The 114089-nt window shown below is 38.0% G+C and overlaps 1 protein-coding gene across 6 annotated transcripts; it reads left to right on the top strand.

The window, feature by feature from the left end:
* Window positions 1–11052: 11052 nt before the first annotated feature.
* On the top strand, window positions 11053–106751 carry LOC120087089 (DNA polymerase I). 6 transcript variants are annotated; one of them, XM_039043964.1, is made up of 15 exons: window positions 11054–11299; window positions 11631–11862; window positions 12504–12583; window positions 30517–30555; window positions 31292–31310; window positions 58726–58779; window positions 73195–73313; window positions 79392–79460; window positions 79588–79673; window positions 80536–80645; window positions 98138–98188; window positions 99117–99175; window positions 103390–103434; window positions 103932–104006; window positions 106426–106749. In XM_039043964.1, the coding sequence occupies exons 1-15, from the start codon at window positions 11105–11107 to the stop codon at window positions 106543–106545; spliced, it is 1353 nt and encodes a 450-aa protein (XP_038899892.1). In that variant the 5' UTR covers window positions 11054–11104; the 3' UTR covers window positions 106546–106749. The 6 variants fall into 6 exon arrangements, with proteins under 6 accessions (XP_038899896.1, XP_038899892.1, XP_038899891.1 ...); XM_039043963.1 differs by having other exon boundaries at window positions 73195–73322; XM_039043968.1 differs by lacking the exon at window positions 58726–58779 and having other exon boundaries at window positions 11053–11299; window positions 106426–106751.
* Window positions 106752–114089: the final 7338 nt, after the last annotated feature.

The following is a 114089-nucleotide window of genomic DNA, read 5'->3' as shown; positions in this document are numbered from 1 at the left end:
ACATAGTTTCTCATGGGAATGTTGCGGTCAGCGACCAGAAAGACTGGGTCCTATGTCAGTTGATTCCTTCCCTAATTCCCCTTGGGCCTATCATTATTGTTTGCCATATTTCTCCTACGTCTAGTACAGTTCTGACGTGCTCTTGCATGAAAGGTTCACTCGATCTCTAGGTTGGTGTCGAATTCTGGCTCTGTACCAGTACTCATGCACCGTGTAAACAAACTGTACAACAGAATCTGTTCTACAAAATATCACAAAAATATTCAGCACTAAAAATTGCCAATCCCCGACAACGGCGCCAAAAACTTGTTCATTCGTAATTGTGTATTACGCCAAAAAACTTGTAATGTTGATGACGTATGCACTTTGCGATAATAATAAATGTGATACTACATTTTAAATGATGTATGTGGTGATGCTTAGATGCATTCGTAGTATGCGTTTGTGTAGTATGCGCGTGTCACAAGTTTTCTTGCGCTGGAACCAAGTATAATTCCAACGCAAGTTTCTCAGAGTGATCTGAGGTTGAACACGGGGATTGCGGTGATTAATGCGATACTAGTGTGATATATGCGACCGGGAAAACAAAATAATAATGAATTGTGTTGGGAAAAGTAAAATGTGGTAAAAAGTAAAATGCGATAATGAATAAAAAGCGATGATAAAATAAATTGCGAGATAAAATAAGATGCAGTAACAAATAAATAAGTAAACAATTAAATAAACAAATTGAGGACTGACTGTGAAGATGTGCAAGTATCTGATGGTATGCGGTGGCAAGTCTTGTGAAATGCATCAGAAAAAGAATGGGTTGAGGGAAAGGACATCGCAAGTTCGTCAATCTTGTTGAGGACGCAACTAAGGTTCTGCTTTCCCTTGGCTTACACCTTTCAGTGATCGGCCACGTTCCCATATGTCTATGGTGAAATAGGGATGAACGTGGTGAACGCAAGGTTGTTTCCATCTCTGGAAATACTTCTCGCTTTAGTTAACGCATTCTTCCAACCTTCTTTCGAGAGGTAAGAATTAACATCTTCATCCTTGCTTCTCTCACAGGTGAAGATCGCCATTTAGAGCATGCTTTAGCTAAACTCAAGCCGATTTCTTCAAACAAAAATTAACTTTCTCACTTAATCCTTCCCTCTTTTCCCTGAGCGAATTAAGTTACACATGGTGAACGGAAATGGATGATGAAATGTATGGTGAAGAATAAGATGAGATGACGATGAATATGATGATGATATTAAAATCTAAAGATAAAGCGTTTGTTAATGATAATGAAATGAAAGATTAGAGATTAAACAACCACTTAATGATTAATAAAGTAGAGACAAATAACGAAAGCGTGTCAATGTCTTGAACACGGATCCCGATCGAAGACGATGTGCTTGTCGGCGGTGTGGGAGAATGTGGTGGAGAACTTTCCTTCTCAAGGCTTTGTTTTCCCAGTAGAAGTGATCTTTGCACAGAGCTTCTCTTCGGGAATGGGAATGGATTTCTTGCTCCTGAGACTTCCCTTTCAGTCTTGTCTCGTCTTTCTCCCCTGATTTTCTCTAAGTTGTCTCTTCAGACCAGCCTCCTTTCTTTGAAATTGATGTACCTATTTATAGACCTTGGCACCTCTTGTGTCCATGGTCCCGCTCTGAAAAGCTACTTTTTCCTGTTGTGGCTTGGTGGAAATGTCCGCTCTATTCCACATTCAATTTGTTAGATCGTACAACAGAAAAGTTGTACAATTTAAAAATTCATGCGAATGCATCGCTCTTTTCATCTACGATCGATCGCCACATGCGGTGCACTTGCGTTGATTTTTTTATCGATTGTCACATGCAGTGCAAATGCGCTGATCGTTTGCATCCATGATCGATCGTCGCATGCACTGCAATTGCGTTGTTCTTTTTTCGTTCTCGATTGACCGTCGCATGTAGTGCGAATGCGTTGTTTTATTTGTCCTCGAGCAATTGTCACATGCGTTGACCTGTTTCCTGCAAAACAAAGACTGGAATATTCCATTTTGCCATCGCAATGGGGTTAGCAGGTGTGCTTACAACACTTTACAACTTTTGCATTTCTAAGCCAATTTTTATACGGTTGATGCAACTTTTTCCTTCTTTTTGCCGCATAATCTAAATAAAACGGTATAAATAACTTGTATTTCTATAAGTTATCAGTCAGCTATTCACGTACCGTTAGAGCTTTAAGCTATAGGTACATAAGGTCCCCTTGGTAGCTTGGGTAAAAGTTGAGAATTAGTTTTTGGGTCAGTTTGAAATGTTCAAATTGACAAGAGGGAGTTTGATTATATATGATATAATTGAACTGGTTAATTATACATGATATGATTGACTAAATGTATGAGATACATTATTTTGGAAGAAATTGGATATAAATATGATTTATATCAAGTAAAGGAGAAAACACTAGTTTATATATGATATCAAACTATATGTTATGAATATAATATGATTATATTTATTATTTTATTAATTAGGCGGTTATGAGATAATTGGCCAAAGTTTACTCCGATTTCGTGCAATAGTGGGAAGTTCAATTCAGTTCTAATAACTGAAGAATAAAATGCAAATAGTTTTCATTTTGCAAAAAACACACTAATTCGCTCATGGTGTGAAAGTCTTGTATCGCTTAGTGTTGAGAGCCTATACGATAGTGCTCGCCTACTAAACGACTGCACACTCGCGTTTCCTAAACGATCGCCCGCGATTTCTTAAACAATCTCTTATCTTTACTAGACGATCACTTAGTGTCTGAGCATATCTAAACGATCACTAACCTTTTCATAGACGATCGCTTAGCAATTACAACACGATCGTGTACCCTGACTTAGACGATCAAGCACCTGACTATATGATAGTCTTCCCTTTCTCCCACTTTCTTGTTCGTAGTACACAATAGTTTTTCCTCCTCCCCTCTACCAATTCCATCAAAGTCCACTCTTTGGATTCTCACTCTGATAATACTGAGGGCTTCGAGTGGTGGTGTCATCCCCATTGCCTTTTGTTCATGTGCTGTTGTTCGTGTAGACGACCGTGGTGGTGCTAGGCGATTGCTTACTAGACCAGAAAGAGCGTGAGGAGTTCGTTCATAGTGAGACTGAGATTTCTGAAGAAAGTCTTCAAGTGGTAAGTCTTTCAGTCTCTTGTAATTTATCTTTTAAAGCATGCCAGTAATTAGTGTTTTCAATGCATATCTGTATGTTAGAATGTATGTGTGAAAATTCTGTCACAATGAAATCAGAAAGATCCGCTTCCGCTCATAAGTACTCTTGTATAAGAGTTCTTTCAATTGGTATCAGAGCTAGGTTTCTGATATTCCAATTTCATTGATGTAAAGAATTGCATATACATTCTCAGTGGGTGCAGCATATCTACTCTCTGTTTAATAGTTAAATCGTTTGTGGATGTGTGGATTAATGGAGTTTTTTGGGATGAAACCATGGTTTGTTAAATTCTTTTACATTTTCAGTTAATTGTAAAGGCCTCTGCATTTTTGGGCATAATTAATTGCTATCGAGTCTGTAATTCAAACTTAGTTTGAGTTTTGAGTTGTTCGTGAAGAAGTTCGAAGCAAGGGTTGTTGTTCTTCAGGAAGAAGACGACCAAGCGTTGGTCAAGTCGTGTAGACGATGGGGGTAGGCAATCATTGAGTATCAGATGCTCGGGTGTCGTTTAACGCGCGCGCGCACTAGACGATCATATGGCTCAACAAGTCTCATCGCTTAGTTACTGACTATACGATCGCGGAGTAATCGCACGATAAATCATTTACCTCTTTGCGTATTAAGCGATCGTCTAGACGATCAGGCTTCGCAGACTCATTGTCGTCTAAGTGATCATTTAGCTTTTCACGTTACCATCTAGTGTGCGCTAAAGGATTGTTTACCTGGAGGCATTTACTAAATGATGGAGCTTCGCCCGACGGTTCAAGACCCGGTTCGCCTATGAACCAGTCTGTTCGATGGAAAAATGTAATAGATAGAATTTTTCATTCTGGTTTTGTGTTGGTTCATCCTGATCCATTAATCTTTGGTTTAATACATGATATGTATGTATATTTATATGTCATATGGTATGCACATATAGGAAAATCCCACCTTAGGTTATGCATTGGTCATGCATAATTTATTTATTATAAATGTTATAATTTAGAGAAGCATGATTCAAATTACGTAAGGCGGGTTTTATCTAGCCTGGGGTATTTAAGTTGACGGAAACGTAACACCCCTGCATGGGAACCCCAGCCTGGGAACCTACCTGAAAAGATGAATTAGACATATTTGATGCATGTGATAACGGGCAGAAATGTACGTTATCATAGTGCTAAGTTCTTAAACAATGTTGGCTTGCGCTGATAAAATATGTTAAATTGCGTCCAAAAGCATTAAGTTTACAACATTGCGGTCGCGCGCGTTCATCGCTTAGAAACAGTTGATTTTTGTATTCTTATGCAAAATATGCGTTGACGCAAGGCGGAAAGAGCAATCACAGGAAATCATTGGTCGAGCGCAACATTACTGCAAGGCTTTGTGGTGATTTGTGTTGGCAAACATCTGCCCAAGAAGGATTGCCGCATAAGAGTCGGCGCAACTTGGTGGGCGCATTTGGGTGAAAGGCATAATTAATCGCGATGGGATAGAAAGCTGATGACGATCGAATCCGAATTAAGCTGATAGCCGCTAACGATAACTAGTACATTCAGCTTTTCAGTGACAAATATTCGGTGCATCAGTCAGGGAATTAAAGCCATCCCATATGTGCAATCATAAGAGAGAAGCCGCCTTCACCCCGAAGCTCTATAAATACCAGAGGCATCCTTCAGAAAAAGGGTTCCACCAGTTAATGAATTCACCTGTTCATCAATTTAGGAGCTTTAGCCGTGTTCATAGTTTTCTTTTATTTTAAGGCGGAGCAAGGGAAAAGTAGAGGCACCAGAAGTTCGCTCAGGGCAACTCGAGAGAGAACCCGGAGGTGTAAAAGCAGAGAGCGGGCCGACTCTCGCAAGAGCGAGATTATCTTTTGAACACGAGTAGAAAGCCAGTGTAAAAGCCTGGGCAGCAAGAGATTACTACCAGACTCTTTATTCTATTCTTGCATTATTATTTTGTACTTCATCTTTATATTTATACAATGGAAGTTCTTATTCTACATCTGTTCACTCTCTTAGCATGCATGAGTAGCTAAACTTGTCGAATGGGTTGAGAAAAACTAAGCTAACATGACTTAGGATGTTCATTGCTTGCGATTATCTTGTGTTTGTACCCAACATCCCTTTAGAGCTACTCGAGAGAGAGTCTAAAGAAAGAACCTAAGACTCAAGAGAGCTAGGTTAGAATCTAGACTCGAGATAGCAAGATTAGAAATGCATAAACAAGAGATAGGGACTTAGAGATAAGCTCTGTGTTGCCAATCTGCATCGTATGCATCCTAGAAATAGGTATGATATTATGTGGTCGCCTTATTTATGTATGTGTCATTTTGTTAACGCATAAATAAGAATAGAGGCTTATGTGTAGGTCCTATAGACTTATCGCATATATCGCATGCATTCTAGCCTTAGAAGCCGTGGCATTCGCACCGAGAGGTGGTTTACTATTGTATGCATGTCGCATGATCGCATAGCATGAATGCATCCTAGGAAATGTTAGCCGAAACTTTTCTCAACCCGTTCACCACATACTCATCGTATCTTCCATTTATCAACTCTTTTCGAACTCTGCCGCATTTGTTTATTTTCATTACTGCAACAAACAAAACCAACACTTATTTAAGTTACCGATTACTGCAAGGTTTTCCCAATTACCACCGCAACCTGTTTTCCCAAGTCCTTGAGTTCGACCCTGGACTTACCAGGAAACTCAGTGGGGTTTACACTTGGACTTCGATGAGAAAACTTGAGTGCTCAACGCATTCCATCATCGCAATTCATCCACAATTCCACATCATAAAATAATGCATCAGCATGCATGCAAGTTAAGGGTAGTCCATTAAAATGTTTAAATGTGACTACTTGAACTTGTTTATTTCATAGACAAAAGTTGTTTAAGAGCGGACATAAAAAGATGACAGACTAAAATCAGTAGCCGGATTGTCTAGGTTAATGAACCCCTTGGTAGAACACTCAGTGGGAGGTACGTAGGGTATATGATGCTTCATTTTAAAACTTTTCACATTTCTCCCATATAGTAGAAGAAGAAGAAGTAGTGGGAAAAAAAAAAAAGAAAAAGAAGAAAAGAGAAGGAAGAAGAAGAAGAAAAAGATCAAGATAGCAAGCGATAGAATGAAGAAGAAAATGAAGATGAAGTCTGAAGGGAAGAATCACACGAAGAAGATGGGTTGGGTTATCGATTAGTTATAGGTTACACGAGGAGGGGTCGTGGATCGACCACAACTTTTAGGTGTGGGTTGGGTTTTTTTGTATTTCATTGGTGTGGGCTAGGCTTTTTTGGTATTTTACTAGGCTATAAAGTTCTATAACTGATTTTGCTAAAATTTTGCTATACTATGTAAATATTTTGATGTATTTTTCTATATTTAAAAACCTCTCTTTAAATATTTAAAACCTTCTGATATGAGATATTAGTTGGAAAATATTTATTAATATTAAATATTATTAAATATTTAATTTAAAATCTATGTAGATGGGTTATCCTAATAAGATTAGGAGTAACACAGTAAAGTTCTATAAATAGGGCCCTAGGGAGTCCTTATGGAACTCACTTCTGCAACACGATATCTATAGCCATTCTGTAGAGGTTTCTCCCGAAGAAAATTCTCCTATAATTTTTAGAGAAGAGTTCTCTGAAAATGCTAATTTTTCCATTCCCTCTCTTCTTTTTAGGAGTGGTTCCCACAAGTCGAATCATTGCAGAGTCATGGCAAGGAAGATCTCGTGGAATAGGAAGACTTTAGAAAGACTCCAAGGAGAAGACTACCGATTCAATGAGATGATTCTTTTTACAATTGTGGATCAGCAATAGTATGGTGCGTAACCTTCTTCTAGTTTTTGTAGTTTTAATTCTTTCAAGGAATCGAAGAACGAGATCACACGCTTTCACCGGGATTCAATTCCCTTCACCATAAAGGGTTTGGGGATGATGTTGAGCATGAGCCATTTGTTTCACAAAAACAATCAAGTCAATTAATTGGGAACACAATTCATTTACTTCATGTGTTTTGGATGGGATGACTCCGTTTTTCCCCGTCCTAAACTGTTGTGAATTTTCAACCATGGTAGATATCAACTGCCTGGCCTCAGTAGAGGTTTTATTAACCAATGCACCTTCGACTGACGCATCGATTGTTGATGACGGGAAATTGGAAGTTAATTTTACTCGACCACCAAATTCCCTTGGATGCGGTATGCGATGTATGTTCCTAAGATGTGCATTGATAGTCATGCGTCGATGGTCATGCGTTGAAGTGACTATGTGCTAATCAAATGTATGCGATGACCATACGTCCTGCTACGAGTTTTCTTGCGTTCATGCCAAGTATAACATGGACGCAAGTTTCTCGGGTAATACGAGGTCGAACACAGGGACTTGTAGCTATATGTATGTGGTGATGTGCATGCGGCGGTTGAATAAAAGAATGGAGGGGATGTTGCTACGTTAATCTTACTTCTACTTCTATCTAACAGACAATGCAATGAGGATATGCATGAAAGGTAGAGATATGACAAACCTTGACATGAAATAAATGTGTGGGAAAATAGATAAAACGCGGAGATGATTTCATTGCAATACTTAAGAGTGACCACAAGGGCAACCTTAGTCAACGCAAGCTACGCGAACATGCTACACACACTAAAAGCCTAAATCTAGGACGTATGCGATGTGTATGCATAAATGTCGAGATGACTGCATACCGCCACCATATCCTACTTCCTGGACGCAACCATTGTCCTCTCCGCAGGGTGCATATGTCGTGTAATAACAAATAGAGCTTATTCCTAAGTCTCCATTCTTGCTTATGCAAACCTAATCTAGCCCTCCCGAGCATCGATTCTAACCTAGCTCTCTCGAGTCATTAGGTTCTTCCTTTAGACTCTCTCTCGAGTAGCTCTAAAGGTGTGATAGGCATATACATAAGACAAGGTAACCGCATGAACTTGGTTGACGCAAGATTGTTACTATCCTTAGTGAACAATGCAAACATTGCTTAATGCGACCAACCACTTACCCTCTCGGACAGTTGGTTGTTGCTGACTTTACTCATAGACAAGCAATGTGTTCGCCATAGACAGGCGTTGCCGCAGCTCCATACCTGTCTCTTATACACATCTAGATGTGTATAAGAGACAGGATGAAGGAGGTGAAGAACTCTCAGCCATCTTCTCACGCGTTTGTCTGGATCGCAAGGATCCACCATAGGCGAACCTCAGGTGAAAACCTTGGATTCAACCTTAGGCGAAAACCCTGGATAAAATGAATTTTAGCTCATCGGCTTCTATTTATAGAGCTTGGATCACGACAACATTAATTGGACTACTCTGAGTCTAACGTTCGGCGCATTCGTCCTTTCTGAACCTTTGCCACTAATGGCGTGGTAGGTGAAATGTCAACATCATCTTTGGATTTTCTCGAGGTAGCTGCGTTGATACGTTCATTCCACCTACCTTACGTTGATCCCATTAGTTTACGTTGTCGTGCAACCACAATCATTCAATGACCGCATTTTCTTAATACCGCAACTCTACACGATGACCGCATTCGCTTGACGAGCGCAACTCCCATACGATGGACACATACGGCTGATTATCGCAACATCCATGCATTGATCGATGCGTTTGCCTTTGCGATGGAGTCTTTCTCTGCATGCGATTGTCTATGCGGTGGTCCGATTTTCGTGTTTGCGTTCATTTCCTGCATTAGCTACAAAGATAGAACATTGAACGCATAATTAACGCAAAATAATGGGTTAGCTGAGATTCGACATGCTGATTGACGCAAACTCATATTCTCGTGAATTCCTATCATGATCGACGCATATTCTGCCTAACAACCTTCATAATTCTAAATAAAAGGCTTAAGATGACATGCATTTCTGGATGTCATCAATTGTGCCTCAAACATGAGAGAGCAGTCTATAATGAAATAGAGGTGTTCACGGTTTGGATGGGTTCGATTTAGAGGTCAAATCGAAACAAATCGAAAAATTGAGAAAATTAAATATTAGAAATCGAATCAAATCGCATATGAACGGTCCGGTGCGATTCGATTTTGTAGTTTTGAGCTTTTTTTTTCTCCATAAATTTCCTTCCTTCCATTTCCCGAGAAGTGGGGTCTGAGATATGAGGAGTGAAATTTGAGATTTGAGAAATGAGAAATAAGATCTTCTTATAAAAGAGAGAGAGATCTAAGATATGAGATATGACGAATTTGGCCAGCTGAATGGAGGAGATGAAGTTGATGTAGATGCTCAGGCATGGAGTCACAAATGAGACTGAGGGAGATGATTGAGATTGAGAAAGACGAGATAAGAGGTAGTGACGAGTTGACAAAGTCGAATAGACGTGGCAGGTGAGAGATCCGACAAGGCTAGACTACGTTGATCGACGGGTATCACCGTTCAGTAGAGTAAAATCAAAAGCTTTGGAGCGTTGAAGCTAGACCTACTGACCTAGGGTCATGAACGAGAGGTCAGAGGAGAGGAGAGGCAGTTAGTGAGAGGGGCAGTGACTTTTCTTCTTTCATTTCAGCTTGACAAGTAAACCTAAAAATAATAGTAGAATAATAAACCAAATAATTCAACTTTCAGTTTTGAAACTGAATCGAACCACATAATTTTTTTTAAAATTTAACTAAACCAAATCAAACCGCAATATTTCGTTTCAATGCTTAATCGGTTTGGTTTCACAATTAGTTTAGTTTTATTGGTTTGAATGACCACCCCTAAATAGAAATATCATAAGCTAATCTGATATTTGGTGATGTGGGAAGCTTGCACACAACTGCTTGTATCTCTCAATACTCAAACAATGTCTCTCCAAGGCTCTGGGTTATCCCATAAATCTTTTTTCGAATGTTGTTGGCTTTTGAAGTAGGAACAAATTTATCAAGGAACTACTTCTTCAACCAATTCCATGTTGTGATTTATCTTGGGGGTTGATAATAAAGTCAATCCTTTGCTCCATCCTTCGAGGAAAAAGGAAAGGCTCCCAGATTTAGTTGTTCCTCTATGACGTTGTGAGGTCACATCCTATCACAAACCACATGGAATTCCTACAAGTATTTGTGAGGGTTTTCTCCTGCACTTCCTCTTAGCTTTAACTTGAATTTATGGACAGGGTAGGGTGGGGTGGAGCCGGGGCGTTGGCGGGGAGTGTTTTTTATTGTAAAAGATTTAAATAACTTGAATGTAAATTGCATAAAAGTAAACATGGAATTAGAATGAAATTTGATTTGGTTAAAAGCCTAGCTTAGGAAAATCAAATTCCACCAATTGATTTGGTTGATCATAGAACTCTAAAAATACGTTGTTTACTTATTTTCTTGGCTCGTTTTCCTGGAAGCCCAAAACAAAACACCCAAATCCAATAATTAAATGCTTAATTAATCTAGTATTTAATTGATTGAGTTCTTAGTGTCCATATCAATCAAACACTTCGATTAAGCATAAGCTTAATCTAGCCAAGTCAATTAATTACCTGAATAGCCTAAGTTATCAATTGATTCCATTCTTGAATTGATTAATCATGCAATGTTGTAAAATGATTCATGACCCATCCTTTACAAACGTATGAAACCTAACCTTATGCTTATGTCAAAGGGTGCTACTGTGTTTTATAACGTATCGTGTTAGGGATGATTATATCTATTGTAGCTCTAATACGATGATCATCTGGATCTTAATTTTTTGTCACACAATATTCATGAGGAAATACACAGTAAAAAAAAAAAACATTGCGATAGAGATGACCATTGCATTAGACCTATAATAGACATGACCATTTCTAACGCGATATATTACAAAAAAAAAAAAAAAAAAGAAAACTTTTTTTTCAACATTAATTTTTAATTTAAAAAACCTGGGCAAAGATGGGAGGCAAAGTTACATGCTTGGGCAGCGGCTGATGAGACGCTTGGATGGTTCTCATGGCCTGCCACCATCTTCACACTGCGACTGCTAGTGCTTCGCATATTTGCAGAAATTTCTTGGGATTCATTTTCACCTCCAAATTTCCCAATCCTTTTCGTTTCTCTTCTTCTTCTTCTTCTTTGAGGATACAGTCTCTTGGTCATCATTCTCTTCCGTCTTTCTCCGTTCTGCTGTCCCCGAAGGTATCTCAGTTTCTGCTAATTCGTTCTTCTTATTCTTAATTGATTCTAGTATTTACCAAGTAATTTAGTTTCATAAAATTAGGAGGCTCATTAATGGCGGGGTGTTGTAGTGTAGATGTGAAATGGGCGAGGTATTTTCTGGTAGCAAGTGTAGTTCGAGAAATCACTTATGAGCGGAATGTGGAAGATGCCTATCATTGCAATGACTTTTAATTGTGATCATACCATAGCCTCTAATTTTAGCGTTTAGTTTTATTCAAAGCAATATACAACTTTTGCCTCTGTTTTCTGCTGTTTTGATTTTTGTTAAGGAATTTTCTCTGTTTCTCAGGGTTACTGTAGTTCATCCGGAAGTATAGATAATGCCAATACCGTAGATAGCAAAGCAACTCATCATGGTAGTTCTGCATCTTCTAGAAGCCAGCAAATGCTGCAATTCCAAGATTCATTATCAAGTTCACTTACGTACAAAGAAGAGACTGGAATTGAAAATCCTTCAGATGCTAGAGTCATGCTCATTGATGGAACATCAGTCATTTATAGAGCATACTACAAGCTTTTGGGTATGTTAGACTTGTCAATCAGAATGTTTTAGTTTGTCTGAGTTAGTTATCTTAACTTATTTTCAAATTCGTATTTTCACTGGAAATGGTTAATATGCCAAGAGGATAGTTGATAACAGAAAAGTGGTCCACATAAACCGGTTGGTGATTATAAGTAGACATTAAATCCTAACCATTTTTATTTGTTTTTGATAAGAAACACGAACAAACTTCATTAATAGAAAATAAGATATACAAAAATGGAGACGAGATCTCCCCGAATGCCAAGGGGATTCCCGATTGGCATTAATTTGCATCAAATTAGAATTACAAAAATGAGGGAGCAAAGAACACCATGTTGATGAAACAATCTAACTTGCTCCCTATATTCATCATGAGAGGATTCACTGCCTTGAAAAGTCCTCTTGTTACCCATAAAAACACTGTCACTGAATTGAACCACAACATTCTAGATTTGCCCCAAAAAGAAAAAGAAGTTTCCTAAATGAGCTGAAAGAAAAAGCTTTCGAACACTCCTTGGGAAACATCCAACTTAAATTAAATACTTGGAAAAGGCTAGACCTACCAAAAGCAACCTACGTTTTTGCAATATTTACTTCATTGATTTTATTTTTTTGTTTGGATTTTTGTTTTGGGAGCAGCAAAGCTTCATCATGGCTATTTATCACATGCGGATGGAAATGGAGATTGGGTGCTAACAATATTTACTGCCTTGTCACTTGTAAGTAACATTCTTAATAGGTTCTCGTTTAAAATGCTGTTTTACTTGTCGCGAACAATAATATACATTCTACTGATAGTGACTCTAACCCTAATGCTATCGTTTCTATCATCCTCATCTCCTTTGTTGTTTGCTATGAAGAACTTTTTGTTAAAATATTACAATAAAAAAAAATATTTTTAAAAGGAAATAGAACTTTTCACTGATGTTATGAAAATAGACTAATGCTCAAGATACAATAATTTCGTAAGGAGTAAGCAAAAAGCAAACAAACGAAGGTCAGGGACACACCCAGATATCTCAACTAGGTTGACACATCCTTGGCGCCATCATCATGCCCAATACAAAATTCAACTAAAAGTAAGGTTCAAAGTACATTAACAACATCAGTATATAAAAGGGCAACAATACAAGTCGAAAAAGCATTAAGCTGGAAAAATAAATGCTGTCCAATTTAAGCAAAGGTCTTGAATCGAGAAATCTGCAAATGACTTAGAAAGAGTGCACCATGAAGAAGTGTTGAGCTGAGCGATTTCGAAACGGTCCAACTAGGCAATTGCTTTATCATGAAAGACTTGTTGGTTTCTCTCAAACCATATCTAAGTGAGTAATGCTTTGACAACATTAGACCAAATCAAATGGGGGCCGGATTTCATGGCTGGACCCACCAAAATTTGGATAACATTATCTCGAAAAACATTACCAAAGACCCAACTTATGTTAAATAAATAGAATAAACACCTCCAACATTGTTTAACATAACAACAATCGAAGAAAAGGTGTTTCAAATCTTCACTTTCAGCCATATGAAGAGGGCATATTAAAGGAGACAAGCAATGGGATGGAAGCTGATGTAGTAGGAATTGGGGTAGTTTAGTAAATTCAAGATTAGTTATCCTATCCCACATTTAATTCTCTATAAGTAGAAAATCTCTCACTTGTATTGATTAGATTTTGATAATTAATAAAAACTTCAGTTCCAAGATTCTTCCAAGATTTCTGAAAGACTCTTTAGTCTCCACCAATTGGTATCAGAGCGCCTTCGTGAAAGGGCCTGATGGTGATCAAGAACACCAACAAGCTTGCCGACCTTCAACCTCTAGATGTGGAAGCATCCTCTTTCTCCTCTCAATCTGTCAACTGGCGATTAACTCTTGTAGAGACTTCTCGAGGAAAGTTCATCATGAAATTGCTTGAAGTTCAAGCCAATATGGCTCGAATTATCGCCACAAATTTGCGCATCCAGCAAGTTATAGAAAATCTTACTCAAAAAGTGAGAGGATTTCAAATGTTGCAGCTCTAAATAATACAATTCCTATTCAAGAACAACACCATAACCTTAAGCGCAATCAAGAACAACAAGACAATCCAATATGCGCGACCAAGAACGTGGGAATTTTCATCAAGATTTTCATGGGTATGATCAACAAAATAGCCAAGAAATTCAAAGGCAACTTCAAGATTTTCAGTAAAAGCAAGAAAATAACCGAGTTCTTCCAAGAAATCAAGAACCAGCAAGAAAATCTCGAGGAGATTTAAACAGAGTAGTTTTAATGCCTAATCCTATTCCATACCTTCTTCAAGTCCCAAATTATCCACAAATAAGACCAATGTCACAACATTTGATGTGTTTAGATTATAACTCATCTGAAGAAGAAGAATATCATAGTCCTCAACCCATTTATCCTCCAAGATTTCAACCTCATCATCATGTAGAAAATCCTTTATTTCAAGGGCAATTATTTTCAAGATTGGCAAGATCAACCATATTGGAGGCAAGAAACCGATTACAAAATGAAAATCAATATTCCAACATACAATGGGAAGATGAACATTGAGATCTTTTTAGATTGGATAAAAAATGTGGAAAATTTCTTCGATTACTTGGAAACCCCGGAAAACAACAAGGTTAAATTGGTTTCTTTGAAACTAACGAGTGAGGCATCAACATGCTTATGGAAAAATACCTATAACTAGCTGGTCAAAAATGTTCTTTTCTTTGCTTAGAGATATTGCCTTGGTCGATGGATACTCCCACACCTACAACCCTTGGAGTCTCGATGAACTTGATGGAAATTTTATGTTTTGGATTTTTTTCCATAATATTTTTGTTCAAGGTGTAGGAGGTTGGTTTGGCCATACTCCATTGTACAAGTTTATTTTATTTCTTAATTGTTTCATTTTGTTTTTCTTCTTTTTAAAACTCGAGGATGGGTTTTTTTTTGCGAGGGATTTAATATGTAGTAGGAATTGTGTAGTTTAGTAAATTCAAGATTAATTACCCTATCCCACATGTAATTCTCTATAAATAGAGAATCCCTCTCTTTTATCGATTAGATTTTGATAATTAATAAAAACGTCAGCTCCAATATTCTTTCAAGATTTCTCCAAGACTCTTTAGTCTTCACCAGAAGCTTTCTTTGCATAATTGAGGAATAGTTCAAATACTTGAACAACATAATTCAAACAAGGATATTAACTCTTCTCAGGCTCTTAGACTTCCAAAGAGCTTTATCCTACTGTAAACTGTTTATCCAATGGTAGCGTCGAAGTCAAGTTAATAGAAAGGGACTTCATGTCCCATTTGCTTCTCAAGATCATATTCGCCTATCCGAGCTCCCAATCACCCTTTTATCTGAAATCAATCCAAGGAGATTTTGAAATTCAATAATCTCTTCCTCCTTTAATAAATGATGATAAAAATAGGCCATAAGGAAAAGGTCACATCCCAATTATCTGAAACTGATCCTTTAGTATTAAGAGCAATCCTAAATAAACCAGGAAAGCACAAATTCAAAGGAACCAAAGCAATTCACGGATCAAGCCAAAAGGTAGTTCTACTACCATTACCGAGCTTAAAATTAGCCGAAGCTTCCACTTTCAACCATGGTCTAGAAATGCTTATCTAGGGGGCTTTGTAGACTAGGGTTGGCCTTATCAGCCATATGGCAATTGAATTTATTCTTTCCATGAATACTTCTGACTACCTAACACTGAAGCGAATTTCCTTCATCATAATATCTCCAACTCCACTTGGCTAACAGAGCCAAATTTCTAGCTTTTAGTCCCCAAAGCCGAGACCCCCATCTTCTTGAGATCGAGAGACTAAGTCCCATTTTACCAAATGGTTCATTTTACTCCCTTTTTGCGCTTCTGAGAAAAAGTTCCTTATAATGCGTTCCAAAAGTGAGATCACGTTTGCAGGTATTAAGAAAGATGACATATAATAAGTAGGGAGGTGAGAGTGTACTGACTTGCATAAAGTGGCTCTTCCCCCACGTGATATATTGTATCTCTTCCATTTGTCTAATTTTCCATGAATTTTATCAATAATCAGTTGCCAGAAGGAGACCTTTTTGGGATAGCCCCCCAATGGTAGACCAAGATACATAATTGGCAAATGCTCAACTTTACAATTCAGACGAGAAGCAATAGACAATAATTTATCTTCTTGATGTAGGGATATCAAGGGTATTTTGGGTATTTCTTGTAAAATGACAGATTGTATTCTCTTTTTAATTCAGTTTTAATTTTAGAATAGGTGTGACAAAACCCTTCTCCTTTGGGTCTATTTAAAGGGTTTACTGGTGCTTGCATAAATTGACTAACTACACTGACTACGTAAGATATGTCTGGTCTTGTATGGGATAGGTAAATTAATTTCCCAACAAGACGTTGATATTTTTCTTTATTGACCGGAACTCTGTTATCCAAATCACTAAGTTTAGCATTGAATTCCACAGGAGTATCAACAGACTTACATCCAGTCATACCTGTCTCTTTAAATAAGTCAAGCGTGTATTTCCGTTGAGAAACTAAAATTTCCTTTTTTGACCGAGCTACTTTCATTATGAGAAAATACCTCAATTTTCTTTTTGAGCTTGATAATTTCTGTGGCATCATCACTAGTTAGAACAATGTCATCCACATAAACAATGAGAACCGCAATCTTCCCTGATAATGACCTTTTTGTAAACAGAGTGTGATTTGAGTGCCCTTGATTGTACCCTTGGGACTTCACGAAGGTAGTGAATCTGTCGAACCAAGCTCTGGGAGATTGTTTCAATCCATACAGGGACTTTCTTAGTCTACAGACTCGATGATTAAATTGACTCTCGAAACCTGGGGAGGACTCATGTAAACTTATTCTTCTAACTCACCATTAAGAAAAGCATTTTTCGCATCAAGTTGATGGAGAGGCCAGTCTTTGTTCATAACCACTGACAAAAGGACTTGGACGGTATTTAGCTTTGCCACTGGAGAGAGTCTCTGAGTAGTCTATTTCGAAGGTCTGAGTAAAGCCTTTGGCAACCATCCTAGCTTTGTACCTATCAATCGTTCCATCAGACTTGTACTTTATGGTGAACACCCACTTGCATTCAACTGTCTTGAGTCCTTTAGGAAGCGGGACCCGGTCCCAAGTGTTGTTTTTCTCAAGGGTTCCCATTTCCTCCATAACCGCAGTGTTCTATTCAGGAATCTCCATTGCCACATGTATACTGCTTGGTATCGTTACTGTATCCAGGCGCGTAGTCAAAGCCTTGAACTCAGGGGACAAATTATTGTCAGACAAGTAACTGTGCATAAGGTACTTCGTGTAAGATCTAGCACCTTTCCTCAAGGAAATGGGAAGATCGAGGGAGGCATCATGACTTTTTATCTCATCTGACCCTTCATCACATTCAGTATTCCGCTTAAGAGTTTCATCTTCTAAGGAATCTTTCACACATTCATCCTTCCTTGTTATCGTATCACTTTCTGGAGTTGTTTCCTCAAAACTGTTATTTCCAACTGCATCTCCATCGCACAAGATGTCCTTGGTACAATGTCGGTACTGTCAAAGATTTCTTCATTCTCACCCACAATACACATATCATTCTCAGAACAAACATCAATATCATTAGAGGTAGGGATACAAGTACTTGGAGCTGATGCTAGGTCTGACTTATGGACCGGAGTCGAAGAAGCAACAGGTGTCACTATTTCCTTCTTGAGATTCTTCCTATAGTATGTTATCCATGAGACTTGTTTGGTAGGGAGGACAGTCTCAGGTTCAGGTGGTAAATCTAATGAAATTGGTGATGTAGACCAATTAGTCTCTTCATTAGAACTCTCCCCTGAAGATGACTAATGGGAAAGAAGGGCTGATCCTCGAGAAAAGTAACATCCATCGAAACGAAATAATTTCGTGAAGATGGGTGGTAACATTTATACCCACGTTGATGGAGGGGATACCCAACAAAAACACATTTTTGAGCATGGGGTAAATTTTGATCGATTAGGACCATGGTTGTGGACAAAGACAACACACTCGAACACCCGAGAGGGACATCAGGAATAAGGCGGGTGGTTTGGTACGACTCTTTGAAACATTCAAGAGGAGTGTGAAATTTTAGGACACGGGAAGACATGAGATTAATCAGATGGGCTGCAGTTAGGACAACATCCCCTCATAAGTAGGACGGAAGAGAGGTAGACAACATGAGGGAACGGGCAACTTCAACTAGGTGGCGATTTTTTTGTTCAGCCACCACATTTTGTTGAGGAGTGTATGCATAGGAACTTTGATGAACAATTCCCTTAGATGCTAAAAATTCCCGAAAAGGATTGTTGAAGAACTCACACCCATGATCACTCCGAAGGGTGACAATTTTCGTGTTGAACTGGGTTTCCACAGTGGTATAAAACTGTTGAAACACTGATGATACCTCTAACTTATCAGTAAGGAGGAAGGCTTAGGTAAGCCGAGTGTGATCATCAATAAAGGTCACGAACCAGCGTTTGCTAGTAGAGGTGGTGATGGGTGAAGGACCCCAAACATCACTATGGATAAGAGTGAAAGGTTTGGACGACTTGTAAGGCTGAGAGTAAAACGAGACACGATGTTGTTTAGCCCGAATACACACATCACAAGTCAAAGAAGGGACATCAACATTATGAAACAAATGAGTAAATAAATATTTCATATATTGAAAACTGGGATGCCCAAGGCGAAAATGCCTGAACATGTAGACTTTTTCAGAAGTAGAATAACAAGAAGAAATCAAACTAGTCCTGTCATAATTCCTAGAAAATCTGCATTAAGGAAATAGAGCCCTCTATCATGCCGGGCAGTACCAATCGTCATCCCCGAGCTCAGGTCTTGAAATAAAACAATATTAGGTGAGAAAACGACTTGACAACCCAAATCTCTCATAATCTTACCAATAAACAATAAGTTATAAAAATTTTTTGGAACATGTAACACGACATGTAAAGTTAAACCCTCAATTGGGGAGATATACCCCTTCCCTGCAATAGGAGCAAAGGACCCATCTGCAATTCTGATTCTTTAATTACTAGCACTTGGACAATATGAAATAAATTGGTCAGATGAGCCGGTTAAGTGATCCATAGCTCCCAAATCTAGAATCCACGGCTTGTTACCATTTACACTAATAAGACCAAAAGATTGAATCGTACCTGACTTGGCAATGGCATTGACACCAACAACACTAGAATCATTCTGATTATTCACCTGAGTTTGGAGCTGAGAACCACCATTTGTTGACTCACTTACAAGAGCTCGTCTAGAACTTGACTTATCATGTGACTGATGCTGTCTACCATTTGGTGGTCTACCATGCAACTTCCAACATTGATCTTTGGTATGCCAAGGCTTCTTGCAGTATTCACACACTGGAGGAGGCTTACTGTTCTGGTTGTCATTATCGGGTCCGGATGACTTAACGTTAAACGTAGCAAAATCTGTTGGAGAGATCAAAAGATTATTTATGGCACTGGATTTGTCTTCCTCAAGACGAACCTCAGAACAAACTTCCATGAGAGAGGGTATTGGTCGAGAGCTTGAATCGGATGGGCTACGCCGATGGGATCAGTTGGGTTGCAGTGCGAAACCCAGTCGATTCAATCTGCTGGATCGCGACGTGGAGATCCGACGCGGTCGGCTGGCTGCTGGTTGGCCCGATCGAACATCCGGCTGGCTGGGCTTCAGTAGGGTCGGCTAGCTTAAGGAGATGAGGGAAAATCATTTGAAAATACCATTCCACCGCGAAATGTACAGCAACAACTATATCAATGGTTGTGGCGCCATTGTTGTCGGGTGACGGCGATTGTGACTCTCGTGATTGGTTTTCCTCAGTGGTGGCTAGGGTTTCATCTTCACGCTCTGATACCATGATGAAAGTAAAAGAAGAAAGGAAGAAAGTAGCACACACTTGTTTACGTGGAAAATCCTAGAACAGGGAGAAAAAACCACGATACGGAACACTTTTTATTAATTCGATAATACTAAATACAAGAGAGGCTACTCATATAAATAGACTAGTAGGAACCCCTAGGGCAAGGATAAATTACTGAAATGCCCTTAGGGCTAAACTCTCCTATTTTCAACAATGTGCATAATCTTGCGGTGACTTTCCTCTAGATGGACTTCAAAAAAGACTTCTCGAATTGATGGCAAGGATCGATGCCCAAGAACACGACCATTTACTTCATCAAGACTCTGATTAACACCTGCAAAGAACATGAACACACGTTATTCTCTTCACGCTTCTGATAACGAATGAAATCCGCTATATTCTCCCACACATCCTCCCTGCATTGGTCTAGTTCATGCCACAACACAACCGTCTCATTGTAATAGGTTGTGACATCACGTTCTCCTCGTTTGATTGCCATAACTTAATTTTTAATTAAAAAATTTGCGAAGCATTCTCAAGGTCAGAGTAGGTCTCTCGAACGAAATCCCATACTTTCTTTGCTGTCTTCATAAACATGTGAGCTTTACCAATGAGGGATCCACAGAATTAAGCAACGAAGTGTTACCAAGGAGTTTTTGGACCTCCACGATTTGTATGCAGCATCATCAGTATTCGGAGCACAAGATTCGCCAGTTAAGAACCCAATTTTCCCCTGCCGTCAATGGCTAACTTGACTTTCAATCGATGCACAGGATATGCATTGATGAGTGAATTGTAAGGTCTTTTGCCATTTGCCTTGAGGTGTTGAGATCGGGGATTTTTTTTTTTTGTGGTTTGGGCTAGATCGAATGTGGTAATATTATCGGTGGGAATTTATTGATTTTTTTCCTCAAGCGATATATTCATACTAAGAGATCGTGAGTTTCAAATTCTGTTGGTTTTGTATTAAATCAGAAATTGAAAGATGTGAAAACAGCAGTAAAATAGTGGCATCTCAGCAATAAGGAAGAGTTAAAACAGAAAGAGGAGAGGTTGCTAGTAGAAATAGAAAAATGAGGTACACTTGCTGAGAATTCCCCACTGTCCAGCACTGATTATGCAGCTTGGTCTTCTTCAAAATTAGAACTAATGGCCTTATATAGGTTGGAAGAAATTAATCTATTGTAGAAGAGTAAACTAAACTGGCTTAAGCAGGGAGATGAGAACACAAGCTTTTTTCACAGATTCTTAGCAGCAAAAAAGAGGAGAAATTTTATAAATGAGTTAGTTGATGAACAAGGGATCCCAACAAAGTCGAGTGCAGAAATTGAAAACCTAATACTCAACTTTTACAGCAACCTTTACCTAAAATCTCCAGGGCAGAGGCACCTCCCTTTAAATCTAGATTGGCCTTGTGTGAACGTCGAATCAGATCTTCTCCTGCAAAATAATTTTTCAGCCACAAAAATCCTCTCAGCTATAAAACCCTTGGCAAAAGCAAAGCCCCAGGCCCCGATGGCTTCACCACTGAATTTTTGCTAAGTTTTGCCTATTCTCAAGACAAGCTTCCAAGATACCTTTAATGACTTTTACAAGAAGGCAAGAGCAATGCGTGTATAAGAGAGAATTTCATTTGCTTAATTCAAAAGAAGAAAGTAGCAATCAAGGTAAGTGATTATAGACCCATTAGTTAACCTCATTAATCTACAAAGTCATTGTTAAGGTGTTAGCTAAAAGACTAAAAAGGGTTATGTTTGACATCATTGCTCCATCCTAATGTGCTTTCATAGAAGGAAGACAAATTTGGATCCCTACTTATAGCCAATGAAGCAGTGGAGAGAGTATAGAGCAAAAACGAAGAAGGTTGGATACTTAAACTTGATATGGAGAAAGCTTTTGACCGAGTTGATTGAGATTTTCTAGAAAAAGTGCTTTGGGCCAAGAACTTCAATCAGAAATGGATAAAATGGATCTTGGGATGTGTCAAAAACCCACTTTACTCGGTCTTCATTAACAGGAGACCAAGGGGAAGAGTGGCCGCTTCAAGAGGGCTTAGACAAGGTGATCCTCTCTCCCTTTTCTTTATCTTCTAGTCAGCGAAGTTTCGAGTGCATTAATCTCCAAACTCAACCAATCTGGCATCATTGAAGGGTTTTTAGTAGGCAAAGAAAAAGTCCAAGTCTCCATACTCCAATTGCGTATGATACCTTATTGTTTTGCAAACATGACAGCACTATGCTGTCAAAACTTAAGCATATAGTGGAGCTATTTGAATGGTGTTCAGGGCAGAAGGTAAATTGGGATTAATCAGCACTCTATGGCATTAATGTGGATGATAGTGAGCTCTTATACTACAGCAGCTTCTTTAAATGTTTTGGCTGACCATCTCCCCTTCCATTATCTAGGGTTGCCTTTAGGGGGTTACCCAAAAAGAGCCTCCTTTTGGCAGCCGGTCCTAGATAAAGTACAAGGTAAACTCGACAAATGGAGAAGATTCAATCTATCTAGGGGTGGAAGAGCCACTCTTTGTACCTCAGTCCTTTCAAACCTCCCAACCCACTATTTGGCTATCTTCCTTATGCCCGAAGGGGTAGCAACTAAATTGGAAAGGTTAATACGAAGTTTCTTTTGGGAAGGCAATAAGGGCAGCAAGCAGAATCACTTGGTCAAATGGGAATTGGTTCAAAAACATTTAGCAGATGGTGGTCTAGGTCTTGGGGGGCTCAAAGCTATGAACATTGCACTCCTTGCTAAATGGAGGTGGAGATTTTTCAATGAGGAAAACTCTCTTTGGGGCAAAGTTGTTAGAAGCATTCATGGTATGGATGCTTTTGATTGGCATACGACAGGGAAAGGAGGTAGAAGTCTGAAAAGTCCATGGGTCAGCATCTCAAAGACATGGCTGAAGGTAGAATCCTTGGCCACTTTCAAGCTTGGTAATGGCAGTTGTATTGCTTTCTGGTTAGGCACTTGGGAAGGACATTCCCCCTTCAGCATCCTTTTTCCTAGCTTATTCAGAATCACCATGCTCCCCAATGGCTCAGTTGCCGATCATTGGGACAATAACATAGTTTCGTGGTCCATTACTTTCCGAAGATCGCTTAAAGATGAAGAAGTGTTGGCCTTCCAAGACTTGTTGAGAAAAATTGTAAGTAGAAGTCCTTCTCTCTCTTTTAATAAAAGAGTGTGGTCCATCTCAACCAATGACCAATACACCGTTAAATCCCTCAAAAGCCACCTAACACCATTCTCCCCTTTGGAAAAGCCCATCTTCTCGGCTATTTGGAAAACAAAAAGCCCAAGAAGAGTCAACATCCTCATTTGGATTATGCTTTTTGGTCAGTTGAATGTAGCTGAAGTCCTTCAGAAAAAGCAACCAGCATCCTCCCTTTCCCCCACAGTTTGCCCACTCTGCCTACATCATAGTGAGGCTCCCTTCACCTTTTCTTTACATGCTCTTACTCAAATTGGTACTGGAATAAGCTGCTGTGTTTTTTCAATCTTCCATGGACCTTGTGCAATGATTTCAAAAGTAACGTGTTTCAGCTCCTTGCCGGCTCCATCTCCCACAAATCCATCCGTTTGTTATGGTGTAATGCTGTAAAAGCCTTATTGGAAGACCTTTGGTTTGAAAGAAATCAAAGAATTTTCCATAACAAAGCCACTAGTTGCCAAGACCACCTTGAAGCCGCTCGTCGTCAAGCCTCCTCCTGGTGCCTCCTTTCCGACCCTTTCCGTGCCTACAACCTTTCAGACTTCAACCTCAATTGGGAGGTCTTTATCTCAACCCCTCCTATCAGACAACACTAAACTTCTCCAGATTTCCAGAATTCAGCAACACTTATTGAACTTTTTATATATTTCCATTATTTTCAGGCCACTGTTTTGGCTTTATCCTTAGTTTTTCACTTTTGTTGTCTCTTTAGGCTTTTTCCTCTTTTTGTAATCTTGTTCTTTTATCTCCCAGTTATGGGATAGAATTGGAGATGATGAGGGTGCTAAGAGAGTGTCAACCTAGTTGAGACGTCCGAGTGCATCTCCTGATCCTTTTACAAGCACTTGTATTCTCGCTTTGCTCTTTGTATAACTCTCTTGTACGTAGAGCTTTCGCTCCTCTCTATTTATTAATACAATGAATCGTTTCCTTTAAAAAAAAAAATCTGTTGCACTCAATTAAATTTTATGCAGACTGATGGTTTTTTTTTTTGAAATTTCTGGGTATTTTTTTCGTGAGTCTCTCTTTTGATGGGTATAAATGTCACACTTGGGAAGAAAAAAATAATTCATGCTGATGAAGAGGAAAGCATAAATGTCACGCTTGGGAAGAAAAAGAATTCATGCTGATGAAGAGGAAAGAAATCAAGCCTGGAGAAAGAGATCTTTTGATGGGTCATTTGGGTGGATGGAAATTCTAACGTCAAATGTATCTTTTAGAGATTTTTTTCTCCCACTCTGATACCATGTAATTTTGAGTAGAATAATAATTTTTCATTTACTTCAAAAAGTTATAAGGATTTCTAAAGATACAATTAGGCTAAACTAGGGTTAGCTAGAAACTAGGAAAAAAAATCTAAACAAATAACAACTTATCTCAACTAACTAGATACACCTAAATAAAGATACAAATAAATATATAAAAGATAATAAATTAAATACACGACTTTATAAAGGATAAAGTGTGTCGCCGTTGCAAATCGTTGTATGGGTTGAAACAAAGTCCACGAGCATGGTTTGGAAAATTTAGTCAGGCACTTGAGCAATTTGGAATGAAGAAAAGCAAGTTAGATCATTCTAGCTTCTATCGATGATCTAAGGGTGATATTATTCTACTTTTCGTATATGTTGATGATATCCTCATTTCTCCAAGGTTAGTTTCATTCCCAAGTCTTTAGTATGAAACTAACCTTGGAGAAAAGTTTTAAGAGATAACATACCTAATGTATCACTCCCAATAATGAGGATATCAAAAATCCTCATTACTGGGAGTGATACATTAGGTATGTTATCTCTTAAAACTTTTCTCCAAGGTTAGTTTCATACTAAAGACTTGGAATTTTGAAATACTTTTTGGGTATTAAAGTCATGAGAAGCAAGAAAGGTATCTTTATGTTACACAAAAAATATGTGCTTGATTTGCCATGTGAGACTGGAAAATTGGGTGCCAAGCCATGTAGTACTCCAATGATGCCTAATCGTCAATTTACAAAAGATGGATAACCATTTGAAGATCCTAAGAGATATCGAAGATTGGTTAGAAAGTTGAATTATCTTACAGTAACACGACCAGACATAGCTTATCCAGTAAGGATTGTGAGTCAGTTTATGACTTCACCCACAATGGATCATTGAGCTGCAGTACAACAGATTCTATGTTATTTGAAGGCTGCACCTGAACATGGAATCATATATAAAGACATGGTCATATGAAGATTGAGTGTTTCCTGGGCAAGATCAAAAGAAGACAAAAGATCAACTTCTGGCTATTGTGTTTTGTAAGAGGCAATTTGGTTTCATGGAACAGTAAGAAATAGAACGTAGTCTCGCAATCAAGTATTGAATCAGAATACAGAGCTATGGCACAATCAATATGTGAAATAATATGGATACATCAACTCTTATTTGAGTTAGGCTTCAATATCAACGTTCCAGCTAAGTTGTGGTGTGACAATCAAGTTGCTCTTCATATTGCTTCTAACTCAATATATCATGAGCGACCTAAACATATTGAAATTGATGTCATTTCGTTTGTGAGAAAATACAAGAAGGTTTGGTGTCTACTGGATATGTGAAGACTGGAGATCAATTAGGAGATATTTTCACCAAGGCCTTAAATGGAGTCCGAATTGACCACCTTTGTAACAAGCTGGGCATGATCAACATTTATGCACCAGCTTGAGGGGGAGTGTTAGAGTATATATGTAAATAGAGGAGTTTATTAGTTTCTTGTCCTTTATTGTCTTTTCACTATAGTCTAGGGCTTTCATGTATGCCTATATATATATATATATATTAGACTCTTATGTATAGAATGAAAGAGATTGTTTAGTATTTTGATATCACAATAACATTCCCCTTGGTGGTAATCCGAGTTCTATTTCGTTTTGGGATCCTCCCTTGGAGAAGGTTATGAAGAGATTGGCTTCTTGGAAGCAAAGTTTCTTTTCGAAAGCTGGGAGATTGACTTTCATTAGATTAGTGTTGAGTGGAATTCCTATCTACTACTTCTCCCGTTTTAGTGCACATGTTTCGGTGTGTAAGAGCATCGAGAAGCTTATGAGAGGCTTTCTCTGGGAAGGGGTGGAGGAAGGTAAAGGTTCACATTTGGTTGGTTGGGATGCAGTAGGGAAGCCTATGAATTAGTGGGGTTTAGAAAGAGGTAATTTAAGGCTTCACAACAAAACTTGGCTAAATGGCTTTGGTGATTGCCCTTGATCTTGAATCCTTATGGCGGAAAATTATTGTGAGTAAGGGTCCCCATCCTTATGAGTGAGTGGCGAATAGGGTAGAAGGCACACCGAAACCCTTGGGGAGTTATTTCTTTTCATCTCCCATCTTTTTCTCACCTTGTCTTTTGTATTGTGGGGATGGCAAGGAAACGTACTTTTGGGAAGATCTTTGAGTGCAGGATAGACCACTCTCCTTTGCATTTCCTCAGTTATATCATTTGTCCTTGTTAAAAAATTTTCAGGTGTCGGATTTCTTGTTTTGGTCAGGGAGTTCGATCTCTTTCTCCTTTGGGCTCCGTCGGTCTTTGTCTAATAGAGAAACGACGGAGGTGGCTTTTCTCCTTTCTTTGCTTGAGAATTTTAATTTTAGGTAGAGGAGGAAGGATGTTCAGGTGTGGAGTCTCACAGTCACTGGCCAGAATTACATTCACTATCCGGTTACTGCTATGAATCTTGGTGTATAGGAGGTGATTTCAACATCACAAGAAGGATTCAAGAAAGGTTTCCAACAGGGAGACCAACAAAAAGGATGAAAAAGTTCAACAAATTCATTGATTCAGCTAAACTAATGGAAATCCCCGTCAGTAATGGCCAATTCACATGGTCAAGAGAAGGTCCTACAGCATCTTGTTCACTTTTTGACAGATTCTTGATCTCTAATAGCTGGGATGATACCTTTGCAAACACCAGAGTAGTAAGAATGACACGGTTATGTTCAGATCATTTCCCCATACTTCTTGAAGCAGGATCATTTGAATGGGGACCATCCCCTTTCAGATTTTGTAATAGCTGGTTATCTATCAAAGACAGCTGTAGAATTATTAAAGACACATTGAGCTTGGGAGTTCAGCATGGTTAGGCCGGTTTTGTGATCTCCACCAAGTTAAGGAAAGTCAAATCTGCTCTTAAAACCCGACATTCAGATTTTGAGACCGCAAGGAAATCAAGGGAGGAAGTGTTACTTAAAGAAATAGACAAGCATGACTAGCAAGCAGAAGCCCATGGTTTACCGGAAATAGAAAGGAGCATGAGGATCTCTTTGATAGCTGAGTTATTTTCCCTCTACAGAATTGATGAAAGGAACCTAAGGCAAAAGAGCAAGCTTAACTGGCTAAGCCTAGGTGATGAAAACACCAAATTCTTCCGTAGATTCTTGGATGCAAAGAGAAGAAGGAATCTAATCTCCGAACTTTTAAATGACCAAGATGTAGCAACTCACTCCTTCAAGGAGATTGAAGACCTAATTCTAGACTTCTACTCCTCTTTGTACACCAAATCTCCCAGCCAAAGAACCATTCCTATCAACTTCCAATGGTCTAAAGTCTAGTTCAGAGAATTTAATGCTGACAGCTAGATTCTCCACAGCTGAAATCACACTTGCCTTAAACTCTTTGGGCAAAAACAAGGCCCCCGATCCAGATGGTTTTACAGTCGAGTTCCTCCTCAATTTAAAGATAAATTCCTAGAACTCTTCGAAGATTTCTATGGTAATGGGAAGCTGAATTCATGTATAAAGGAAAACTTCATCAGCCTAATTCAAAAGAAAAGGATGCTGTCCGGGCATGTGATTTCAGACCAATAAGTTTAACTACTTTGACTTATAAAGTAGTAGCTAAAGTACTAGCGGAGAGGCTTAAAAAGGTAATGCCAAGTATAATAGATGCTTCACAAAGTGCCTTCATTGAAGGAAGGCAAATCTTAGATCCAATCCTCATAGCCAACGAAGCGGTTGAAGATTATCATTTTAAGAAGAAAAAAGGGTGGATCTTAAAACTTGACCTAGAAAAAGCTTTTGATCGTGTTGATTGGGAGTTTCTTGAAAAGATTCTTGTTGAAAAGAACTTTGATTCAAGATGGATAATGGGGATGATGGGCTGTGTATCTAACACAAAATTCTCAATTTTTATAAATGGCAGACCACGAGGTAGAATCCATGCTACAAGAGGAATAAGGCAATGCGACCCTCTTTCGCCCTTTCTTTTTCTTTTAGTCAGTGAAGTTTTATGTGCATTATTGTCCAGGCTTCATGAGAAAGGCAAGTTTGAAGGCTTTCTAGTGAGCAAATATAGAATTCACGTCTCCTTATTGCAATTTTCCGATGATACGTTAATTTTCTGCAAAGATGATGAGGAAACGCTTGAAAACCTAAAGAAAACAATTGAACTTTTTGAGTGGTGCTCAAGGCTGAAGATTAATTGGGACAAATCAGCTTTAAGTGGTATCAATATTGATTATAACAAGCTACAATCAGAAGCTGCCAAACTGAATTGCAAGGCTGTCAAGCTCCCATTCATGTACCTCGGCCTTCCATTAGGTGGCTACCCCAAACAATTGGCTTTTTGGCAACCAGTGATTGATAAAATTCAAAGCAAATTGGATAAATGGAAGAGATACAATCTCTCTAGAGGAGGACGCTCCACCCTTTGTAAGTCAGTACTTTCTCACATCCCTATATACTATATGTCACTTTTCATGATGCTAGAAAAGGTGGTTCGGATTATAGAAAGACTTATGAGAAACTTTTTCTGGGAAGGGTATTCTGGAAGTAAATTAAACCATTTGGTAAAATGGGACCTTGTTTCTTGTTCACAAGAAGATGGTGGTCTCGGCATTGGAGGTTTGAAATTTAAAAATCAAAGCCTACTGGCTAAATGGGGGTGGAGGTTCATCAATGAGGAGAATTCCCTTTGGAGGAAAGTAATTACAAGCATTTATGGAAGAAGTATGTTCGGTTGGCACACTAATGGCAAAGCTACCAGCAGCCTTAGAAGTCCATGGGTCAACATCTCAAGAATTTGGCTAAAAGTAGAATCTTTGGTTGCTTTTAAAGTAGGTAACGGTAAAAGGGTTGCGCTCTGGCTTGACCCTTGGCTGGACATTGTTCCCCTAAGAGCCTCCTTTCCTAGTCTTTACATCATCTCTACCAAGCCCGATGGTGCAGTACATGATTTTTGGGATGAGGCACTAGAATCTTAGTCTTTCCAATTTTGAAGACTTCTAAAGGAAGAAGAGTCAGAAAACTTCCGACTCCTTACTGAAAAGCTTTCCTACTCTAAACTTAATTTGCTTCCAGACAAAAGAAGGTGGATCTTAGAACCAAGTGGGTTTTTTTCAGCTAAATCCCTTGTCATACATCTATCCCTCTCCTCCCCAATTGGAACTCAACTAGAATCGACTTTGTGGAAATCAAAGAGCCCTAGAAGGATAAACATTCTGACTTGGATTATGCTGAATGATTTGCTTAATAGTGCAGATATTGTACAAAGGAAGCTTCCTAACCATTATATTTCTCCACAGGTTTGCTCTCTTTGTTTGGCAAATTCAGAAACTCTTTTACATCTGTTCTTCCAGTGTGTTTTTGCAGAAAACTGTTGGCTACGTTTACTCAATTGCTTCAAAACCAGCTGGGTTTTTGATAAACATTTCAAGGCAAACGTGTTTCAACTTCTGATTGGCCCTAAATTGAAGAAGAAGCCAAGGTTAATTTGGGTCAATGCAGTCAAAGCTTTGTTATCAGAATTATGGTTTGAAAGGAATCAAAGAGTGTTTCATGACAAAGCATCTCTTTGCTCCATTAAATTTGATACCGCTCGGATCAATGCCTTTTCCTGGTGCTCTCTCTCCAAAGATTTTAAAGATTTCTCCATTCAAGACATCAGTCTCAATTGGAACGCCTTCATTTTTCCCCTTTCTTGATCTTTTAGCTCTTTAGTTTTTGGCTTCGGCTTAATTTTCAACTTTCATTTTGGTGTAAGCCTTTGCAACAGGCACGGATTAGTCAGCTTTTTATTCCGTTATTATAATTTTTGCTTTACTTCGGATATGATTAGAGTGCTACGGAGGTGTCAACCTAGTTGAGATGTCCTGGTGCATTTGCTGATCCTTTCTTTTATTTTCTTGCGTTTGTTTCCTCTCAATCTCTTGTAACATCTTTCATTATCTTAATGAAGTGGTTCATTTCTTATTAAAAAAACAACTCACAGTCATATATATAGGCGGAGGCAGCAACCTAGGGGAATAGAACAAGGCTCTCTGGCAACAACCAACTAACTGAAATTACTAACTAAAACAAAACAGGAACAAAGCAGAAAAAATACAAGAGAAGAAATAGAGAAATGACCAACTTAAACAAGAAATAACTCAGAGATTTACAAGAAACACCTTAAGAAAGAACAAGAAGCCCAAGAATAAACCAAGAGCAGAAGGCCTACATCAGCATCTGTGATTTTTCTGCAAGTAAAAGTTAAAGTTTTCTGTTTAGTTTAGTGGTTAATGTGCTTTGTCGTTATTATTTATTCTCTTGCAGATTGTTGATGTTCTGGAGTTTATGCCTTCTCATGTGGCGGTAGCGTTCTTTTTCCCTCAAACACCCTCTTTAATTATGTTATTGCAAACATTTACCAAAATTTATTTGGTCTTTGAGATTTGACTTTTGAGTTTGGTGTTCATTTGTTTCATAGTTTTAAAAAACTTTGGGTTTCATTAGTCCTTCCTTTTGGTTTTTACTTCAAATTATCTAGCCCTTTTTTGGGCTAAAAATGAGAGAGGATGGGCATGGTTGGTGGGGAGGGAGAAATAAGGGAGGTGACAGGGATTGAAGAGAATATTTGTAAATAATTTTTGGTCGCATCAACAAAATTAAATTATAAAATAGCTGATTATTGTAAGAAAATACATACAAAAGCCATGGCATCTTTTTATCAAGGAAACTAACAAACAATCAACATCAGGTTCCAAAATGGAGCGTTATTGAAACCTAAATGGCAAAACCGTAAGATTTTGAAACCTAGAGAAAACTGGATATTAAACTCTAACAATAGGGATCAAAAGGGTATATCCCTATAATATGTTAGTTAGACTAATAAGTGAGTGATGATTCATTTGTTTCGTTGATAATTAGGCAGGCAAGTGTATGTAGAATCCTTCATCCATCTTTAAGCACTCATCTTCTATTTCTGAGCATAACTAATCATTAACCAGGCCTTTATGTGGTTTGGTGTTTAGCTTGTGCCTCTCATAATTATTCTCTTAACTATGGATGGATTAGCAAGATTCATGTATATATTCTCAATGTTGTACAGGTTGTGTTCGACCATGATGGTAAGATAGAGGATTAAAAACTTGTCACCTTACTGATTTCTACAAGAACACGTATGTGCTTGTATTCCATTACTTTTCTTGGATATGCAATTTTCATAATTATCTACTTGCATGTACTTCACCTGGTGTTTTAAGCACATTGAAGTGTTTCATAGAGAAATATTCAAATTTAGCTCTTGTGGCCTATACATAGTTGAGTTCATTATTTATTCCATTCATGTTAAGGGGGAGATGAAAAAGGTGCATACCGATCAAAAGCCTTTTTCTATTAGTAGAACAGGAGCAAGGAAGGTTGTTTTTGAAGAGAATGGGGGTTCAACGTTCATACCCTTGTTTGATTTAATGTATTAGTTATTTGTTAAGCTTTTAAGTATGTCATTTGTTACGGTTTGTAGAGTCTTTATATTTTTCTGCTTTTTGCATTTTATTCCTTTTGGAGTTTATATCCTTGGAGCAATAGTCTCTTTTTTCATCTTTTCAATGAAACTTTATGTCATTTATTAAAAAAAAAGAAAAAAGAAAGAAAGAATGGGGGTTTACATAGGGTAATATTTGGGATAGAGTTAGGCACACTGGCTTGGCTTTAGGATTGCTTGGTCTCGACCTCTAAGTTGGAAAATTCGATCGGTTTTTGTTTGGAGGAGAAGAATATTGGAGACCTTGGTTATTTTTTTTTCAAAGTTCTAGCAAATGCCAAAGAAAGGCTTAGTTTGGTTACTATGAAAACATTGAGAGGGAAGCGAATCTAGATGTTTATCCTAGTGGGTAAGGGAGGAGGGGTTGGCATGTTTGTTGAAAGCGTTTTTTGAGCTTTTACCTAAACTGTCAAGCTTTGTTCCGACTCAAGGAAACTCTTTGAATCATTTGGACATAAAAACATCCTTTGCACAAGTGGCAAGGTGGCAAGGGAAATCGAAGGTCCTCCATATGTTTCCATTGATTAAATCCCCGATTGATCAAGAGTTTGGGTTTTCCTTTGAATGTTCTTTGACAGTCATTGTGGAGAAGTTCAACAGTAGGGTGGGATGGTTTAATGTAAAATATTTGTTGGCAAAGAAAGCAGAGTTGATTTCGTTTCTAGGCCTTTTTGTGATAATTTGGCAGTAGGCTTGTGTGGAAGTAGTAAGGAGGTTAAAGTGGTTGTTAGTGAAGGAAAACAGGGGTCTCAGACTGCTTATGTGGTTAATAGTCAGAATCTATAATTGTTGACAGAGGGACACGAGAAAAAATTTACGGTGAATGGGTGATGGTTCTAGATGTCCCCCCTTTCCTTAGAAAAATCAAAGTTGCTGGTTTGTGTGGTGGGCTTGCAGACGAGGAATAAGTCTTGGACAAGTAGTCGTGGAAAGGGAAATCCAAAACCCCAAACTCAAGACAGCTCCATCCTTGTCTAAATGTCCCAGGTCTTTTAAAAAGTCCATTAGGAAAAGGAAATCATCCCAAAAAGCTGCAGAATGGGCCATAGGTAAGTATGCTCTCCCCTCTCTCCTCTCTCCTCTCTCCACACCTTCTCCTCTTCCAATTATAGCTCCAGCGACTCTCCCTCTATCCTGATCAGCAACCATACACTTCAACAACATCATTGTCTCTTCTCATATTTATCAAGTTCGTGTTATCAACCATGGAAATCAAAAGCTGCAATATTAACAATCAACACTTTTGTGTTTGGTTCGAAGACTCAGGATTTTCGATAAAGATTGGGAAAGAAGTCAAATTGTTTCGATTTCGTCTCAGATGATGGATTGGTTTGTGGAAAGTTTAGACACCATGATTAAGGTCCAGACTCCAGACTTCTTCTCAGAAAAAACCAGAACCAATCGTGGTATCTCTCGACTTGCCAAATTTCGATCTAAGGAAGGTCGGTTCGTGGAATACCTTTTGGCCTTCCTCACATTCCAACTGGGAGGAATAAACAAGGATGGCATTCCTTCTTTTTAATGCTCAAGGAAAGTATTAAGTTTCATATGCTGATTCCTCAAGACAACAATGAAGACTGGCTGGGAAAATGGAAAAAGAGTCTTTCCAAGTTCCTATGCAGAAGTTGTTCATCCATAATTTGGAAAATTCAATCAAGTTAGACCAGAAAGCTTGAAGAAAATTCAATCATAATAGAGTCTTTCCCCAATTTATTTGCACTGACCCTTGCCAAGGAAGCCATGGTCACCGAGCTATGGAACACGCTAGAGGGTGGGTGGAACCTCCATCTCTGTAGACATCTTAATGATTTGGAAACTGATGAATGGGCCGTTCTCCCACATTTGCTCACTTCTTATCAGCCCCTCCATTCCAATGACAAATGGTTTTGGAAGCTTGAGTCATCTGGGACCTTCACAACAAAATCTTGGATTACTTACAGATATGAAAACAACACTAGTCTACATGATGGACCGACCAATATCCCAAAAAAATCAAAATTTTTCTTTGGGAACTTGCTCATAAGGCTGTCCTCACGCATAACAAACTTCAGTGCCGTCTCCCCTCTGGCGATTTCACCCAACTGGTGTTCTCTTTGTATGAAAGACACTGAAATTGAAAGTCGCCTCTTCATATTCTGCCCTTTTTCCAAGAATTTTCGGAACCACGTGCTTCATGATTTCAATTGGTGTGTGGTCTTTCCAGTGGATGTTACTCATTTTCTCTCCCTCATTATTGAAAATCATCCTTTCAAGGGCAGAAAAGGCCTCCTTTGGAAGCAACTCGTCAGGGCCTTTTTGTGGTCGGTTTAGTTAGAACAGAACAACCGTTTTTTCAATGACAAAGCCCAACACTTCGACATTTTCTTTGACCATGTACTTAACATTGCTATCTCTTGGTGTAAATTGTCTAAACAATTCAATTCATATATTTTTTATTCTCTTTTGACCAATTGGAGATGTCTTTTGTAACTCCTTTGGTCCGGTGCTTCTTTCCCCCTCTTTTTGTAATTTCATACATCAATGAAATTCTCTTGTCAAAAGAAAAAAAAAAAGAAAGCTTGAAAAAAAAAAGGTACAATCCATTTCCTCCTCTGTTTCGGTCAAAAAGGAAAATAATATGTTAAATATGGATCTTAATTCCATCCTCATGGTGACAAAATTAATGGAGTTTTATTCCTAGAGTGAAATTAAATCCAGCATCGATTACTTCTTTCAAGCTTCCATCTCATTTAATCCATATTTAGCAAATAAGGCCTGGATCAAGATTAACAAGGAGATCGATCCGGATTTCTCGAATGGTAAATGGTTTGAGTATGGCAAATTTCATCTCAAGCTAGAACACTAAAAAATGAATCATATTCTGCCAGAAGTTATGAAATGCTATGGGGTTGGTTATCGATAAAGAATCTTCCTTTAGATTATTGGAGTAGAAATACATTTGAAGCTATTGGAGTGTATTTTGGAGGTTTGGAAAATATAGCGATAGAAACTCTCAACCTCCTCAACTGTTCAGAAGCAACAATTCAAGTCAGAAAGAATCTTTGTGGATTTACGTCATCAACGATCAAGATTAAAGATGAGAAACAGGGCAATATTTTTTTAAACTTCAGTGATTTTGAGTTAATTGACACCCCTTTTATCTGTTCATGGAGACCTATACGTTATGAATTTTACTAATCCAATTGACTTAGCTCATCGAATCAGGTTGCATAAGATGATGAAGTTGAAATTAACTTACTAAAGCTAGAATGAGTTTTCCTCGTTTCACCTCAGAGTGTGCTGGAGTCTTTTAGGAACCCATTCGCAGCCCTTGCTTTGGAGGACCCTCCTTTGTCGAAGACTTCACTGAAAACCATCCTTCCTTCATTGGCGGTCCCGGCAAAAAACATCCCCACATTGATAGTTCCGTTTCCAAGTCAGATCCAGCTCGGGTAAATTCGAATCCCCAAACAGGTGTGAACAGAAAAAAGGGATTTCAAATAGACATAAGAGTGGAGGCAAGAGAATATCTGATACAGGGTCCACCGATTTGATTAGCAACAAGCCTTTATCTCAGACTTTTGGCATTCCTTCGAAAGGTTCTCAGTAGCATATTGGTCCAATGTCCTCAGGCGTTTTGTCTCCCCCATCTTCCTTGGATAATAGCTCAAATTCAGCTGTAACAGTGAAACCTTTGACACACTTCTCGAAAGTTGCTCACCTTGCTAAAAGTCAAGTTGGCAGTAAAAGAATTTTTGGCAAAAACAAGTCTTCAAGTCTTCAAAAGACATTTCCTAAATATCACAAGTTTTCGAGACTTTTGAAACCATATCCCAAACATTTCTCAAGAAAAAGGAGATCTAACCTTAAATCAATTGTTTCAGAGTATCACCCGAACCTTTTAGATGCCTGTTGTGTGCATGCACAACTGCCAGCACCTGCCAAGAAGTCGGTTCCTATCTTTAGCTTCAACCCAGAAATTTAAGTACGCCGCTTTTAAATCTTCTTTAGAGGCTCAATTTCTGAGAGGTACCCCTTGCTCCCCTTGTCTTCGTGCCAAAAAAGAAGTTATGTTTATGCTAGTGACTCCATTTAGTGTAAGCAGCAAGGAAACAGTTTGCTTTGAGGATAAATTCGATCAAGAAACACCATTGCAATACGATAATTTGGGAATTGATTTCAACACCATGTTTCACGAGGAAGAAAATTTGAATTTAAAAATGGCGGGTACTTCATGTCTTTCTCCTTTGCATTACTCTGAAATCCCTTCACATCTGAAGTCCATAGTTGAAGAATGTGGATTAATTTTTGGATGACTGTACTGGTTGACAAGCATTATTGAATCTGTTTGTTTGAAGACTTAGCTTATTTTGGGTATGTTGCTGAAAAAGAAGTCGTAGTGTGAAGTTGGTACTTTGGGGATGCTATATAGCTAGAGCAAAATTTACTCTTGATCCTTCACAGAGGATTGTTGATTGTTCTATTTTGGTTGTTGACTTTGTTGCTGTTTCAAACCGCAAAGGAAGCATCAGATCTCTTCTATTTAATCTAGTTTTGAGTATTTTCTGTAATTGTTTGTTCTGTTTTGTCTTGTCTAGGTTTATGTGAACCGTTTGTTCTTGTTATTCTTTTGTATGGGCTGTGTTTTAGCCTTGGTTTTAATTGTTAGGCCTTTTTGTTCTTTGTATAATTCTCTTGTATTTTGAGCATTAATCTCATTTCATTTTATTAATGAAGAGGCTCGTTTCCAGTTAAAAAAAATGCAATGGGGGCTGGATTTCCATTAAGAACTTGCCTTTGCCGTTTTGGAAAAATTCAGTTTTTGAAGCTATTGGTGATCATTTGGATGGACTGGTGGAAATTTCTTCTCTAACTTTAAGTTTGTTGGATCGTCCCAAGGAATTATTGAAGTTCAAAATAATTTATGTGGCTTCATTCCAGCATCCCTGTCTATTGAGGACTTAAATTTGGGGAAGTTTTTGATACACTTTGAAGGCAGGGATCTGTTGGCTGACCAAAGCAACTTTCTACCCAACAAAATCAGCTTTACGGCAAATGACTTCTCAAATAATTTGGATATTATCTAAATTTAAGAAACTATGTTAGATGAAGGATTCTCCGTGAATATGTTCGAAAAAGTAGTTGAAAAGTCACCTTCAGCCGTGCATGAGGCTTACTCAAAAAGCATCACATTGGAGAATTGGTGTATACCGAGAGCAATTATAAGTGAGCTAAGAGTGAGTGAGTTAAAATGGGTAGTTAATTTGTTATTCTACAAGCTTGTAATCATTCCACCTATAAATAAAGCATCTCCCCTCATTTAGAGGAAGAGAATCATTTTCATTCAAACTAGTCTTTTGGTTGTACACATTGGTATCAGAGCACTCCAAGATTCGGGGATTGATGGTCGGAAGATTCGGTGGAGACAACTGTGAGCAAGAACAAGAGGTGGAAGAATCCTTGCCCTTTCTCCAAGAACTACAACACGACGCTTGTTGTCCGTTGAGAACCCATTGGGGAGAATTCAAGAAACGTTAATAAGTCTTCAAGAAAGCATGGAAACCCTTACTCGAAGGGTAGAGATGTTGGCAACAGCACCTCAAAATTGGGAGAATGCTTAACTATTCGTGCTAGAATGGGAAGGAAGGGGAAGAAGTAGCGGCGGACAACCAAGAGGAGGGAGAAATCAGCATAGGCAGATCCAAGGAAATCCAAGAAGACATTTGATTATTCAAGCAAGGCACCAAGAAGATCAAGATTGGGATTCGTCGAGTGAAGATGATCAAGAAGAAGAGTTTTATGCTCCAAGAAGAGTGCAAGAAGGAAGATATGAAACCAAAGGTGAAATATACAATTACAAAATGAAGATTGACTTACCGGCTTACAATGGGAGGCGTGATATTGAGACATTTCTTGATTTGATCAAGAATACGGAGAACTTCTTTGATTACGTAAACACCCCGGACCACAAGAAGGTGCAGTTAGTAGCCCTCTAAGTTGAAGGGAGAGGCGTCTGCGTGGTGAGCTAAAATGGAGGTTAATTGGCATAGGTAGGGGAAGAGGCCTATTCGAGAGAAGATGGAACAACTACGGAAAGGGAGATTTCTACCTCCGAATTATGAGCAAACGTTATATAATCTATACCAAAATTGTAGACAAAGGCCGAGGACAGTGGCAAACTATGTAGAGAAGTTCCATCGGCTGGGAGCGAGAACCAACTTGGCAGAAAACGAACGACACTTGATTGCTAGATTCATTGGTGGCCTTAGAATGGATCTCAAAGAAAAGATGAAACTTCAACCATTTCATTTACTTGCTGATGTGATTTTTTTTGCTGAATCTGTGGAACAATTGAATGAGATGCGCTCCAAGAATACTTCAAGAAAAGCCTCATGGGATGCAACCACCAATAAGAGAACCTAAGCTATTGGTAAGAACCACGAGCAAATAAACCAACCTCCTACAACACGAGAAAAAGAAAAGGAAACCTAAGAAAATTTGGAAGAGAAGAAAACAGAGGTATAGACTACAAGAAAAATCTCAAAACCCCCACAACCGGCCTTCTTTAGGGAAATGCTTTCGGTGTGGCCAAGCTTGCCACCTATCCAATGCATGCTCACAACGTAGGACAGTAGCCTACATGGAAGAAGAAGATGAAATCTCATCTGAGAACATTGAAATTAGTGAAGAAGAAGCCAAAATGATTGAGCCAGATGATGTAGATAGTCTCATGCGTTCTCCAAAAAAAATTTGATCACACCAAAGGGAGAATCTAATCCACAGAGGCATTGTCTTGTCAAGACAAGATGCACCATCAACGACAAGGTATACAGTGTCATCGTCGATAGTGGAAGTAGTGAGAACTTCGTGTCTAAGAAGCTTGTAGTGGCATTGAACCTTAAGGTGGAGCCTCACTGAAGTGCATACAAGATTGGTTGGGTGAAGAAGTTCAAGTCAATGAAATTTGTACGATTCCCCTCTCAATTGGGAGTGGATACAAATATCAAATTGTGTGTGATGTTCTAGACATGGATATATGCCATGTCCTACTAGGGAGACCTTGGCCATTCGACACTCGAGCCTTACACAAAAGGAGTGAAAATACAGACGAATTCCAATGAATGGATAAGAAGATTGTATTACTCCCATGTTAATGATGGGGGAGTAAAAATGAAGAAGAAAGACAACAACCACTTGTTTATTACAATCGGTGGCAAAACCTTGATGAACGAGAGGGAAGCCGATATCTTAGGACTGTTGAAAAGTCCAAAGAAGCACAAGAAGCTGAAGTCCCTTTGGAAATACAAAGCCTGTTTGATGAATTCCTTCAACTTAGGGAAGAACCTGAAGGGGTGCCCCCTCTGCGAAACATCCAACACCACATTGACCTAATTTCGGGAGCCACATTATCAAACTTATCTTACTATAGGATGATCCTTAGGGAGTATGAGGTCCTCCATCAACATATAGAAGAATTACTTAAAAAAGGACATATTCAACCAAGCTTGAGCCCATGTACCAAGAAGGATGGGAGTTGGAGGTTGTGTGTGGATAGTAGAGCCATCAATCAAATCACAATAAGATATCGCTTTCCAATACCCGAATAAGTGACTTACTTGATCAACTTGGAGGGGCCCTAATCTTTTCAAAGGTGGACTTGAAGAGTGGATAATATCAAATATGGATTAGGCCAGAAGATGAGTGGAAAATGGCCTTCAAGACCAATGAAGGGTTATTCGAGTGGTTTGTATTGCCATTCTGGTTATCAAAGGCTCCTAGCACCTTTATGAGGCTCATGAATCAAGTACTTCATCATTTCCATAACAAATTTTTCATAGTATATTTTGATGATATTTTGGTGTATGGCCGGAACATAGAAGATCACTCGCAGCACCTCTATAGCTTATTCTGAGCTCTCAAAGAAGCTGAACTGTATATCAACTCCAAGAAGTGCTTATTTCTTCTTGTAAAGGAAATATCATTTCTTGGCTTATTAGCCAAAACCAAGTCAAGGTTGATCCAAAGAAGATCGAAGCAATCACTCAAAGGACAATCCCATCAACAATCAAAGAAGTACAAACTTTCCTTGGCTTGGCATTATTCTATAGAAAGTTCATCCAGCACCCATCACTGATTGCTTGAAGAAAGGAAACTTCTTATGGGGGCTGAAACAACAAGACAGCTTCGAAGATATTAAGAAAAAACTGAGCACCAGCCTAATATTGAAACTACCAGACTTTCATTACCATTTGAAGTAGCAGTTGATGCTTGCAGCTTAGGTATTGGAGTTGTGTTATCCCAACAAGGACAATCGATTGAATTTTTTAGTGAAAAGCTAAGCACATCAAGGCAAACATGGAGCACTTATCAACAAGAGCTATACGCTCTAGTTAGAGCACTCAAATAGTGGGAGCACTATCTCCTTTCCAAGTAATTTCTCCTATTAATTGATCACTTCTCCTTGAAATTCTTGCAAGCTCAAAAGAACATAAGCAGGATGCACGCATGATGGATTTCATTTATTCAAAGCTTCGACTTTGTGATAAAACATCAATCGGGCAAAGAGAACAAAGTTGTTGATGTCTTAAGTAGGAAGAGCCTAATTCTCACTACTTTAACTATAGAACGGACTGCATTTTCCCACCTCCTGGAGTTATATGAGAATGACAAAGACTTTGAAGACATATGGTACAAATGTACCCATTTTTTGAATGCCGAAGACTTCCACATTATGGATGGTTTCCTATTTAGAGGAAACCAACTATGTATTCCTCACATTTCTCTTTGAGAAGCTCTTCTAAAGATGAACACTCAGGAGGCTTGGCTAGACACTTTGGTCAAGATAAGACATTCGAAATAGTATCAAACCGATTCTATTGGCCACAAATCCAAAAGGAAACCAATAATTTTGTCCGAAGATGTGCTACATGTCAGAGCCAAAGGTACTTCTACAAATGCCAGCTTATACACACCACTACTGTCCCCACAACCATTTGGGAAGACTTATCAGCTGGCTCTGTACTTGGTCTGCCCAAAACCCAATGGGGTTATATAGTAATAGTAGTTGTGGATCGCTTTAGCAAAATGGTTCATTTGCTTGCTTGCAAGAACACAAATGATGCAGTCTACATAGCTAATCTCTTCTTTAGAGAGATTATTCGACTTCATGGAGTGCCTAAGTCTGTTGTGTCATATCAAGACATGAAATTCCTTAGCCACTTTTGGTGCATCCTATGGAAGAAGTTTGACACTATGCTGAAATTTAGTACTATACATCCTCAAACTGATGGGCAAACAGAAGTCACCAACCGAACATTGACAAATCTTATATGTTGTTTAAGTGGCACAAAATCAAAACAGTGAGATTTGTCCCCTGCTTAAGTAGAGTTTGCCTTTAACAACATGAAGGGTCAACAAGAAGATGCCCTTTTGAAATAGCGTACACTACAACTCCAAGACTTACATTTGATCTTGCCAACTTACCTTCTTCTGTGGACATTAGTATTGAAGCTGAAAACATGGTTGACAGAATACAAAAACTCGATAAAGAAGTCCATGAACACTTGGAAAAGACCATCTTGTTGTATAAGGAAGCTAAAGATAAATCTAAAAGAGAAGTCAAGTTTGAAGAAGGCGACCTAGTTTATTTATTTATGAAAAAGGAAACAGTCTCTTCATTAAAATAATGAAATGAGACAAAGTTCAATATATAGTAAGGAAACAATGAGCAACAAAAACTAAGGATCAGGAGGTGCAATCGAGCATCTCAACTAGGTTGACACCTCCTTAGCACCCTCATCATGTCCAAATCATCCTAAAGAACAAACAAATACAACCAACAGAATAAACTAATGACAAACGAACAAAACCACAAAACTTAATCTACCAGCAGCACATAAAACATCCAAAAATACTACTTAAGACTGTGATACAATGTACTTCTAAGAAGCTAGAGAAATGAAGGCTTGCTAGTTTAAGCACAATTCTTGAATTGAGAAATGTGCAAAATGTTTGGATAGTGTGCACTAGAATGAGGCGTTAAGCTGGGCTGTCTCAAGATGCTCAAACCAAGTCATCCGGTTGTCATGGAAGACCTGTTGATTCCTTCCAAACCAAAGATTGGCCAGCAACGAATTCACCGCATCGAACCATAACAATTCCAAGTTAAAAATCGAGAACAATCTCAACCAACATTGTTTTGCACAGCAGCAAACAAACAAAAAAAAGATGTTGCAGGTTCTCTGGATCTGCCATACACCGAGCGCAAATTTGTGGAGATAGACAATGGTTGAGCAGCTTCTTTTGCATCACAGAGGAGCAGTTCAACTCTCCAAACATCATTATCCACACGAAGATGTTAACTCACTGAGGGCTTTTAATTTTCCACCGTGCTTTCTCCATTTGGCCATTAAGGCTAAGTTTCTAATTCTAAGGCCTCCAATGCCAAGATTTCCATCCTCCTGTGCCTTTATGACCATCTTCCATTTGACCAAGTGATTCATCTTTCCTCTATTGTGCCCCTCCCAAAAGAAGCTTCTCATTTTCCGTTCAATAATAGAAATCACTTTTTCTGGCATTAAGAATGTGAACATATAGTAGGTGGGGAGATTAGACAAAATGGATTTACAAAGAGTGACTCTTCCACCACGAGATAAGTTATACCTCCTCTATTTATCAAGTTTATTCTAGACTTTATCAATGATCGGCTGCCAAAAGGAGACCTTTTTTGGGTAACCCCCCAGGGGTAAACCGAGGTACATGATAGGCAAATGATTAACTTGGCACTTAAGTAAAGAGGTAGTAGCGTGCACCTTGCTGTCTTCTATATTAATTCCACAAATGGCTGATTTTTCCCAATTTACTCTTTGACCCGAACACCATTCAAACAATTCAATCGTATTCCTTAGGTTTTCTAGCATCTCATCTTCATATCTGCAAAAAATCAACGTAACATCGACAAATTGAAGGAGTGAGATATGAATTTTATCTTTTCCCACTAGGGAGCCCTTGAACTTCCCCTTTTCATGGAGTCTAGCAATAAAAGCATTCAACATTTCACTAACTAGTAGGAAAAGGAATGGCGATAGTGGGTCACCTTGCCGGATACCTCTAGTGGCGTGGATTCTACCTCTTGGCCTTTCATTTATGAAGATTGAGAATTTTGGGTTCTTAGCACAACCCATTATCCATGTTATCCAAAGAGGATCAAATCCTTTTCCATTTAGGACTTTCTCAAGAAAAGCCCAATCCACGCAATCAAAAACCTTTTCCAAAACTTTCTCCCTGACCCTTCGCCTTCAACCTCAGATTTCGTCGATCTTCGCAGCTCTACCTCAGACTTTATCGATCACCGGTTTTTTTCTCTTTCCTCAATTGTGCCGCCTCTCGTCTTCCGCTGCTGTGTTCACACCAGTCTGGTTTGCCATTTTTGAATAGTTGGAAAGCATATCTTCGGCCGGAGAAGATTCAGACTTTTTCAATGAAGGATTCCTGTCTTCCGAAGGGGCCTTCGATGTTTGAGGGAGTTTCTTAGTACTGGTCTCAAACGGATTTCTTGAATAGCTCGGATTGTTCTGAGTAAGGAAGACCCAATTCGGCTTTAGAAAATTACAATCCAATCCTTCATCTTGAGCAACTTGATTCAAACGAACTAAATCAACTGGGTTGGTGAAGTCTTTGATAAATAAATCATCTTGTACATTATTAGGAGCCTATGAAGTTTCAATATCTCCAAAGTTAAAAAAGATGCTGCCTCTTTTTCTTCTTTGATTTCTATAGTTACCAGCGTAAAACCACACAAATTCTTCTTAACTTGTATTTTAGCTTTTGAACAATTAAGAAGATTTAACATTTCAATTGTGATACTCTCAAGTCCTCCGAAGTGAGCCCTAATGGCTTCAAATGTATGTCTACTCCAATAATCCAGAGGAAGACTTTTTATTTATTTATTTATTATTATTATTTTATCAAAATCGATCCCCTAAATCCTTTCATGACCATTGGCCTACCATGCTTAAACGTGTTCCATTTTTCAAATAGCAAATGATATTATCCATAATCAAACCATTTCTTTGGAGTTGCAATCAAGTCTTCAATCTTTCCTTGGTTAACTTTGATTAAAGCTTTGTTTGCAAATAGGGGATTAAGACTAACCCTCACTTGAAAAGCTCTTCTAGGAATTTAGCTATATCCTTCCATTCATTAAACACAAATAATCTTGATAAAACTCATAAATTGTTAAAATCTTCCTTGAATACATCATTGCTTTTTCTAACCCAAAACTGGAGCACATTGTGATTTTCGGGTGGTGAAACAAGGGAATGAGCATATTGACTTCTCTTGGTCTCTTATGCCGTGGTTTGTTTTATCGGGTTCATAACAAAGTAATGATTTTTCCCAATATTCTTCACCATGTCTGCATAACTAGAGCTTTAAAGCTTGGATGGAAATGCATTATGCTTCTATTTCTGTTGTCCGATGAAATTTGTTGCCAGAAGAGTGGACATTTGCCATGACATGTATATGTATTTCATTTGGAAACTTTCTAGCATTTTTAGAAATGAATGTCATCCCTTCTTGGTATCCTCCAAATAAACATGAATGTAAGATTGGATTCTTTAACTGAGAATGGTCTGATCAACCTGGCATGATGTAGCTTAAAGGACAAAAGGAGAGAATTCTCCAAGTATACAATCAAAGTCTTTCTTATCAATCAAAAGTTGTCAATAAGAAAGACAATTCTATTGTATATCGAGAATTGGAAAGCAAACTAATCCTAATCCTAATTAATCAAAGAAACTAATCTTAATCCCAATAGACCAAGGAAACTAATCCCAATCCTAATCAATCAAGGAAACCAATCATAATCCTAATCAATTAAGGATTTGACCAAGATACCCTAATTTACCCTAATCTTAGGACATCATTCTATCCCTGCCAAACAAAACTCATCCTTGAGTTTTAAAAAGAAAGTGAATATTATAAAAAAAAATCATTCTCGACGTCAAAATATGCTGTAAAACGTAAAATAAATTCATCTTGCAAGCGAATTGAACACAAATAATAGTGTGCCTTGAAGAGAATTGTTGACTTGAACAAAAGTAGCTCTCATCTGTCCAAAGTTGAAAATGAGTTAAGTTAATTGTGTAAAAAGAATGGACTTGATTGGTTTGTTATACGGCTTGTTTGGATCAAGGAAAAAAAATTAAGAGAGCCAAAGTTGGGTCGGGTTGCACGAGTTATGGGGCCAAGATGAAGGGAGTTGGGTTGGAATGTGTAGACTGCGGGTTGAAAAATACCAAAAGAAGTTTAGTCAGGGGTATTGGGTATAAAACGGTTACATATTCTTCCTTCTCATCTTCTTCTTCTTCATAAGCAAACAACACATTCACCTTGGATCACAACTTCTTATTTTTCAACTTCGCCAAGGACTGCAAATAGGGTTTTAGGTGCAATCATCCCACCTTAGGGATGATCATTGGTTGGTCAGTGTTGGTTTTGGGCTCAAACCGATGCTGGCCACATGCCGGTTTTGCTCTGTTGATGGTCATTGATTTTTTGGAGGTTGGTGATGTCGTGATTGGTCAGTTGGTTGGTTTTGTCTTTGGTGAAGTAAACAAAAAAATGGGGAAGAAGAGAAGAAAAAATCAAAGGGAGAAGAGAGGAAAAAAGAAGAGAGAAAGGAAGAAAGGAACAAGAGGTTGGGATTGGAAAGTAAATGGAGAAGAAAAGAAAAAAACAAAGGGGAAAGAGAAGAGATAAAAGCTGGAGAAGAAAAAATGGAGGATGCAGTGCTAGTGATCGGTGGCTAGCGGGAGGACGGAAGAGAAAAGAGAGAAGGGAGAATAAGTGGGAGAAGAGAGGATGGGGAGGAATAAAGAGAGACGAAAAGGGAAGAATGAATCACTTGTAGAGAGTTGGGAGAAAAAAAAATTAATTTTTCTAATAAAGTTATCTTGGGAAGGGAAAAGTTCATGGGACCTTTGCAAAGAAAAATGAAAAAATGGATGGGACCTTTGTAGAAAAAGAAAAGCAGATGGGTTGTGTGGATTCTACCTCTTGGCCTTTCGTTTACGAAGGGGAGAGCTCTTGTCTACTCTTTATCCAAGCTTGTATAGGATCACTTTGTTGCCAAAGGGCTCCATAGCTTCTCATTGGGATCATTCGTTGAACTCTTGGTCCATTGTTTTTCGTCGCTTGCTTAAAGATGAGGAAATACTACATTTTTAGGCCTTGTTATTGCTTTTTTCAGGCAAGACAGTTTCGGACAGCCTTGATTCAAGATTGTGGTCTTTGGAAGCTTCAGTATTTTCACAATTAAATCTCTCACCACTCACCTCTCCCCTTCGTCCCCATATGGATAAAAGTCTTTCCAAAGCTCTATGGAAGACTAAAAGTCCGAGGAGAGTTAACATTTAGATCTGGATAATGCTTTTTGGGCTTCTAAACTGCTCCTTAGTCATGCAAAGAAAACTCCACTTGGCTTGTTTGTCGCCTTCTATTTGTCCTTTATGTAAAAAGGCAGGGGAGGACTTGCAACATCTCTTTTTCAATTGCCCATATTCAGTAAGCTGTTGGTGGGATTTTTTCTCCAACTTTAACTTCGTTGGGGTGTTCAGAGACAATTTTAGAAGTAATGTACAACATCTTTTATTGGATCCTTCTCTTAAGAAGCGACCAAGGTTAATTTGGATCAATATGGTTAATAAGGCTCTTCTCGCAGATTTATGGTTTGAAAGAAATCAAAGAATTTTCCATGATAAAGAAACAAGTTGGATGGATCATTATGACTCAGCGCGAAGAAATGTTTCAGCATGGTGTTCCTTAAGTAGTTCTTTTGAAGACTTCTCTTTACAAGATTTATGTTTGAATTGGCAAGCTTTCATCTCCCCAGCTCTTTAGGAGTTTTGGTTAGGTTTTAGCTTTGGATTTTCTTTGTATCGCTTTTCTCTTATATCTTTGGCCTTGGTATTCCTGTATGGACATGATGAGGGCGCTAAAGGGGTGTCAACCTAGTTGAGATGCCCAGGTGTGCCTCCTGATCCTTTTTGTTTTGTTTTGTTTTTATACTTTTTGTATAATTCTCTTGTACCTTGAGCATTAGTCTTATTTTATTTTTCTAATAAAGAGGCTTGTTTCATTTTCAAAAAAAAGAAAAAGAAAAGCAGATGGTGATGTAGCCTAAAGAGATAAAAGGAGAATTCTCTCCAAGAATCCAAAGTAGTCCTTATTATGAATCAAAAGTTGCCAATACACGAAGACTAACTCTCTATTTAGCAAGAATTGGAAAGCAAATTAATTCTAATTCCAATTAGTCAAAGAAACTAATCGTAATCCTAATAAACTAAGGAAACTAATCCTAATTCTAATCAATCATGGAAACTCATCTCAATCCTAATCATTTAAAGATTTAACCATAATACCCTAATTTACCCTAATCCTACTTCATCAATCTATCCCTAAAAAAAAAAAAAAATGGTCCTCGAGTTTTAAAAAGTAAATGAAGAGTACAAAAAATAAAATAAAATAAAATAAGCATCCTTAAAATACGTTGGAAAATGTAAAATAAATTCATCTTCCAAGTCGATTGAATGCAGATAATAGTGTGGCTTGAGGGAAAAACTATCTAGCCGAACAACGTTGCAAATGAGTTTTAATTCTGTAAAAAGTTTGTGCTTGGTAGGTTTGCATTTGGGCTTAGATGGATTAAGGAAAAAAATAAAGATAGCCAAAGTTGGGTCAGATTGTGTGGACTATGGGGCCAAAATGAAGGGAATTGGTTACAGATCAAGTTACGTGGAGTTTGGCCAAAAAGACTCATCACACTAGTGAGATTAGAGGCTCTGATTTCTTCGTTTTCAATTTCTTTGTCTTTGCATGCAACAACACACGTTTCTTTGTTTTATTTCTTCCTTTGTAACATTGGTGAATTCATTTGGGAATCTTAAAATCTTTGGTTCGGGTCGAGGAAGTAATGGGTTGAAAATAATCGCACAACTTTTCCTTACGAACATGTCTTCATCCTCCATGTTACACGCAATAGCACAAAAGGTTTTTTCAATTGATTCTTCTCCCACCTTGATTCGTAACTTTATTTAAAAATAGGTTTGATTCACTTTTGTTTTCGATCAAAGTTCATCTTTGTTTTCACTTGAATCTGTTTCATTTACCTCTTCTTCTCCTCCTTCATTGCTCGTCTTTTCATCTTCTTCTTCGTGCAATTGGTCTTCCCTTCCAATTTGGCTTGCTTGAATTTCACCCGCGAGCTTCAACTGTGATTCATTGGGTTTTTCTTGTGCAAATTCATAGCTTCGAGTGATTTCCAACCTTTCTTGAATTTTTCTCAAAAGACCCCAAATTTCATCCTTTCCCTTTTGAAAATTTTCCTCATGGATGTTCTTATTTGAATATTTATGTTTTCTTGAAAATGTTTCGACCTTTGTATTGGTGTTGGGATGATTTATGAGTGTTCACTGATATTGGTCATAATAATTTCTTCCACACTCTGAATCATTTTTTGAATCATCTTTCACATTCTGATGTTGGTCATAATAATTACGTCGATTTCTTGAGAAACTGGTTTGATTGAATCGTCAGGCTCTTTGTTGATAATGTCGCCTTCTTATTTTGTTCCAAACTGCATTAGAATCTTCATTAGAATTGCTAGAATCTCTATAATCAAATTTTCAATGTCGATAATGATAGGGTCTTTGAGAAAATTGAGCACGTGCGAAATTATTATGTTAAAATTCATCTTTTGAATCACTTGAGTTAGAATTCCAACACTGCTTTTGGGAGTAAATTTGACTTTCTTGCCTATACCAACTGCTATATTTATTGATCTGTAATAGTCCATTCTTGCAAAATCTTGAGAAAAAAATTTTGGTATCTTCTTTCTTTTCTAGAATTTAAAGGGTTCCCTTATATAGATGTGGACTGTTCAACAATGAGCACAGCTCACGAAGCTCTCTCTTGCGATCGTCTTCGCCAAGAGTTTTCTGGTCTTCCATCAGCGGTGGTCAACATTGGTCCAAATGGCTGCTCTGATACCAAATTGATGTAGCCTAAGGAGATAAAAGGAGAACTCTCTCCAAGAATCCAAAGTAATCTTTATTATGAATCAAAAGTTGCCAATACAAAAGACTAACTCTCTGTTTATAGAGAATTGAAAAGCATACTAATTCTAATCCTAATTAATAAAAAAATTAATCCTAATCCTAATAAACTAAGGAAGTTAATACTAATTCTAATCAATCATGGAAACTAATCTCAACCTAACCTATTAAGGATTTGACCGTAATACCTTAATTTACCCTAATCCTACTATATCGATGGTCTTTGCACAAGTGCAACATGACAATACAGACGAGACAACAATAGTGTTTTTTATTTTATTTGATCTTTTTTAATAAATAAGTCAGTTGGTATGAGCCTTTTTTGGCTTGCCGACCTACTGACAAGTTGGTTTTGCATGTTATAAAACCGATTCCAATTGAAAAACCACATAAACTGACCATTTGAAGTTGGTTGAGTTGGCTCTATTTTTCAATCTCATTTGATCACTCCCATCTCATCTTGTTTCTTGCTCATGATTTCGCCAATACCTAAGTTGTGCAACTTTGAGTTTGGGTTTTCTTCTTCAGTTGATTTTTCTTCTTTGCTGCCCACGTCCTTCACACTCGAGTCTTGAATCTTCTAAATTTTCTGTTTCATTTGTTTCTTGCACAGTTTCACAACTTCGACTGGGTTCTTGAACTTCATATGTGTTACTCTCAATATTTGCAATACTAGTCTTTCAGAATTCTTTTCGTCTTGTGGCGGATCTAGAACTTTAAGTCAGGGGCTTAAATTCGAAAAATGCTCTCTCCTCTCTCCTCCATCCTCAAGCCCTCCGATGATCACCCTCCCTTCCCGATTACCCCTTCCTAACCCCAGTCCCTTCCACTCCGGCCGGTACCTCCTCCTTTCTTCCCCTCTTATCCCCTACTCTGCCTTTAGAACCCTTCACCTCCGTTTTAGCTAAACCTCTCTTCTGCATTCGACCCAATCACCCCTGTTTTTGCAACACCATGGAATTAAAAGGCTGTCGTATTTCAGATCATTATTTTTGTATGTGGAAGGAAAAGAATGGTTTCTGGCTGGAAGACTTGAAGTGTGGTAAAAAATCCTCTCTCTTCCGAAGCTGCACGATGGTTGGATGTTAGCTTAGGGAGACTTTTGAATGGGCCAACCTTCTAATTTTTCCTTCTTAAGGAAAGGGTGGATCAGGGCTTCATCTGGCTAGCTAAGTTTCAAAGCAAGAAGCAATGGTTCATTGAATGCGCAATCTGGCCTTCCTCAGGAGGCAGAACAAATGTCCATATCCCTTTCGACGATGGTGTGACAAGATGGCATGAGTTCAAGGAAATGGTGAGTCACTCTATTTCAGACCTTTCATCTTCTGGAAGCATATCAGATAACCTTCAAGCATCTTCAATAAAAAGTTTCTCAAATGTAGTGAAAGGTAAAAAGTCCTCCATCGATTCACTACCAGATCATTCTACTCAAACATCCTTCAGATTGCATCTCCAGTCCCCTGCCCCAAGCAAGAAGAAATAGAGTAAGCCCTGCTTTTGGGTTAAAAAGGAATCTGATGTCCTCCAAGAAGACTTCCATAATCTATGGTTAGTTGCAAGGCTTTTTGTACATGATGAATGGAAGGAAATAGCAAGTGTGTTGAGAGGCTCCTTCAACTCCAAAGTCTTTTTAAATCCCCTACACGCAGATATGGCTGTAATTAGAATTGAACAAGGAGACCTTGGTGAATTGATTGAGTCTATTGGACAGTGGCAACAATTTGGTCCTTTTCACTTTCGTTTTGAAAAATGGAATTCGAAAAAGCATGGAAGGCCAACAGTCATAAAAGGCTTTGGGGGCTGGTTGAGCATAAAAAATCTTCCCCTAGATTTTTGGTGCAGAAGTATTTTTGAAGCCATTGGTGTCTACTTTGGTGGTCTGTAATGTATAGCTGCTGAGACCCTCAATCTCATTAATTGTCAAGAAGCCAAAATCAGAGTTAAAAAGAATTGATGTGGTTTCATCCCAGCGACTATAGAAGTTAAACATGTAAACCTTGGTAGTATTTACTTAAATTTTGGGGATATATAGTGCTCAGAACCCCCTGTTATGAACTCCGACGAAGTTTTTATTGATGAATTCTCAAATCCTTTAGATATATTACGTTTAAATCAAGTTTTGAAGGATGAAGGGGTTGATTCCCTGGCTCTACATTCAGATTGGTCCTTTTTAGCTTCCTACCAGTCGGTTCCAAGCTACTCGAGGAACCCCAATACTCCAATGGAAAATGTTCATGTTCAACAGTTGAGTGCCAATCCGGAGAGTTTTTTCCGGCCAAACAGAGCAGATGAAGGGGAAAGGTCACCAGATGATGGTTGGAAAGGAAGAGGAAACGTCACAAATGAAAATGAAGAATTGTCTTTAATGATGAGAGAGAAGATTCCAGCCGTTCAAGTATTAAATAAGTTTGTCTCCAGCAATTCATCTAATAAAGTGGAAGAAGGGGAAAAGTCACAACTCCTTACCAGCCCTTCAGCCGATCCATCTTCCCCCCAAATTGTTTTCAACACGTCAGAAAAGCAGCAGGAAGGCTAGGGCAAAACTTTAAATGACTCCGTTCTTTTATCCCCCAATAAATCAGGGGTATCTGAAAAGTCTAAAAAAGGACAGGTCAGCAATGTTTTTAATTCAGCCTCCGATATTATTACCAGCCATGCTGGAAGTCCCCCAGGCTGCCATTCTCTAGTGCAAAACCAATCAAACATTCGGGCCCACTTCTCCAATGTCTTTACTCGGAGAAAAACCTCCTTCAAAAATAAATGGACAGGACTTCATAACAGGCCCTTATCAACAACAAATGTAGCTTCCGACCCTTCGATTTTAGTGCAGAGTGAAAGCAACCATAACTTGCTAGAGGTATGTTGCACCAAAATCCAACTCCCCTCTTCATATTTAAATAAAACCTTCCCCAGCCTTTAAACTCTGCATTTCAATCACTCCAGTTTCAAAATTCCAGAGTCAAGCAACACTTTCATTAGGGGATTACCCTGCACCCCTCTAAAGCCAAGAAGTTTAGAAATTCGGGAATTTGACTCACCTTTTAGTGTAAGCAGTGCTGAATTGGATTTTTGCCCTGTTTCGAAACAAGATGAAAGGCTCCAAGACTCTGCCCTTGGATTAGACCTCTAGGCTTTATTCTCTATTGAAGAAAAGGATATATCTTTGGAGCATTGCACCCCTTGCTCCACCTCAGTTCAGCCTCCAGAAATTCCAGAGCACCTATCCTCAATAGTTAAGGATTGCGGATTCATTTTGGCCTGAAAATCCTCTTCCCTGACAGCCTCCTCCCACTTTCCAGTTAATGAAGATTCTTTCATGGAATACAAGGGGTCTTAAAGACCTAAATAAGAGAATTGCACTTAGAAGGCTGCTCAAAAGCTTACATCCAGGTGTAGTACTTATTCAGGAGTCAAAGAAGGAGAGTTTAGATGCTGCCTTCATCAAATCTATTTGGAGTTCTAAGGAAATTGGTTGGGAATCAGTGGATTCTTTTGGAAAATCTGGTGGTTTATTAACAATGTGGGATAGCAGCAAAATTGAAGTTGTAGAATCCCTTAAAGGGGGATATTCCCTGACAATCAAATGTCGTACCTTATGCAAGAAAGTCTGCTGGGTTACCAATGTTTATGGACCGGTTGATTATAGGGAGAGAAAGTATGTATGCCAGAGCTCTCAGCCATTGCAGGGAACTGCCCTGATGCTTGGTGCTTAGGAGGGGATTTTAACCTAACCCGTTGGAGTCATGAAATATCACCAGCTGGAAGATATACCAAAGGCATGAAGCTTTTTAATGATTTCATTGATTCAGCCAACTTGCTAGAGATTCCTTTATCAAATGGGAAATTTACTTGGTCTAGGGGAGAAAATTCCAACTCTAAATCCCTGCTGGATAGATTTTTTATTAACAAGGAATGGGACGAATTGTTTACTAATTCAAAGGTGAACCGCTAGGTACGACTTCTTTCTGATCATTTCCCTTTGCTCCTAAGTGCAAGAACTATTAATTGGGGCCCATATCCATTCAGATTTTGTAACAGCTGGTTACTCAACAAAGAGTGTGTCTCTTCCATTGAGAAATCATGGAAAAACAGCAACATAAAGGGATGGCTAGGCTATGTCATCAATGCAAACTTAAGGCTGGTCAAAGAAGCACTAAAAACCTGGTTAGCTGAATACCGAAAAGCACAAAACAGAGATGAAATGGCCCTGTCAAAGGAAATAGCTGAAAAGGAAGCTCAGATTGACTCTTTGGGTGGGGACTCAGTGTTAGCAACCAACATATCCAAGCTAAAAACAGAATTGCTAAGAATATATCTGCTGAAAGAAGGGGATCTAATACAGAAATGTAAGTTGAATTGGTTGAAATTGGGAGATGAAAACTCTAGTTTCTTTCATCGGTTTTTGGCAGCAAGGAAAAAGAAGAATCAGATTATTGAGCTTCTTAATGACCAAGGAATGCCTACAAACTCATCCAAGGAAGTTGAAGGAATTATCCTAAACTTTTATGATTCTCTCTACTCTAAATTCCCAGGTGTTAGGTATTTACCAGCCCCTTTAGATTGGCCCCAAGTCTCACAAGTCCAGAATGCTATGCTCACTACATGTTTCATGGAAGCAGAAATTGTTTTGGCCATCAAATCTTTTGGAAAAAAATAAAACCCTTGGTCCAGATGGCTTTACTTCAAAGTTTCTCTTAAGTTTTTGGCCTTTAGTCAAGGATAATTTTACTAAGCTCTTCGAAGACTTTCACTCTAGTGGCAAATTGAACGCGTGTGTAAGAGAAAACTTCATTTGCCTTATCCAAAAAAAAGAAGATGCAGTCTCCATCAGACCAATCAGCCTTACTACCCCAACTTACAAAGTAGTGGCAAAGGTTCTCGCAGAAAGATTGAAGAAAGTAATGAAGTCTATTACCGGCCCATCTTAGAATGCTTTCATTGAAGGAAGACAAATTCTTGATGCCGCATTGATTGCTAATGAAGTGGTGGAAGATTACAGAGCAAAAAAGAAAAAGGGATGGATATTAAAGCTCGATATGGAAAAGGCCTTCGACCGGGTGGATTGGTCATTTTTAGAGAAGATTTTAATTGCAAAAAATTTCGACTCCCGATGAATCTCATGGATTTTGGGCTGCATTAAAAACCCTAAATTCTCAATCATCATCAATGGTAGACCCCGAGGTCGTATTCTTGCTTCAAGAGGTATTAGACAAGGAGATCCCTTGTCACCTTTCCTCTTCATCTTATTAAGTGAAGTACTCAGCTTTATCATTGAAAAGCTGTATGTTAATGGAGTATATGAGGGCTTTGTGGTTGGTAAGGAGAGGATCCATGTTCCATTGATTCAGTTCACGGATGATACCCTCATTTTTTGCAAATATGAAAACGAAATGCTTCTAAAGCTAAAGGAAGCAATCAGTCTTTTGAATGGTGTTCTGGTCAAAAGGTTAACTGGGAAAAGTCAGCCCTCAGTGGAATTAATATAGCGGAAAGTGATCTATCAACTATGGCTGGTCTTCTTAATTGTAGGGCCGAAGCCCTCCCCATTTCTTATCTTGGTTTACCCCTTGGAGGTTATCCTAAGCAATGCTCCTTTTGGCAGCCTGTGGCTGAAAAGGTCCATCAGAAGCTAGGTAAATGGAAACGATTTAATCTCTCAAAAGGGGGCAGGGCAACGCTTTGTTCTTCAGTTTTATCAAACCTCCCAATATACTATATGTCTATCTTCTCAATGCCGGACTCAGTGGTTTGCTCCCTAGAAAGATTAATCCGAAACTTCTTTTGGGAAGGCTATAAAGGAAGCAAAATTAATCACCTGGCTAAATGGAGTTTAGTCTCTCAATCTACATTAAATGGAGGTCTTGGTTTGGGAGGACTCAAAGCTAAGAACATGGCTTTGCTTGCCAAATGGGGCTGGCGGTACATGATGGAGGAGAATTCCTACTAGAGAAGGATCATTTCTAGCATTCACGGCAAAGGGCCTTTTGATTGACACACATCCGGGAAGTATGGGAATAGTTTGAGAAGTCCATGGATAAACATTTCAAAAAGCTGGTCCAAGGTTGAAAATTTAGCTCCCTTTACTGTTGGAGAGGGGAATAGAGTCAGCTTTTGGTCAGATCCTTGACTCTTCCCTTCTCCATTGTCTTCTCATTTTCCATCTCTGTTTAGGATCTCCTTATTACCAAGGGGTTCCATAGCTGAACATTGGAATCATTCTTTAAACTCTTGGTCCATCACCTTTCGAAGGCTGGTAAAGGAAGAGGAGATGGCTCACTTTCAAGCACTGCTGCTTGCTTTATGAGAAAAGGTAGTATCTTCTAACCTGGACAGTCGTCATTGGTCCTTGGAAGCCTTCGGTTTTTTCACAGTCAAGTCCCTCTCAGCCCACCTCTCTTCCAAGCCACCTATGGAGATCTACCTTTTCAAAGCTCTTTGGAAATCTTAAAGCCCAAAGAGAGTGAACATTTAGATATGGATTATGCTGTTTGGCCTATTGAATTGCTCTACGGTTCTGCGAAGAAAGCTTCATTCAGTCACCTTACTACCCTCTGTTTGTCCTCTATGTTATTCGGCTAGTGAAGACTTACAACACCTCTTTTTCTCATGCACATTTGTAGAAAAGTGTTGGTGGTCTTTCTTTCAGATGTTTAATTTTGTAGGAGTTTTTGGTGATAGTTTCAGAGACAATTTAAACTATCTTCTCTCGAGTCCCTTTCTACCAAAAAAGCCTCGGCTCCTTTGGATCAACATGGTCAAGGCTATACTTTCTGATATTTGGTTCGAAAGAAATTAGAGAATTTTCCATGATGCTGGGAAAAATTGGGAGTTTCGCTTTGATTCAGCTAAAAGGAATGTGTCGGCTTGGTGCTCTTTGAACAAAGATTTTGATGGTTTCTCAATCCAAGACATTTTTCTTAATTGGCAGGCTTTTATTTTCCCAACATTTTAACTTTTATCAGTTTCTGTCTCGGGGATCATTTCATTTTCTAAAGATGTACTCGTTTTTCTTTTCAAGTAGGCTCGGGTTTTTCCTTGTTGTTTGCTCTTTATGCTCTTTATATAAATCTCTTGTACTTTGGAGCATTAGTCTCTTCTTATATTGCAATAATAAAGAGACCCGTATCCTTTTAAAAAAAAAAAGAATTCTTTTCGTCTTTGTGAAAGTTGTTCCAAATTCTGAATCATTCAAGATACCGTGAACATTGGTCACTCATTTTCTAATTTCTTTCAACGCTTTCAGGATTGATGTAGGACACACCGACTACTTTGTTAGGATTAGGATGACTGAAGTAGGTAATGGCATGTGTTCTTGAATAGGCTTCCGACTTTCTTTGTTGTTTTTCTTGAATCATAACCAAGAGGGTATTTTTTTGGTTTTGGACAGTCTTCTAGCATCGTAGAACTCTATTCTTGGATGATTCTTTGAATTTCTTCTTGCTCTTCTTGAATTTAAAGGGTTCCTTCTAAATATGTGTGCTGTTTGGCAACAAGGAAAACTGACAAACTCCTTGGGATCTACGTTGTCGTCTTTCACTGGCGGTAGTCATCATCAGCCTAGACTGCTACATTGATGCCAAATTGATGTAGCCTGAAGGATAAAAGGAGAGAGTTCTCCAAGAATAAAAAATCAAAGTCTTTATTATGAATTAAAAGTTGTCAATACCAATGTTTTCAAAGCGCAAGGTGCACCCTAAGGCGACAAGTCTCCCAATCGCCTCAAGGCGAGAGGCGATAAAAAGGTGTCGCCTGAGTTAAGCAAGGCATGCCTTAATGAAGTAATAAATAAATATTATCTAAAACTATAATAGGTAAAATATAAGAGTATTTAATTTTCGAAATACAAAAAATATCAATCAAGCTATTTAATATTTAAATAAAAAATAACTTTCGTGATAATTACAAAAAAAAAGCATATGTAATTTAGAAAACAAATAGTACTATGAGAGTTAGTATGCAATTAAACAGAATATGTTTATAATGTCATTTGTTTAGTACTTGGCTTTTCTTCTTAAATGGAAAATTATACTAGCAAGATATTGATTGGAAAAGAGAAATAAACGCCATTTGACAATCATGGGTAGTGGAAGAGAGAAATAGATGGCCATTTGGCATTCATGGAGGAGAGATACTACATGCAACCTGCAACCAACTGTCTTTATTGAAAAATGAAAGCGTGCATTTTATAACTAGGACTTTTCTTCTTCTTTTTCTTCTTTTTCTTCCCTGACTCTTCCTATTTTTCTTCTTGTACTGGTAATTTTTCACTTTTCTACCTTTTCTTCCACTTCTACTCTTCTATATCTTCTTTCTCGTTTTTCTTCTTCATTTTTTATCTTCCTAATCTTCTGACTCTTCTGGTCTTCGTATAATCAATCTTCTTCTTCTGATTTTTCATTTCTCACTTGTTACAAAAAAATTGATTGAAAAAAGGAAGAGAAAGGAAGACAGGCGCTCGCCTTCATGTATGATGAAGGCACAACAAGGTGACAAAAGGCGCAACCATGCGAGTGCTTGGTTGAAGGTGCTCGCCCTAGCTGTCTTCAAGGCGCAATGGCTCAAGGTTGCCTCGCCTCTCGCCTTAGGTGCGTGTCTTGGGTCGCCTCGAAAACACTGGTCAAGACAAAAGACATTTTCTCTATTTATAAAGAATTGGAAAGTAAACTAATCCTAGTCCTAATAAACTAAAGAAATCAATCCTAATCCTAGTCCTAATAAACCAAAGAAATCAATCCTAATCCTAATAAACCAAAGAAACAAATCCTAATTCTAATCAATCAAGGAAACCAATCCTAACACTAACCCTAATCAATTAATGATTTGACCAGGATACCCTAATTTACTCTAATTCTACAACATCATGGCATTTTGCATTGAATAAACTTTTCTTCATAAAAAAAACCCACGAGGAATAAATTTCTTACTTGGATTCTTTTGATATAATATTAAATTTACCTTCACCCATTAGCTTAAGCTTTTGGGTCAATTGGTGATTTAACATGGTATTAGAGCAAGAGGTCCGTTATTCAAACCCCTACAATATGATTTCCTGTGCAATTAATATTGATTTCCACTTGTTGTGTCTTCTACATATTTCAAGCCTACAAGTGAAGGGGAATGTTAGAGTTGTTGATATAATATTAAATTTATCTTTATCCATCAACTTAAATTTTTGGGTCCATCAAGTATTTAACAACTAGGCTGTAAAAAACATGATGATTTCCTCCTCAATCTTTTTGCAATAGTAAAAAAAAGATAGTCAAGGTGTTGACCATCGAGAATTTTCTTTGTTCTCTTTCATTCGTTAATTGTAATTGAGTGCTGACAGAAATACTATGCTGAGGTGCTTTAGTTGTTTTTGGTTGGCTAGCTATTGTTATATAAGTTCTTAAAATCTAAAATGTCAAATTGTACTTTGGATGTTGGATACAGTGTAGTGACTGAATAAAAAAAAGGGTAGAATAATTCAGAAATATGACTCAATGCCATCGTATTTTGACCAATATTCCAAGCTTTTTTTTTTCTTTGACTGGGCGATTAGAACTATATTTGAAGTTTTCTCGAGTACATTATTTTCTTTTTCTCAAAAATTAGAAATCATATCATTCAGTTGAACTTCTATCTAGAATTTCATATTTGTGGGCTTTTAGGAAAATTAGTTGGTACTTATAAATGATTTTATATAATTTCAACACTGGCTTGTGCACTTTGATGACATACCAATGAATACTAGGCGATTTTATACTCCCTGTTGTAAAGTTTCAATTGGTATCTGTCTATCAAAATGGGAGTTTCTTGGGATCTAGTGTCAATTCCCTTCCCAATTGTGCTGGGTAGGTCATTGAGGAATTTCAAAGTTGCTAGAATGAACTAATCCTTTTGGTAAAAACAAACCTTTTCTTTCAGGACACCCATATGGTCATACTTGTATTTCATCCAATGAAAATTTCATGGCAAAAGGTATGCTCTTCATCTTTGAATGATGGAGTTGATAGTGACATTTTTTTTTCTCTCTTTCAAACTAAGAGAAATGATATATGTTAGAGTTAAGGAAATTAATGTTTGTTGGTGACACTTTTTTAATATTGATGACCTTTTTTAGTCCTATTCTAACTGCAAGTATTTTGGTTTGTTAAATGGCTTTTGAATGGGAATAATCAGTTCTTTTTTTCAATCCATTTTTGAAAAATGAAACTATACTTTTCCTTTTCATTAATTTTTTTTTTATAAATCTTCAATAAAATTTCTAGAGTTTTGGCTTTTTTAAGAACTATTTACTGAATTTATTTTGTTTTGTCATCCCCAACATGCAATTCCATGTTATTATATTATAACCTTTTTTTTAAAAGGAAACTTGTGGTCTTGACTTGATATCTCAAAAGATTCTTTAAGTATTGCTGAAGTGTTGCCTTCTTATTCTCTTTGGGTTAAAAATGATCAATAATTGTTAGATGATATAATATTAAATTTGCATTCACCTGTCAGCTTAAGTTTTTGGGTCAATCGGTGATTTAAGATGATATCAGAGCAGGTGGTCTAGAAGGTCATGTGTTCAAACTCCTGCAATGTTATTTCCTCCTCAATTAATATTAATTTCTACTTGTTATGTCTTCTTTATATTTCAAGTCCACAAGTGAGGGGAGTGTTAAATGATGTGATATTAAATGTGCCTTCACCCATCAGCTTAAGCTTTTGGGTCAATCATTGATTTAAGAGAAAGTGATGCTGCTTGAGCTGCAACTTGATTAACACTTGGAGCCCTGTCTGAAACTCATGTGGTCGATGTTTCATGTTCAATCATTTCTTCCAACACTTCAACACTTTCTCAAGGTAAGCCCAAGTTTGTTTCTGATGCTTATTTCCACCCTTTGGTAAAATTGTAAACCATTGGTTTCTTCCTCACACAATGGTGATTCACAACATGTGGCATGGCCAGGCATATGATTTCGAAGGACATTTTTAATTGGATTTGTGTAGTTTGGACAATTTGGTTCAGAAAGTCCATATGAATCATCAATCTCTATCGCTCCCTATACTTTCAAAAACACCCCAGAGCTTGACCACATCTTTTAAGAACAACTTTGTATTTATGTTAGTCGAGCACATGTTCATAGTTACGACGAAAGTTTCACATTTGAAGGATTTATCAACAAGCACATGTGTTTCTTGATGGCTTTGCAGACAATTCCATTGAACTTACTGGCTTTTAGTTGAACTGATGTGCACAGTGTCACATGTTCACTTCTCTGACGGAGGGCATTAGTAGCTTTGTTTGTCTGATTGGGCTTATGCTTGAATTGAAAATTGAACCCAATGAGACATTTTGTATTGAGTTTGCTTTGATGACATTAGTTGGTTGAATCAATGACATATCTAGCTATTCTCAGTTTTGACTAGAATCTTGGCCCCTAGGAGACATCGTTTCTCGATCCCTGGACCACATGGTGTATCATCGAGAGAGTAAGGTTCAAATTCTGAATAGTACTTCGAAGATGTCATTAATGGAAGAGGAATTCAGTTTAAATACTGAATCCTTTGACAGCCTAGTAAAAGTTAGTTACCAACAGTAACATTCCAACAACTTTCTAACTAAAGATTACAACACAAAGAGTTTAAAGGTTTTGGTAATTACGAGCTTAAAACTTAAAGAATTGACTACAAGACTGCTTAAACATAAAAAAAGAAGATGTCGGTACTCCTATATTACATCAAATTCCCCCCGTGTAAGTAAAATGAAACTCGTCCTCAAGTTTAGGCTGAAAGTTTGAGCTGGTCTGGTGGAAAGTACTCTGTTAGGTCAGCCACGTTGAAGATAGGGCTGATATGAAGATCTTCGGGTAGTTCAATCTTGTAGGCATTATCTCCATATTTCTTTAGGATTTGGAAAGGTCCTAGCTTCCTTGGTTGAAGCTTGTGTTGGTGCCTACATGGAACCAATTTTTTCTGAGATGGATCATCACTAAGTCGCCTTCTTTGAATTCATTGGATCTTCTATACTTGTCAGCTGTTGTCTTGTATTTGGTAGTCATTTTCTCCAACTGCTCCATGACTTCCTTATGTAGTTCAGCAACTCTCTCGGCCATAGCTTCAGCTTCCATGCTAGGATCATTTTCTCCAACTGCTCCATGACATCCCTGTCTGAAACTATGGACTTGGGAATTCCATGTAAGCGCACAATTTCTTTAAAGAATAGATTACCAATATAAACGGCATCCGATGTTTTACGACATGGGAAAAAATGATACATTTTGCTAAACCTATAAACAACAACTAGAACAAAGTCATACCCTTTTTGAGTTTTTGATAGTCCTAAAATAAAATCCATGGATAAGTCCTCCCAAATGCTCTCGGAGATGGGTAAAGGGGAGTATAAACCTGTGTTTTGTTGCTGTTCTTTTGCTGTTTGGCATGTGTAGCAGTGTTTGATGAATTTTGTCACATCTTTGCGAATTTGTGGGCAATAGAATCTGTTATTTAAGAGCTGTAAAGTCTTGTCCATTCCGAAGTGTCGTGCTAGTCCATTACTATGTAATTAAACAAGGATTCTCGAAGAGAAGTTTTAGGTATGCACCAAAGATTATTCTTAAAAAGGAAATTGTTAGTTAAATTAAAATCATTACAATTAACATGGTCAACACACATGGACCATATGTCTCCAAAATTGGATTTTCATACAAAATTGGTAGAGAATCAAATGCAACTATTTGGCTTTTAAGGATTGTTAAGAGATTAGTTTTTCTACTTAAAGCATCAGCCACAATATTAATATTTTCCACCTTGTGTTTTATGAAAAGATCAAAGCGTTGAATAAAAGATAACCAACGTGCATGCATTCGACTAATAGTCCTTTGTGTTTGTAAATATTTAAGAGAAAAATGGTCAGAAAGTAATATGAACTCATGTCCTAGAAGATAATGTTCCCAAACTTTAGTGCCGTAACTAAAGAGTAGAATTCTTGCTCATAGGTGCTCCACTTTTGGCGAGATTCACTAAGTTTCTCACTAAAATATTCGTTTGGATGGTTTTGTTGGGAGAGGACTGCTCCTATTCCATAATTAGAGGTATCAACTGCCACTTCAAAAGGATTGTTAAAATCGGGTAATGCTAAAACGGAGGCATTGGTCAGTTTGTTCTTTAATATGTTAAAGATCTTTTTTTGGTCTTCAATCCAACAAAATTTTCTTTTCTTTAAACATTCTGTAAGGGAAGCTGCAAGTGTACTAGAGTCTTTGATGAATTTCCTATAAAATGATGCAAGACCTAAAAATCTTTGGATGACACGAACTGATTTAGGCAAAGGCCAATTTTGGATGGCTTGAATATTAGCTGGATCCACGGATTTTACACACTCATTTATGATGTAACCTAAAAAATGAATTTCATGTACTAAGAATACACACTTCTTTTGATTGATGTACAATTCATTGGTGGACAAAGTTTTGAATTATGTGTGTACGATTTGCAATAGACTAGTATGTCATCAAAGTAGACCACTGGGAATTTATTAAGAAAAGGATGGAGGATTTGTGTCATTAGTCTCATAAATGAGGAGACAAATCCTTGATCCGGTCTTAATAGCTAATGAGGCAGTAGAACACTACAGAAATAAGAAGAAAAAGGGTTGGATTTTAAAGCTTGACCTTGAAAAGGCTTTTGATAGAGTGGATTGGGATTTTCTTGAAAAAACCCTTAAAGAAAGGAACTTCCACCCCAAGTGGATATCTTGGATTTTGGGTTGTATCACTAATCCAATGTTTTCCATCTTCATTAATGGAAGGCCAAGAGGAAGGATTAAGGCTACAAGGGGAATTAGACAAGGGGACCCCCTATCCCCCTTCCTTTTTCTTTTGGTTAGCGACTTGCTTAGTGTTTTGGTTGCCAGAATCCAAGAAAAAGGGCTGTTTGAAGGCTTTGTGGTTGGAAAAAACAAGGTTCATCTCTCTATTCTCCAGTTTGCTGACGATACTCTACTCTTTTGCAAGTACGACGATGACATGCTAGACAATCTTAAAAAATCTATTACTTTGTTTGAGTGGTGCTCGGGGCAGAAAGTTAATTGGGAAAAATCTGCCATTTGTGGGTTAAATATTGAAGATTCTAAGTTGAGGGCAGTAGCTTCAAGGCTGAATTGCCAATTAACACACTTTCCTTTCATATATTTGGGTCGTCCTCTTGGGGGGCACCCAAAGAAATTGTTGTTTTGGCAGCCGGTCATTGATAAAGTTCACAAAAAACTTGACAAGTGGAGAAGATACAACTTATCAAGAGGGGGAAGAGCTACCTTGTGCAACTCAATCCTTGCCAACCTCCCAACCTACTACATGTCCTCTTTTTTGATGCATAAAAAAGTGATTTCAACCATTGAAGGAATCATCAGAAACTTTTTTTGGGAAGGCTTTAAAGGGGGAAAGATAAATCATTTAGCAAAGTGGGAGATAGTTTCTAAGAAACAAGCAGATGGGGGACTCAGAATTGGAGGTTTAAAAGCTAAAAACGTGGCCTTACTAGCCAAATGGGGTTGGAGGTTCCTAAAAGAGCAACCCTCCCTTTGGAGTCAAGTTATTTTGAGTATTCATGGTAGCAGTCAATTTGGTTAGCACACTTCTGGCAAGGTCCATTGTAGTCTTCAAAGCCCTTGGATAAATATTTCAAGATCTTGGGTGAATATTGAGAAGTTGGCAGACTTTAAAGTGGGGAATGGAACCAGAATTGCATTTTGGCAAGACCCTTGACTGGATTCTTTTCAGTTAAAAGACAGATTTCCTTCCCTTTTTGGCTTAACATCACTTCCCAACGGTTCAATATCACACTTTTGGGACTATCACACCTCCTCATGGACTCTAAACTTCAGAAGAGACCTAAAGGATGATGAAAGGATGATGAGATTTTAGTGTTCCAATCCCTACTAGCAATATTGGTTAAGCAAAAATTATCCAATAGGGAAGACACTCGCATTTTGTCCCTTGAAAAAAATGGCTCTTTCTTAGTAAAATCACTGGTTAATCACCTTTCTGAGACCACCCCAATTTCAACCAGCCTTCACAAGAGCCTATGGAAGTCCAATAGCCCTCGAAGAGTTAATATAACAGTTTGGATAATGCTGTTTGGAACCCTAAATTGTTCCTCGGTGCTGCAAAAAAAGCTGCCTTGCTATTCTATCTCCCCCAATTGGCGTGTCCTTTGTAAATCAGCTGAAGAAGACCTTCAGCACTTATTCTTTGACTGCTGTTTTGCCTTCAACTGCTGGAAAGAATTCCTTAATTACTTCAACACTTGGGTCTTTGATATTTCTTTTAGAAGCAATGTACAACAATTTCTTTTAGGTCCTATTCTAAAGAAATACTCCAATTTACTATGGATTAATGGGGTAAAAGCAATGCTGGTTGAAATCCGGTTTAAAAGAAATCAAAGAGTGTTCAATGGAAGGGAAACTCCTTGGTTTACTCGCTTTGAGGCGGCAAAACTCAACGCCTCTCTTTGGTGCTCCCTTTCTAATTGCTTTGAAGCCTATTTCTTACAAGACATAAGTTTAAATTGGCAGCCTTTCTTTCAAATGGAAGAATAATCGAAGAATCGGCTATAGAGAAAGCAACTTCTCTTTCATTAGTATTCTTAATTGTCTTAACTTCTTGATGTAATTTAGATTTCTGTAGCTTAGTTCTATACTTTGTCCAATTGCAAGATTTTCCTTGTATTGTCTCATTAGACTGCTCTTCTATTAGCCTTTGATGGCTTTTTCTCTATGTTGGATATGATGAGGGTGTTATGGGGTGTCAACCTAGTTGAGATGCTCGGGTGCACCTACTGATCCTTTGGTTTCCTGTTTGGTTTCTTTGTATTCGCCTTTATTATCAAAGTACTCATCATCTTTTGTACTATATTTATTGATTAATAAAGGTTGTTTCCTTTTAAAAAAAAAGGTCTCATAAATGTACTTGGTGCGTTGGAAAAACCAAATGGCATTACAACCCATTCATAGAGACCCTCGTTTGTTTTAAAGGTCGTTTCCCATTCATCCCCGGGTCGAATTCTAATTTGATGGTATCCGCTTTTTAACTCTATCTTAGAGAAGATTTTGGCTCCACCAAGTTGATTTAAGAGATCTGTTATTCTAGGGATTGGAAACCTATATTTTATTGGTGGTCTTCCGATACCCCTCGGTTTTCCAGTCACTTTGTCCCCAAGGTGTAATTGAGGATATTGTTGCTTCATTCCTTCCACGCTTACCCACGTTGCTTCACTTTCCAGATAATTTTTCCATTTGATTAACCATTATTCCTTCATCATCTCCGTATTCCATCGTACTCCTCGAATCTCTTTTGGAACCATCTGTAGCTCAAAATCATCATATAGGGTGGGTGGATGTGTCTGTACTTGCACCCCTTGTCCAATGCACTTCTTCAGTTTAGAAACGTGAAAAACCGCGTGGATTCTCGCTCCTTCTGGTAGTTCTAACTGATAAGCCACTGCCCCAACTCTTTCCAACACCTTGTATGGGCCATAGAATCTTGGGACAAATTTCTCACATCGTCGTCTGGCTAACGATCGTTGCCTATATGGTCTGAGCTCGAGGAAAACTAGGTCTCTTGCTTCATACCGAACATCTCTCCTCTGTTGGTCTGCATATCTCTTCATTCTTTCTTGGGCTAGATGCAAATTTTCCTTCAAGGCCACTAAGGCCCTACCTCTTTCGATCAACTGCTGTTCCAATGTATCGTTGGTTGTTTTTTGATCACCATAAGAGACTAGAGGTGGAACAAGTCTTCCAAACACAACAATATACTGTGTCATATTAATTGAGGAATGGAAAGTAGTATTATACCAGTATTCAGCCCAAGGGATAGAGTTGTACCATTGCTTAGGCTGCTCATTGTAAAAGCATCTACCATTTCCACACAACGGTTAACTCTTTCAGTTTGTCCATCTGTTTGAAGGTGGAAGGTTGTACTCCTTTTTAATGCTATATTGTGTACCCTGCATAGCTCGATCCAAAAGCTATTAATGAAAATCTTGTCTCTATCTTAAACAATCGATTGAAGGAATCCATGATGGCGGACTATCTCCAAAATAAACACGTCAGCTACTTTTTTTTGCTGTGAACGGGTGACTCAGAGGCATGAAATGACTGTACTTGGATAACCTATCGACCACCACCATCAAAGAGTCCTTTTCATGGGATTTAGGCAGTCCTTCTATGAAGTCCATGGAGATATCTTCCCACACCCCGTCCGGTACGGGTAATGGTTGAAGCAACCCCGTGAGGGCTAAGGCCTCGGTTTTATTTTTTTGGCAGATCAAACATTCAGACACGTGCTTTTTGACATCTTCCTTCATGCCCTTCCAATATAACTCCCCTGACAACCATTTGTACGTGCGTAAATAGCCCGAGTGTCCCCCTAATACTGAGTCATGTAATGTTGATAGCAAGGTTGATATATAGGTTGAAGTTCTGGATATGACCAGCCTCCCTTTGTAAAACAAAATCCCCTGTGACAAAGAGAACTTTTTGACACTCAAAGGGTCCTTTTCCGGCTGGGCTCAAATTCCTTGTAGTTCCTCATCCGCTCTCACTTCCTGTTGCACAACTTATACATCTATCAGAGAGGGGGCAACCAAAGTGGTCAATTCAACTGTTGCTGGAATGCGAGATAGTGCATCTGTAGCTTTATTATTCAGCCCCGGTTGACAGATGATCTCGAAATCATAACCTAGTAACTTAGTCAGCCATCTTTGGTACTGGGGTTTTATTTCCCTTTGTTCTAGTAAGAACTTGAGTGCCTTTTGACCAGAAAACACGGTGGACTTGCGCCCAAGTAAATAAGGCCTCCATTTTTGCACTGAGAGAACCACTGCCATTCGTTCCCATTCATAGATGGACTTCCCTTGTGCGCGTATTGACAAGGCTTGGCTAAAATAGGCTATAGGTCGACTCTCTTGTATAAGCATGACCCCCAGCCCCTGGCTCGAAGCATTTGTTTCAATGATGAATGGTAGCTTGAAGTTTGGGAGGGCTAAAACTGGTAATGTCATCATCGCTCGCTTGAGATCCTCGAATGCTTTTGTGGCCTCCTCGGTCCATTTTAAGGAATCCTTTTGCAGCAATCTTGTTAATGATGTTGCCATAGTTCCATAGTCCTTTACAAACCTTCGGTAGTATTCGGTAAGGCCCAAAAATCCCCTCAATTCAGTGATATTTCTTGGAATAGGCCATTGCAGCAACACTCGTATCTTCTCCCAATCCGTTTTGACCCCCTCTGCTGAGATCCAATGGCCTAAATACTAGATCCTCCACTATTCGAATTGGCATTTCTTTTGGTTGGCGTATAGTTGATTATCTCGCAAAACATTCATCACCATTCCTAAGTGTTTGTTATGGGTGTCCTCATCAGGACTATAAATCAAAATATCATAAAAAAAAACCAGCACGAACCTTCTAAAAAACGGCCGAAAGATCTGATTCATGAAGGCTTGGAACGTTAACGGGGCATTGGTCAACCCGAACGACATCACTAGGAATTCGTAATGCCCCTCGTGAGTTCAAAAAGCTGTTTTTTCCACATCCGGTCCATGCATTCTTATCTGATGGTATCCAGATTTCAAGTCCAACTTGGAGAATATCACTGATCCATGGAGTTCATCCAATAGTTCCTCAATCATGGGAATTGGAAATTTATCCGCTATCGTGATTTGATTTAATCATCGATAATCCACATAAAACCTCCATCCTCCATTTTTTTTTTTTTTACTAACAAATTGGGCCGGAATAGGGGCTATGGCTGGGGCGTATGATTCCTGCTGTTAACATCTCATTTACCAACGTTTCTATCTCATTTTTCTAGTCGTAACTATATCGATAAGGCCTTACATTTACTGGAGCTTCCCCTTCCTTAGTTAATATACGGTGGTCCACTTCTCTTATGGGTGGAAGAGACGACGGGGGCTAAAAAGTATCCCGGAATTCTTCCAATAACTCTTGGATGTCGCTTGATAGCTTTGTCTCTTCCTCGTCCTTCATTTTGATTATTAATTCATCTAGTGGCTCGGGCTCCAACTATTGAAATTCCACCACGAAGCCCAAATCATCTTCTTCCCAGGTCTAGGTTAGCGCCTTAAGTGAGACCTCCTGTGTGGTCAAGGTTGGGCCTCCCTTCAAAACGATCCTCTGATCCCCGGCTATGAATCTCATCGTCAAGGTTGGCCAATGAACTTCCATATAGCCTATGTTACATAACCACAGATCATCCCCAAAATCACATGCACTCTTCCTAACTCTAATGGAAGGAAATCCTCGGTGATTGTTAACTCCGGTAATACCACAACTACGACCTTACAAATCCCCTTCCCTCTGATCGCATCTCCGTTGCCAACCATGACTCCACAGTTTGTGGTCTCTGTCAGGGAAATGTTTAGCTTGTGAACCAATTTTTGATGTATGAATTTTGTAGGTTACGCCATATTCGATCATGACCACGACCTTTCGACCTGCCAGTGTCCCTTTGAGCTTCGTTGTTCCCTTCCCTGATAGACCCAAGATCGATCATAGGGCGATTTCGATATTCTCTATAACTTCCAGTGTCTTAACCTCAGGTGCTTCAGCTACCTCTTCCTCTACCTCTTCCTCTACTTCCTCCTCCTCTTGGAACATCAGTAGGTTCAATGCTCGTGATTATTTTGTTTTGCACTGATGCCCTGGGAAATATTTTCTCCTTGGACTCTGAATCAGTTAGCCTCTGATATGGCTTTTCCCTCCTCGTAGTTTCTCCCTTTTCTGGTATTGTGACACTCCTTATATTAGTTTTGTCTGGTGCACTTCCTGATGTCTTTGGGCTAACATAGGTGGTTGCATCTTTTTGGGCCGTCACTTGGGCCGGGCTCGAAAGTCTCTTTTGATAACTGTAGGGCAACGTTTCTATCACTAATAGCTTTTACCTCCTTTATACAGGCGTCTAGCCCAAACGGGTGTTGACTGATGACCACCGCTTTAATCTCCGGTTTTAGACCGTCGAGGAAGGTCTCTTCTAGTACCTCTTCAGTTTTCTCAGGTATCGGGGCTGCGAACGTCACAAATTTCTTCCAGTAGTCTTCATAGGTTCCTTCCTACCTGATTCGAAGCAATCGGGAGAGGAGAATTCCTTCTTGGCTAGGTCAGAAATGCTCGAACATCCGGTGCTTCAATTCATTCCACGACTGAATCGGCCTCCGGTTGTGGGCCCATTGGAACCAATCTACCATTTCTGAGGATAAGGTGATGATGGCAACCTTGATCTTGTCTTTGTCAATCAGATCATGAATCTAAAAAAAATGTTCAGCTCTGTAGACCCATGAATCTGGGTGCTCCCCTGAAAATGTTGGCATCTCGAGCCGTTTGTACTTACTTCGATCTACTGATCCTTTCGATGCCTGAAACCGGGAGCTCTCTCCTTCTTTCCCTCCCTTAGGGGTCTTTTTCTTTTAAGAGCTTGTTGTGAGGGCAAAGCTCTCCTTTTCACTCGATTCAGCCGGGTATTGTACTGTTACCATGATTTTCTTTAAGCTCTTCTTCATTTCATTCATTCCCTTCTGCAGCTCAGCTATACTTTTCGAATGTCCCTCAACCTTCTCTTCTATCTCTCTCTAACAAATTTCTCTCTAACCCACTATTTCTTCTATAGCTACCTTCTTGCCCCTGCATTTGTAGGTATTTATGATTGGTGGTCTTACATAACGTCACAAATTATACCAATGGAAAGAGGGATGATGCAAGTAAAACTTATCTGGGCCTCAAACTTTTCTTTATCCAACTGACCTTGTAGGTTTGTGGATGTGGGTCAAGTTTAAGATGAAGGGCTTGCACTAGCTTTGATAAATACAACATTCTTACTGCTGCCACTATCAATGATTACGTTGCATACTTTCCCATTGATGGTGCATCTTGTCCAAAATACAGAGTGTCTTTGTGGGTGATTCTCTTTTTTTGGTGCAAGCAAAATCCTTTGTAGAACACAAGACAGCCGTTCCTCTTCATCTGGTTCTATCTCATTGAAATCTTCTTCAGATTGGTGTTCTTCTTCTTGTTGAGAGTCCCCTGCTTCAACATATGCTACTACTCTTCGTTGGGGGGCACTCATTGGACAAATGCTCCTACTGACAACATCGGAAGCACATGCCAAGACTGGGTTGTTGATAAGTACTTGTTCCACCTCTTTTACTTGGTTGTTCTTGAGCTTTTGCTCCCTGGTTCCATTTGGAAGGCTGGTCATCTTTTGGCTTGCTGGCACTCCCACCTTGTATGGATTTATTCTTATCAAAGTTTTTCCGTTGCATTTGGTTGAAAGATCTGTCCCATGTCGACTTCTTGTAGCTATTACTTTTCTGTCTTCTTTCTAGCTTGAGTTCAGCCTTATATGCCATTGAGATGGCTGTAGGGTACTTATAGGTTAAAAAGATCTATCTGCTCTAGAATGTCTTCTTTAAGGCCATCAAAAAATCTAGTGATCTGGTAATTCTCGCTCTCATTAATCCTTGTTCTTGCACTCAACCGATGGAATTCTTCTGCATAATCAGCCACACATCGAGTGCCTTGTCTGCATTTCTAGTATTTCTGATATAGAATCTATTCATAGTCGTTTGGAAGGAATCTTTCCTTCATCATCTTCAGCATCCTTGTCCAGCTTTTGATTGGGGTTTTTCCAATTAATCTTCTATTCATTTGGATTTGGTCCCACCATGCGGAAGCGCCTGACTTTAACTTGAATGTTACAAGCTTCACCTTCTTACTCTCGAGTGTGTTCATATATTCAAAGAAGCTCTCAACATTCTTGATCCAATCAAGAAAGGCTTCGAGGTCTAGTTTGCCGCTGAAGGTTGGTAAATCAATCTTCATTTTATAATCTTGCTGCCTATCTTCTCGTTCTTGATCATATTACCTTTGAAAATTTCGTCTCCTCGGTTGGTTTAGTCTGAGAACTTCACTTTCAGATGATGTAGACTCACTTTCTTGATCTTCTTGGTTAACTTCTTGAAATCTTGGAGCAAATCGACTTCTTGTTGAAGAGTCAGATTCACTCTCGGTTTCTTGCCTTGGTTGTCTGCCATTTCCTTCTTGTATATTCCTTCTCCATCTGTCTTCTTCTTTGTTTCTATGTCGTCGTTGAGGAAGGGTAGCCAGCACCTCTTCCATTTTCCTCGACAACCGTTCAATTGTTCGATTAACTTTTGCCATGCTGGTCTTCATTTCTCGTAGAGATTCTTCTACAACAATCAATCAGGCAGTAGATGTCTTAGGGGTTAGAGGCTCGACTTCCTCGGGTTGGATGATTACACCCTTCCCTTTGAGTGCTGCGTTTTTGCCAGCCATAGAGTTCCCACAATCGTAGGGCTCTGATACCACTTTTGGTGTATCACCAGTAAGGTTCAAATTCTGGATAATGCTTCAAAGATGTCATTAATGGAAGAGGAATTCAGTTTAAATACTGAATCGTTTGACAGCCTAGTAAAAGTTAGTTACCAATGGTAACATTCTAACAACTTTCTTAACTATAGATTACAACATAAGGAATTTAAAGATTTTGGTAATTACAAGCTTAAAACTTAAAGAATTGACTACAAGACTGCTTAAACATAAAAAAAGAAGCTGTCGGTACTCCTATACTACATCACCACAACTAACATCTCTTTCTCAAAGGCGACGTACCTTCTCCCAACATCATTCCATTTCTTACTTCCATACATGATGTGATCTTTGTTTTAGAGGAGGATGCCACTTCTAAAGGTTTGGTCAGATTGACAATCTCAGGCATCGATTGTCAAAACCACCCAAAAGTGGCTTGACATTCTAGAATCCAACTCCAATTACTGTTTTTCTTCAGCATCTCGGTCAAGCACCCCACCCATTTTGAACATCCTTCAATGAATGGGCAAAGAGTGCAACTTTGTGATGCAAATCAACACCTTCCTCCTATCTTGGATGAGTTAAATTTTTCAATCTGTACCAATTTGCCCATATTTGATTAGGTGGCCAAGAAAGTTGGTCGCTCTTATGCAAACTAGCATTTCTCTCTTTTCATATACAACTAATTTTTCCTCAGCTTCTCAAAGATGAGTTATTGGCGAGTTTGACATTCTTGTATAGTCGAGGTGTAGATCACTATGTCATCTAGGTAACCAACATGAACTTGCCAAGTTACTTGTGGAACACTTGGTTCATTATTGTGAATAAGGTGGCTGATGTATTTGTAAGGTCAAAAAGCATGAAAAGAAACTCAAAGGCCCTATACCAATGATACGCGTTGTCTTGCACTCATCTCCTACTTCATGCAATTCGTAGTAACTCGATCTCATGTCCAAGTTTAACACATACTTGGCCCATAAAGTTGGTCTAAAAAATCATCGATGATGGGCAAAGGGCATTTGTTGCAAACATTGAGCTTGTTTAGTACAGTATTCTATGCATTGGCTAAAACTTCTATTCTTTTTCCTTTGGAGAGGACTCGGGTTTCATTAGGAGCCTTTGCTTGCTGGATGAACCTGATGTTCATTAATTTATTGAGTTGTTTCTGAGTTCAGCTAACTCAAGAAGGGCCATGCAGTACATGTTCATCGTTGCTAATTTCTTAAGTGGCAACAATTCTATCATGATCTATCTGTGTATGTGGAGGTACAATCTCTGTCAGGTTATTAAGCATGCACCGCATACACTTCTAACACTCATTGGATCTCTTCAAGGCGATTCTTTAGAACTCGGGGAATGGCTGTGAATGTTTATTTTCATGAGCAAGACCTTATGTTTTCTCAATTCAATATGAGTTGGGTCTTTAGAGAGGATTCAATATTTAGTGGTCTTCAATCATCATGTGTTCAGATATGCCCATCAGCCTAATTATTATGGTTTAATGCTACCAAGGTCATTGTTGCACATATTTAGTTGGAAAGAAATAAAAGGATTTTTTAAGAGAGGTATACAGTTTGGTTGGATTGGTTTGAGCTCCTTAAGATAGTTGGTGGTGTTCTTTGACGATCATTCTTCTCGTGACTTCGTATTAATAATTGAAGGGCTTTCTTGTAGGTTTCAGAATTCTTGGACTGCTTTGTTTTTTGTACTTATTTTCTGCATTATCCTTTGTGCTTTATTTTTATTTTTTAGTTTATACTTTGTAGTCTTCGAATTCTGGCACTCTCTTATAGCTTGAGCTTGAGAAGACTTTGTAGGCTCACACATAAGAAATTTCATTTTAATGATAGCTATGTTTCATGTTCATGACATGACAAATTTGATGGCAAATATGTTTTTTTCATTATTCTAGAAACCATATTTACATTTAAACATAGTTGTATTAATAGTCTGTTCACTTCAAACTAATTATCATCTAAGTTGCATTATCTTCTGTATCTATGTAGGATCCACTTTTCGTCATACACGTTATCCTGCATACAAGAGTAACAGGCCACCTACACCTGATACCATAGTCCAGGGGCTCCAGTACTTGAAGGCATCCATAAAGTCCATGTCCATAAAGGTGATTGAGGTAATAAATTGTTGGAATTTCTATTCTTTATGAATGCTCGTGTATAATATTGATTGTCAAATATTTGATCTTTATTGTCTTAATTATTTTCCATATTTGTTGTAGATCTTTCCCATATTTGTAATAGATCCTTTTCCTATATAAGGAAACCTAAATTGCACATTGTAAATAATTAAAATATTTCTTCGATTCTCAAAATTAAGATAAATAAGTGATTTTTTCTTAGGTTCTTATTACACTACCAGATTTTTAGAGAGGGTGGGAGGGAGAGAAATTGCAAATTTGGTCCCCATGATTTGGAGAAACTTAGAATTTAGTCTCTATAGTTTATAATTATAAATTAATCCCTATGGTTGATAAAAACTTCATTAATAGTCTCTACCTTAGGGACTATTTATGGAGGTTTTATTAAACTATAGGGACTGCTTATGAGGTTTTATCAAACTACTGGGGTTAAATTCTAACTTTTAAAACTCTAGGGACTAAACTCTAACATTTTCCAAACTTTAGGGACCAAAGTTATAATTTTACCTTAATTTTCTTAGGTTTTTATTAGACTACTTCCAGTTTTTTATATTACAGATTTTTCCTGCTTTGCTTTTGCATCTAAGCTTTTTTCTAGCAGCTCACGGAAATTTGTGTATTTTTTTGTACAATTTTTTTTTGAAATGGAAACAGGCCTCGTCATAAATAAAATGAAACGAGACTAATGCTCAAAGTACAAGAGAGTTATTCAAAGAGCAAAAAGACCTAAGGGTTAGGAGGCGCACCCGGACATCTCAACTAGGTTGACACTCCCTTAGCACCCTCATTTCCATACAATCTATCACAGAGATTCAACAAAGTCTAAATATTCAGCCCAAACAAAAGAATAATAAAAACGGACTGTTACAACCGCAAGCCAATACAAAATAAAGACTAGGCCAAAGAACAAAACAAATACAAAAGGAAATCAAAACTACTAGCAATCTGGGAAAATGAAGGCCCGCCAATTTAGGCATAAATCCTGAATAGAATAGTCTTTAAAATCCTTGCATAATGTGCACCAAGAGGAAGCATTTTTATGTGCTGTTTCAAAATGATCCAACCAGCCTGATTCTTTGTCATGGAACACCCTTTGGTTTCTTTCAAAGCACAATTCAGCAAGTAAAGCCTTAGCCATATTGATCCAAATTAACCTAGGGCACTTCTTTAGGGAAGGACCCATTAAAATCTGCTGAACATTGTTTCTAAGAGTATCCCCATACACCAAAGCAACATTAAAGAAGGAGAAAAATCTCCACCAACAGTTGGCTGCATATGTGCAATCAAAGAATAAATGCTGCAAGTCTTCACCTTCCTTCTTACACAAGGGGCAAATGGAGGGTGAAAAACAACTCAAAAGGAACTTTCTTTGCATAACTGAGGAGTAGTTTAGAAGGTTGAATATCATAATACACACTAGAGTATTTACTCGCCTCGGGCTTTTAGACTTCCATAATGCCTTATATGACATTTATCCAAAGGGGATGAAAGGGATAAGTGAGCAGTAAGGGATTTTACAGAAAAATTACCGGATACTTCTAGGGACTTGTTAGACCTCCAATAGTAAATACATACAAGAGAAAGGGTAGAAAAGGGAAATTACCTAGAATAGTGGAAATTGAGGAAGAATATTTGAAGGAAAGTGGAGCATGAATGGGAAAAGGAAATATAACCACCTGAGGGGACCGCTTTGGCTTTTTAAATAGGAGGGTGCAGCAGAGGAGAAGGCAAGGAAGAATTCGGTCATAGCTGAGGGATTTCAGCTGAAGGAGAGTCACAACCATCTCGAATAGGCTGGTTCTATCTTTTTCTTATTAGCTTTATGTTTTTTATCCTTAGTCGTGAGTTGGGTGCTTATAATTGAACACCTCTTGGCATATAAATAAAACTTATCGGGCAGCTCTGTCTTGAGTCGGTTTTTATCTTCTTGTTGGGTGTTTCTTTTCTGTTATCTTGCAGATAGGATACCTAACAAATTGGTATCAGAGCTATACAACATCCTCGGGCGAACAAGGCAAATGACTCAAAAGCAAATGGAAGAGCGGGTAGAAGCCACAGAGAAGGAAATATCAAGTATAAAAGATATGTTGCTGGTGCTGTGCAAGAATATTGAGAAATTAATCGAGGAAGTGAAGGAGACGCAAGGCGACCGAGTCAGGTACGGGTGAGGGCTTGAAACTTAAAATGAAAGAAAAATTTGGTGAAGGTGGCGGTGGTGAGTTTCGCTTCAGATGAAGTTGACTGGTTTCATTGGAGCCATAACAGAAGGCCAATCAATACATGGGAAGAACTGAAGAGTAGGCTTTTCGAGCGGTATAGGCCGACTAGCGAAGGGAGTATCGGAGCCCGACTACTTCGGATCAAGCAAGATGGAAGCTACACTGACTATGTGAAGAAATTTTTCACCTACTCTGCGCCCTTACCGAAGATGGCTGAAGAGGTGCTGACGAATGCTTTTCTTAATGGATTGGAGCCGGCGTTGCAAGCGGAAGTCATTAGTAGACATCCCAAGGGGTTGGATGAATGTATGAGGGAAGCCCAACTAGTCAACGATCGGAATTTGCTCTTAAAATGGCCTGAGTGAGTTAGGTTTAGTTGGGCCTACTAGCAAGGAAGCCCAAAGCGCATCTGGTAGTAAGGCTTCATCGTCAACGGCAAAATACAGCCCAAAAGGGACCGAAGTTGGAGCGGTCAGACAGGTATCCATACACGTCAAGGCGAATCCAAACCTGGTGAAGAAAGAGGCGCTGGTGAAGCAGTTGTCCGATAGTGAGAATCGGGAGCGCCTGGAAAAGGGGTTATGTTTTCGGTGTAACGACATATATACGCAGGGCCATTGGTGTAAGGTACGTGAAAACCGTGAACCAATGCTATTTATTTCGAATGAAGGGGAAGATGTGGAAGAGGGCCCCAAAACCAGAGCAATGGATGAGGCACCGAAGCTACAACGAATCGAAGTGGTCGAGGAAGTGGAAATATCCCTGCGATAAATTATGGGGTTTCCTAAGAAAGGGACAATGAAACTCAAAGGGGCGATCCTCGATAAGGAGGTCTTGGTTTAATTGATTGTGGTGCTACCCACAATTTTATTAATCAATAATTGATAAACGAGCTGGGGCTGCCAATCAGGATGACTTCGGGGTACAAGGTAGTGGTCGGAAATGGAGAAGCCGTGCAAGGGAAGGGAATCTGTAAGTCTGTAAAACTTTCATTGCAGGGGTTGACGATCGAGGCTGACTTTCTTCCTATGGAGTTGGAGAAAATGGACGTGATCTTAGGTATGCAGTGGTTGGTGACGACTGGTTTCATGGGGGTTAGCTGGTCTTCGTTGTTGATGTGCTTCAAGGAGGGGGAAAACACAGTAGTACTCAGAGGAGACCCATCTTTAACTCGTTCAGAAGTATCCTTGAAAGTATTGGCGTGCGAATGGGAAGAAGAGGATCAAGGTTTTTTGGTGGAATTCCAGAACGTGGAAAGTACGGGCGAAGGCGAAAAGCATGACAACAACCAGATCATATTGTCGGAAATTATCGAAACAGTACTACGGGAGAACGTTGAAATCTTCGAACCACCGGCTGGGTTGCCTCCTCAGAGAGCCATAGACCACCAAATAAATCTGGTTCCTGGACATCCACCGGTGAATGTCAGACCTTACGACACAGCCACCATCAGAAGGAAGAAATAGAAAGGCTGGTGGAAGAAATGCTGCAACCAGACATAATTAGACCGAGTAGAAGCCCGTACTCTAGTCCCGTGTTATTGGTTAAAAAGAAGGACGGAGGCTGGAGATTTTGCGTGGATTATAGAAAATTAAATCAAGCAACCATAGCCGATAAATTTCCAATTCCGGTGATTGAAGAATTATTAGATGAACTTCATGGATCGTCAGTCTATTCCAAGCTTGACCTTAAGTCCGGATATCACCAGATCAGAATGAACGAGAGAGACATTGAGAAGACGACGTTCCAGACACGAGGGCCAATACGAATTTCTAGTGATGCCGTTTTGGGTTAACAAATGCCCCAACTACCTTTCAATCATTGATGAATCATATTTTCCGGCCGTTTCTTCGAAGGTTTGTTCTCGTGTTCTTTGATGATATACTTATCTACAGTCTCGATATTGATACTCCTAAAACACATTTGGCCACCATTTTCAATGTTTTGTGAGATCACAACCTGGTGGTGAATAAAAAGAAGTGCTCCTTTGGCCAAACCCGGATCCAATACTTGGGTGTCTCGAGAGGGAGTGGAGGCAAATGAAGAGAAAGTGCAAGCAATGATAAAGTGGCCGAACCCAAAGAATGTGACGGAATTGAGGGGATTCTTGGGCCTAATGGGAGACTACCGGAGATTTGTCCAAAATTATGGCCAAATTGCAACCCCACTAACACAACTACTTCAGAAAGACCAATTTAAGTGGACTGATCAAGCAGCGAAAGCCTTTGGGGAATTGAAGAAAGCTATGGTGACCATACTGGTATTAGCCTTGCCTGATTTTTCTCTTCCTTTCGTGATTGAAATAGATGCATCCAGTTTTGGAGTGGGAGCGGTGTTGAGCCAGAAAGACAGACCAATTGCTTACTTCAGTCAAAAGCTTTCTCCTCGAGCGCAAGAAAAATCCATTTATGAACGGGAATTGATGGCCGTAGTCTTGGCAATTCAGAAGTGGCGCCATTACCTCATTGGAAACAAATTTGTTGTCATCTCCGACCAAAAAGCATTAAAGTTTTTGTTGGAGCAAAGAGAGGTGCAACCCCAATTTCAACACTGGTTAACCAAGCTCAAGGGATACGACTTCGAAATACTATATCAACTCGGATTGCAAAATAAGGCGGCTGATGCTTTATCACGATTACCTGACAATGGAGTTCTTTTCACTAACATCACCGGCCCTAGTCGACCTCGGAACAGTCCTGAAAGAAGTGGAGAGCGATGAGGAGTTACAAAAAAACATTACCCTACTAAAGGAAGATCCGGAGGGAAAGCCTAAATATAGTTGGCAGCATGGAAAACTCTTGTACAAAGGTTGGCTAGTGATTTCAAAACAGTCCACATTGATACCTTCATTACTGCATACGTTTCATAATCAGTCCTGTGAGGACACTCTAGGTTCTTAAGAACTTATAAGCTAATGTCGGGGGAGCTTTATTGGCAAGGAATGAAGGCAGATGTAAGGCGATATGTAGAACAGTGTGAAGTGTGCCAAAGAAATAAAATGGAAGCGCTAAGTCCAGCCAGATTATTACAACCATTGCCTATTCCGGAGCAGACTTGGGAGGAACTAACCATGGATTTCATTGAAGGATTACTATGTTCTAACGGGTTTAATTCAATTATGGTTGTGGTTGATCGGTTAAGCAAATGCGCCCACTTCATTCCTCTGAAACACCCGTTTCTGCAAAACAAGTAGCTGAATTGTTTATTAGAGATGTCATCAAGGATCACGGTATTCCTAAATCAATAATATCAGACCGAAATAAAATATTCCTCAGCCATTTTTGGAAAGAACGCTTCACTATGACAAGGACGACATTAAAAAGAAGCACGACATTCCATCCACAGACGGATGGTCAAACCGAAAGAGTTAACCGCTGTCTTCAGACTTACCTTCGGTGTTTTTGTAACGAGCAGCCCGCAAGGTGGAATAGGTGGATTCCATGGGCTGAATTGTGGTATAACACCACATTCCACACATCCATCCAGACCACTTCTTATCAAGCAGTATGTGGTAGGAAAGCACCACCAATACTCTGTTACAGCGAGAAGAAAACATCCAATAACACGGTGGAACAACAGTTGATGGCGCGGGATGAGGCAGAAGTAAGAATACGTCCCCGTGGCCTTCAATGAATGAATATTGAAAATCTGGGTTTTTATACAGCCCATAATCCAAGAAATCCAAAGTGGATCAAATTTGTACAATTGATTACTTATCATGTTCTAGAATTAGTTGTATTTTTTGTTTGTTTTGATGTATTTTTTCTTGTTTGATTATTTAGCATATGATTCTCCGATGATTGACTTTTATTAGACTCAATGATAGGTACCTGGAGTGGAAGCTGATGATGTAATTGGCACATTGGCTTTGAGAAGTGTTGCTGCTGGGTGTAAGGTGATAAGATATTTCAGAATGACATAAGGGTCCTTTTGCAATTTATTTTGCATGCTTGCCAAAATTGTACACTGTAATGGGGGTATATTTAATCATCCTCTACTTGATCTTGTTGAGTGTCAAACAGGTTCGTGTAGTCTCCCCTGACAAGGACTTCTTCCAGATTCTATCTCCTTCATTACGTCTTTTACGGATAGCTCCACGCGGGTTTGAGTAAGTGGATTACTTGCTTATTCATTAAAAATGAACTCCACTAATTTTATCAAAGAAATAATTTTTTCCTTATAAATTTGCAGTCATTTTCTCTATGGATTCTAAGGGTAGAATTTACATGTGATACTTTGATGTCATTAATATCTCTCCTTATCGTAGTTGAGAGATTGGCATGTGATTGTTGTCCAAAACAGAACCCCTGTGTATTAAATTTTTTATCCATATTGAAGGACAACAATTAGGCATGTATAAAATGATATCTGGGTTCTTTTGTTCAATATTTGAATAGAAAACTAAAAAATCTGTTTTTCTTTGTTTTTTCTTAAGAGTCGGTGGGAAGATGAGTTTGTTCTAGAGAAATGAGACGTAGGAGGGTTCCATGAGAGTCGGGCTGAGAATATAGCTGAGGGTAGGTGCATGGTCTTCAATAGAGGTTGGGTAGAGGTTCTTGTGTCTGGACTGCATGTAGGGGATAATGGGATTAGCTTGGCAGAGGGTGTAGGGGGTAGGTGTATTTCCTTCATCTTTTTGCTTTCAACGAAGTTCTTTACTTGATCTTTTCTCCTGGGCTATAGCATGGTGCTGGTTTGGAACTCTGGCAGGATTGGTTTTTGCTGCTATGGCTCATTGGCTTTTCAAGATCTTTGGCATTTTTGTTCTTTGATAGAGAAGAGGCTCCGATAGGGGATGCTTAGAGTTAGAGAGAGTGAGGATGTTTAAATGATATAATGCCAAATGAACCTAGTAAAAGTGTAAAATCTTCTCGGGAGGGGGGTTGTCCCCTCTGTTTAGATTCCATTTTTTAAGTTAATTTATGGTATCTTCAACTTCAACATTTACTGAACTCTCTGCCCATTTCTAGGATGGTTTCTTTTGGGTTGGAGGAATTTGCTGAAAAATATGGAGTTCTGCAACCTTCTCAGTTTGTTGATGTGATGTCTTTAGTTGGTGACAAATCCGATAATATTCCAGGTGATTCATGGATCTCTTTTTAAAAACCTCCATAAATTTGTTTTGCACCAATTTCAAAGCAATTCTACTTTGAGCTAGAATTGTGTTGCTGCTGCACTTGGTGATGTAATATGATTGGGATAATTTGGTATATTCAAATTAATTTTGGTTAATTCTTGATTAGTTACCTTTTAGTTACCCAATTAGTTTTTAGTTTCTCTTTAATTATCCTTTTAGGATTCTTCTAATTCTCTATAAATAGAGAGTCCCCCTCTTGTATTAGACAACTTTTGATTAATAATAAAGATTTTGATTTGATTCCTGGAGATTTCTCTCCTTTTAGCATTTAGGCTACATCAAATTGGTATCAGAGCGACTGCATGGGCCAAGATTGACTACCGTTGGTGGAAGATCAGGAAACTCTTGGTGACGATGATCTCAAGAGGAAGTTTTGTGAGTTGTGCTCATTGCCAAACAACACACATCTAATTAGGGGAAACCCTTGAAATTCCAAAAAAGAAAGAAGAAACCGAAGATTTATCAAGATTTTGCAAGAATGACTATTATCGATCAAAGAGGACGTCCAAGAAAAAAATCAGCAGTTGGTATAGGCAAGAAAATGAAATTTACTTCCAAAAACAATGTTGGAGTACTGACTTAAGTAATTCAGAAGAAGAATTCCAACATATTAATTTTGTCCATGCTTGATTTTCTCAAAGAACCTATCATTATCCACATTGGAAATTTGATTAGTGATTCTAGTGACTCCAATGATGTTTCTAAGGTAGCTTGGGACGGGATAAGAAGGCGGCAATACCGAAAAAGGACCCAACGATCCAATCAAACTTATTTTTCAAGAAATCAACGTAAAGATTGGAAGTTATATGAATTAAAGAATCATCAAGAATCATCAAGAATGGATTTTTACAGCCCAAGAAGAATGTTCAAGACTCAAAATCATTCTTTTGGTTATGAAACACGATCAAGAAAATCAGACATCTTGGATCAAGAAAATCAGAAAGAATGGATTTTAAAGTTTGACCTTGAAAAGGCTTTTGATAGAGTGGATTGGGGTTTTCTTGAAAAAACCCTCAAAGAAAGAAACTTCCACCCCAAGCGGACATCTTGGATTTTGGGTTGTATCTCCAATTCAATGTTCTCCATCTTCATTAATGGAAGGCCAAGAGGAAGAATTAAAGCTACAAGGGGAATTAGACAAGGTGACCCCCTCTCTCCCTTCCTTTTCCTTTTGGTTAGTGACTTGCTTAGTGTTTTGGTTGCCAGAATCCAAGAAAAAGGTCTATTTGAAGGCTCTGTGGTTGTGAAAAATAAGACTCAACTCTCCATTCTTCAGTTTGCTGATGATACTTTACTATTTTGTAAGTATGACGAAGACATGCTAGATAATCTTAAAAAATCTATTACTTTGTTTGAGTGGTGCTCGGGGCAGAAAGTTAATTGGGAAAAATCTGCCATTTGTGGGGTAAATATTGAAGATTCACAATTGAGGGCAGTAGCTTCAAGGCTAAATTGTCAACTAGCACACCTTCCTTTCTTATATTTGGGTCTCCCTCTTGGGGGTCATCCAAAGAAATTGATGTTTTGGCAGCCGGTCATTGATAAAGTACACAAAAAACTCGACAAATGGAGAAGATACAACTTATCAAGAGGTGGAAGAGCTACCTTGTGCAATCCAGTCCTTTACAACCTCCCAACCTACTACATGTTCTCTTTTTTGATGCCTAAAAAAGTGATTTCAGCCATTGAAAGGATCATTAGAAATTTTTTTTTTTGGAAGGCTTTAAAGGGGGTAAGTTAAATCATTTAGCAAAGTGGGAGCTAGTCTCTAAAAAACAAGCAGTTGGGGGGCTCGGACTTGGAGGCTTAAAAGCTAAAAACGTGGCTTTACTAGCCAAATGGGGTTGGAGGTTTCTAAAAGAGCAACCCTCCCTGTGGAGTCAAGTTATTACAAGTATTCATGGTAGCAGCCAATTTGGTTGGCACACTTCTGGCAAGGTTCATTGCAGTCTTCGAAGCCCGTGGATAAGTACTTCAAGATCTTCGTTGAATTTTGAGAATTTGGCAGCTTTTAAGTTGGGAAATGGAACCAGAATTGCATTTTGGCAGGACCCTTAGCTGGATTCTTTTCATCTAAAAGACAGATTTCCTTCCCTTTTTGGCTTAACAACACTTCCCAACGGGTCAGTATCACACTTTGGGGATTATCATACCTCCTCATGGACACTCAATTTCAGAAGAGCCTTAAAAGATGATGAGAGTCTAGAGTTCCAATCCCTATTAGCATTGTTGGTTAAGCAAAAATTATTCAATAGGGAAGACACTCGCATTTGGTCCCTTGAGAATAATGGCTCTTTCTCAGTTAAATCACTGGTTAATCACCTTTCTGTGACTACCCCAATTTCAGCCAGTCTACAAAAGGGCCTTTGGAAGTCCAACAGCCCTAGGCGAGTTAATATAACAGTTTGGATAATGCTTTTTGGAACCTTAAATTGTTCCTCGGTGCTGCAAAAAAAGCTGCCTTGCTACTCTATCTCCCCCAATTGGTGTATCCTTTGTAGATCAGCTGAAGAAGACCTTCAACACCTATTCTTTGACTGCTGTTTTGCTTTCAATTGCTGGAAAGATTTCCTTAATTGCTTCAACCCCTCTTGGGTCTTTGATATTTCATTTAGCAGCAATGTGCAACAACTAAGAAATACTCCTATGGATTAATGTGGTGAAAGCAGTGCTAGTTGAAATCTGGTTTGAAAGAAACCAAAGAGTGTTCAATGGGAAGGAAACTCCTTGGTTTGCTCGTTTTGAGGCGGCTAAACTCAACGCTTCTCTTTGGTGCTCCCTTTCTAAATGCTTTGAAGCCTATTCTTTGCAAGACATAAGCTTAAATTGACAGACGTTCTTTCATTTGGAAGATTAACTGATGCTCCGATGATAGTGACAGCAACTTATCTTTCCTTAGTTTTCTTAACTGTCTTAATTTCCTTGATGTACTATAGGTCTTTGTAGCTTAGTTCTTTGCAACTTTAGTTTGTGAAGCTTTTCCTTGTATTGTCTCATTAGAATGCTCTTTTGTTATCCTTTGACGACTTTTCATCTATGGTGGATATGATGAGGGTGTTAAGGGGGTGTCAACCTAGTTGAGATGCCCGGGTGCGCCTACTGATCTTTTGGTTTCTTGCTTGGTTTCTTGCTTGGTTCTTTGTATTAGTCTTTATTCACAAAGTACTCACCTCTTGTACTAAATTTTATTGATTAATAAAGGCGGTTTCCTTTTTTTAAAAAAAAAAAAAAAAAAACTATCAATTCATTTGCAAGAGTTCAAGAATGGATTGATTTCATATACCTAAGAAAAAATAAAGGAATCATGGTTGGAAAATTTTCAAATAGAAAATCTTGAAAATAAAATTGAAGAAAAACAAAAATTTGAAGATGTTGCTTTGGAAATTGTTTCAAGTGAAGAAGAAAAATCCAACGAAGACGACGGAAAAGAAGTATCAACCACCGAGCAAGAACGACACATTGATTGCGATGGAAATGGATCACCAAACTGTCGAAGAACTTGATGCGAATGATAAAGAAGACGTGATTCTTGAACGATTCTCTTTGGAAGGTGGTTTTTTTTAGTGATTGGTCCTTTGAATACGGTTTTGAATGAGCTTGAAGGAAGCATCCTTTTTGGGTTTATGGCCGATGAAGAAGTTCATCTTTTGGTAGCAATATTGAACTTTTTGTATCAAATTTATCCCTTTGATCATAATATTTTTGTTCAAAATGTAGGAGGTTGGTATGGTCATACTTCATTGAACAAGATTATTTAATTCCTTGTTTGTTTCATAAAATTTTTCTTTTTAAAACTCGAGGACGAGTTTTCTTTTTGGAGGGGTAGTGATGTAAGAAGAATAGGGGATGATTGGGTAATTAGGTAATATTCTAGGTTAATTCCCTTTTTACCCCCACTTGTAATAAAACTCTATAAATAGGAACCTTCCCCTCTTGTATCAAACACATTATTCATTCTAATAAAAGATTCACAATCTTGATTCTTGGAGATCTCTCTCCTTTTAGCATTTAGGTTGCATCAAATGGGTATAAGAGCAACTGAAAAGACTTCAAGAACCTCAAGGAATAATTTTAAATTTTCCAGCAAGAAACCAATATTTTAATCATCCCATTAGAATTAATGAAAACCAACACTTGGGAAGAGATTTTGGAGGTCAATTCTCCAGATATTTCTTGGTGTTCATTGTGTTATAATATGTATTTATATTGTAATTATAATTAGCTGTCCTTTATTGTAATTTTATATCTCCTAGATTAGGGTTTCTTAGTTGCGTATATATATATGTATCTTCAGCCTGATGAAGGGAATAAAATCATTATTCTCTCTAGAACTATTGAGTACATGGTACCAGAGTAGGCTAGGGTTTAGAATTTTCGTTGGACGGCTATGTTAGGGTTTACGCTTCTCACAAGGTTAGGGTTTGAGTTGATTCATCAAGTTTGAGTGGCCATTTGTCTACACCACCCATCCCAGGAGAAGCGTCGTCGCCATCCGATCAAGTCTGCCGTTGTCAGTCGCCAGAAACGTCTGCGCGTGAAGCTCACGCGTTGCCACTCTGATTCTACTCTGTCGCCACACTCCAGTGCGTGGGACCACTTCTCCACGTTCTATCAGTTAGGTTCTTCTTGGCTCATCTTTTCTGATTGTTCTGTGCATTTGGTTCCATTGAAATCTACTCAATTATGAGTTATTTGGAAAAAATACCCTTTTGTGCTTAGGGTTTGTTGTTGTTTTGTTCAATTTGGAGCTATTTTGTTCTTTTGGTTCACCTTTGATTTCGATTTTGGTTTGTTCTTTTCGCTCGTGAGATCTACAAACTGTTTATTAGCTCATAATGGATGAAGTAAAGCATATATGGTAGTATCTAATGCAATTCCGCTATCATCGAAGATAATTGAACACAAGTTAAATGGATCGAATTACTATGATTGGCGTCGGACAATTCAATTTTATTTGCTTAGTACAAATATGGATGATTATATGACTGAGGAGCCACCAAAATATGAAAATAAAAAGGCTTGGCTTCGTGATGATGCTCGACTTTATCTTCAAATTAAGAATTCTATTGAAAGTGAGGTTGTTGGTTTGGTAGATCATTGTGATTCTGTGAAAGAACTCTTAGAATTCTTGGAATTTCTATACTTTGGAAAAGAACACGTTCATAGAATGTTTGATGTCTGTATGCAATTCTTTTGAACTGAACAGAAAACAGAATCTATTACAAGTTACTTTATGAGACTTAAGAAGACAGTTGCTGAACTTGCTTTACTATTGCAGTTTATTCCCGATATCAAAGTTCAACAAGCTCAGCGAGAAAAGATGGTTGTTGTGACACTTTTTAATGGACTTTTACCTGAGTTTGGAATGGCTAAAACACAGATTCTTTCTGATTCTGCAATTCCTTCATTAGAAGAAGCCTTCAGTCATGTTTTTCGTATTGAGAGTTCTCAATCTAATTCGCCTGTTTCTCAATCTCACAATGCTCTTATGAGTAAGAATAATAATAACTCTCGCGGTACTTTAGGGATGACTAACAATTTTCAGAAGCCTAGTTATGATAATCGAATATCAGATTCTTAGGAGATCGTCTGTCACTATTGTCGTAAGTCAGGACATATGAAACGTGATTGTCGAAAGTAGTTGTATAAGACTCAACAATCTCAACATGCTCAGATAACTTCCACCAGGCTGAGAAGTCTGTTACCATCTCTGCTGACGACTTTGCTAAATCTCAAGTATTCCAGGAATCCTTATAGGCATCTTCTTCCTTAGTTCTATTGCCAACATTGCCGAGGCAGGTAATATGAAATGTCTTCTTACATCATCTACCAAATGGGTCATAGACTCTGGTGCCACCGCTCATATGACAGGTAATTCTAACTTATTTTCTATGCCTTTGTCTTCTGTCTCATCTCTGTCTGTCACTTTGGCAGATGGATCAACCTCCTCTATTCTTGGATCCGACACCATTTCTCTCACTCCATCACTTTCTTTGTCCTCTGTATTACATTTACCCCAATTGTCTTTTAATTTAATTTCTATTAGCTAGCTTACTTGTGACCTTAATTGTTTTGTCTCCTTTTTTTCCTGGTTATTGCTTGTTTCAGGATCGTACGACGAAGAAGATTATTGGTAGAGGACATGAGTTGGGGGGTCTTTACATTTTTTACCATCAGATACCGAAAGCTATGGCTTGCTCTGGAGTTTTTTTTTTTTTTTTTTTAAAAAAAAGAAAACGAGCCTCTTTATTAGGAAAATAAAATGAGATTAATGCTCAAGGGACAAGAGAATTATACGAGGAGCATGAATACATATCAGAATGAGACAAAACAAAACAAAACTAAAATGAAAGGATCAGGAGGCACATCCGGGCATCTCAACTAGGTTGACACCCCCTTAGCGCTCTCATCATGTCCATACAACAGTACTAAGGCCAAAGAAATACGAGAAAAGTGATACAAAGAGAATTCGAAAATAAAATCTAGACAAAATGCCTAAGGAGCATGGGAGATGAAAGCCTACCAATTCAAATTTATATCTTATATAGAGAAGTCTTCGAAGTCACTACTTAAAGAGCACCAAGCTGAAGTGTTTCTTCGTGTTGGGTCAAACCGAGCCCTCCAACAAGTTTCTTTATTATGGAAAATTCTTTGATTTCTTTCAAACCATAGGTCTGCTAGAATAGCCTTAACCATATTGATCTAAAGTAATCTTGGTCTCTTTTTAAGAGAGGGGGCCCAATAAAAGATGAAGTACATTACCTCTAAAATTGTCTCCGAATACCCCAACAAAGTTAAAGTTGTAGAAAAAAGACCACCAACAACTTTCTGAGTATGGGAAATTGAAGAAGAGGCGTTGCAAGTCCTCCCCTGCCTTTTTGCATAAAGAACAAATAGAAGGCGATAAATAGGCCGATTGAAGTTTTCTTTACATAACCGAGGAGCAGTTTAAGAGTCCAAAAAGCATTATCCAAACCAGATCTGAATGTTGACTCTCCTCGGGCTCTTTGTCTTCCATAGAGCCTTGAAAAGGCTTTTATCCATTGGGAACGAAGGGGAGAGATGAGTGGTGAGAGGCTTAATTGTGAAGAAGCTTGATGCTTCCAAAGACCATGATCTGAAATCTGGGCTGGCTGAAATTGTCCTTCCTGAGAGGAGTAGTAGCAAGGCCTGAAATTGTAGTATTTCCTCATCTTTAAGCAAACGATGAAAAACAATGGACCAAGAGCTCAGAGAATGATCCCAATAAGAAGCTATGGAACTCCTTGGCAACAAGGTGATTCTAAATTGTAAAACTCTTAGGTTTGAGAAAGAATCAGAATGCTCTATTCATTCACCAAAGATATGAATATATACAAGTGTACAAAGCATAGAAAAGGAAAATATCACAAAAGGAAACCTAACTATAGAAATTATTACACTACCCTCAAATTGGGACATATAGTGTATCATGCCCAACTTTTACATAGATATTATACGTCTTCCATCCAATGCTTTGTGAAGATACTCCTAATTGTTCTCCAGTTATCACATATCCGTAGATACCAACCACTTTGATTTTCTCTCGTACAAATGACAATCAACTTCATATATTAGTCCCTTCAATGAAATACTGGATTAGACGCAATATGAAGTGCTGCTTGATTATCACACCACAACTTTGTCGGTGTGGTGATTTCAAATCCCAACTCAACAAGAAGTTCATATATCCAAATCAATTCACACACAGATTGTGCCATTGCTCTATATTCTGATTCTGCACTTGAACGTGACACCACATTTTGTTTCTTACTCTTCCAAGAAATCAAATTACCACCAACAAAAACACAATACCCTGAGGTTGATCTTCTATCTTCTTTAGATCCTGCCTAATCAGTGTCTGAGAAACATTCAATATTAGTATGACCATAATCTTTATATAATAAACCACGCCCAGGAGCAACCTTCAAATAACAAAGAATCTGTTCCAATGCAGCCCAATGATCAATTGTAGGGCATGACATGTACTGACTCACAATACTTACTGAATAGACTATGTCGGTTCGAGTCACTGTAAGGTAATTAAGTTTTCCCACTAACCTCCTATATCTTTCAGGATCTTTTAGCAATTCTCCATCTTTTGTAAGCTGTAAGTTGGGCATCATTGGGGTACTACATGGCTTAGCCCTAGCTTTCCTGTTTCAGTCAACAAGTCAAGTACATATTTTCTCTGTGATAATAGAATTCCTTTCTTGCTTCTTATTACTTCAATTCCTAAGAAGTATTTCAACATGCCCAAATCTTTTGTATGGAATTGACTATGAAGAAAGGTTTTTAGAGATTGGATACCTAAAACATCATCACCAATAATCACAATATCATCCACATATAGGACTAACAAGATGACACCACCCTCAGTTCTCTTAAAAAAGACTGAATGATCTGACATGCTCTTCCACATTCCAAAGCTTTCAATCAACTGACTAAATTTACCAAACCAAGCTCGTGGGCTCTGCTTTAATCCATACAAGGATTTACGAAGGCGACACACCGTTCCATTCTCCCTCTGAGCAACAAACCCTGGTGGTTGCTCCATATACACCTCTTCTTGAAGATCACCATGAAGAAATTCATTTTTAACATCAAGCTGATGTAAAGGCCAATGATTGATTGAAGCTAATGAAATAAACAACCTCACAGATGCCATTTTTGCTATAGGAGAAAGTATTAGCATAGTCAACGCCATAAGTTTTTGTGTAGTCTTTCGCTACGAGGCGCGCTTTTAATCGAGTAATAGAACCATCAGAATTGACTTTAACTGCAAACACCCATTTGCAACCGATAGCCTTCTTTCCTGTAGGAGAGAAACTAAATCCCAAGTACAATTATCATCTAAGGCAATCATCTCCTCCACCATTGTGGCACACCAACCAGGATGAGACAAAACCTCATGAACAGTTTTTGGGATGGATATAGACTCTAAGGATGCAATGAATGAACATGTGGAAGGCGACAAATGGTTATATGAAACAAAAGAGGAAATAGGATGAGCACATGTACGTTTACCCTTACGAAGAGCAATAGGAAGATCATCACCCATTTCTGGATCCAATGACGAAGAAGACTCTGGTACAGGGCATGGAATTGGAGGAGGCTTTCGTCGAGTATAGACCTTAACGATGGGAGGAAGAGTAGAGATAGTCACAGGTAGAGATGAATCAGGAAGAGGATCAGAAGGAGAAATAACTGTGTAGACAAGGAAATCATCCTCTAATTCCTTATGCTCCCCCTGACTCTTATTCGAAGAGAAAGACGGTGATGAAAAAAATGGGGTATGTTAAAAAAACGTGATATCAGGAGAGACTAAATATTTATTTAGACTAGGACAATAACACCGATACCCCTTTTGGACATAGGAATAACCAAGGAAAATACATTTTAAGGACTTTGGATCCAGCTTGGTATGCTGAGGCCGAACATCCCGAACAAAGCAGGTACAACCAAATATTTTGGGTGGAATGAGAAACAAATGTTGCTTGGGGCATAAAGTACGAAAAGGTATCTCAACCTTAAGAATGGAAGAGGGCATGCGATTTATTAAGAAACAAGCTATGGAAACAGCATCAGCCCAAAAAGGATTTTGGAACATGCATCTGAAACATCAATGCCTGGCTGTCTCAAGGAGATGAACAATTTTTTCGTTCTGCAACCCCATTTTGAGATGGAGTATCAACACAAGAAGATTGATGAAGAATGCCATGGAGTTACGAAAATGAGAAAGTAACTCGGAACGACTTTTCATTAAATAACCACGTAACACGAGAAATAGTCATCGACAAATGTAACAAAATACCTAAACCCTCCTTTGGACTCAACAGGACATGGACCCAAACATCAGAATGGACTAATTCAAAAGGACACTAGCTCGTTTATTGACTTGAGGATACAAACTCAAACGATGAAATTAGTAAAGTGACGCGACTCACAATCTAAGAAGACAAATGGTTGAAGTTGTGGATGAAGATCTTCAACACAGAGATAGACGGATGACCCAAACGACAATGCTCTTCAAAGGGAGACGACACGCTAGAGCATGTGATGACCATAGGTGTTTGTGGTTCAAAGATGTAAAGACCTCCAAAATTCCCGCCCTTTCCCAATTGTCTGTTTCGTCGTAAGATCCTGAAATAAGCAATAACAAGGAAAAAAGGAGACAACAATGAAGATCACGATTGAGTTACTGACCGAAATCAAATTAAACGAGAAATTTGGTAAATTTAAAAACTGATCACAAAGAAATTGATTCAGTGAGATGGACGGTTCCTGATCTAAAACAGGAGTGGAAGTTCCATCAATATAGTGATATTAGGTGAAGAGGTATGTTACAAAGGTTAGAGAATAAACTGGGGTTACCTGTCATATGGTCTGTAGCGCCAGAGCCAATGACCCATTTTGACGTGGAGGAAGAAGGCATTTAGAAATGTTACCTGTCTCTGCATGGTCGTAATGGGAGTAGAAGATGATGCCCTCAATGACTCTTGATACTACTGAAATTTAGCAAACTCCTCTGCAGAAATGGTAATTGACTTGTCAAGATTATCAGGAGTAGACTCAACATGTGCAGAGGGTGATAGCATCCTCTGACCCTTATTCAGCAATCTTCTACATTCATGTTTCGTATGGCCAGGTTTATGACAATAATAGCAAACAACACCTCCTGGATTTGATCTCCATGAATAGTAGTTGGATCCATTCAACTTGTGTTCAGTTACTTTTGACACCATAGGAACAATCTCAGACATTATTGGTTTCTTATTAGCCATTACCTAAAAAAATAGACACCGGACAGTAGAGAATCAAACCGTAATTTACCGAAGAGATATCTTTACAAGCAATGAGTATATCTATATATCCCAAACAAACATACCACCAAGAAGAGCCAACAACACTGAGGAAACCCACAAAAGACGGACGAAAAAAAAACGGTGCACGTGCCTACAAACGTCGGTGCGTGGACGGACAATAGGTTGGAACAAGCGGCGCGTGAGCCTCACGCACTGGTCAGATAGCAACCGGACTTTGGGGTTTTGTAGATCGGCGGCTGGGCTCCTCGTTGGACTGCGCGGTGTCAAAAAAAAAACTACTTTTTTTTTTCCGCCGGCAGTGGCGGCTAACGATGGCAAACGAACCGAAGACGGCGACTGTGAGCAAAAGTGTAAACTCACCTCTCCACAAAACCCTAAACGTATCACAAACGGGTTCTAAATTCTCAAACCCTAAGGTTCACAAAATCTTAAGTTTGTTTAGAGAGCTCTGATACCAAGTAAAACCCTTAGGTTTGAGAAAGAATCAGAATGCTCTATTCATTCACCAAAGATATGAATATATACAAGTATACAAAGCATAGAAAAGGAAAATATCACAAAATATTTACAAGAATCGAAAACCCTAACTATAGAATTATAACAAACAAACTTGGATAGAGGGTAGACAAAGGGATTGAGTCAATCCAAGGATCTGACAAAAAAGCAATTCGAGTGCCATCCCCAAGAATGAAAGAAGCCAAAGACTCCACTTTTGACCAGCTTCTTGAGATATTAATCCAAGGGCTTCTCAAACTATTCCCACATTTGCCCGATGAGTGCCAGTTGAAAGGGCCTTTCCCATGGATGCTTGCGGTCACTTGTCTCCAAAGGGAGTTTTCCTCCACCATATAATGCCAGCCCCAATTTTAAGCCCACCCAAGCCGAGACCTCCATCACTTAAAAGACTGAGAGATAATGCTCCAATTTACCAGATGGTTGATTTTGTTTCCTTTGTGACCTTCCCAAAAGAAATTTCGAATTAACCTTAGGTGCATAGGGTTGCCCTTCCTCCTCTTGAGAGATTAAATCTTTTACATTTATCCAATTTTTTATGGACCTTTTCTATCACTGGCTGCCTCTGGAGTTACATCCCCGTTTGAAGTCCATTGTCGTTTGGGTCATTCAGCATTGTTTGTGTTGAAGAAACTTTATCCAGAATTTCGTTCCTTATCGTCTTTGAATTGTGATTTGTGTCAGTTTTCTATATTTCATCGTCTTAGTTCTAGTCCTAGTGTTCATAAACGAGCTAGTGCTTCTTTTGAGTTAGTCCATTATGATATTTGGGGTCCTTGTTCAGTCGTGTCCCTAATAGGTTTTCGTTACTTTGTTACTTTTGTTGATGATTATTCTCGTATGACTTGGTTATACTTAGTGTTTTTAAATGCCCAAGGCGCCTTAAGGCGCAATGTCCCTCTGGAGCCTAGGCGCAAGGTGCACAAAAAAGCCCGGGCTTCTTTTTTGTGAGGTGCACTATATATAAAAATATTATATTAAAAAGAGAGTATAATTGAAGTGGAAATATGGAAAAAAAGGGACCCAGACACAAGAAATTTTGCATTTAGGTTTGGTAACTTGATCCTTTTAGTTAATAAGGAAGGAAAACCTTTAATTATTACTATTTTTTAAAAATAATTGAAAAGCCCCAAGGAGCAAGGCTTTGATCCTTGGGGCTTCACAAAAGGCGCACGCCTAAGGCGTGCCTTATTTTGTGAGCCTCGCTTTTCTAAGGCAAGGCGCCAGACCTGCACCTTGGGCCTATGCGCGCCTAGGTGCGCGCCTGAGAGGGCTTTTTAAAACACTGGTTATACTTAATGAAAAATCATTCTTAGTTATTGTCTCATTTTTGTGCTTTTCATGCCGAGATTCGAAATCAATTTAACGTCTCTATCAAAACCTTGCGAACTGATAATGTTGGTGAATATTTCTCTCATGTACTTAGATCTTACTTATGTGGTCACATCATTCATCAATCCTCTTGAGCAGACACTCCATCTCAAAATGGAGTTGCTGAAAAAAAGAACACACACCTCCTTGAAACAGCCCGCGCCTTATCCTTTCAAATGCGTGTTCCAAAGCAATTTTGAGCTGATTCTATATCTACTGCTTGCTTCTTGATTAATAGAATGCCTTTCTCTGTCCTCAATGGAGAGATTCCTCATCGTACTCTTTTTCCTACGAAATCTTTGTTTTTTGTTGCTCCTAAGATCTTTGGCTGTGTTTGTTTTGTTCAGGATATTCATCCAAATCGTACCAAATTAGATCCGAAATCTTTGAAATACATTTTCTTAGGTTATTCTCTTGTTCACAAGGGTTATCGTTGTTATTGTCCTACTTTGAACAAGTTTCTCATATCTCCTATTGTTACATTTTTCAAAGATATACCCTTTAGTCCATCACCGTTGAGTCTGTGTTAGAGGGAGGATGTAGATCTTTTTATCTATGAGATTACATCTTCTACATCATCCTCTCTCCACCTTCCTCTGTGTCTCTTCCTTCTGACCCTCCGGTTACTCGAGTCTACTCCAGGCGTCCTCCACAGCCATCTTCAGACCCACGTCCTCCACCACTGGCTTCTTCGACATCTGATCCGGGACTGAGTGATGATCTTCCCATTGCCCTTCGAAAAGGTAAACACACTTGTACTTACCCTATTTCTTCGTTTGTTTCGTATAACCAGTTGTCTTCTCCCACTTATTCCTTTATTATATCTCTTGATTCCACCTCTATCCCTAACTCTATTAATGAAACTTTATCTCATCCCGGGTGGCGTAGTGCAATGATCGAGGAGATGACTGCTTTGGATGATAATGGTACTTGGGATCTCGTTTCGCGTCCAGTTGGAAAGAAAGCTATTGGGTGTAAATGGGTGTTCGCTATAAAGGCCAATCTCGATGGAATAGTGGCTCGGTTGAAAGCTCGTCTTGTTGCCAAAGTTTTTGCCCAAATCTATGTGACTGATTATTCAGATACATTTTCTTCTGTTGCTAAATTAACTTTCATTCGACTGTTTTTATCGATGACTGCTATTCACAATTGGCTTTTGCATCAACTTGACATTGAGAATGCTTTTCTTCATGGTGATCTTCAAGAGGAAGTCTATATGGAGCAACTACTTGGGTTTGTTGCTAAGGGGGAGAATGATAAGTTGTGTCGCCTTGAAAAATATTTCTATGGACTAAAACAAAGTCCTTGAGCATGGTTTGGGAAGTTTAGTCAAGCACTCGAATGTTTTGGTATGAAGAAAAGTAAGTCCGATCATTCTGTTTTCTATCAACGATCTGACAATGGTATTGCTTTGCTTGTTGTATATGTTAATCATATCGTTATCGCTGGAAATGATGTATCAGGTATATCCTCTCTCAAGACTTTTCTCCAGGGTCAATTTCATATCAAAGATTTGGGACCATTGAAGTATTTCTTGGGTATTGATGTAATGAAAAGCAAGAAAGATATTTACCTATCCCAATGAAAATACATACTTGATTTGTTGTCTGAGACAGGTAAACTAGAAGTCAAACAATGTAGTACTCTGATGATACCAAATTTGCAACTTGCTAAGGAAGGAGGATTGTTTAAAGATCTTGAGAGATATAGAAGATTAGTTGGAAAGTTAAACTATTTAACAGTGGCACGACCTGACATTGCGTATTCTGTGAGTATTGTGAGTCAATTATGTCGTCCCCGACTGTGGATTATTGGGTTGCAGTTGAAAAAATCCTATGTTATCTAAAAGCTACACCTAGACGTGAGATCTTATATATAGATCATGGTCATACAAGGGTTGAATATTTTTCAGATGTTGATTGGGCTAGATCTCGAGAAGATAAGAGATCAACCTCTGGATTTGTGTTTTTTTAGGAGGAAACTTCGTATTGTGGAAAAGTAAGAAACATAATGTATTTTCTCGTTCGAGTATTGAGTCAGAATATAGAGCTATGGCACAATCTGTGTGTGAAATAGTGTGGATACATCAATTTTTCTCTGAGATGGGCTTCAGTGTTACTTTGCCAACTAAACTATGGTGTGATAATCAAGTTGTTCTCCATATTTCATCCAACCAAGTATTTCATGAACGAACTAAACATTGACGTGGACTATCATTTTATTCGCGAGAAAATACAAGAAAGGTTGATATCTACAAGATATGTGAAGATTGGAGAACATTTGGGAGATATCCTTACTAAAGCAGTAAACGGAGGAAGAATAAGCTATGTGTGCAACAAGCTGGACATAATTGACATATTTGCTCTAGCTTGGGGGGGAGTGTTATAATATGTATTTATTTTATAATTATAATTAGTTGTCATTTATTGTAATTTTATATCTCCTAGATTAGGGTTTCTTAGTTGCCTATATATATGTATCTTCAATTTGATTAAGGGAATAAGATCATTATTCTCACTAAAACTATTGAGTACAACTATAACAATTGGCGAATGTTATCTATAGTTGAAGCTTGTGATACAACTCTCGATTGAAAAGAGAGGCAGCATTCAGAGGAGTAGAAAATTCAGAATCCATTTTGTCCTATGAAGATCTTTTCAGGAACACAAGAGGTCTAAATGACTCTTCTAAACAATGGGTGTGCAAACGAGAATTAAGGAATATAAATCCTGATATGGTACTGATCCAGGAAGCAAAAAGAGAAAGCTTTGATATCGATATCGACTTCATTATAGCCTTATGGAGCTCGAAAGATGTTGGACGGGTGTGTGTTGAAGCCTATGGCAGATCTTGTGGCATATTAACAATGTGGGATGAAAGCAAGATAGCGGTTACTGAAGTTCTCAAAGGAGGCTATTCTTTGATGGTGAAATGTACAACTATTAACAAAAAAGTTTGTTGGATCACAAATGTATATGGGCCGATTGATTACAAAGAGAAAAAAATCATTTGGCCGGAGCTTTCTTCCATCTCCTCCTACTGTGCAGAACCATGGTGCCTAGGCAATGATTTCAACATGACTCGAAGGGCTCAGGAACGATTCCCTGTGGGAAGAGTAACGAAAGGAATGAGGAAATTTAGTAATTTCATAGATGAGGCAAATTTGTTGGAAATTCCTGTCCAAGGCCGATTCACATGGTCCAGAGAAGGAAGTGTGGTTTCTCACTCACTTATCGACCAGTTTTTAGTATCAAATGGTTGGGATGAGGCATTTGAAAATACTGAAGTTACAAGAAAGGTACGCACTGTTGAGTGGGGCCCTTCACCCTTTCGATTCTGCAATAGCTGGTTGCTAAATAAGGATTGCCGGGTAATTGAAAGACATTTGAGCCGTAGTAACAATCAAGATTGGGTTGGCTTTGTCATATCCTCAAAAGTAAGGAGTCTAAAGAATGTTTTAAAGAAATGGCATGCGGATTTTAAGGGCAATCAAAGAAAACAGGAAGAAAGATTTCTTGAAGAAATTAGCAAAAGAGACAGCTTGGCAGAAAATTCTGAATCCTCTTCAGCGGAGATCGATCTGAGAATAGCTTAATCAAAAGTGCAAGTTGAATTGGTTGAATTTGGGAGACGAAAATACCAGTTTTTTCCCCTGGTTCTTAGCAGCTGGAGAAAGCACTGTGGAAAACTAAAAGCCCTCGGCGAGTTAACATCTTAGTGTGGATAATGATGTTTGGAGAGTTGAACTGCTCCTCTGCGATGCAAAAGAAGCTGCCCAACCATTGTCTATCTCCACAAATTTGCCCTCTTTGTATGGCAGATACGGAGTACCTGCAACATCTTTTTTTTTGTTTGCTGCTATGCAGAACAATGTTGGCTGAGATTGTTCTCGATTTTTAACTTGAAATGGGTCTTTGGAAACCATTTTCGCTCTAACATTTTGCAAATCTTGATGGACCCTCCTTTGAAGAAGATGGCTAAATTGTTATGGTTCAATGCGGTGAAATCATTGCTGGCTGATCTTTGGTTTGAAAGGAATCAACGGGTCTTCTATGACAAGGGGGTGACTTGGTTTGAGCGTTTTGAGACAGCCCAGCTTAACGCCTCGTCCTGGTGCGCACTATCCAAACATTTTGCATATTTTTCAATTCAAGAATTGTGCTTAAACTGACTGGCCTTCGTTTCTCCAGCTTCTTAGAAGTTCACTGTATCACGGTCTTTAGTAGTATTTTTGGATGTTCTGTGTACTGTTGGTAGATTAAGTTTTGTGGCTTTGTTCGTTTGTCATTAGTTTATTATGTTGGTGAGTTGTAATCTATTCATCGGATATTTGATCGTATTTGTTTATTCTTTAGGATGATTTGGATATGATGAAGGTGTTAAGGGGGTGTTAACTTAGTTGAGATGCACGAGTGCACCTCCCGATCCTTAGTTTTTATTGCTCGTTGTTTTCTTATTGTATATTGTGCTTTGTCTCATTTCATTATCTAATGAAGAGATTGTTTCCTTTTTTGAAAAAAAAATTAAATTTACTATAACCCAACCGATTAACTAAGTTTATGACCTTGTGCTAGTTAGGATTAGGCGAAGTTTCCCAACTAACCAAGGACTGAAAATATAGCGGTAGACCGCATTTCCATCGTTACTAGTTTACAATGTCTTTTATCAACTTTATGGTGATTGATGTTCTCATAACTCTAAATGCAGGAGTGGATGGAATTGGTAATGTCAATGCTGTGGAACTTATCATTAGATTTGGTGAGTAGGTTTAAGAGAGCAATGCCTTCCCCAGAGAATTGTGGACTACAATTTATTCAATCTCATGTTTGCTTACCTTCTGTATTTTACACTAGATTTGGTGAATGCCTGTCTTACAGCTGCCTATTAAATTCAAAGAAATAACAAATCCTATAAATCAGGAGATATTTTTCTTAAAAAAAACAATTGTAAGTCGGGAGATAATTTTTCCATCCGGATACAAGTCCTAAACTATTAAGGTTATAAATGAGTATAAATCTTCAACTCTTTTATATTTCAAATAAGCGTGAACATGTGAGATGAATAATAAAATATTTTGGCAATTTGATTTTAGTTTCTCCTGGCATCTTTTCAAAATGGCAGTTTCAACTTGTAATCTTATGTTTGAGATATCCTTTTTTTCCCTCTTTTTGATTTGATGGAATAAAAATATTCATGGGAAAAATATTAAAAGAATGGACATGGAGGAGAAATCCTGACTAAAAGAATTTAAAAAATATATAACCTATTTAAAACCCTTACTGCAATAGTTTTGAATAGATTTTGTATTTTGTGTTTGGGGCTGTGTGCGCGTGTTTTCTATTTTAAAATTGTTGGGAGTTAAAAGACTTCCATTGTAATTTTTCATTCCATCCATGGAAAATTGTTTCCTTGCAAAAAATAAAATAATGATAATAATAATATTAGTAACAATAAACACTTTCCGCAAAAGTAATCCTAAAATCTCAGAAGAAAAAAGAAGAAGAAGAAGAAGTGATTGACCGTAGAAGGTAAAAATTAGAACTGTATTAGTGAAATAAAATGAGAATGCCGTGGTACTATACTTTTGTGTTTATTATATTTCTAATCTTTGTCCTTTATTCTGTTGGCTGTGGTGCCTGAAATCTGATGGTTTGCGTGTACTTATTTACAAATTCTTACTGGTCAGGCACGTTAGAAAATTTGTTGCAACATGTTGATCAAGTGGAAGATGAACGTATTAGGAAGGTATGTCTATTATAGAGTACAATAACTGACTTCTGAAACAAAATATTTAAGAAAACACTTGGATTATTTTCAGTGTATTAGATGGGGCAAGCTTATGCAGTTAATGAATTTTATTAATTTAGTCATGTTGTTCAGTGCTGGACTTGATTCCATTCAGCCTTCTAGATGTCTGGATCGAAGTCAGACTTATAAAACAATTCTGATAAAAAAGTTCTAGGAAACAGACTTATTTTTTCAAAACAGAAACAAAATTATAATCAAAGGGGCTTAAATAATCTCAGTTATGTTTGAAGTCAGTTTTATATGTGTATATATTTTTTTCCCCTTTTCTTTCTAGTTTATGTGTAATCAGATTTGTTTGTGGAACCTAGCTGATACGAAGCTCCTTATTTCACCCTTAATGACTGAATTTTATTAAAGTTGGTCGAGAACTAATCATTCACTCAAGATTATGAAAATACTTCTTTTATCTGGTCCCGAACAAGTTATCCTCCCCTGCTAATAAAATCAGTTAAAATTGGAATTCTATTAAATAATTTCTCTTTCTTATTTTTCAATATGACAATTATGTATCCTAAATTAGAAGAAAAACCTATTACATAAAAGGAAAAAATCCAACCATAATTGTTGGTTTGGTTGTAAATACATATGCTGATTAGCCGTAAAATCAATGAGGATTTTATTTTAGGGATACTATCTTTTTATGTATTAAGCCTTCTTCCTATACAAGAAGGTCATGTATCTTATGGTTAATTATTGCAATACAAAATATCTTATTCCATTCAAGCCAAGTTGGTACAGAGCTGGGGAATTAAAAAAAAAATGAAAAATAAAGATAAAGATAAAGAAAACAAGAAAAGAAGAAAACCCTAGTTGTTCTTTCAACATCAAACCCTAGTTTATGTTTTATACTAAAAGAAGACTCAATCAAACAAGAAAATACCAAATAGCTGACTCGTCACTGATCTAATCTCAAACTCTAAGGGATGGTTCTCAAACTCTAGATAACCAACCTTCCACTCCTATTTCATCGATGTCTCTCCAACCATTGAAAATGTCTTGCTTGATGTCTTTCCAATTATTTTACCTTTTACCTCTGATCTTGATATCCCTATTACCTTGAGAAAAGGTACTAGAGCTTGCACTAAGTATCCCATTGCAAATTATATATCTTACAAAAACTTGTCAAATATATAAGAAGCCTTAGATTATCTAAATTGGAAAGTAACTGTCATGGAAGAGATGAATGCTCTATAACATAATGGTACATGGGAAATAGTGGATTTGCCAACAGATAAGAAAACATTGGGGTGTAAATGAGTCTTTACCATAAAATGTAATCCTGATGGTAATGTTAAAATATATAAAGCAAGACTAGTAGCAAAAGGATTCACTCAGACTTATGGGATTGATTATAAGGAAAGTTTTGCTCCTATGACTAAAATTAATTCCATTAGAATTCTTTTATCACTTGTAACAAATTTAGATTGGCCCTTCACCAGCTTGATGTAAAAAATGCATTTTGAATGGAAATTATTTCTGTTTAAATAGAAAATAGTAAACACTGTAGCAAAAAATAAAAGACAGAACGAGTGAGAAATAGTAAATACTGTAGTAAAGAGAGTTTGAAATAGTATTTACTATACTTAATTGATGATCATAAATAGTTGTACACACAACTAGGTGCCCCAAACATGGAATGAGTTATAATAACCCACTCCACCAACTTCTAGTTGGTGTCCCAAACCTACATTACTTCCTAGGGCTGGAATTTGTGAGATGTAAAAAAAGGTATTTTTGTGAATCAAAAGTAATATATTATTGATTTATTTGGAGAAACAGGTCTCTCCCATAATTGATTGCCTTTAAAAAGGAATCCATCAAGTGGAAGTCTTTATAGCTGCTGTTTGTTAAACAAGATTGCCATGTGTTATGGAAATCAGGGTCATTTTCATAAGATGTAGGAAGATGGTCAAAAGCAATAATGGATCCACGTAAAAGTGTTAATAAATAGGTTTTCCTAATTAAAGCATCAGCTACTTTATGGTTATTTTATTTATTGCGCGGCATAAGCAGCATGGACCATCTTTCTTTGGAGCTAAAAAGGTTGACACTGCACAAGGACCAGGCTTGGATGAATATGTTTTTTATGAAGCAAGTCCTGAATTATCTCATGAAGTAGTTGATACTCGGATGGACTCATTTTGTAGTGAGGAAGGTGAGGAAATGTTGAGCCATCTATGTTATGTTGGATGTCCTTGAGTGGTGGTAGGTCTTTTGGTGGGGTTGTGAGAGTAGGAAATTGATCTAAAAGATGCTGAACCCTGCTAATAGGGCTGGGCCGAATAATAGGTTTATTTTTCTTGATAAGAAGGCGCATGGGAGTGGCAAAGGCTGGGGTGATTGCTTCTTTATTGGAAAGGAAGGTGAAGAAGTGTCCCTTTTGTTTAGGTTGCACAGAACTTGAAGGGGCAGAGATGTTACTCTTGAGTGGTAGGAGGAGAATTCTCTTTCCCATCCAATCAAATTCAAATGTATTGCCACTCCCTTTATGAAGTGTTTGATTGTCATATTGCCAAAGTCTTCCCAAGAGGACATGGGAGGCATCCATATCTAGGACGCTGCAAATGATTTGATCCTTATAATGGCTCCCAATGGATAAAGGGACGGTACAAATTTGGTTCACTAGGACTTCGCCACCCTTTTTTATCCAACTTACTTTGTAAGGACTTGGATGGTTATCAACCTTGAGTTTAAGTGCCTGAACCAGCTTTTTAGATGCTAAATTCTCATTGCTGCGTCCATCCACGATGACAATGCATACTTTCCCATGAATATTACACTTTGTCCGGAAAAGTGCATGTCTTTGAGCATGAGAATCGGAAGTGGGAGTTAGTAAGGTGCGTGGAAGTTCATCCCCTATGTTCGGTTGAGTCACTTGGAGCTCATCTTCCTGTTCTTCTTCTTCTTCTTCTTCTTCAAATTCTTGAGTCTTCTTAAATTGCCAAATTTCATCGTTGGTGGCAATCATTGGATAGGTCTTGTCCACACCTTACTATCTCACTATCACTTGTACTCTTCATCATTTGTGGTTGTCTCTTCTATGTCTTTTTCCTTTGGATACCTTGTATTTTGGAGCATTAGTCTCTTTTCATTTGATTAATGAAAAAATTCGTTTCATTTTCAAAAGAAAATTAATCTTGCTTGTTTAAAAGTATGTCTTTTCTCTGAGTTCCTTTCACCACATATTTTAGGATCCTACAAACTACCTCAAGATGAGTTGGCCCTAGGGCATGCATGAATTAGCTTACCATACTAATTGCCGAAGCCATATCTAGACAATATGAGAGATAAATAAATCTTCTACGAGTCTTTGGTATTTTTCCTTGTCTTATACCTAAAGGTAGACCCATATAGTAATGTGTGGGAGAAGGGGTTGGAGGGGATTATATACCAAAAGGTTGAAGGTTCAAATTGATAATCTTACATTAAATGAAATTAAAAAAAAAAAAAAAAGTAATTGGTGATAAGAAAAGATAGGTGTGCCAAAGGCTTCCTAACTAGTTTTAATAACCTTAGTACCATAAAAAGGAAAAGAGATAAGTTAAATCACGAGAGTTTAGTCCATGCACTTTTGAGTTTGTTTCTATGAAATCCCTAAACTTACACCTTCAATCTTGGGTACAACAAGTCCCTGACATGTTAAAACATGTTAAAAATTAATTGATATACCAGGCATAACATTGATTTTTGTGTTTGTGGAGATCATAATAATCACAAACTAGTTACAACTAATGTAGTAAAACAAACATTAAAGCATAAATCTACAACCATGGATTGAGATTCCGACTTAAAGGAAAAAATGAAAACTCAATCTGCTTTCAGTAAGCATGTTTTGGGTAGAGATGTTTTTTTTCCTTTCTTTCCAATGCAACAAAATGAAAAATAAATTATAAAGATGGAGTTGTTTGGAAAAAAATATGCATAGTTGGAAGAATATGTGAAACTAAGAAGCATGAGCTCGAGAAGAATGACATGGATGTGGGCACAAGACACCAATAACTTTTTTTCTTTTTTCTTTTTAATACAGATATGTCATACTTTGTGATATTTGCATTTAAAAGATAATATGAAAGGTGTGACATATACAATACTCTAAGAACTGATCCATCAGTTGCAAATACAACAAACTTAATATCTTTATTTTCTTGTAGATGTTGGTAACAAATGCTGAACAAGCTATCTTGAGCAAGGACCTGGTAATTTCCCTTCAGTTTTATTGGGGGTACTTGTGTAGAAAATTATTTATTTATTTATTTTGCATATACTATATTTGGTTGGTATTTTGGGATAATTCTCTTTTTCTTTTTAACTGCAAGGACTAGTTAACCTTTTTCTCCTCGGTACTCTTTATGGTCTTAATCAATGATCATTATTTTGGAAAGCGTGCCTCCCAAAAGGCCCTCATTGAGATGTCGGTCATGGCGCTCAACTTCTTTAATTATTTCTTTATGACATATTGTAAATATATGAAGAAATATCTTCCAAAAACTGTAATTTTCTAAACAAATATTCATTTAATCCCTTGGAATGGTCTACGGGTGAGATTACGAAGGGGAGTGGAATTCGAAGTGAGCATGTATCCATCGTTCCTTCTTATCACATAATGCAAAAACAAGTACTTCACTTGATGTAACTATTGGCATCCACCATGTTATTTTAACTTGTTGCTTCATCCATGTCTTGTATGCTGCAGGCAATCTTGCGATCTGATCTTCCAGTCTATATGGTACCATTTTCCACCAGAGATCTTTTATTCAAGAAACCGGAGGTTTGTGCTATTATTAATAGGACATGGCACTCTTGATTTCATTTTCTACCTTTCAATCTGGTGATGCATTGCTAGAACTTATTAAAACCTTAGGAAATGACTTAATTTGACCCACCAATTGAGTCTCAATTTGGCAAAATATTGTTTTAAAAAATGAGACACTCTCTCAAGGGTAAAAGTCTATACATGAATATTGTTAAAGTAGTGATAATTAAATTTAGGGGTAAATGTCTTTCTGGTCTCTGAGTTTTGAAGAATAGGTACATTTAGTCCCTAATCTTTCAATTTAGCCATTCTGATCATTTGAGTTTTAAAAAATAGGTTTGAAAAGCCCCTCTCTTTAAAAAAAACCTTTAAATCAACTAGGAAAAAATTATAAATGTAGAAGTTGCAAGATGACATGGAAAAAAAATATTATTTTAATCTTTTCCTTTCTTTCTCCCTCCTCTCTCTTGTTCTCTCTCTCTCTTCCCTCTTCATCCCTCTCTCTCTTGTCTCTCTTCATCTCCATTACCAACTCTTTTCAAATTTTTTTCAAAATGATCTTAATGGAAAATCCCAAGGGAGTGCCCTCACTCTTTCTTTTACACCCCAATTTCTCCCTCTTTCTCTCTCACTTACTCCTTCGCTGCCATCTCCAGTTTGGAAGTTTCTGACTCTGCGTATGTTTGATTAGTGTCAGTTTCGAGCTCTGTTTTTCACAAGATTATAACATTGATAAATTTCGGAATTGGACAAAGGGTGTGTGAATGAGAGCAAATTTAAATTGGACACCAACACAAAAAACAACCAAAAAGGTGTGAGTTTGCTGCAAGATACTACCAGAAAAGGGTGTGTGAGTTTGCTGTAAGATGCTACCAGAAAAACACTCAGAAAATGGATCTGCATAGGCGTTAGTGTTCTTGCACTCATTCTCTTCATCATTATCATTTCACACGATTCCAATTTATCAAATTTGAGTTAAAATCCAGCGTTGACTGTCGTGGAGAAGTGAGAGAGAAAGAGGGAGAAATTGAGGTGTAAAAGAAAGGGAGAGAGCACTCCCTTGGAGTTTTCCATTGAGATTGTTTTTTTCTTTAAAAAAAAAAAAATTATGTCAAGTACGGATTTGTTATTGATATTGAAGGCTCTCTAAAATGATCTCGAGTGGGAGAGAAAAAGGTGATTGACTAGTCATATATGACAGTGATAACATCATCTTATTTCTACTTCTTTCATTTGTATATCAAACAAAGATTCTTGGTTATCATTTAGGGTATACTTAGCTCGACGAGTAGGAGTTAAGGAAATAGAGTTACTCCACTTCTTGTTTGCTCCAAGGAGTTCATGGGTCCCATGACAAACATCAATTTCATGACTATTTAACTCCTTTCATAGTAGGCCTCACGACTGAACAACGCTCTTGACTAAACAACACCACTTCTTGCCTCAAATGCTCATTTCTAGATTCAAACGCTCCTTTCTAGATGTATTCTGCATTTCAACAAAGACATTTTTCATTCTCCTGCGGTTCAGCTACAACCAGCCTTCTTACCCCACAGCACTATCTATTGTTTTGAAAAAATTGAAAAGAGGTTGATAATGGAGGAGGAGAGAGAACAAGAGAGAGGGAGGAGAAAGAAAGGAAAAGATTAAAAAATGTTTTTTTTCCATGTCATTTTTGCCAGTTCAGTCTTTATATTTGTTTTATATTAAATTTAAAGTTTTTTTCTTTTTTTTTATTTAGAGGGACCATTTAAACTATTCCTGTAAACTCATTGACCAAAGTGACTAATTTGAAACATCAAGGACTAAATGCGCCTATTCGGACCAAAAAGATATTTCCCTTAAATTTACTATAATTTATAAGCTTAAGTTTTTAGGTTGATTAGTGATTTAACATGGTATTGAGCAAGAGATTCTGTATTTGAACTTTTTAATACCATTTTATCTCAATTGATATTGATTTCCAATTGTTTAACCCTTTTACAAATTGTTAATTCCACAATTGAGTTTTTTTTTTTTTTTTTCCTCTTAGAAGGATTGAGGGGAATCTTAGAGTAATGATATAATTAAATTTAATATAACCCAAAAATATTGGCATTTGAATATTCAGCTACTTATAATATATGTGTACACCTTTCAAATGCTCGATGGTAATTATTCTTCTGGAGTTCCAGTTTTTCTACCATTTTAAAACATAAATGTCGAGTCAATGGAATAGTCTTCGAACTTTTTTTTTTAAGGAAAGAAAAACATTGAAGTTTAAATGTGTAGACTTACCCACCCTTCAGTCTACCTTTGTTCTATTCTCTTTGTGCACATAAAAAAAATGGTTATATGTGCTCTTTAAAAATTAATTGGGAATATTCAAATTCTTTTAGTAGTTTTCGTTTTATTTGTATATTTTTGTTTGTGACTGAATTTTTTGGTTGTATAGGATAATGGGGAGAAATTCACAAGCCTCTTAACAGCTATTGGTGCATATGCAGAAGGATTTTCAGCTGATCCAATCATCAGGAGAGTACTACGCTTATGGAAAAAGCTAGATAGAAATTAGTTATAGGTATCAATATATTCAAACTGTATGCCCACTTTGTTTCATGTAAATTTGGTTGTGTTGTATCGTTGGAGATACTAGTAGAGCTTAGAAATCACATTGTTCTTTTTTATGAATTCCCCTTTCTTGTTCTCGTTCTTCATAGCCTTTAATCTTAGATGAGAAACACAATAAAAGTCAGCTTCTTTTCTTCTCCTGTTGGTACATATTTGGGTATATTTTAACATTCCAATCATGTGGTTGATTTTTTAGAAGATGGGTACTTTAACGTAGCCGAGTTAGTCATTTCTGTTTTTAATAATTTGAAAACACAAGTATTCACATATAAATGTTCTTGCAAATTAATATGACTAAAGCACTACAATAATATTTAAATATATTTGGTTTCTTATTAAAAAAAGTTTACTTATAAACACTACTAATACTTTTATAATAAATTTCAAATTCAAGTCAAAATTTGAAAATTAATCCAAAATAAATTGTATATTGCTTATTTGAATTCAAAAGAAAGGAAATGTCTTATGATAAGTATTTAATTTTTGAAACTTAACCTTACAAATATTATTATTACCTATTTTTGTTTCGTTGGCCTAAGAGCAATATTTAGGATACACTTAAGTTCGATACTTTCCTTTTATTCTACCTTGTTTCAAGGTACACATACTGATTCTGAAATGTAAAGTAAGCTTATCGATTCCATGCCAAAATATTCAATACAACAATTAAATCTCTTAGGAATCTCTCTCAGTCGTCTTGGCTTTCTTTCCAAACTCAATTTTTCACGCAACTTTCCAACTGTTTTGCCTTTCTTATATTTATCATCTCTTGCTCTTTCTTACAACCCAACTCTTCAAAGTAAAGTCGAGAAAATGGCGAAAATGATCTCTTAATATTAGGTAAAATATTCAAATCTGGCCCTAATTGGGTTCCTATTAGTTAGGGGATGCAACATTTTATCGTCTAATTGAATACTATGTAAGTTTTTGGGAATGTCGTTGGATGAAGCAAGTTTGGGATAGAATTCGAGAGGAGTTTATCCTAATATTCAAGGCTTGCAGGAAAGCTTGGGGAAGTGCATGCATATTGCCTTTCTCGTTCTTGCACTCTTCCTTCTCGTCTCTTGACTCACAGATTACTCTCCCTACTCCATTTTTCTCACAATCTCACTCTTTGGTCTCATTCTCCTCTTTCCTTTCTCATTTATCTCCCTCTTTTGTCACTCTCTCCTCTTTTCTTTCTCGCTTGATCTTGCCTTTGGTCTCACTCTTCGACGCTTAATCTTATTTTGCAACAAACTGAAACGAAGGTGGAAGTTGGTCGCATACACCAGATCTAGTCGCTCGCTAGATCTGGTGGAGGAAGCTAATTCGCCCAAAAAGTAGAAGTCTAGAGGGAGAGAAGAAAAAAGAGAGAAAAAAAAAAGAAGAAAAAGAGAGAAAATGTTGAAGATGGAGGGGGAGATAAAAAGAAAGTGGGGATGATTTTGTGAAATTACCTGGGGATAATATAAGCAAGACGTTAAAAACTTAAGTTTCAAAAGGTGGGGAAAAAGTCATTTTGGACTTAGGAAATGAGTCTTTTAAACAATTATCTCTAGAAGATTGGCAAAAGTGAGAAGATAGAAGATCGGATAGCAAACTTGAAATTAAAAAGAAATCAAATTCATGGGTTTTTTTGTATGGATGACCTCATTTGAGAGACCCAAATGAAAAATGGCCACTTGTAGAAAAAGTAATGGAAAGTGGTCTTCCACCAACGAAAAGTTGCTGTGTAATCGCTTAAGAATGTTTCAAGGATTTTTTGTACAGATGGCCTCATTTGGGAGGCCCAAATGAAAAATGGCTACCTATAGAGAAAGTAATGGAAAGTGGCCTTCTACTTACGTCATAAGCATGTGAATTTATCGATTCGCCCTGAGATGCACCCTGCGCGCTTGCCAATACGAATTTACTTGATCCTTGATGGGTCGTCACTCGATACTCGATCGCTCGTCACACATTCCTCAATACACAACCACTCAATACCCAGCTTCATGGTCACTTGATAAGGTTGCAATCAACATGTGTATACTCAATCATATCCACGTCATACTCGATACTCGATTCATTTGAATTCTAAACCCATTTGAAGGTATTTGAAGTCCATTATTTCACCACTTCCGACGAGCTTAGATTATTCTCTCAGTTCGTTCGATTTTATATCCTTCGATGACAACACCTCTATACTCGAAACTCGACTATCTCTGCATCAGGTAACATTCTTCTCATTGTTTTTATTTTGGCATCATTCACTCAAAACTCGACTATCTCTGCATCATGTTCCTCGATATGCGCTTGCATGTTACTCGATACTCAACCGACACGGTTTTCATTTTGGTTTTCTTATCTTGCATGTTTGGCTGGACTTCGAGTTTGTTTCGTTTCAGTTTTCATATTTTTGTTATTTCGGACTGTCTAGAGTTTAGGGTTTGAGTTGGATAATGCATGAAGGTGGAATATCAAACTGAATGCTTAATAATTGACCATCTAGTCAATTGTAGTGTAGCGAGTAAGGGACACTATGTAGCATGTATTGGGTATCGAAAAATCGAGTATCTTGTTTCGTCGAGTATTATACATCTTGTATCGAGTATTGAACAGAATTCTTATTTACCCCTGTTTTTTGTTATTCTATGTAGTGTGGCTAGACAATTCAAGATTCCTTCCCAGGATCCTTTCCCAGTTCAAGCGACCAGCCTATCTTCTCACATTGGGATAATTAACAAGATAGTGAAAGAGAAACTTACTCCCACTCAGCTTGCCCTCTTCAGGAAGATGATATTTGGGCGATTCATGGACATGGACATTATTTTCAATAGTCCATTGGTCCATTACATTCTATTGAGGGAGGTTGAAGACAATAGGAAGGATGCAATGACATTCGATTTGAATGTTACAGTTATAACATTCACCAAAGAAGACTTCCTAGTGACGGGATTGTGGCGGTCACCTATCCAGTGAAGGTACTCTAAATCTAGAGAACGAGTGAGCGGAAGCGGATCGTTCCAAGTTCCATTGAGAAAGAACATATACATTTACAATCATATAGAAACAGTTATGCATAGAGAATAAATTACAACATACTTCTTAAGTAAATACAAGGAGATCAAGTATAATACCTTTGAAGAACTTTTTCTTCACGTATTTCCCTCGATCAAACTCGAACGCGTCTAAACAGCACGAATGCAACGATCAACTGGAAGATCCTCAATCACCAACGAGTTGAACTCGATCCTCGATCCTCGAACACTGGCGAGCAAACAAGACACAACCACAAGATTATATTGGTATTCTCGGTGTGAGAATCCAGGAGTTGTGGGCTTTGTATGATTTTGGATAAAGGAATAGAGGAAGTAAACGATCGTGTAGAAGAAAAAACCTATCGTATAGACTTGATACTCGATCGTGTAGCAACGAGTAACTATCGTATAGTAAACTCGATACTCGATCGTTTAGGTTCTAAAACTATAGTTTAGTAAAACTAGTTTTTACTCGGTAGTTTTTCTGTGAGATGTCTTCGATAGAATTTGTACTGAACGATTTGAAAATCAAATTTTCCTTTTTATCTCACAGTTACCATAAAACCGCAAATAACCTCCCACTCAAGTTGGTTATAGAGAAAAGAAATTATTAATTATCATAAAATTAAAAAATTATAAATAAATGCAATAACTAACTTATCATATTATATTTATAACCTATAGTTTTAATATTGCATCATATGCAACATAAAAACCATAATTCTTTTTCTATTTTATGGAATTTAATATAAATCATATTTATATTAATTCCTCCAATCAAATAATGTATCAAATACATTATATTAATTATATCACGTATAATTGAATTAATTGAATTATATCATATATCATCAAATTTTCTCTTGTTAATTTGAACACTTCAAGCTAACCCAAAATCTTATTCTCAACTTGAACTCATTGAGCTACCAAGGGGACCTTATGGACCTATAGCTTGAAGCTCCAACGGTACGTGAATAACTGACTAAACTCGTTAATCACGATATCCACCATTCGTTAACTGTCGGGCACTCTACTAAAGATCGATAGTTGCATTCTTCGCACTATAGATATATTTTTGTGTCTATTGGATATAACCAATTAGTAGTGTGATGACCCTTCACAAATCGCTCGTAAGTACAGCTGTACCAATTTATCGTTTTTCCCCTGTAGTTACATCTAACTCCTTAAGTACCACTGATTTCTCTAATGAACAATAAGTCATAGTCTCACTATGATTGAGTCCTCTCTTCCCAAGATAGGGTGTGGCCACTATGTTCAAGACCCGGAATCAACCCTTAAGGGAGCAATTTATCTACTTACCCCTACTTCGGAGAAGGAGTGAATTCCTTCTTGTGTAATTGAGTTCCCAACTCCCCAACCAGACAGATTCCCAAAATGGTAGGCTTGTTGAGTTGGCAATCTGGCCACTCTCACCTATACAAATCAAAGGACCGTCCTCATAGGCAGGAGTTCCCAACTCACTCAAGACTCAAGTCATGTCACCTATGGTCATCCTAGTGAAATGTAAGTCTCAATTATCAACGACGTTATATAAAGAGACTAATCATTTTGTGGTCTGGTCTTATACAAACTATTTGTATAGAATACATGATAACTTGTAGAAATACAAGTTATTTATACTGCTTTATTTAGATATTGCGGCCAAAAGAGAGGAAAGTTGCATCAATTGTAGAGAAATTAACTAAGAAATACAATAATTATGAATTGTCGTCAATACACCCACTAACACCATTGCGATGGTAGAAAAGAATATTTCAAGCCTTTTTGCAGAATATCCAGTCACCATATGCGCTCATGGCTCAAGAGAGAAAGATTAACGTATCTACATCGCATTGCGTCCATCATTCAGGAATGAATAGACAATCAACGCAATGACGGCGCATGCGACAATCGATCCAGAGTTGAACTTCAATCGCATGCGGTAATAAAAACAACACCGCATGCGGGCACACGATCGAAGATGCAAATGAGCAGCGCAATCACGGAGGATTATGACACGTGTACAACTAATCGTTGTGCATTTTCGACAGACTGGTTGCATAAAAAAAGGAATATTTATTCTACCATTCTCAAAATTTCCATAACAATAAAGTGGGGACCACAAGTCAAAGAGTCAAAGCTTTCACCTATAAATACCCTCAAAGAATTCATTGAAAAAAGATACTTGATGCGGGGGATAATTGATACGAGGCTATTGAGAGAAAAGGTTGATCTGAGTGTTGATCGAAGAAGATCCGGGAAGAAAAGAGACAAGGCCGAGAGGTGAGTCTCAGGGCGAATCATTCCAAATGCCCGTCGTGAAGCTCTGTACCTAGATCAACTCTACCGGTTGAGTAAGCCTGAAAGGGAAGCTCATCCTTCCATTCACTCCATCTACGCTGGCAAGCAATCTCTCCATCCAGATCGGTGTCAAGACATTGGCACTCTTCTATATCTGTTTCTAACTCTTATTCGTCAATTGTATTTCATCATCTTAGTCTAAATCATTCACAACCATGTATCAGACGTTTGATTTTATAATTAATTATCATGATCATTCTCATTTCCACATTTCTGTCTATTTCCGTTCCTCCATTAATCGCTTTCTCCACGATGTTTTCTTAATCCCTTGGTGATTAATATGAATTAAACAAGTAAATATGTGCTAAAGAAATAAAAATGTTTGGCTAAAGCATGCTAGACGGCATCTTCACCTGTGAGAGCAGAAGTGAAGATGCCATTCTGATCTGTTGAGAGAAGGTTAGAAGAATGCGTTAATTAAAGCAAGAAGGAATTCCAGAGATGGAAGCAACCTTGCGTTCATTACGTTCATCCCTATTTCACCACAGAGATGTGGGAATGCGGCCGATCACCGAGAGGTGTACGCCAAGGCAAAGCGGAACCATAATTATATCTTTAACGCAATTAAGAAACTTGCGCTGTTTTTATTAATTATCCTTTCTCTTGCTGTTTCGCACATAAGCCTTGCCACCACATAACACGATCTTTGTATATTCTTCACAGTCAGTCTCAACCTCGGTATCTTGTATCATCATAGCTTAGGTTTACTTTATCGTACTTTACTTTTATTTCAATTTACTTTATTATCACATTTTTATCGCTTATCTTTACTTTACTGCATAATTTACTTTACCGCATTTTTAAATACCTGTACACACAATCTTTATTAAATTGAAAAACCCCCGATCACATATATCACAAATATAATACAATTAACCTAAAAAAATCCCTGTGTTCGACCTCGGATCACACCGAGAAACTTGCGGTGAAATTATACTTGGTTTCAACGCAAGGAAACTTGTGACAACGCATAGTATACTACAAGATTCTCATAAATAACGCATATCTAGAAGTAGTATCGCATAAATAAAGTGTGTCTGAATAAGCATAACACAGCATCCACATTCTATTTCCATTACAAGTCATTGAGTTTATGGTAACATGAGCTTGCATGATCCATCATTCATCACAATCCATATGCCTATTTAGAATCATCGCATCTTAAGCATTGTATGGCATCATCGCATTTTATTCTTGCTTGCATCATTGTGTATTTTTATGCCTATCAAGTTTATGGCGCCGTTGCCGGAGAACTGGTAACGGGGACATGGACTTGTATCATACATTACACATCATCATTTTTATGCCTATCAAGTTTATGGCGTCGTTGCCGGGGAACTGGTAATGGGGACATGGACTTGTATCATACATTACACATCATCATTTTTATGACTATCAAGGTTATGGCGCCATTGTCGGGGATTGGTTAACGGTTATTGCTGAGTACGTTTGTAGTATGTCTATCTTTAAATGCTTTCTTTAATTCTTGTCTTTATGAATTTCTGAACTTTGTCTTTACTGCTTCATTTAATTTGTTTCATGACTTTATGAATTTATTCTTCATTTACTTTCCTTGCATTTATTTCTGCACTGTTTTTAATTCTTTTTACTTTTCTGTCATTAATGCATTATTTTTTAATTGGTGAATGATTGAGAAATAAGAACAAAATGATTACTGTAAGTCATAGCAACTTTCGTTGATGAGAAAAATAATAAAAATAAATAAATAATGAAAAAAAAATCAACATCCAGTATGCATGGCGATAATGGATGCATCTTGAACCAACAAGATACGCTTTGCATTTATCCAACTCAAATGCATTGAAGCTGAGGGGTATGTTGCACGCGTGTGTCCTTTGCCCGTCCTTGGAAAAATGCACTATGTTGAGGTAGTGTTGCGCTGGTAGTAATACCGTGCGCCCGATCCTCCAGAAATGTGTTTAGTTAAGGGATGTGTTGTGGGGATGCATGCGTTGTTGCCCGTCCTCTGCGAAGATGCATTTGCGTTAGTGAACCTATTGCGTTGATCTTTATCTTCCGTCCATTCGAATAAAATATTAAAGATAATTCCTTTTGCAAAATTGAGAAATCCAATCGTTCCGTATTCCAAAGAAATGATGAGTCT

The sequence above is a fragment of the Benincasa hispida genome, chromosome 9 (assembly GCF_009727055.1).
Source record: "Benincasa hispida cultivar B227 chromosome 9, ASM972705v1, whole genome shotgun sequence".
NCBI lineage: Eukaryota > Viridiplantae > Streptophyta > Magnoliopsida > Cucurbitales > Cucurbitaceae > Benincasa > Benincasa hispida.
The sequence above is the reverse complement of the archived record's forward strand: the minus strand, read 5'-3'. Positions and strand labels throughout refer to the sequence as shown.

Coding starts and splice junctions, on each gene's coding strand:
- LOC120087089 (XM_039043963.1), top strand. CDS start 11,105: ATGGTTCTCATGGCCTGCCACCATCTTCACACTGCGACTGCTAGTGCT. Junction 58,780..73,194: donor TGAAAATTTCATGGCAAAAG/GTATGCTCTTCA, acceptor GTATCTATGTAG/GATCCACTTTTCGTCATACA. Junction 103,435..103,931: donor CTATCTTGAGCAAGGACCTG/GTAATTTCCCTT, acceptor TGTATGCTGCAG/GCAATCTTGCGATCTGATCT.